The 144,179-nt window shown below is 35.9% G+C and overlaps 3 protein-coding genes across 4 annotated transcripts in view; all 3 read left to right on the top strand.

Moving 5' to 3' along the window:
- The first annotated feature begins 37,142 nt into the window (after positions 1 to 37,142).
- gna11b (guanine nucleotide binding protein (G protein), alpha 11b (Gq class)) lies at positions 37,143 to 85,464 on the top strand. The gene is made up of 7 exons (XM_073849569.1): positions 37,143 to 38,134; positions 62,153 to 62,337; positions 66,083 to 66,237; positions 73,138 to 73,266; positions 77,384 to 77,513; positions 79,030 to 79,183; positions 81,099 to 85,464. The coding sequence occupies exons 1-7, from the start codon at positions 37,999 to 38,001 to the stop codon at positions 81,287 to 81,289; spliced, it is 1,080 nt and encodes a 359-aa protein (XP_073705670.1). The 5' UTR covers positions 37,143 to 37,998; the 3' UTR covers positions 81,290 to 85,464.
- A 1,033-nt stretch (positions 85,465 to 86,497) lies between these two features.
- On the top strand, positions 86,498 to 117,152 carry chico. Of its 2 annotated transcripts, none has more exons than XM_073848912.1 (7): positions 86,498 to 87,072; positions 103,381 to 103,478; positions 108,921 to 108,984; positions 110,849 to 110,893; positions 111,267 to 111,329; positions 111,498 to 111,572; positions 113,082 to 117,152. In XM_073848912.1, the coding sequence occupies exons 1-7, from the start codon at positions 87,046 to 87,048 to the stop codon at positions 113,307 to 113,309; spliced, it is 600 nt and encodes a 199-aa protein (XP_073705013.1). In that variant the 5' UTR covers positions 86,498 to 87,045; the 3' UTR covers positions 113,310 to 117,152. The 2 variants fall into 2 exon arrangements, with proteins under 2 accessions (XP_073705013.1, XP_073705014.1); XM_073848913.1 differs by having other exon boundaries at positions 113,085 to 117,152.
- Positions 117,153 to 123,829: 6,677 nt separating this feature from the next.
- Positions 123,830 to 144,179, top strand: part of tle2c (TLE family member 2, transcriptional corepressor c) — a 31,611-nt gene continuing 11,261 nt past the window's right edge. The window contains exons 1-6 of the mRNA XM_073848525.1: positions 123,830 to 124,137; positions 136,158 to 136,258; positions 137,276 to 137,339; positions 138,972 to 139,016; positions 142,756 to 142,818; positions 143,281 to 143,393. Coding sequence (XP_073704626.1) covers positions 124,099 to 124,137; positions 136,158 to 136,258; positions 137,276 to 137,339; positions 138,972 to 139,016; positions 142,756 to 142,818; positions 143,281 to 143,393 — 425 coding nt within the window. The 5' untranslated portion in view covers positions 123,830 to 124,098. The remainder of the gene's footprint in view (positions 124,138 to 136,157; positions 136,259 to 137,275; positions 137,340 to 138,971; positions 139,017 to 142,755; positions 142,819 to 143,280; positions 143,394 to 144,179) is intronic.

A 144,179-nucleotide genomic window follows, 5' to 3' on the forward strand; every position in this document is an offset into this window, starting at 1 on the left:
ATTTGGTAAAGGAATCACACAGTATAACAAGACACATACTGAGAGTAAGATACGATTTTATAATTTTGGCGATGCAAGTAATTAAGAAAGATAAAATTACAGCTTTCTGTATCACCGGTCCATTTATTTTCATACTGTAAATTTCTTTGACATTCTCTTTGCTACAAAAACAATAACCACGGTTACACAGAAATTGTTACACATGAATCATTTGATTCAGATCGGGACTTCAAATCGAGTATCACAAATCATTTGATTCAGATCAGAACTTCAAATCGCGTATCACAAAAAAATTGATTCAGATCGGAACTTCAAATCGCATATCACAAATCATTTGATTTAGATTGGAATTTCAGAGCGGGTTTGTGAATAATTTGACTTGGATTGGGACTTCAAATTGCAATTTCACAAAACATTTGATTTAGATCGGAGCCCTACCGTGAATCATTTCATTTGGATCAGCACTTCAGAGTGCGTATCGCAAATCTTTTGATTTAGAACAGAACTTCACTTATCCCAAATCATTTGATTCTGATCGGGACTTCAAATTAAAATTATTTAATTTAGATCGAACTTCTCATCTCATGAAACATTTGATTCAGATCGGAACTTCAAATCGCGTATCACAAATCATTTGGTTTAGACTGGAACTTTAAACCGTGTATCACAAAACATTTCATTTCAGATCGAAACTTCAAATCGTGTTTCACAAATCATTTGACTTAGATCAAACTTTGCGTATCATAAAACATTTGATTTAGATGGGGACTTCAAATTGCGTATCATGAAACAATTGATTCAGATCGGAACTTCAAATCGCGTATCACAAAACATTTGATTCAGATCGGGACTTCGGAGTATGTATCACGAATCATTTGATTCAGATCGGGACTTCAGAGCATGTATCACGAACAATTTGATTCAGATCGGGACTTCAAATCGAGTATCACAAATCATTTGATTCAGATCGGGACTTCGGAGTATGTATCACGAATCATTTGATTCAGATCGGGACTTCAGAGCATGTATCACGAATCATTTGATTCAGATCGGGACTTCGGAGTATGTATCACGAATCATTTGATTCAGATCGGGACTTCAGAGCATGTATCACGAACAATTTGATTCAGATCGGGACTTCAAATCGTGTATCACAAATCATTTGATTCAGATCGGGACTTCGGAGCATGTATCACGAACAATTTGATTCAGATCGGGACTTCAAATCGAGTATCACAAATCATTTGATTCAGATCGGGACTTCAGAGCATGTATCACGAACAATTTGATTCAGATCGGGACTTCAAATCGTGTATCACGAATCATTTGATTCAGATCGGGACTTCAGAGCATGTATCACGAACAATTTGATTCAGATCAGGACTTCAAATCGAGTATCACAAATCATTTGATTCAGATCGCAACTTCAAATCGTGTATCACGAATCATTTGATTCAGATCAGAATTTCAAATCGCATATCACAAAACATTTGATTCAGAACGCAACTTCAAATCGTGTATCACGAATCATTTGATTCAGATCGGGACTTCAGAGCATGTATCACAAATCATTTGATTCAGATCAGGACTTCAAATGAAGTATCACAAATCATTTGATTCAGATCGGGACTTCAAATGAAGTATCACAAATCATTTGATTCAGATCAGAACTTCGCGTATCACAAAAAAAAATTGATTCAGATCGGAACTTCAAATCGCATATCACAAATCATTTGATTTAGATCAAACTTTGCGTATAACAAAACATTTGATTCAGATCAGAACTTCAAATCGCGTATCACAAATAATTTGATTTAGATCAAACTCTGCGTATCACAAAACATTTGATTCAGATCAGAACTTTAAATCGAGTATCACACATCATTTAATTTAGATCAGGACTTCAGAGCATGTATCACGAATCATTTGATTCAGATCAGGACTTCGGAGCATGTATCACGAATCATTTGATTCAGATCAGGACTTTGGAGCATGTATCACAAATCATTTGATTCAGATCGGAACTTTGCGTAACACAAAACATTTAATTTCAGATCGGAACTTCAAATCGCATCACAAATCGTTTGATTTAGATCAAACTTTGCGTATCATAAAATATTTGATTTAGATCGGGACTTCAAATCGCATAACACAAAACAATTGATTCAGATCGGAACTTCAAATCGCGTATCACAAAACATTTGATTCAGATCGGAACTTCAAATCGCGTATCACAAAACATTTGATTCAGATCGCAACTTCAAATCGTGTATCACGAATCATTTGATTCAGATTGGAACTTCAAATCGCGTATCACAAAACATTTAATTCAGATCGGAACTTCAAATCGCGTATCACAAAACATTTAATTCAGATCGGAACTTCAAATTGCGTATCACAAAACATTTGATTCAGATCGCAACTTCAAATCGTGTATCACAAATCATTTGATTCAGATTGGAACTTCAAATCGCGGATCACAAAACATTTGATTCAGATCGGAACTTCAAATCGAGTATCACAAAACATTTAATTCAGATCGGAACTTCAAATCGCGTATCACAAAACATTTGATTCAGATCGCAACTTCAAATCGTGTATCACAAATCATATGATTCAGATCGGGACTTCGGAGTATGTATCACAAATCATTTGATTCAGATCGGGACTTCGGAGCATGTATCACGAATCATTTGATTCAGATCGGGACTTCAAATCAAGTATCAAAAATCATTTGATTCAGATCAGAACTTCAAATCGCGTATCACAAAACATTTGATTCAGATCGCAACTTCAAATCGTGCATCACGAATCATTTGATTCAGATCGGGACTTCGGAGTATGTATCACGAATCATTTGATTCAGATCAGAACTTCAAATCGCGTATCACAAAACATTTGATTCAGATCGCAACTTCAAATCGTGTATCACGAATCATTTGATTCAGATTGGAACTTCAAATCGTGTATCACGAATCATTTGATTCAGATTGGAACTTCAAATCGCGTATCACAAAACATTTAATTCAGATCGGAACTTCAAATTGCGTATCACAAAACATTTGATTCAGATCGCAACTTCAAATCGTGTATCACAAATCATTTGATTCAGATTGGAACTTCAAATCGCGGATCACAAAACATTTGATTCAGATCGGAACTTCAAATCGAGTATCACAAAACATTTAATTCAGATCGGAACTTCAAATCGCGTATCACAAAACATTTGATTCAGATCGCAACTTCAAATCGTGTATCACAAATCATATGATTCAGATCGGGACTTCGGAGTATGTATCACAAATCATTTGATTCAGATCGGGACTTCGGAGCATGTATCACGAATCATTTGATTCAGATCGGGACTTCAAATCAAGTATCACAAATCATTTGATTCAGATCAGAACTTCAAATCGCGTATCACAAAACATTTGATTCAGATCGCAACTTCAAATCGTGCATCACGAATCATTTGATTCAGATCGGGACTTCGGAGTATGTATCACGAATCATTTGATTCAGATCAGAACTTCAAATCGCGTATCACAAAACATTTGATTCAGATCGCAACTTCAAATCGTGTATCACGAATCATTTGATTCAGATCGGGACTTCGGAGCATGTTTCACGAATCATTTGATTCAGATTGGGACTTCGGAGCATGTTTCACGAATCATTTGATTCAGATCGGGACTTCAAATCGAGTATCAAAAATCATTTGATTCAGATCAGAACTTCAAATCGCGTATCACAAAACATTCAGAACTTCAAATCGTGTATCACGAATCATTTGATTCAGATCGGGACTTCAAATCGTGTATCACGAATCATTTGATTCAGATCGGGACTTCAAATCGTGTATCACAAATCATTTGATTCAGATCGGGACTTCAAATCGAGTATCACAAATTATTTGATTCAAATCGGGACTTCAAATCGCGTATCACAAAACATTTGATTCAGATCGCAACTTCAAATCGTGTATCACGAATCATTTGATTCAGATCGGGACTTCGGAGCATGTATCACAAATCATTTGATTCAGATCGGGACTTCAAATCGAGTATCACAAATCATTTGATTCAGATCGCAACTTCAAATCGTGTATCACGAATCATTTGATCCAGATCGGGACTTCGGAGCATGTATCATGAATCATTTGATTCAGATCGGGACTTCAAATCGAGTATCACAAATCATTTGATTCAGATCAGAACTTCAAATCGTGTATCACAAAAAAATTGATTCAGATCGGAACTTCAAATCGCATATCACAAATCATTTGATTTAGATCGGAACTTCGTGTAACACAAAACATTTCATGTCAGATCAGAACTTTAAATTGCCTATCACGAATCAGTTGATTCAGATCAGAACTTTGCGTATCATGAAAAATTTGATTCAGAACGGAACTTCATAATGCGTATCACAAATAATTTGGTTTAGATCAGAACTTTGCGTATCACAAAACATTTCATTTCAGATCGGAACTTTAAATCACATATCACAAATCATTTGATTTTATCAAACTTTGCGTATCTCAAAACATTTGATTCAGAGCGGAACTTTAACTCAAGTATCACAAATCATTTAATTTAGATCGGGACTTTGGAGTGCATAGCACAAATCGTTTAATTTAGATCAGGACTTAGATCAAATCAAGTATCATAAATCATTTGATTCAGATCAGAACTTCAAATTGCGTATCACGAAACAATTGATTCAGATCGGAACTTCAAATTGTGTATCACAAATCATTTGATTCAGATCAATCATTTTGCACATTGAATGATTCAAATCAAATGATTCAAGATACTTTTAAGTCCTGATCTAAATCAAATGATTCACAATATGCAAAGTTCCAAACTAAATCAAATGATGTGCAATCCACGCTCCGAGCCTTGATCTGAAATGATGATCTGCGAATGATTATTTAGATCAGAACTTCGGAGCGGGTTCATGAATCTTTAGCTTTAGGTCAGGATTTTAAAGTGATTTCATGAATCTTTTTTTCTTATTTATTTTTTCTTAAACAGTAGAAAACCTCAAACCATTAAAGGTAGTACAGTTATAAAAACAAAAGAAAAGAAAAAAGAGAAGAAAGTATACACAAATACAAATCTCTTACGAAAACTAATAGTGGTTTAAAAGTGTAGTAGTTATACTTTGCATGTGCTTTACTTTATTTCTGTCATTTTTTATTAGTAAATTTAAATTTATCTATTTGTTTTTTTTTTTAGAATTTAAAAATATATCTCTTTATTTCACTTTGTTCAACTTCTATTGATTTCTAGCCAACACCAAGTTTTGAAAAGTAACTGTTTTCAAGTAATTCCATTTGCTACGTAAAATAAAAAAGGCATGTAATTGTCTAGAAATGTAATGATGTACGTCATCCAGGCTACTAAAAATGCATTGAACATGGAAGCCTTTTCATTGCTGGTCTCCATCTACATGGCTTAAATTCTCCATGCATTGCATTATTGTATAGAGCGTGAGTCACAGTGCCGCTTTAAATGGTCTTCGTTAGTCTTCTACATTTAGATTCGTCATTAAACTTGTGCATGTACAAATGATGAAAGCGTGTCGGTGCAGAAAGCTAATCCCTTGCTTTTAGAGAGACCCCTCTCTGGAGTTCAGATGTGTTGTTGCCATGTATTCTTTTGGCTTTATTGCTGTCGCACCAGTGCAGTATGTGAGCGCTAAGAGAATGTCCTCAGTGGGGGGCTCGTCTCTCCAGTTCATACCCGCTCTAATTGGCCACTGTTTGCATGTAATATTTCTCAGCGCTAATAATGAAAATAGCTCATAGATGCCTCACATAAACCAGCCTGGGTCTGATCAGTAGCAACAAGAAAAAAACTATCCATGCAATCAAAGGAAGACACAGTGTTTAGATGGTATGGAAATAGAAAACAGATAAACAAGGAAAAGAACATTTAATAAGGGGAGTGTTTTCAAATTTATTTTTTATTTTTTATTTTTTTTTGTATTAAATTGTATTGCTCTTGGGTTTCATTTAAAGAATCAGTTTTACCTCCGTTTATTAGCACCTTGGTACATGTGAGCTCAGTTTGAGACATAAAAGTCTCAACTTGCTTTTTATTCAGTCTCATGCTGCTTGGGAGAAATATTTGAGATATTAAAAAAATCATGTGTTTTGCCACCCATCTTCATTAGTTTTAGCAGTTTTGCATTTCTCCCTTTTCTCATGTAATAGTAGCCAAGTGCATTTCCAAGTATTTTTCTTGCCTTTTTCCATAATTCTCAGAAGATTTGTATGATCTGTTAATTAAAACTGGCAATGGATGAGGAAACATTTCCTAGAATTACACTCTGACGTACATATAACTAATGTTAACCTGTATCATTCTGATCGTCTATGACACTGATGAGTGTTTTATGATGTCATGTAGCCATTTTTGCAAAGGTTGAGTGGTGCTCATTGCTGGTTTCATCACATTAAGATATTGTCAAGATGAACACCTAGTCATTTAACAGGCTGATAGATTCGAATAAGGATTAAAATTCATCTTTTATACTATTATTTTATTCCCTCTCAAGATTTCTCTTTGAAAATGCAATTTTCCCCCTTGGTGGTGCTGATTTAAATGTGAAGTGTGTAATTTCTTGGCCATAAACGGCACCAAATGGAATTGAAAAAATAATTGCTGTGTTCCAATTCACAGGGTCCCTAGGCAGTGTTGACTGCGACAGCATCATACACAGACAAAACTTAAGGTGAGCAGATAACACTTAAAGGTGTTTTTAGTTTGTTTGTAGTATGACTACGCTTTCACACAATTGCAATCGAAAATTATTTAACCCCCTGAGACTGCAGTTCTTTACAAACACAAGCTTTTCTGAAGATCCAGAACTTGGATTGCTTCTGTAACAGATTACTGGCATATTAAAAGTGATATTGACAGACATAATGTACTATTTTTGAGTTATAGGATTTTTTAATAACACAGCTAAGTCATAATTATTCAACCCCTTTTCAACATCGCTGTTTTTAAATCACTTATTTTTATGGTAGGGAACAAAATTGTCTTAAAACACAATTAAGCCTTTAGAAACTCTATTTAAAAAAAAAAAAAAAGAATTAGCTTGGGCTGTTACACATACATACATTTAGCCCATACATTTGCTGAATAAAATGTTTGATCCAAACAACTGAGGAAAAACCTGCAAGGTACAGCCCGAGACTTTCAAGATGACCCCCCAATGAAAGGTGAAAAAACATTTCAATGATGAACACAAGACAAGCATGGTCTTCATGTTGGGGCATCTTGCTGAATGGCACTCTTGATGCTAAAATTCATTAAGATAAAACTGTGGAGTTCTGGAAGATGTTTTATGGAGTGATGTGTCCAAACTGGAATGTTTTGGACCTATGGGTATGTCTGGTGCAAAAAAGACAAAACTTGTGAGCACTGAGTCAAACATTGAGGTGGACCAGTCCTGTTATGGGGGTGTTTTACTGTAGCAGGAAGTGGAAATCATGACTGTATGAAGGACATTATGGATTCTTTAAAGTATCAGGCCATTTTGGCAAGAATTGTCATGCCTTTGGTGCACCCTGCTGAAAAAAACAGCATATGCTGGTTAGGTAGGTTTTGGTGCTGGGATGCTGGTTTTCGCTGGTTTATGCTGGTCCTTTACTGGTTAATGCTGGTCCTTTGCTGGTTTATGCTGGTCATGTTGCTGGTCAAGGACCAGCATAAACCAGCAAAGGACCAGCATAAACCAGCAAATGGCCAGCATAAACCAGCAAAGGACCAGCATAAACCAGCTAAAACCAGCATCCCAGCACCAAAACCTACCTAACCAGCATATGTTGGGTTTTTTTTTCAGCAGGGCAAAGACTGAAGTTATTGATAAATGGACTTTCCTGTAGGACAATCATGCCAAAGTATACATCCAAGTCTGCATATGCTTGTTTCAGGGTTCAGTCATAGAATGTTTTTGAGTGGCCTGTTCAGTCTTTAGATTTAATTGTCACTGAAAATGTTTGGCTGAATTTGAAAAAAGTGGTGGTAAAGTGAAAACCAAAGATTATCAGTGTTCTAAAAGCTTTTTCAGGCGAGAAATGGGCCAAGATTGCAGTAGAGAGGTGACTGAAGCATCAAAGCATTTACAAGGCAGTGTTAATTGGTGGTTTTAAAGAATAAAAGATTCTGCACGAAATTTGACTTTTGGAGGTTGAATAATTTTGAACATGAACATTTAGAGCTAGGGATGTATTGATATTATCAATATTGTGATATAAGATAGGACTGTGGAGTTCTGGAAGAATGTTTTATGGAGTGATGTGACCAAACTGGAATGTTTTGGACCTATGGATGATCAGTGGTATGTCTGGGGCAAAAAAGACAAAACTTGTGAGCACTGAGTCAAACATTGAGGTGGACCAGTCCTGTTATGGGGGTGTTTTACTGTAGCTGGAAGTGGAAATCATGACTGTATGAAGGACAGCATGGATTCTTTGAAGTATCAGGCCATTTTGGCAAGAACTGTGATGCCTTTGGTGAAAAGACAGAAGCTAATGATCAATGGATTTTTCTGCAGAACAATTATCCCAAAGTATACATCCAAATCTATATATGCTTAGTTTAGGGTTCAGTCATAGAATGCGCTTGAGTGGCCTGTTCAGTCTTCAGATTTAATTCTCGTTGAAAATATTTGGTTGAACTTTTAGAAAGTGGTGGCAAAGTGAAAACCAACGATTATCGGTGATCTAAAAAATTTTCAGGCGAGAAATGGGCCAGAGGTGACTGAAGCAACGAAGCATTTACAAGGCAGCGTTTATTGGTGGTTTTAAAGAATAAAAGATTCTGCACCAAATTTGACTTTAGGAGGTTGAATAATTTTGAACATAAATGTTTAGAGCTAGGGATGTATTGACATTATCAATATCGTGGAATCGCAATAGCAGAACTGTTTCAATATTATTGTGGTCAGATGACGATGTGAAACGATAGGTCTTCCAAGTGTTGTTTTTAAAATATATTTAAACTTCTTATTCTAACATAGAAGGTTTTTAAAGTTAGGAGAAATTAGGAATGAAGTATTGCAATTTCCTAATAGTGTAAAGCAAAAATAATATACCTACTGTACAAAATATTCTTTTTCATTTATTTTGCAGTGCAATATTTGGTTATTGCTGTCATTTTTGTGGTTGTTATTATTATATTCTAATTTGTTTGGCTTCCTAAAACGCCATTTTTAAAGTTCAGGTACAAGTCAATTTACTGACTTGGTTAAGAACGTGGGTTGGAGCTCTTAATAAAGTCCATTAGATAGAATAATTTAACTTTAAAATGTACAAAAATGTAATTTTCTTTCCAATTCGTTACATCCTAACTTCATTTTTTTTCATTATTCATATTGCGTTCTCAGCATTACTCAAATGTGTATTAATAAACTTTATCTAATAGTATGCTGATGCCTTTAAGTTGTTTTCACAAAATTTTGTTTTCTTCAGCAAAAAGTCAAAGGTGGTTGAATAATTTTCTATATACATTTTGCACATTGCATTCACATTGCACATTTAACACAAAAAAACACTCCACTTATCTCTTCAGATGATATGAGAAAGCATTTTAACATTCGAAACAAATCACATGCATTATGTTTTTGCTTCTTCTGGCTTCTTTTGCATATTGGAGCAGACAAATGATTCTTCATACAGTTTCAGTGTGACTTTCTTGCCATCTGAAAATGGCTGTCGGTGCCCTTGATAAAGCCAAGAAATCTTAGCTTTTTGGCTCTAACAAGATTTTTTAACAAGAATATTTACCAGAAGTGTGAAAGGTCTTCAGAGCGAGTTGATTCAAAGTCCAGTTGATTTAGGCACACTCTCATTACCTTTCCGCCCAGTTCTCTGTCTCAGCAATGAGCATTTCATGATCAAAGGATGCCTTGGTGGTTAACACACTCTTTTCGCACAGTCCGGATTAATGAACAGATTTACTGAGCCTTATCTTGGTCTGCTTCACCCCTTTCTTATTTCCAACCCTCTAAACACCAGCAGGAAGCCCAACCAGTGGCGCTGGCAGAACATGTGGCGCGCGTGTACCGAGTGTCGGTGCACATGTTGCACATGATTAAAACCTTTGTGATGGATTTCTTCAGCTCATGGGACTCTCTTATATAATACCATCTCAATAATGTGGCTCTTTCTCGCGCGGCCGACTTACAGAGGGATCAATCCATCTAAATGCCACCTCACAAAGGAATAGCACTAGTTAAAACCGATGAACTTGGCTCTGTAAGGCGGAAGCGCGTGATCAATATTTCCTCTCTTTTGATAAGTTGTGGTTGGTCAATGGCGCATTGAATATCTAAGACTGACCCCAGTACCGGAGACTGCAGGTGACGCCGCTCTCCAGCGCCGAAGTCAATTACGGAAACAAAAGCCACTCCAAAATGCCACTTTAGTCACGACTGATTCATTCAAAGTGTACAGAGCACAGCTGTTGCGTTCCCATTCACAGATGCATGGTAGAAAAGCAGCAGTTTTAGCCACAGAATCAGCCACTGGGGCAACTTTCAATTTCAGCACTCAGTGTGTGCTGCGGAGAGACGGGAACGAAGGGAAAATAACAAAATATATCACATTTCTCAAACTCACACCTCCCACCGAGTACAATTTGCTTGCAGAGTAATTTGCAGTAATGGTTATTTACGACGGGAGGTGGCTGTAAAGTTTCTTTTCAGTCTCTGGAATCAGCCAGTGAAAAAAAGCTCAGCGTTTACAGGTTATTACCAAACATGATGGTCAAATGCTGTTCCTGCAAAAAAAAAAAAAGCTTCAGATCCAAACAGGTGCTGAGGTGCTTCTTTTTCCTCCAGATTTTGAGATGACACTATGGAGGTGGACAGAGAACAGTAACATGTTTTGGAGGTGCAGTCCTGAACGCCCAGGGCTTGACACGGCTCATTGCATCACCTTCAACATCGCACATGCTAGCAGAACTCCCACACTCCCGTCAACAACACCTTCAGGAAAGAAAAAACACTTTCACTTTAATGTCTCAATTGGTTATCCAGTAGAGAGAATGTGGATTTTTTACTTCTTCTGAAAAAGACTCCACCAAATATTAAATGTGTCTAGAGTTTTAGAAGAGATCTCAAATTGTGCTCAGATTTGCTTTTAATAATGAGTTTAATAACTATTGGCAGATCCATTTCACCACAGAAACCTAAGCTTTTTGTAATTAGGGGTTTAAGCACTGAAACCCTATTTTAATTGTTGGAATGGCTAAGGATCAGCAATTTCCACATAAAACTGATTGGGCAGACCAAACCGTAAGTCATAAAGACTTGAAACTTGGAGGGATGATAGTACTCACACCATCTACAACTTCACCAAGGCTCGCCCCAATTGGCCTGACGGGGGTGCTACAGCGATCAAAGGTACTAAATTGCTCATAACTCCTTAAGTGCTCTGTGAATTTTCTGGGTATTTTGCATTTTTTGAAAAACCAAGGGAACAAGTCCTAGGTTGTTCGTCTGACCAGAACCACACCAGTGCAGAAAGATTCTCTGGAGAGTGAATATCAATAATTATCACCAAATGTTCAAAAGGGACTAAACAGCTTTAACTTTTAAACAGAATGAGATATCTTTGCCAAACTCACAACACATATGTAAGAGTTCAATCTGAGGTCACATGAAAAACATCCAGCTCACTCAAAAAAAGCTTGGTCACTTTGTGGCACTATAAGAGGGAAAAAACATAAAAACAGCCATAACTACGCAACCTTTTGTGTCATCGACGTGAAAATTGTTATGCATGGTCTTCATCCAAAGTGCCACAAGCGTCTATAAGGACATTTACGTATCTCAAAACACATGGCCGCCACAGGCCAATGAACTTTGAGCACCTATTAGACAAGGTTAATGGAGGCCGATCGGAACGGAACTGGACGGCCTAAAGGTCTGTGAGAAATTTGAACTGGGGGGTGATATCACATTTTTCAAAGGTTATTGTATATTGTGCATTTTTTTCGCACATTTGCACAATATTTGTTTCATATGACAGACCTTGTTCTGAAAAACTTGCTGTCAATCAAACCATTAGCTAAATGATTGAGAAGATGTGAGAAACCTACTTCCGCAAATTAGTCCTAGGTTTTTAGCAGTACAATTCTCTGTACTATCTAGGTCAATAATTATATTAAAAAAAAAATTTACCCAAGAAGCTATAACAGGGTTGTTTTAAAAAGGGGCATGTCCAGATATACTCAAAAGCCTATAAAGCTTCACGAAACCTGGTGAGCATATGCGACAAGTGATTCTAAACAAGCATAGGGAGATCGGATGATATGTAATGTCTTATATCAAATGTGCTTAAATGCCTTAAAGCGCTTGAACCTTGGTAATCGCTGCTTGCAGCTATATTTTATTTGAATCATTGATTCAAAGTAGCTTTATTATGCTAAAATCCCCGTGTACTATAAATCTTTTTTCCATTTTCTAATGCTGAATTATTATTATGTTTATTGTACCTAAACAAATAAATAAATAAAAATACATAAATCTGCAAACAAAACTGTTGCACAGTTATTTGGATTTGTTTCCATGTGCCAAAAAAGTATAATTAATGCCATAGTACATAAAGAAATAAGAGCAGACACAAATTAAACTTTTTGCAGGCATTTTCACAATTGTAAAACAACCCATACAATTTCAATATTTTTTTGTTGTTGTTTTTCTTATTGAAGGTATTTAAGGAGAAACAGCTTTAAAAAGGTTGAAATCAAAGCATGAAAGAAATCTCCTAGAAAAACTGGTGGAACTGAGGTAAAACATGGCGGGGGGGGGGGGAAACACAGAATAGCATTTTAAAGGTAAGGGGGATTAGCCAGCCTTCATATGGGTATTTGTTCCCTTTCTGTAGAGTATGAACTAGTTTCTTTAGTTCATGCTTTCTTTTATTCGCCATCTTCCTGCTGCTTTGCCACAATCTGCGTGTAATTATGGTGTTTCTATTTGCAGGTATGACTTATCTGTGTGGATAATCAGCTCCATGGTGATGACAAACAACTTTGACATTATATTTCACGTCCTGATTTCTAACATAACAGATGATGCTTGTTTGTTTGCTACGGCTATAGCATCATTATTACTATCGCTCATACTTGGGAGTCAGTGATTTGACCCTTAAATATGTATTATGATCTGATGTTTTCTGTCTTTCATTCAGTCGTTTTAATGAAAGGGACCCAGTATGACAAGCTTCTTCTCGTTTAATGGTACACTGAGTCATAGCCCTGCTGAAAAAACCAGCATATGCTGGTTAGGTGTGTTTTGGTGCTGGGATGCTGGTTTTAGCTGGTATATGCTGGTCCTTTGCTGGTTTTTGCTGGTTTATGCTGGTCATGTTGCTGGTTAATGCTGGTCCTTTGCTGGTTTATGCTGGTCCTTGACCAGCAACATGACCAGCATAAACCAGCAAAGGACCAGCATTAACCAGCTAAGGACCAGCATAAACCAGCAAGGGACCAGCATAAACCAGCAAAGGACCAGCATAAACCAGCTAAAACCAGCATCCCAGCACCAAAACATACCTAACCAGCATATGCTGGTTTTTTCAGCAGGGAGGAACACCAACTTATCCTTGTTATCAGAATAAATGAACACAAAATGGCTGTGTGACTGAAGATAAGGAGGATACAGATTTCAGGAATGTGGCTTCGAGGTTAGTGCACATGCTCCGACACATTGAACTGTGGTGCTCATAGAAGTTCAGATCCAGTTTCTCCATAATTTATAGTACCTATACCTATAATATAGTCTGTTTACAGTAGGATGGATCTTTATAAGGGGTTCAAGTGTGTAGCCCTGAAACCCTATTGTAATTGTTAGAATGGCCAAGGATCAGCAATCTCCACGTAAAACTGATTGTGCAGACCAAACCGTAAGTCAGAGAGACTTGAAACTTGGAAGGATGGTAGTATTCACACCGCCGACAATGCCACCAAGGCTCGCCCCAATTGACCATATGCACGGATTACTTCCTTGTTTAGTCAAGCCAGCTAAGTCATTTCCGGTCAACTGTACTCTGCCGTAATATGAGCGTACTTTGTTTGTTTTCTCTACATAATCGATTCACAATCGAAGAAAAGTGTTGTTTGTCTTAGAGGACCAAACGTCCATGTATACCGTTTCAAGAATGACAAATGCCAGTTTAAAAAAATTCGTGAGTAAATCGCGGTTAAATATGCGCGAGTCATTGCTATGATTGACAGTAATAACCGGACCAAACAGCTGACAAACTGATGTCAAAAAAGAGCTTAAATGATTCAGACTAAATTCAGATAACAAAACTACAGCAGTAACAAGTTTGTGTTGGTTAAATATAGGCTATTTGATAGATTTTACAGTTCAAGATAAAACTTTAAAGATGTTATTCAATTTAATAAAATATTTCAAATTCCTATCAATTCATAATTAACGTTAGTGCATTTTTTAATTACTATACCATAAATATTTAACGTATTTGTGTCATGATCTGGGCTGTGGGGCTCCCCTCAGCCACCTGAGGTCGCTGTTTTCCCTTCCCTGCACACACATCCCCTATTGTACACTCCTGTCTAGTTGTTATCACTGATTACACGCACACCTGTTCACAATCACATCTGGTCTATAAGAACACTCATTTCCCACTACTCATCCTGGCTGCATTGTCTTCTGTGTGGTTTGTTTCTGTGTTTCTGATTCCGGCTCTAGACCTTGTTCTTGTTTTGTTCTTTTGAGTTTAAGTTGTGTGTGCCGTGTTGGCCTTTTGTTCTGTTTTTTGTGTTTATTAAATATATTCTTTTTTCTCCCTGCATTTGGACCCAGACCTCCCTTTATCTTACCGTGACAGAATGCAGCCAGCACAGATGGGTCCAGCAGGGAGGAATTTTTTTTTCAAGGAGGCGGCGTCCCCCCGTTCTGTTCCCGAGACGGGGGGGATGTCTTTTGATGAGGCGTCGGCCGCTCGATTTGAATTTATCTACGCCTGCCTGGCTGAGATGGACGCTTGTAGGGCCGAGACTGCGCGGATGCGTCCCTGCTTTGCGTTGGGGGCGGAGAGGCTCTTCCGTGGGGAGACGGCGGTGTCCGTTAACTCCGTTCCTGACGCGCAGGTGATCACGCCCTCTGTTCCTGACACGGCGGTGTCTGCTGTCTCTGTGCCTGATGCGGCGGTGACCGCTCTCTCTGTTCCGGACGCGGCGGTGACCGCGCCCTCTGTTCCTGATGCGGCGGTGACCGCTCTCTCTGTTCCGGACGCGGCGGTGACCGCGCCCTCTGTTCCTGATGCGGCGGTGACCGCTCTCTCTGTTCCGGACGCGGCGATGACAGCTCTCGCTGTTCCTGATGCGGCGGCGACCGCTCTCTCTGTTTCGGACGCGGCGGTGACCGCTCTCTCTGCTCCGGACGCGGTGGTGACCGCTCTCGCTGTTCCTGATGCGGCGGCGACCGCTCTCTCTGTTCCGGACGCGGCGATGACAGCTCTCTCTGCTCCGGACGCGGCGGTGACCGCTCTCTCTGTTCCTGATGCGGCGGCGACCGCTCTCTCTGTTTCGGACGCGGCGGTGACCGCTCTCTCTGCTCCGGACGCGGCGGTGACCGCGCCCTCTGTTCCTGATGCGGCGGTGACCGCTCTCTCTGTTCCGGACGCGGCGGTGACCGCGCCCTCTGTTCCTGATGCGGCGGTGACCGCTCTCTCTGTTCCGGACGCGGCGATGACAGCTCTCGCTGTTCCTGATGCGGCGGCGACCGCTCTCTCTGTTTCGGACGCGGCGGTGACCGCTCTCTCTGCTCCGGACGCGGTGGTGACCGCTCTCGCTGTTCCTGATGCGGCGGCGACCGCTCTCTCTGTTCCGGACGCGGCGATGACAGCTCTCTCTGCTCCGGACGCGGCGGTGACCGCTCTCTCTGTTCCTGATGCGGCGGCGACCGCTCTCTCTGTTTCGGACGCGGCGGTGACCGCTCTCTCTGCTCCGGACGCGGCGGTGACCGCGCCCTCTGTTCCTGATGCGGCGGTGACCGCTCTCTCTGTTCCGGACGCGGCGATGACAGCTCTCGCTGTTCCTGATGCGGCGGCGACCGCTCTCTCTGTTTCGGACGCGGCGGTGACCGCTCTCTCTGCTCCGGACGCGGTGGTGACCGCTCTCTCTGTTCCGGACGCGGCGGTGACCGCGCTCTCTGCTCCGGACGCGGTGGTGACCGCTCTCTCTGCTCCGGACGCGGCGGTGACCGCTCTCTCTGCTCCGGATGCGGTGGTGACCGCTCTCTCTGTTCCGGACGCGGCGGTGACCGCGCCCTCTGTTCCTGATGCGGCGGTGACCGCTCTCGCTGTTCCGGACGCGGCGGTGACCGCTCACTCTGTTCCGGACGCGGCGATGACAGCTCTCGCTGTTCCTGATGCGGCGGCGACCGCTCTCTCTGTTTCGGACGCGGCGGTGACCGCGCTCTCTGCTCCGGACGCGGTGGTGACCGCTCTCTCTGCTCCGGACGCGGCGGTGACCGCTCTCTCTGCTCCGGACGCGGCGGTGACCGCTCTCTCTGCTCCGGACGCGGCGGTGACCGCTCTCTCTGCTCCTGACGCGGCGGTGACCGCTCTCTCTGCTCCTGACGCGGCGGTGACCGCTCTCTCTGCTCCGGACGCGGCGGTGACCGCTCTCTCTGCTCCGGACGCGGCGGTGACCGCTCTCTCTGCTCCTGACGCGGCGTTGACCGCTCTCTCTGCTCCGGACGCGGCGGTGACCGCTCTCTCTGCTCCTGACGCGGCGTTGACCGCTCTCTCTGTTCCGGACGCGGCGGTGACCGCTCTCTCTGCTCCGGACGCGGCGGTGACCGCTCTCTCTGCTCCTGACGCGGCGTTGACCGCTCTCTCTGCTCCGGACGCGGCGGTGACCGCTCTCTCTGCTCCTGACGCGGCGTTGACCGCTCTCTCTGCTCCGGACGCGGCGGTGACCGCTCTCTCTGCTCCGGACGCGGCGTTGACCGCTCTCTCTGCTCCGGACGCGGCAGTGAACGCTATCTCCGTGCCTGACGCGCCGGAGACCGCAATCTCTGTTCCTGACACTGCGGCGACCGTGCTTTCTGTTCCTGACGCGGCGGTGACTGCGCTGCACGGACCTGGCCCGCCGTCCCTCCCCCTGATTTGCCTTCCCCCGTTCCTCCACCCTCCAGACTTGTGGAACGTCTGGGAGCCGTTCCGTGGGGAGGGGGTAGTGTCATGATCTGGGCTGTGGGGCTCCCCTCAGCCACCTGAGGTCGCTGTTTTCCCTTCCCTGCACACACATCCCCTATTGTACACTCCTGTCTAGTTGTTATCACTGATTACACGCACACCTGTTCACAATCACATCTGGTCTATAAGAACACTCATTTCCCACTACTCATCCTGGCTGCATTGTCTTCTGTGTGGTTTGTTTCTGTGTTTCTGATTCCGGCTCTAGACCTTGTTCTTGTTTTGTTCTTTTGAGTTTAAGTTGTGTGTGCCGTGTTGGCCTTTTGTTCTGTTTTTTGTGTTTATTAAATATATTCTTTTTTCTCCCTGCATTTGGACCCAGACCTCCCTTTATCTTACCGTGACAATTTGTAGTGAACTATATATTAGTATTTACATAATTCACCCTTATAGGCTGTTTGTGTGTGAGCTTAATGACTTTCTGCACTTGCTATACTATAAAAGTAAAAGGTAAAAGTACTACAATTTATTATACTAGTATTTAATAATAAATCGAAAGCAAGACGTCTTGAAAAATATAGGGAGAGACAGCTGCATAATAAATAATCCTATGCTGCCATCTATTGGTTATATGGGGTAATTCCATATTATTTTAGCCAAAAATAGACGTTGTTTTCCGTGAAGTCATTTTTTCCGATGCCCTTTTTATGAATGAAAAGTGAGTCCTTGAAGTACATTTTGTTTCACAGCTGTAGAGTTAGAAAATAATAAAGGCTTTGAAATAATGCAAGATTTTAGAAATGTGTTCATGACTACGAAGGCAAGTTAGTGATTATCAAGAATACGATTAAGATGTCCTTGAAAGAGAAATATGATAGCTAGCTAACATTAGCCTAAACACGTTATAGTGTTTAGCTGTCAGCATTTAAATGTACAACTATGCAGATACGGTAAGTATGAGATTACCAGGCTCCGCATTTAAATTATATGTTGTTAAATAATATGAAACTGAATGTTCATGCCGCTAACATTGTTTATAATGTTGCAATTATAATTTTTATCAGTTTCTGATAAGAACGAGGCAGTAGATGAGTCTCAATAGTGTCCACCTAATGTATAGCACATAGAATATGAGCTTCAGCGGAAGTTTACGAGCTGGCTTATCTTTATGCGGAAGTTCTAAAGAACGCTCCGTGCATAAGGTCAATTGGCCTAACGGGGGTGCTACAACGATCAAAAACCTAAACCTTCAGCTACAGGCTCAAGTGTCTAATGCCGTTGCAATCCTTGGCTCACGCCGGACAAAATGCAGTTACGATCGTGAGCCTGGTAAAATTTTCTGGTATTTTAGATTTTTTGAAAAACGCAAACTAGTCCTAGGTTTTTCTCCTGATTGGAACCAAACCAGTGCAGAAAGATTCTCTGGAGAGTGAATATTAATAATGATCAAAAAAAAATTTCGACTCACCATCACAAAATGTTTAAAAGGGGTGGGGCCACTTTTAGTAAAATGCCTATAACTCCTGAACAGAATGAGATATCCTCACCAAAGTCAGATCATGTATGTAAGAGCTCAATCTAAGGGCATGGGACAAAAATCGAAAGAGCTTGGCCACTTGGTGGTGCTATAAAAAAAACATTAAAATGACTATATCTATGCAACCATTTGTCAAATCAATATAAAAATTGCTGTTCACGGCCTTGGTCCAAAGTGCCACAAGTGTCTATAAGGACATTTGCGTATCTCAAAAAAAACATGGCTGCCATTGGTCGGCGAAGTTTGAGCACCTATTTGACAAGGTTAACCGAGGCTGATCGGAACAAAACTCAGTGGGCCCATTTGACCCTTGAAAGGTCTGTAAGAAATTTGAAATCAGCCACTCTGGGCGATATTGCATTTTTCAAGGGTGCAAATAGTTGTACTTTGTGTGGTTTATCATGCATACATGCAATTTTCATTTAACTTGATAGAACTCCTCATTCCAGACAACTTTGCCTCTTGAATCATTGCTGTCAATCATATCATTTGTTAAACGATTGAGAAGATGTAAAAAAAAAAAAAAAAAACTACTTTTGCAAACTAGTCCAAGGTCTAGATCAATCTGGGGGGAAACACTGCAGTACAATTCTCTGGACTCTCTAGGTCAATAATTATGAAAAAATATTGAAATTTTCCCTTTGGGAAGCTATAATGGGCTCATTTAGAAAAAGGGGCCTGTCCAAATTTACCTAAAATTCTATAAAGCCTAAAGGAAAACTCAACTTCATGAAACCTGCTGAGCAAATGCAACAAGTGATTTACTAAATGTATCATTTTCCTTTTTGGTCCGGCCAAATGAACCAAACGAACCGAACTACAAGTGTGAACACACCCTTAAAATCTCTGAGAGCATTTCAAAACAGACACAACAAGACAGTAGTTGACATACAATAAAAGTATAGAGCTATAAAGTTAATGTGGCACAACTCATCATTTGTTTTTGGAAGTCTGTGGTGAAAGTCAAAAAGGAAGATAATTTTAGTGGACTCGGCGCAGTATGATTTTGGCCATCCTTTATAGCTCTGATTTAAACCGTAACCTTTCAGCCTCCTGTTGCTGGACAATTATTTCCTTGATTTCCCATCCTCGCCGACAGCAGACCCGTTTCAGGACCGACCGCTGTGCCTTCGTTTGCAGCCGTTCCTATTTAAATTCTCTCCCTGGCAATTAATCACTCTCTTAATTGGATCTTAATTGCAAAAGGCCTCTTGGTTAGTTTCAATCTGTGACTCTGATGTAGAAGGAAGGAGGTTTTAATTAATGACTCGGATTTGCGAAAGGCAAGATACCAGAGATATCCCACTGTTTTCCTTCGCTGCGGGCCCCCGTCTACCCCGTGCACTCTCTGTGATAGATAACTGCAAACTTGTCAAAAACACGCCATCAGGGATTTTTTGGAAACTTGGTTTATAAGCATGCGTGTTTTCTGCAGAACTACAGGGATGAAAAGTTATCTGGCAAGTGATTTATGCCATGAAAGTAGAAGCGTTTTTAGTCCTTGTGGTGGCGACTCTCCCTGATGTGGGAACTGTCTTAGTAATCCAGACATCAAAAAGAGAAGACATTGAGCACTCAGGGGGTATTTGTGTGGCCGTTTCCTGCAGGAGCATTTGGGAATATTCCTAATCCTGATGAATGTTTTGAGCTGAGCTGTTATGCTAGCAAGTCAAAAGCATTTGGCAACTAGAGATAGCAGCTTTGTTGTGCAACAAGTGGAGTAGTTAGCGATTTGAACAACCCCCCATTGCAACTGCATTCTAACAACAGTTGAAGTCGAAAGTTTACATACACCTTGCAGAATCTGCAAAATGTTACTTATTTTTCCAAAATAAGAGGATTCATACAAAATGCATGTTATTTTTTTTTTATTTAGTACTGACCTGAATAAGGTATTTCATATAAAAGATGTTTACATATAGTCCACAAGAGAAAATAATAGTTTACACTTGATTCTTAATACTGTGTTGTTACCTGAATGATCCACACCGGGTTTTTTTTGTTTGTTTAGTGATAGTTGTTTATTTGTCCCTTGTTTGTCCTGAACAGTTGAACTGCCCGCTGTTCTTCACAAAAATCCTTCAGGTTGGGGGGGATGGGGTGAAAACTTTTGAACAGAATGAAGATGTGAACATTTTTCTTATTTTGCTTAAATATCTTATTTTTTTCATTTAGTACTGTCTTCAGAAGCTACAGAAGACACATGTTTCCCAGAAGACAAAATAAGTTAAATTTACCGTGATCTTTAAAATCAAACAGTTCTCATCCCTGGCTATTAATGCACCGTGTTAAGTATAAAGTATTAAGAATCATGTTTATGTAAACTTTTGAACGGGGTAATTTTTATGAATTCAACTATTATTTTCTTTTGTGGACTATTAACGTCTTTTATGGGAAATAACTTATTAAGGTCAGCACTAACTAAAAAATAACATGCTGATCCTTCTTATTTTTTATAATTAAAATAATTAACATTTTGCAGATTCTGCAAGTGTCACGACCACACACACAAGGAGAGGGTAAGTAGATTTCAAGGTGTTTATTTACAGACGTGCACACTTCAAACAGGTGAGTATAGACTTCGGGATCCGAGCCATCAAACACAGTTCGATAAGGTAAACACAAGTTCTTAGGCAATCGCCAGCAAGAGTAACAGTCACTTCCCTTAAAGTGGTTAACGTATGTTTCACAGGTTGATCCAGATGTAGTCCGAGAGGAGCACAGGAGAATCGAGAGAAGGAGGAGAAGATCCAAGGAGAGGTGTCCATGTAACTATGATTCCAGCCGGTGAGTGAATGGCAGAGGTGAGTATATAAAGGGAGTGCTGATTGCGATTCCAGGTGTGGGTGATTAGAACTCTGGTGATGGTTCACGGGTGTGGTGCAGTGGTGATTGGCTGGTTGGTGATGGATCACGGTGATTGGGGCTGAGGGAACGTGCTGAGGGTGTGACATTACCCCCTCCTCCACGGGTGACTCCTGGCACCCGAGAGCGGCGACGGGGACGACCTCGGCCTCGGGGAGCTGGGCGTTCCGGGTGCTGTTGGTGGAACTCTTCGAGGAGAGCAGGGTCCAAGATGTCATCACGGGGTACCCACGATCTCTCCTCGGGTCCGAACCCCTCCCAGTCCACGAGGTACTGGAGTTGGCCGTTCCGCCGCCGGGAGTCTAGGATCTCTTGGACCTGGTAGATGTCGTCACTGAGGATTTCCGGTTGGTCTGGAGGAGGAGGTGGTTCCGGTTCTGCTGAGGAAGGGAACAGAGGATCAGTGTGACGTTTTAATAGGGAGACGTGAAACGAGGGAGAGATCCGATAACGTGGAGGTAAGTTCAGCCGGTAGGTGACGGGATTTATTTGTGAGTGGATGGTGAATGGCCCTATGTAGCGGGGACTCAGCTTCTTACAGGGCAGCCGGAGGCGGATGTCCCGGGTAGAGAGCCATACCTGGTCTCCAGGAAGGTAAACAGGATTAGGTAACCTGTGGCGATTAGCGTACTCCGTGTGCCTCCGGACTGCCCGTTGGAGATGGACATGGGCTGAGTCCCACACCCTCTCGCTCACCCGGAACCAGTGATCTACCGCAGGCACTTCGGAGGGTTCTCCGGTCCATGGGAACAGTGCAGGTTGGTAGCCTAGAACACATTGAAATGGGGTTAAACCAGTAGATGTCTGACGGAGGGAGTTTTGTGCATACTCAGCCCACGGTAGATACTGGCTCCAGGTATCTTGATGTTGGGAGCAGTACGCCCGGAGGTAACGGGAGATCTCCTGTATCTTCCGCTCGGTCTGCCCGTTTGTTTGAGGGTGGTATCCAGATGACAAGCTGACTGAGGTGCCCAGCAGTTGGAAGAACGCCCGCCAGACCCTGGAAATGAATTGAGGCCCTCTGTCGGATACGATGTCCTCAGGAAGTCCGAAGTTCCGGAACACATGCTGGAACAATGCTTCAGCTGTTTCTAGAGCTGTGGGAAGACCCTTGAGAGGGATTAGTTTACAGGCTTTAGAGAAACGATCAACAACCACAAGAATTGTGGTGTACCCTCGAGAGGGAGGTAGATCCGTGGCAAAGTCCACTCCTAGATGGGTCCAGGGTCGGCGGGGAATGGGCAATGGTTGGAGCTTTCCTTCAGGTAAACGACGGGGTGTGGTGTTGATGGCGCAGACCGAGCACCCCCGGACGTACCGATCCACGTCCCTGGTCATGTTGGGCCACCAATACTTCTGCTGGAGGAGCGAGAGGGTTCGCCTACTGCCAGGGTGTCCTGAGCCAGGAGACGTGTGCGTACTATCCAGTAACTGAAGCCGATGATTGTTAGGGACATAGGTACGGCCTGGAGGAAGTTCAGGAGGTGCAGGTTCCTCGAAGGTGGCGGTCCGGATGTCCTCATCAAGTTGCCATTGGATAGGTGCTAGAAAGACAGATGGAGGTAGAACAGGGTCAGGTGTGTCAACAGTAGGATCAGGTGAATACATACGGGATAATGCGTCTGCCTTGATGTTCTTGTGACCGGGTTGATAGGTGATTTGGAAGTTGAAGCGTGCAAAGAATAGTGACCAGCGTGCTTGGCGTGCATTCAATCTCTTGGCTTGCTGGAGGTACTGGAGGTTTTTATGATCGGTTATCACGGTGAAGGGATATTGGGCTCCCTCTAACCAGTGCCGCCACTCTTCGAGGGCCAACTTAATGGCCAGCAACTCACGATCACCAATTCCGTAGTTCCGTTCAGCTGGGGTGAGTTTTTTGGAGTAGTACGCACACGGATGGAGGGATTGGGGTTCACCAGACCATTGTGATAGAACGGCTCCGACGCCTACGTCTGCCGCATCCACTTCCACTATGAAGGCCTTCGACGGGTCAGGATGTTGAAGTATGGGCGCTGATGTAAACATGAGCTTAAGGTGGTCGAAGGCTTGTTGAGCTTCAGGGGTCCATTGAAGTACCTTGCGTCCTCCCTTCAAGAGAGAGGTAAGAGGTGCGGAGAGGAGACTATAATTCTTAATAAAGCGGCGGTAAAAGTTGGCGAAGCCCAAGAAGCGTTGGAGTTCTTTTACCGATTTGGGTTCCGCCCAGGTGGTTACTGCATCTACCTTACCAGGCTCCATACGAACTCCCTCCGCAGAGATCACGTATCCGAGGAAGGAGACGGTGGGTTGATGGAATTCGCATTTCTCCTGTTTCAGGTAGAGTTGGTATTTGCGGAGACGTTGAAGGACCTGGCGAACATGGTCGTGGTGTTCTTCTAGGTTTCGTGAGTAAATCAGGATATCATCAATGTAGATGATGGTAAAACGATGGAGGAAGTCACGGAAGATTTCATTCATGAAGTTTTGAAATATGGATGGACTGTTGGCCAGGCCGTAGGGCATCACCTGATATTCATAGTGTCCAGTCGGGGTAATGAAGGCGGTCTTCCACTCGTCCCCTTCTCGGATACGGATCAGGTTGTAGGCACTGCGGAGGTCGAGCTTGGTAAAGATGCGGGCCTCTCGTAACTCCTCTAGAGCTGCTGGAACTAGTGGAAGTGGATAGGCAAACTTTACTGTAGCTTCATTCAGTACCCGATAGTCTATGCAGGGTCGGAGCCCTCCATCCTTCTTCGGGACAAAGAAGAAACTGGACGCTGCTGGGGACGTGGAAGGTCTGATGAACCCTTGTTGGAGTGCCTCTTGGATGTAGTCATTCATGGCCTCCTGCTCAGGACGAGAAAGAGGATAGACCTTTCCATGGGGTAGTTTAGCATCTGGCAGTAGGTCGATACTACAGTCCCAGGGCCGGTGAGGTGGTAGTTGAGTGGCTCGTTCCTTGCTGAAGACGTCTGAAAAGGATTGATAGATGGTGGGAATGGTGACTGTGGAATGAGTGTTGGGGCTCTCTATGGTGGTTGCATTGAGGGAAACAGCGGGACGAGGTTGCTGTGAAGCAGACGAGGGAGAACGGTATCCGTGGTTCTGGCATCCTGCACTCCAGCTTAGGATTTCTCCTGTGCTCCAGTCGATGTGAGGCTGATGTTCTGCTAGCCATGGTCTGCCCAGGATGACGTCCACATTTGCTCGGGGAAGTACGAGAAGGGTTAATTTTTCACGATGGTCATGTGGAGAAATTATTGTTACCTCTTTGGTGCGTCGGGTGATTTTACCGTCGCCCAATGGTGAGTTCTGAATGGTAATGATGCGATATTTGATCTCATTTTTAACGGTGGGAATTTGATGCTTGGCAATGAAATGTGAGGAGATAAAGTTGCCAGCCGCTCCAGAATCCACAAGAACATGTATGGGGAGAGTACGAGAGTTCACAGTTAGGCTTGCAGTAATACGGGGTAAGTGAGATATGGCAGGAGAAATGGCTACTGTACTCACCATTGGACGAGGTGGTCGAACTGGGCAGACGTTGATGAGATGGGAGGCTTCTCCGCAATATAGGCACAGACGGTTATCAATGCGACGTTTCCGCTCTGCAGGATCCAGATGATAAGAATCTGTGATCATGGGTTCTTCACAGTCTTGCTGGGGTGATGGAGCTCTGCATGGGAGAGAACTAGTCACAGACAATGTAGAGGGACAGGCAGAGAGGTGCTGCGAGACACTAGTAGCTTTCTTTATAAAAGTCTCTAGCGGTACATTATCCTCATAGATGACCATATGTTTGCGAATTTGTGGTTTGAGCCCTTGACGATAAGCCGCCAAGAGAGCAATCTGATTCCAACCACTATGGGCTGCTAGAGAGCGGAAGCGCAAGGTGTACTCGTGTATGCTGGTTGTACCTTGACGCAGAGTGATGAGTTCATCGTGCACTGAGAGGGGTGTGAGAGCGGCTCCGAACACTTCCTTGAAGTGCGAGGTGAATGCATTGTGTGAAGCTAGCGCTGGACTCCTTGATTCCCAGAGCGCATTGGCCCATTGAAGTGCCGGTCCAGTGAGAAGTGAAACCATGAAGGAGATTTTGGAGACTTCGTTAGGGAAATGGTGAGCATTCGCTTCAATGTAGAGAGAGCTTTGAAGGAGGAAACCATCACATCCGCCTGGGTCGCCGGAATAATTCAGGGGGCGAGAGATGGGCGTGTTGGAGATCGTCGTGGTGTTAGCTCTGGTCGCAAGGGGAACAGATTGCAGAGATTGACGGAGGGCATTCACCATTTCGGCGAATGGATCGGGAGAAGCAGTGGCTGATGACGTTGACGCCTCCATGAGCGAGCTGTAGGAATTCTTGGGGCTGGAATCCTGTCACGACCACACACACAAGGAGAGGGTAAGTAGATTTCAAGGTGTTTATTTACAGACGTGCACACTTCAAACAGGTGAGTATAGACTTCGGGATCCGAGCCATCAAACACAGTTCGATAAGGTAAACACAAGTTCTTAGGCAATCGCCAGCAAGAGTAACAGTCACTTCCCTTAAAGTGGTTAACGTATGTTTCACAGGTTGATCCAGATGTAGTCCGAGAGGAGCACAGGAGAATCGAGAGAAGGAGGAGAAGATCCAAGGAGAGGTGTCCATGTAACTATGATTCCAGCCGGTGAGTGAATGGCAGAGGTGAGTATATAAAGGGAGTGCTGATTGCGATTCCAGGTGTGGGTGATTAGAACTCTGGTGATGGTTCACGGGTGTGGTGCAGTGGTGATTGGCTGGTTGGTGATGGATCACGGTGATTGGGGCTGAGGGAACGTGCTGAGGGTGTGACAGCAAGGTGTATGTACCTTTTGACTACAACTGTAGCAATTTCCTAAAAAACACTTACTTAGTAATCACATTTAATATCCACATAATTACATAATTACACTCTATAAGCTTATTTTTATATTTTTACATTTATTTTACTAAATATTTTCACTGGTCCCCTCACAAAAAAAAGATACATTTTTATTTTTTAAATGTTTTTAAGCTCGTATTGTATACACTCTTATATATTTTTTGTGTCATGACAAGTTGAACATTTATGTTCAATTAAATGTCTTTATTTTCTAAAAAATATATATATATTTTTAATTTTGTTATTAAAAAAAACTAAACTCAGGTTTATTTTAGTATTTCAAATCAAACAAAATGAGAAATGTTACCTTAGTAAATAGCTTATATTTTTTTCAAATAAAGATTTTTTTTATGGTTTTGGTTATAGTTAACTATGATAGGCTCTGCAAATTAGCAAAAAATACATTTTTGTTCTTTTTTTTTCCAAAATAAAAAAATCAGTAAGCTGGAAATTGTCATAATTAAGATGCAAAACATTACTGTACTGAAACAGTGTGATAGTGACTGGTTGATTGGTTTTTTTAACATAATCTTAAATTATACGTATTTGACGTATTTTTTTTTTTAATACACACAGTAGATCAAATGCAATTAAACCAAAAATTATTCAGACACCAGATATAATTTTTTATATTTTTTACTAGTGAGTACAGGACATTACAGTTCATTTATGTAAGTGAGGATAACAAAATAAACTAAACTGTGACATATTAAAACCAGAAATTCATCATACAGTGGACTACCAGTCAAATTAAAATATATTTGGGACACTTTGACCTGACCATGTTTTGCTTAAGTGTTTTTTTTTTTTTTTTTTTTTTTTTTAATTGCTAATGCAACCTTTTACACCAGAGACAGTTGTATAAATATTGTCATACTAACAGTTGTCTGAATACTTTTTGGTTAATTGTAATCCATTACATACCTTTCTATCAAAGTCATCTGACATTATCAAGAGGAATTTGTTCTCTTGAGAACTCTTGAGTTCTTGTCATATTTTATTACCATTTTCTAAACTATAGCAAATAAACTGTGATAATGTGAGAAATGTTAAAGGTGTCTGAATAAATTTTGGTTTGACTGTATGCACATTATGCATAGAAAACATCACAGTTTAAAGCATAAAAATAAATGTGAAATACTGATAATGCATTGGTGACAACTAGACCCAACCTCTCCAACCATTCTTTTTGTTAAACGCTTTTATAGTGTACAGGTCAGTATTTATGTTCTTATGGTCCAATAATTACCATCAATGATGATCATGTACATTTTTTTTATGCTGTGCAACTTTGTTTAAATATTGTTGTTTTGCCAATTCTATCACCAAGGTGAATTTATCAAGCTGGCTGACATTTCATTTTGTTCAAGTCTGACAGTCTTGGAGTCATGATTGATCAATGACTAATGTTTTGCACTGTAGGCTATGCCATCAGTTTCCAGCAAAACTGTTACAGAGTTACATTATAACTTTACATTTCTTGCTATTATTGAAAATAGAATAGAACATAAATTATTTGTTGTAAAGAGTCTTGTCAGTGTTGATAAAAAAGTTGCATAAAACTGGTTTTTATTATTATTTATATTTATTTATTAACTTTTTTGTGAGGGCAGTAGAAATGCAATACCAAGGGTGAATGTCTCGATTAGCAGATATGTTTGCGTCACTGACCATGCATTAATTGTAGAGGAAATCCCTGGGGAAGAGCCGGGGTTAAGTGGCCTAATCAAGTGTACAATGGCTAAAAGGCAGAACTGACGTCTTAATAATACTTCAGTTTCATGGGTCACCCCTTCTCACAAACGATCCCGTGACCTTTATAGCAAAAGCACTAATACTGAGCCATTACTGTGTGCGTTCACAGGCGAAGAGTGGCGGGGCTTTCCAAATCATTGTCTTTAAGAGCTGGACGGCAGGCACAAGCAACGGATTGTGAGACTGACAGTGGAGCGGAGCAAGTGGTGATGGCAGCCATTCTCTGAGGTGAAGACGATCCAAGATTGTGCTGTCTGGCACAAACTGCAAGCTTAAAAGCATCCAATTGAAAAATTAAAATGTCATTATTTACTCACCCTCGTGTCATTCTAAAATGACAGCAGGAGCAACAATTGAGAGAACTATGGTTGTCAACAGAGCTGGGTAGTAACTGATTACATGTAATCTGAATTACGTCATCAGATTCCAAAAATTAAGTACTCGTAATTAGATTAAATTACATTTTAAAATACTCTTAATCAGGCTACAGGAACTTTTTTTATGGATTACATGATTATATATTATTTACACAATAGCAATAAATTATTCACAATTTATTTTAATTTCTAAAATAGCTTACCGCTCATGCATTTAAAAAAGTCTTCAAGTTTTAAATTTACAAAAATCATTTCAGGTTTAAGAAGTAGGCCTATTTCTGCCATTGCATTAACTACTGATGAACACATTGATTATTATTTAAATTATCACTCTGTATGTTATTTAACCATTTTTTTTATGTCTTTGGAAGGCTTTTGTCTTTCAAACACATTAAAATGCACAAATTCCCATTATTAATTTTTTTTTTACTTTTTTAAAATTATTTTTTTTATTTAAATGATCACTCTGTAGGTTATTTAACCATGTTTTTTTTTATGTCTTTGGAAGGCTTTTATCTTTCAAACACATTAAAATACACAAATTCCCATTATTATTTTTATTTTTATTATTTATTTATTTATTTTAATTTAAATTATCACTCTGTAGGTTATTTAACCATGTTTTTTTTTTTTTTTCTTTGGAAGGCTTTTATCTTTCAAACACATTAAAATACACAAATTCCCATTATTATTTGTATTTTTATTTTTTTTTTAATTTAAATTATCACTCTGTAGGTTATTTAACCATGTTTTTTTTTTATTTCTTTGGAAGGCTTTTATCTTTCAAACACATTAAAATGCACAAATTCCCAATTATTATACTTTTTTTTTTTCTTTTTTGCTAAAAACCCCACTCACTATGACCCTGTAAGCACATTTTAATATTAATGTAACTACATATTTACACTATAAGCTTATTTTTTAGATTTTTACTAAGTATTTTCACTGGCCCCATCACAAAAAAAAAGTATGTTTTTATTTTTAACTCAGTTTTTAGTATCTGTATATTGTACATTTCCATATAACTATAATAGCTCTGCAAATGAGCAAAAAAAATACTTTTGCTCAATTTTTTAAATTTATTTATTTAGTTTTTTTTTTTTTTTTTTTTTTTTTTCAAAATAAAACATTGCAGTAACCTGGAAATTGTAGTTGTCATGTAGCTTCTTTCAAAATTATTTTTTTAATTTTACAATTATTTTAAAATTATTTATTTTAATTTTTAAAAATTTATTATTTTAATTAATTAGTAGTTTTTCATTAAACTCATAAACTCAAGTTCCTTCACAAACACCAGTTTGGGAAACCTTGACGTAATATAATGTTTATTAAACAAATGGAAAATATTTTCTTACTTTTTGTACTTTTATGCCAATGTGGTACAAGATTTTCCTATTTAAATCAACATGATAAATGAGTTAGGTCAAAACAAATTGATTATATTACCTAAAATATAATTTTTGTCATGTAATTTGGAATCAGTAACGGATTACAATTTGTAAGTAGTCTACCCAGCTCTGGTTGTCAAGCTTCAAAAGCTACTCTCCTTAAGGATGCATATTAGTACCTCAAGGGTACATCTAAAGTGTATATAATAGTACCTTTTGAAAGGATACCACTCCAGAGGCAACTTTTGTACCTTTTGTTCCTGAAACGTATACCTAAAAATACAGAGTGAGAGATTTAAGAGCTGCAGCATAGAGAAGGATTTTCAGTGAATCCCTGCAAAAATTTCACACGGCAAATGCATTTTGCATGACTTGAGCATGAGTAAATGATGACAGAGCTCTCATTTCTGTGTACAGAGTTCTGGCATTCGGCACATTCCATTACTGGTCGGGTGGTAAGATCGCAAACTTCCCGCTGTGCAATCAGATGACGAGAGAAAGTTCTGCTTTCCCCGCGGAACTCTCTAGTTGCTGCGCTGAGCTGCACATATACGGTTGCTATTGGAAACAGAGGCTTGCCAGAGCTCTGGCGGGTATGAAGTGATCTCGGTCGCTCCCAGCTCAGATCCAGTTTAAAGCACATAAATCCAGGGCGAGACCTTCACTATCAAACATCCAAACTAAAATCAATACTGCTTTTATTTCTAGCCACCTTATTTTAAGGCAGAGTGAGAGCAGGTGAGGTGATTTGTAACTTAAATGTGCAAGGCTTCCAGTTACTTTAGATGTACAAAAACAGCTTGATGTTGCAAACTGTTTTTTTTTTTCAGCTTACTGCACTATTTCCTCTACTTATTTACCATGAAGTCACATTCACAGAAAAAAAAAAAAAAAAAAACATTTTTTTGTGCTCATAAATTGTGGAAATCATTTTTCCTATTAAATATTAAGACAATGAGGAGAGTTAAATTCAAAAGTCTCATTTAATGTTCTGCAGAACGACCATCTAAGGAGTTAGAAGCTGTCTAGCACTTTTTTCCCAAAGTCTCAAAGGTTTGCATGCGTATGCTTTGGCAGTGTGTTGCTCATGAGCATCTTCTCGAGCTGTCAACGGCCATGCATGTTACTCACAGTTTGTCTTTGCGGGTTCACAGCTGTGGAGAGGCCCATATTGCATCTAGAGCGAAATGAGAAAATAGAAAGTGAGACCGGAAGAATCATTGAAACAAAAAATTGGCATTGAAATGAGCAATGTGCTCTACAAAAAAACGAAGAGCGTGAGTTTTGATGGCAATGAAAATAAACACAATATCTAGCAAAGTATGTGACATGTATGTGTAAGCGATTAAATCGTTCTTGAGACTTATTAGGCTAATTGTGAGAACTTGAATTGGATTTGTACACAGCTGAATGATGAGAGCATTTGTGGTCGAACAGTGCCCTCTTTTTGTTTAAAGAAACAACATGTGGATGACAGAATAACTGGATTATCGATCACAAACATCTGCTGCCCTCTGCTGTCAAGATTGAATGTACTTCACTTGGCAAATGACTATTGTTGTGCGAAGTGAAAACGTTTTTATTGATTTGTGAAATAGCAAACATCACATCAAATCAAATGACATTGAGGACATTGTATTATGCCTACTGTTTCTCATATTTAGTCTAGAGTTAAGGATTGAAGTAATATCATTAGTTCACTCAAAAATGAAAATGTCTTATCTCTGCAAAACATAAAAAGGCCTATATTTTGAAGAAGTCCAGTTGAACCCAAATGACACTGGGGTGGACATTAATTAGAAATGGATGAATGAATATTTGATATTTGAGTTTTAAAATGTACATTTTTAGGCTGGTCTGTCTCAGTGATCTAACAATGGTTGTCATTGTCAAAATTACTCAGGTGACCATTCAATTCAAAGAAGGCAGGCTTTATTGTTCAGTAGCGAACATCTGTTTTTAACAGTGAAAAAGTGTAAGGTAAGATGTACAGTTAAAGTCAAACGTTTGCATACACCTTGAAAAATCCGCACAATGTTATTTATTTTACCAAAATAAGAGGGATCATACAAAATGCATGTTATTTTTTATTTAGTACTGACCTGAAGAAGATATTTCACATAAAAGATGCTTACATATAGTCCACAAGAGAGAATAATAGTTGAATTTATAAAAATTACCCTGTTCAAAAGTTTACATACACTTGATTCCTAATACTGTGTTGTTACCTGAATGATCCACAGCTGTGGTTTTATTTATTATTTTTTTAGTTGTTCACGAGTCCCTTGTTTGTCTTGAACAGTTGAACTGCCTGCTGTTCTTCAGAAATATACTTCAGGTGCCACAAATTCTTTGGTTTTTCAGAATTTTTGTGTTTTTGAACCCTTTCCAACAATAACTGTATGATTTTGAGATCCATCTTTTCACAACTGAGGGACTCGTACGTACACATCCTTATTCTGTTGAAAAAATGTACACCCCTGGCTCTTAATGCATCATGTTTCCTTTTGAAACATCAGTGAGTGTTTGAGCCTTCTGTAATAGTTGCATACACTGAGGACAACTGAGGGACTTTAAAAGCAGGGGTGAAAACTTTTTGAATTTGAAGATCAGGGTAAATTTAACTTATTTTGTCTTCTGGGGAACATCTTCTGAAAAGATGGATCTCAAAAGCATACAGTCATTGTTGGAAAGGGTTCAAATACACAAAAATGCTGAAAAACCAGAGAATCTGTGGGACCTGAAGGTTTTTTTCTGGAGAACAGCGGGCAGTTTAACTGTTCAGGACAAACAAGGGACTCATGAACAACTATCACTAAACAAAAAAAAAACACAGCTGTGGATCATTCAGGTAACAACACAGTATTAGGAATCAAGTGTATGTAAACTTTTGAACAGGGTCATTTTTAGAAATTCAACTATTATTTTCTCTTGTGGACTAAAATGTCTTTTATGTGAAATATCTTATTCAGGTCAGTACTAAATAAAAAATAACGTGCATTTTGTATGACCCCTCTTATTTTGGTAAAATAATTCACATTTTGCAGATTCTGCATGGTGTATGTAAACTTTTCACATCATCTGTAAATGTCAAAACAATTTGACAACCTTTACAATATAAATGTTAGACAGCAATATTCAGGGATGCAAACTACTTATCTTTTTTATTTTGTTGTTTTAAAATGAAAATATAGGCTGCCATTTACTTGATTCATATAATTCATAATTGGCAAGACAGTAAGCCTTTTTCCTTTTCTTAACAGATTAAACATACGAATAATAGTCATTACAAGTATGGAAAAACTCAAAAATAATTTTATCATCTACCTTTTATCTACATTAGTCTATTTGATTGATTTACATGATAGCACTGGTGTTCTGTATCTAGGTATATCTGCTATATTTTATAGAAATAACTTTAAATGCCTCCATAATAAACAGCATCCACCAGGAAAACTTGATTAAGATCAGTGTTAGGTGTAACTAGTTACCAAGTAATTAGTTACTGTAATTTAATTACTTTTTCCTAGAAGAAAAAAAAAAGTAAAGTAAGTGTCACACCCCCGGACTTTCTTGTTTGGTTTTTCCGTTCTGAGTGTTTTGGTTTCTCCGTCATTGTCTGCACCTGTCTGTGTAATTAGTCTGTGTGTTAGAAGGTGTGTGTTTCCCCTGTATTCTTGTCGGTCTTTAATGTTATATGGATGTCTTACCCTGCTGTTCCTGTGTCTGCTTGTATTCCGTTGGATTTATTAAATATTCGTCTTTTACTACGTCGTTGTTCGTGTGTTCCTGCCTACATCGTGACAGTAAGAGATTACTCTTATTTTTTTTTCTGTAATTTTAATACAGTCACTTCTTATGTAATTGAAGGCTGTGTATAGACTGTAGAACATTTATATACCATACAATAGTGGATTTAATTTAAAATTTTAAAGTGTTACATTAAAATGGATGCTTTTTATGTACCCATCTCACTTTAAATGCTTTGGTAAATTAATGAGAATATTGGTATCACTTTAGTGTCCAATTCTCACTAATAACTAGTTGGTTAGTAGCAGTGTTGGGTAAGTTACTCTAAAAAAGTAATTAATGACTAGTTACTAATTGCATCTTTAACAGTGTAAGTAGATTAGTGTACAAATAAATAATAAATAACTACCAAAATTAATCTTGTCACACTTTAGATTAGTGTCCAATTCTCACCATTTACTAACTATTAACTATGACTTTTGCCTCAATGTACTCTTAATTACTGCTTATTAATACTTAGTAAAGTAGTTGTTACATTTGGGTAGGATTAAGGATTTATTTTAGAATAAGGTCTTGCAGAATAAGACATTAATATGTGCTTAAGCAATAATCAACAGCCAATATCAGCCAATAATAATTATGCTAATAACTGACTAGTTAATAATGAGAATTGGACGCTAAAGTGTTACCAATATTCTTATTAACTCACCAAGGTAGTGAGAAGACTACATAAAATGCATGCATTTTAAGGTTAGACTTTAAATTTTGATGTTAAATCCACTATTGTATTGTATATTAATGTTCTACACAGTCTTAAGTTTAATTACATGAGAAGTAACTGTAATTAAATTACAGAAAATAATAAGAGTAATCCCTTACTTTACTTTTTCAAGAGAAAAGTAATTCAAAGATATTACTTAATAACTTTACACCCACCACTGGTTATTAGCATGAATATTACTGGGATACTGGCTGTTTATTATTACTTAAAAAGCACATATTAATGTCTTATTTTGCAAGATCTTATTCTAAATCCTTAATCTTATCCAATCCCTACCCAGTTTTTAAACATAACAACTACTTTGCTATATAAGCAGTAATTAGAAGTAGGTATATTGAGGCAAAAGTCATAGTTATTAGTTAGTAAACAGTGATAATTAGACCCTAATCTAAAGTGGGACCAGAATAATTGTTGTAGTTATCTATTATTTATTTGAAAGAATTACAAGGACTGTTTCTTGTCTATCCTTGTATCATTAACTTGTCGAAGTTGATATAGGATTTAGAAAGTAATTTGAGAGAGTTATTTGTACAGTAATCTAATTACACTGTTGAAGATGTAATTAGTAAATAGTAATTCATTACTTTTTTAGAGTAACTTACTCAACACTGATTAATATTATATCAGTTTTTTAACATGTACTACCAGATGTGTCCACTAGATGTAGGCAGAGTTTCACAATTATGATGTTTAACTACAGCGCCGTTAAATTATTAACAGCCTTCACAAGGCCATACCAAGGCATAGCCTTGTCATATATATGTTGTTATATACACAGGATTTTCATTTTTATAACTTCCTCCTTTAACTTCTGTTTTCATAAATAAAGAAGGTTAAATTATGTATCATTTTGTGAGGAACAATAATTCCAGAAGGATATGCTGGCAGTCGTATTATCATATTTTTAATTTTAAATTCCATTTTTAAAGTATTTAAACATTCTTATAAGGAAAACAGCAAGTAATAATTACTTCGTTTTATTATTGATAATAATTATAAACAGTTTTCACAAATTCTGTCTTGTGCAAATGTCTCTATCCATGATTGCTGCAGAAATCTGTTCAACAATGAGAGACTTGTGTGAAAGTAACAGTGCTATAGTTATTCTAGCTTTCTTATTCTGTGGCATCGAAATAGTATTTAAATCATTTTTAAATTCTTTCAAAAAATAGGAAAGTGTGGTTTGTTGTTAGTAAATTTACTTTTATGAATATAAAATTTACAAAGAAAATAGATTAGGTTTATAACGAAACAAGCATTTCTTTTAGTTGAGTCAGAATCTTAATGTCCTGAAATCATTTCTTTGAAAGTAATAGTTACATCTTGCTGGATATTATTCTTAATAAATATACCAATATTTTCCCAGAGTTGAACAGTATACAGACACGTCCAATATAAATGTAAAACAGTTTCAGTGTGAAATTGACAAAATTAACATTTTGTATCAATATCAGCCTTATACTTCTTCATATAAAGTTTAACCGGATAAAATGTATTAATTATTTTGGAGATACTTCTTTTACTTTATTAGTAAGGAATTGCCTCTATTGTAAAGACCATATTTTTTTCCAAATCAGATTTCTAAAAGAAACTATTCCAGGCGACAAAGAAGAAACTTTTTGACATTGATTTGTATAATGTAATTGACACTTAGGTGTCTTACCCTCAAGTTTTTGTTTTTGTCCTTTGTTTTTTCCATATGCATGTACATGTTAGTGTACATCAGAGGTCTGGTTAGTTTTTTTAGCCGTCAGTTTTGTGTTGAGTCAACCCATGTGGTATGATATTGCATGTTGCATGCACCTTGAAAGAGCTGGAGAGGAATATGTGCAAATGTGCAGTTGACAATGTACAGTAGTTGCAAATTAAAGAGATTGTTTTGTGGTTTGTGTAACTGCATGAATCCTGTCAGATTGCAGTATTCAAATCGTAGAGAAATCAGAGGTTTGTCAGCTCGGCTGAGCATTTATTGCTTTCCTGATGGAAGTATAAATGCTTTCCAGTAGGTGCAGATTCATTTTTTTCCTTTGATAATCCTCAAGCTAATGAAAAAAAAAAAAAAAAAAAATTAGTATGTATATTTTTTTTCCAAATCAGATTTCTAAATAAACTATTCCGGGTGACAAAGAAACTTTTTTACTTTGATTTATATAATGTAATTGACGCTTAGATGTCTTACCCTCAAGTTTTTGTTTTTGTCCTATTTTTTTTTTTTTTTTTTTTTTTTTTCATGCTTTCCCTTGTATTCTTAACACCTTGATTTCAGTTGACATAATGTATATCTCTGTTACTTTGTATATTATGTGCAAACAATCTGTCAACTCTTTCTGGCATTAATAAAAAAAATAAAAAAATAAAAATAAAGTAGCAGTGCTATACCAGCGCACACTATTCCCTCAAAATAAGTGACACACCCCGGCAGTGAGCACTTTCAGAATGCCTGACTGACTTGCACCGTCGACCAAACTTGACAGTTCCTGTTATCCGCCTCCAGAACGCGAACGCGCACGCACAGCTCCCGCCTCCCCTCTTCTTGCCCGAGCCAGTTCTCTCCCTGTCAATCATCCGCGGCCGTGTGGAACCATTCTAGTGTGCGCGCACGCAACGCAGCTCCGCTGATGTAGGAGGAGACGCTGCTGTCATCTGCAAAAAAGGTGGCATAATCCGTTTTTAAAGGCAACGGGCTTTTCCCCGCCTTCCAGGAATTTTGTTTTTCTACAAGTGCGGTGACCGAGCGCTCCCTGTGACACTAAAGGGAATGTTTTTGACATTATTCAATTATTGAAGCAGTGACGCTTCATTCACCCGAGCGGACTGCGATTCCTCCTTTTCTGAGGAGGAATCTCGTTTTCCTCCATTTGAAGGAGTGGATAAGGCTGGAGAGAGGGGGCAAGAGGAAAAGTGGATGTCGCGACTGTACGATCTGTCCCGTTTTCACCGGGACCCGTGTTGGTGGTGAGCCGCCGCGGAGCTCTTGTGGGAGTGTTGCACGTACACGAGGATAGTTTGCCCTGGATTTTTCAATCATTTGCGAGATAAGGCTCCCGGACCTCCTCCTCCTCCTCCTCCTCCTCCTCGTCGTCGTCGTCGTCGACGCTGCCCTCCCTTCCTCATCCTCCCGGTTTTTTCTTCCTCTCTTACCTCCGTGATTTTGCCGCGGTCCGCACGCGGGGTAGAGGCTCGCGCTCACCGCGAGAGGACTGAACGCAGCGCGGGAGGCCCCCCGGCCCCCTCCCCCACTCTCCCACTCTCAAACCCCCTTCAGATCATCTCCTCACCTCCCTTCTCATTTTTTCCCTTCTTCTTCTTAATATTTTTCCTCAGAGGAGGAGGATTGGGGGGATTATTTGATTTCAATCCGCCTTTTTTCCAGCGGCCGCCCGAACCGAGTGATATTTTTGTGTTTTGTTTTTTTTCTGGTTTCTGAAGCCCCGACGAGGCCGGGCTGTGTACAGTAAAGCAGTGGGGATGACTTTAGAGTCGATGATGGCCTGCTGCCTGAGCGAAGAGGCCAAGGAGTCGAAACGAATCAACGCCGAAATCGATAAGCAACTGCGTCGCGACAAACGGGACGCGAGAAGGGAGTTGAAGCTGCTCCTGCTCGGTACGAGTACCGCCGTTGCCGCCGCCGTTAAACTCACTCGTACACACACAAATACAGTCAGTCGACAGGTTTCGCTGTGGTTTTCAGCGGAGACTTGTGGTTGTTAAAACGTCACCTGCGTTTTAGCGCGGTGGCGGATTTCTATCATAGATTTGAGGTGTCTGCGGTTAATTTTTTTTAATCCAAGTGAATAGTTTGCAAGCTATCAACGTTAGCGAATAGTGCTAAGGCGTTAGCGCGTTAGCATATGCGGGCCGAATGCTGGACAGGGCCTGGCATGCAACAGCACACAAATCTCAGCATGCTCTCTGTTGTGTGCATATGCATGTACGTGTTAGTGCACATCAGAGGTCTGGTTGTTCACTGGCTGGTTCGTTTTTCTAGCCGTCAGTTTTGTGTTATGAGTCAACCCATGTGGTATGATATTGCATGTTGCATGCACCTTGAAAGAGCTGGAGAGGAATATGTGCAAATGTGCAATTGACAATGCAAATTAAAGAGAATGTTTTGTGGTTTGTGTAACTGCATGAATCCTGTCAGATTGCAGTATTCAAATCGTAGGGAAATCAGAGGTTTGTCAGCTCGGCTGAGCATATACTGCTTTCGTGATGGAAGTATAAATGCTTTCCAGTAGGTGCAGATCCTGTTTTTCCCTTGATAATCCTCAAGCTAATGAGAAAAAAAATCAATTAGTATGTACGCATCAGCCTTGAGTGCAAAACATCAATCAACTTGCGCATCTTGGGAGAGTTTGCACGTCAGTCTGTGCCACCTGTCAAATTTGGGTCGTGTTGCACTTTTAGCATTTATTCCTGGGTTGAATTATCTCAAAATGGTGGACAGTTATTGCCTTATGAGGGCGTGAGTGCTCTGCACACTGGACTCTGGTTACTCCCAAGGAAGGAGAATTGGATGCTTTATCAAGCCGTGAAGTTTGGTTGCTGTTCTGTGTGTGACTCAGTGAGCTGGTAAGCAGTGATATCTGACACGGACAGCCTTCATTCATTTCCTATTAGTCAGGACTGTTTTTCCGCTCGAAACCACAAAATGAGCTGCTCGTATTAAAATGGATCATACGGTAGGATGAAACAGTGAGCTGATGACAAAGTCAGATAGAAGTGTGAGTTTTGGTAAATCATGTGCTGAAATGATATCCAATTGAACCTCGCTGAACTCCGCCCACCTTGATTACGGTTGCCAAATTGGAGAAGCTTTACAGAACATGAACTTTGAGATTTCCATGAACAGTATGATTTCTTTTTTCTTGTAATTAAAGGTCTTCATGATTCCTAACAAGGTTGCATCTGTTCGATGTAGATATGTGTTATTAAACCAAAGATATCTCTTCTTATCAATGTCAAACGAGACTTTAGTTGGCTGATAAGCATTTGTTCAGTTTCTGTGGTTTTTAGTTGTTAATGTGTCGCTCATGAACATGTTTTGTTGAAAATGTTAATAGAACTTTCTGAGAGATTTGTGGGAGGTTCTGCGATGCTAACCAGGGGGCGGAGTATAAGAAAGGCTCAATTATTTTACCTTTCATTTAAAGAGTTCAGCACCCAAGATTGTCAACGCAACCTGGGTTTTGCATAAGCGTTCTTGAACTCCGGTTGGGAACAGGAGCGGTTCTATAACGGTGAATGATTCTGAGGACACAGTGGCTCCTATGTGGCTCTGTGACCTCTGTGAAAATACATGAGATTGACCTTTACCGCTATGAGAGAATTAATAAGTAAAAGTTCTCTCCCTTTTCGCTATCCTTGGGCCACCAAAGGAAGTATAAAAAAAGCAGCTTGTTGGTGCTCAGTCATCCTATTAATGGCCCATCCTAAATAAGTTAAAACTGTCAGGCTAACTCTGGATAAGTCTTGGCTAGTCTGGATTAGCCAAGACCTTAATAGGCTTTGCGAACACATATTTGCTCCATTGCTGATACCATAGCTGCTTTGTGTTAACCAGCATGTCACGCAGTACAAACAGCTTAGTTGAGCTTTGACAAATTGTGGTTATTAGTGTGGCTGGGCGATGTATATGCGATAGCATAAATTGTGCAGTCCTTGTATAATATTCATGTGCTGAAATGATTTTTGGAAAAAATGTTCGAAGGAAATATTGCTGCTTATTTGTTGTTATTTTGTTCATATATAATTGTGCTAGTTTAGTGAAAATCGATATGCAAATATTTTATGTCTTTTAATTGGCTACAATGGCTCTTTGGTCAAAATTATGGGTTTCTCTGATTGTGCAGCCATATTGGCAATACTCATAATGTACTACTCAATATGTTCTTCTAATTTATGATGTCTAAAGCATGGGAAAAAAGTGTGGAAGCTGCTAAATCATATAGAGATGGACTTAGTAAGCAGGAATAGGCGCAATATTTTGACAAGCTAAAGTTAATAGGTGGCAAAGATACGTACAAGCAGTATTAATTAAGATTTTAGCCTAATATTTCACCTGTCTGATTGGAGATGATAAGAACAAATACGAATGTTGTTACGATTCTATGGCCCAGTCCTATTGTTTTTAGATTTGCCATAGTATATAAAATCCAGCTGGTAGCTGTGATTGGGAAAGTTTTCATAACGCACAAATGTCTTTACATATATGTTTTTGCATATGCATTTAAGACTTTTCCATAACATTTTTCTTAGTTCATACATTCACTGGGAATCAAACTTGTGACCTTGACGTTGCCAGCGCTATGGTCTGGCTGTAGTCAAACAGTAGAGCGTGGCGCTAACAACAACAATGTCATGGGTTCGATTCTTAAGAGACATAATACATAAATGTAAAAGATCTACTGTTTAGCATTTTCTGATATACTCTTAGAAACCTTTTGAAGTCATTTTTATCATCTTTTTATTTTAGTTCTAGAAAATAATCATATAAGGGCTGTTTTGAATCTGATTCAAGCGTGTAACTTCAATGCCTGTTTTATTAGAATCGTCTCTTTGTGGCTTTACAGTTTGCTTGGGCTAATGCAAATTCACTGTTGAATTCAGTGAAATGTAGAATTTGTCCTATTTTGGATTGACTTTCATTGCACACATTCACGCTGAAACATACTGGGACAGTGTCCTATTTTCGATGGGCTGCATATTAAAATGCAAGCACACTGGATGTGTTGGTTTAAATAAACGGAACATTTGCGTTTTTTGCTGATTTCCTCATTTGAGGTGACAGTTTTCATGTCGTTTAAAAAATGACATGTTATTTCAAAGAAAAGTTTATGAATTTTCTGCTGTCTATGCTTAGTGCTCAAGTAATGTGCTGTGTATTGTTTGAGAGCGCAGAGAGTTTTTATGTAGCGTGACCTTTTGAACTGAAATCTGGATATGTTATGTCATTCACAATGTGAGATAATCATTTGAATTGCACAGAGAAACCTTATATTTTCTGAATGAGCTGTGAAAACAAAGTAGTCTTGTGTTTTTAGCCTTTAAATAACCTTAACAGTAGTACATGAGCTTAGGCCTTCTTTTGGAGATGTAGCTGACTGTACAGGTTAGTTAGCCTTGCATAAAATATAGGAAACCAGCTAAGACTTATAAGAAATTGGAAGTGTTAAAATCTGCCGGTTCACTTTTCTGCAATCCATGCATCTTTAAAATTTGTATTTAGTGTATTAAGAGGTCGGATCTTCTCAGAAGCCTTTGGCTTTACATTTTCAAAGGTTTGGTAGCAACAAAACATCCATGCACGCACTACTTAGTAGTATAACCATTTCACTTAAGCATGATTGCTCATTTAAAAAAATCTGCAGAGTTCCTAATGTAATCAAGACGCATTCAAAAATATGCTGTACCTTGCTGTCATCTTATGGGATCCAAGTATGAGATCTTCCCCAAGTTGTAATCTCATGCATGCTCCCAATTATGGAGATGTTCTCCTGATGATATAATCATACTGTTAATGTTAACAGCGTGTTTTATGAACCACAGAGATGCTTTCACCCATGCAACTTCTACATGAAATGACAAGCATGTTGTAATGGATTTAATGGACTGTTCATTATATTGCTATCATATGGACATGGCCCAGTTCAAACTCAGTTCAGAAGTAATTCATGAACTTGTTGTTCTAGTCAACTTGTCCTAATCCGCTTGTTTGAAACGGTAAAGAGTTTGTTTTATCCAGCTTCTCGATGGCTTAGTTTGACAGGGCCATGACTTCCTGCCAATGCTCGCTTCAGTGAGCTGGCCGCTCCACCCTTTCCCGCTGTCTATGCGGTCTGTGTTGCCCCTGGTCTGCCCTGAAGCCCTTATCAGGCTATGGAAGGGCCAGGCGCGTTGGGCCTTGTCGCTCGCTGTCTGTACTTGGTCAAAACAGAGTAAAGCTAGAATTTGTCCCTCAGAATTAAGCATCCTCTATTGGAACGGGCAGTATTGGAGAAGTGATTCTGGTCTGTAACTCGTGCAGAGGTTCTTGCACTGTGCTGCATATTTTTCTTAATGGTTTGAGGTGAGCTGTTGTATAAGGGTCTCTAGTGACGTACTAGCACTATTCTGGCTTCAACCTTGAAGATTTTATAAGGATGAGTTGAATGACCGCTGAAGCAGATTTAAATATCAATCCCCAATCAAGCATGCAACTCCTCAATAGTGTCGTTTTAGTATTTCATGCATACATTTTTATTAGTTTTTTTTCTGTTCTGCTTTAGTCTCCATGTTTGAGATTTAAAAATGAAACTTATAAATAAATCCAGTTAGTTTTCTAACTTAAAAAAAAAAAACTTTTATAGATTTTTATAGATGAGGCTGATGAATAAAATTGTAATATTTATTTGGTAAATATATATGTATTAGACTACAAAACCAGTCATAAGTAGCACTGGTATATTTGTAGCAGTAGCCAACAATACATTGTATGGGTCAAAATGATCGATTTTTTTTCTTCTATGCCAAAAATCATTAGAATATTCAGTAGCAAATTTCCTACCATAAATATATCAAAATGTAATTTTTGATTAGTAATATGCATTGCTAAGAACTTCATTTGGACAACTTTAAAGGTGATTTTCTCAATATTTGGATTTTTTTTGCACCCTCAGATTCCACATTTTCAAATAGTTGTCTAATAGTTATCTCTCTATCCAAATGTATTATCCTATCCAAACAAACCATACATCAATGGTAAGCTTATTTGTTCAGCTGATGTATAAAATCAATAAAAAAAAAAGTACCCTTATGACTGGTCCAGGGTCACATATATTGTCTCCTTGTGTTTTTCTTTTGTGTAGAAGTACCTCTTTAGTCCTGCTTGTAATTTCTCTGTTTAACCAAGTAAACAAAACTAGTCAAGAGGTCAGTCTGTGACGTTTAGATCCTCTGTTGGTCACAAGTTTTCCTGTCGTACAGATTCACACAGGTCAGAGTTTAAACTTTAGTCGGCAGCAGAATGTGAAATGTTCATTCCTCCTGCGTTTGGAGGAGCACAGTGTCTAGTTTCACCATGTCTTTGCACTGAAATTTAGCTTTAATGCTAGGTTGGCCAGTGTCACACACAAATGTAACCAGCCGATTTGATTTCAGCTTTTTATGCACCAAAAATGGCCTGGTGATTTGGTGTGAGTTTGCATTGTTGACAGCGTGTTAGCATTGGCAGCAGTTGTTTTGGAGTGCTGTGTTCCTGGCTGCCCTACTGAAGATTAAACTCCAGTTCTGACGGCCACATCGTGTTTCAGTGAGGGCCTTGGCTTCTACACACTTTCACTTTCAATTGGGACGCATCTGTCTTGTTTTTTTCATAAGCGGACCTTTAACTATACCCTACTTTGTGTTCAGAGCAAAACTTGAACTGTTCTCCGATCAGTCGCCATCCCTTTTTCCACTCCCGCCCAAGCAAGGCTTTACGGTGGTTTCCATGGCCAGTGCAAACAAGAGGATTTGCACTTTGGACTTCCACCTAGCAGGTGACGAAACTCTTGGCCAGCGTGCGCATCAGGTGTCTGCGCAGGGCTTTTGTTTGATTACGACCCTCCGTCGCAGGGCATAATGGATATATGAATGTGCTCTGACATCCGTCATGATCAAATAAGGCAATGCAGTCATGACTGTGCCTCTGTGACAAGCCGCTGTGACAGGCCCGTCTAGAGCTGGAGGGTTGCTTCCTGTCACTCCTGTCCATGTTAGGAGAGCTGATAGACCGAGTTTATCACAGAACTGCCCGCTTTCTCTGCTTAGAGAGCGGTGGATCTCTGCTGGTTGTTACTGCCAGTCACTGAGATGATTTTTTTTTTTTACCTTATCACTACCAGGAACTAGGATACTCAATAAAAATCTCCAAGATTCACATTAAGCTGCAGTTAATGCATTGTGGCATTATAATGTTTTAATCTGCTGATTTTATAAGTTCGACTCTCTCAGCCTTCTGTCCACGTGAATACAATACAGTCAAACCAAAAATTATTCAGACACTAGATATCATTTGATTTTTTTGATTTTTACTAGTGGGTGCAGGGCAAATTTATATATATATTAGGTGAGGATAGCTAAATGAAGTTTATTTTATACCCAAAAATTCATACAATAGTCCACTTCATACAGTGGACTATTAGTAAAAGAGATAAAAATGTGGGACCAAAAATGATTCAGAAACTTAGACCTGACCATGTTTTGCTTAATTGTTCTTTTTTTTATTGCTAATGTGACCTTTTTACACCACAGACTGAACAAAATTAAGCATTGCTTTTGAATTGGTCAACAAAGAATTGATATACTAACAGTTGTCTGAATTTTTGGTTGATTGTAATCATTACATATCTTTCTATCAAGGTTATCTGACATTATCAAGATAGAGACAGTCTAGTTCTTGTCATATTTTCTAAACTATAGCGAATAAACTGTGATAATGTGAGAATTGTTGAAGGCGTCTGAATAAACTTTGGCTTGACTGTATTTCAAGAATTTTCTTTACATTTTGGCCTTAAGTCTAGCCGAGTTAAGCAAATTTAGTTCATGAGTGGGAATTCGAGTTGAAATGACCACAACACGGAGGACGTTGAATTTGGCTTTGAATTCGAATGAGAGGAAGCTGAATTTATTAAATTCCAAGAGATTCAACAGGCATTTTAGAAAATGAAATTTTGCCATTTTTTTGTCACTCTCATTATTTTTCCAAATCTGTATGTCATTCTTATTTTTATAGATTGAAAGTGAATGGGTTTAATGTTGTTTGGTGGGTAAACAATGACAGAATTTCCATTTCTGAGGGAACTATCATACTATATTAGGTGTTTATCAACCTCAGTTCATAAATCTGTCTATAAGGTTTATACAATTTTGAAGCATTAGGCTTTTTAAATTATTTATTTTAAATGTTAAATAAGGCTGTTAAGCCAACAAACTTTTTAACTTTCCTTTGTCTTATTAAGAATTACAGTATTGGAGTTAATACATTTAATTTAGGGGGTGTTCACACTTGTAGTTCGGTTTGTTTGGTTTGGACTAAAAAGGAAAATGATACGTTTGGTTCTGGTCTGCTTGGCGTTCACACTGGCATTTTTGACAGTGAACCTTTGGATACCAAACCTAAAGGCATAGTGATACATTCACAACCTGATTGGTTGGGTTGAATGCCATATATTTCGTGACGGAACTCATTGTGCTCCCAAAACAAAAGTGTGTCTTCAGCTTAAAGCCAGTGTCTGACATCAAAATACCTATTCACCAATCCGAATACACACAATGCTGGACTAAAAGCGCTTGTGGTGTGTATATGATTTTATTTTCACCACCTGCAAACTCACAAAGAGCTCATGAAAGGCACTTTACCTCCTCAATACACGTTTGTTCCCTTCGTGAAATCATGTCGCATAGCGTCCCTTTTTGTCATTACGTCCTGTTTTTGGTTAGTTTAGAAGTATTTGGTTTGTGTTGCTTTAATATTTCATTCGAATTGCACCAGAGTTCATTTGGAAGCGGACCGAGACCCATCTTTTTATTGGTCTCGATCCACTCATTTGGTGCGCACCAGGGTTCGGATGGCAGCATTCACACGTACTCAAATGAACCGTGCAAACAGAGCAATTGCACCAGAGTTCGTTTTAATCCAACCAAACATGACAAGTGTGAACACACCCTAAATTACAATTCATTGTACCTTGTACAAATTCTAATTTCAATTCTGTTTCCTGTTTATTGCATCAGTTTAAATTCTGGAATCTACACAGCACTCTGTGCACAATGTAAACTCTATAAGTCTAGGTTTTTGAAGATGAAGACTTAAAATGCTGACATTTTTGGATAACAGTGACATCATGAACACAGCTTGTAATAGTTGTTTATAAATACTGACCATGCTTGAATCTGACAAACAGTTTTTTTGACCGTGATTGTGGGCGCTGAGCTGTTTTGTTGTGGTCAGCTGTTGTAGGTTTGATGACATGTTTGTAAGTGTTAGGAAGTGTTTTGTTTATTTGACATCAGGAGAAAGGAACTTCAGTTGGAATATGCTTTGTGGCACAATTTCAGAAATTCCTTGCCTAGCAGAATTACGTCTGCTTTTGTAGTGTCATATGGTGATTTACCCTAGCATTTTGTTATTATTCATCCTGCCTCCATTCGCTCACTTATCGTTCCTTCAAGGCCTGTATCAGAATTTTGCATGACAGCGGGCAAGTGGAATCCTGAAGTGTCTCTAACGGTGGGTGATCTACTCTTTAATGAGGCTGGATTTTAATTGGCCGTGAGTCCCTGCTGTTACTCTTACATAAGCAGCCCCACATTTTAACCAGCCTGTAGAGAGCGCTGTTGCCTGAATGCACATGCCGCCACACAAGGCGTCTAAAGCCAAACGGGGCCAGGTGGTCTCGAAGAATTTGGGAACATTTTCATCCTAAACCTGCCTTCCAGTGATATTCCTTTAAGGGTCTCGTTTTCACTGACACGCATGTATTTATAGACACATTCTCTGTTATCCTTGATGAAATTCTTCAAGGTGGTTGACTGACCTGAGTTCGTCCGCTGCTCCCCCTGTGGCGGTATTTATAGAACAGGTGCCATTCTCCAGAAACGCCACAGAGACCTGCAGGGATGGATGGCACAGGCATGTCATCCTTTATTGCTCCGTTTCTTTTCATCATTTTTCTTCAGCTTAAGCTCGGCCATTGTATACGGCAGACAGAAATTGGGTGGCCAAAAAATATGATGTTGTATAGCCATGTATCTAATAATACACCGCCAACCTCGAATGGCCTTTCCTGTCAGCCATGTTGCATGCATACACGCTTTTCCTTTTCTTATCCTTGACACATTTAACGGATCAATTTCCTCGAAAAGTAGGCCAAAGAAATGCAAGCCCACTGAAGGGAGAAACAGATGAAAGAACGGGAGCTTTTAGCGAGTAGATGTGGAATACAGGCAATCTCTTTGCCATCTTGTTGGTACCAAACGTTCGGTTTCTAGTTCGCAGATGCTCTGCTGTAAATGCGCTCACATTTCAATCATTTTGGTGTAATGCAGAAATGCAGATCTTGGCATGATTTGCCTCGTTGTTAATCATTGGCTCATTGCTGGTGCAATTTGAAGGATGCTTGGTGTTCATCTAGGTTTGATGGCACGGCCGATCAACCATCTGGTTACCAATGTTGAGCTTCATTTAGATCCATTGAGAATGGCTTTTTGAGTTTAGCTTCTGAATTGAGGTAGAAAACAGAAGCCAGAATTGCATTTGAAATTCAAAGAAATGATGTAACTGCAGTTTGTGTTTAAAAAAGCAAAGTTTATCAAGACGGAATGAACATTGGCTTGATAAAACCTTGTAATTGTTGAAAAAAGGTCAATGAACGGATGTTTGAAGTTCCACTTATGAAGATGTGTATGTATTTTATATCTATATTCATTTTTATCATATTTAATCAATTTACTTTGATGTTCCATAGTTGAAGAACACTTCATTGTCTGAGAATGTATTACCTGTGTTCGGTTTCTTTGCATTTCTACAGTCCTACCATTCTTATTCAACTTCCTGTGCCTTGTGGGCAATTGAAATTCACATTTATGAATTGAAAGGAGACAATTTTACAATTCTGAATTTAGCAAAATCCGGCTGTTTACCAGCATATGTTGTGTTTTGGATGCTTTGAATGTTGGTGCATGGAAAATACAATTTTCTTCAGTATTTGTGTCTTGTTTTTCAGTAAATATGACATTTTAAACAAGATGCATTTACTTAACTTGAGAATCAAAACAACCAAAACACAGAAACTATTTGCCAGTGGGGTAGGAAAAATAAACTTGTTTTCCCTTATTTTCTTAGCCCATTGGATTTGTTTCTTGTTTTATGTATACAGATTAAATCCCCAGAAAATAAGACCTTTTTTTGATTCTCAAGTAAATTTATCATGTTTTAAGGATGTTTAGATGTGTTTTCGAGGTAAGCCAAACATTTAGTTTTGTTGGTCCATCAGCTACAGTTTTACCTAGTGCAGACAGGCATTCATTTTTTTTATCCACATCTCTTGTTGACAATGCTTTCGCATTGTTGTCTTGAAGAATGAAGCGTTGATTCAGTGTTTCGTTTATTTGTCGGTTACTTTTCTTCTTCGTAGATGGAAAAGACTTCTTTAATTGTTATTGGCTCTGTCCCTGCAGCATTTCCTGTTTTCCTGTAGTAGCACTGAGGCATGGAGCGTCCCTGGTTTTCAGTATTTCCCTCCGTCACTCATAAAGAGCACAGAGGAATGGAAGGCAATGCTTACCAGTCTACAAGTATCCATTTATTAACATTACATTCCATCCAGACGGCAGCTTTAACTAGGAACCATAAGGCGACTAGTGTGAGGAACCACATACTTTTGAGAGATGACAGACGGCTCCAAAATGAGAACTTTTTTAAGGCCAGTAAAAGAGAGTCTTTGGTTCCATTAATAACCTTTTAAAAAGCAGCCAGGACGTTTTTGTGGACTGTATCTCCACAAAGAAATGGCGATTACATAAATGTCTCAAAGTTTTACCAGCACATTTTGGCCTTTTGAGAGCTCTTTGTTTTAGAAAGTTCTATCGCAAATTCTATTGATTTATAGGATTGTAAAAGGACACACATTGTAGAATTATGGCTGTGCATTATGTTGTTAGGATGGGTTTGTCTCTTAAGTCATGCTCATATTATTATGGTGGCATTCGGTTTAGTAATAAATCCACATCATACTGTTATTTCTGTGAAAATTATTAAATTTTTTCAGTTCAATTTTTTTTAGTTCAGCCATATATCTACGTGCGCAAAACCCCTCAAAAACATGGTAGTGACTTCTGTGTGCTCAATCACCGCTAACATTTTAATCAGATATTATTTGTCTTATGTTTTGCTTGTCTTCATTTTTGTTTTGTTATGGAGTTGACAGTGGTCATGTGACTCTAGAGATCATTGTGCTCATTTGTTTGCTTTCTCTCTGTTCATCAGTTTGAAATGCATAATCAAGAGTCAGAAGCATCTTGAACTTTGAATTTTGGAGGGTTTTAAATGGTCTTGTTTCTACTTTCAGTAATATGTGACCCTGGATCACAATACCAGTCTTAAGTAGAACGGGTATATTTGTAGCAATAGCCAAAAATACATTGTATGGGTCAAAATTATAGATTTTTCTTTTATTCCAAAAGTCATGTTCAAGTAAAGATCATGTTGCATGAAGATATTTACCTTTCTACCATCAATATATCAAAACTAAATTTTGATTAGTAATATGCATTGCTAAGAACTTAATTTGGACAAATTTAAAGACGATTTTCTCAATATTTTGATTTTTTTGCACCCTCAGATTCCAGATTTTCAAATAGTTATATCTCAGCCAAATATTGTCCAATCCGAACAAACTATACATCAATGAAAAGATTATTCATCCTTATGGCTGGTTTTGTGGTCCAGAATCACATATAACATATGTCTGTTAAATTGTCTTTCTTACATTACATCTTTATTTGGCGATATACCACACCTTAAAAGTGTAGTTTTTGCAACCAAAAAATAGTCATTGCAACCAGCTGTAAGGTAGTGGTAGCATTAGACTTAACTAAAACCGCTTATGGCCATGTAGCTATGTAGAAAATGCTTTTACTCTTTGAACTTTAAATCTGTGAAAAAAAAAAAAAAAAAAAAACATTGTTTAACATTGTGCAGGACAGGTAGAGCAAATAGCCATTAGTTACTGATGCATACACATTAATTCTTAATGTGTTTAAAAACATAGATATTTTTATCCCTTTTACGGCTTCTCCTAGGCTCATCATTGCTACTTTTATTCGATCAAAAATACTGTAAAATTGTGAAATTATATTACAATTTAAAATAACTTTAATTTGAATATGTTTTAAAATGTAATTTATTCCTGTGATGCAAAGCTGAATTTTCAGCATCATGAATTTTTACGCCTGTCTTCAGTGTCACATGAGCTTTCAGAAGGATCCAGATTTGGTGCTTATTAAATAATAATAATAATAAATTATTATGCTCTATGTTAGCCTGCTAGATAACTTAGTTCACTTTCAGAACAAAAATGTACAGATAATGTACTTACCCCCGTGTCATCCAAGATGTTCATGTCTTTCTTTCTTCAGTCGTAAAGAATGTTTTTTGAGGAAACCATTTCAGGATTTCCTCCCATATAATAGACTTCTATGATGCCCCCAAGTTTGAACTTCAAAAATGCAGTTTAAATGCAGCTTCAAAGGGCTATTATCTAGGGAAGAAGGGTCTTATCTAGCAAAAAAAATCGGCTATTTTCTAAAAAACTTTTAACCTCAAATGCATGTCTAGCTTTGCGTGAGCTCTGTGTATTCCAGTTCATGACAGTTAGGGTATGTTGAAAAACTCCCATCAGAAAATGATAAATAAAGTTGTAAAAAAAAAAAAAGAAAAACTCCCATCATATTTTCTCCTCCAACTTCAAAATCGTCCTACATGGCTGCTTTACCTTTTTTGTAGAAGCCGTTTGGTCTTTTTTGCACGTTCACTTTGTTAACACTGGGTCGGTACTTCTACAGCGATTTAGGACGATTTTGAAGTTGGAGGAGAAAATGAAACATTACCCTAAGCGTCATGAACCGGAATACATGAAGTTCACGTAGAGACAGACAAGATGAGCATTTGAGGTTAAAATATATTTAAATTGTCTTTTTTTTTTAAAGAAAATAGCAGAGCCCATTAAAGCTGTTTTAAAAATGCATTTTGGAAGTTCAAACTCAGGGGCACCATAGAAGTCCACTATATGGAGTGAAATCCTGAAATTCTTGCCTCAAAAAACAATTTCTTTACGACCAAAGCTGGATGTCCAGGGGGAGAGTACATCGTCTATACATTTTTGTTTTGGAAGTGAACTACTTCTTTAATACTGATAACAAAAAGCCTTACAAAGCCATATTTCAAGTGTTTTATTAACTGAATCGTCTCAGTCATGTGACATTCAGCAGAATAAGATCCATTCCAGCCCGTTTTAATCCATGTTTATGAGTCAGTGACCTTTCGTAGAAAGTTCAGTGCAACTGTTGCTATTCGAGTTGACATAGCCAAATAAAATAACCAAGCACTTCCTTTTTGAATCATGTAAACCTCAGTAGGTAATCTCCACCACTCATGCTAATTCTGTGGTTGCTGTTTATCTGATACGCTCACCTCAAAACAGCTCACTGCGGTTACGATGCACTGTAAATGGCCTACTGGCTGGATTTGCATGCTTTCCAGGAGCAACCGTGTCACTTCCTCCTCACGGTCTGGGCGTCTGCAGTGATTCAAACCTGCGCTGACCGTAAGGTCAGTGTAACATACGGAGGAGGGAGCGCAGTGGAAGTGGGTGCAGCTTGTTCTGTGCTCATGCTGCTCAAAGCAGGAAATGCTTTATTAAAACGCAGCCGCGTTTGTCGTTTGACCCCGATTTCGGAGTGTTTTTTGATCAAATCTTTCCTCCTCTTCCCAGCATCATCTCGTTGCTTGACTGCAGTGAGGTGATAAAATACAAGTGCTGTTGTTTTATACGTATGCTCAGGGATTGACGTGGTGGTTTGTGTTGCGGGGGGGAGGGGCTTTGGCCTGTCGCTATGGCAACAACACAGTTTCTCGGCTCCGTCCGCCCACGTGGTGCTCGCCGTGCGTGTTGGCCTCTTTCCCCCCCCCCCCCACACGGTTTCAGGCCGGTCTCTGAATGAGACTCCTGCAGGACTTGAGGGACAGTTGTAGCCTAGATTAGAGTGACTTTTCTGGCTCGCGCGCTCAACTGCTGCCAGCGTCTCTGGTGTTATGCGGGCCACTCGTGCTGGGCTGTAGCCCGAGGTGCCGCCATATCCTACATCCCAAACTGCTCTCCTATTTCCAATGTTCTTGGAGTAATTATTGGGCCTGAGAATTGGCAAGTGGTTTTGGGATGCTGCTCAGCCCAGATTCTGTGAGTTCTCCCTGATTAATTTAACTCTGAAATTGTGATTGTTAAAGGATTAGTTCACTTCCAGAACAAAAATGGAATGATAATTTACTCACTCCCTTGTCATCGAAGAAGTTCATTTCTTTCTTCAGTCATAAAGAAATTATGGCTTTTGAGGTAAACTTTTCAGGATATTTCTTCACATAGTGCACTTATACTAGTTTGAACTTCCAAAATGCAGTTTTAATGCAGCTTTAAAGGGCTCTAAATGATCCCAGCCGAGGAAAAAGGGTCTATCTAGTGGATATTTTCAAAAAAAAACAAAAAACAATTTTAATCTCAAATGCTTGTCTTGTCTAGCTCGGTGATGCACTTGCGTACTCTGTGTACTCCAGTTCATGACAGTAAGGATATGTCTTATTTTCTCCTCCAACTTTAAAATCATCCTACATCACTGTTTTTCAGGGTGTTTGACCTTCTTTGCATGTTCACTTTCTAAACACTGGTTTGGTACTTCTGCAGCGATGTAGGATGATTTTGAAGTTGGAGGAGAAAATGAGTTGGGAGTTTTTGAGGTTAAACAAGCATTTAAGGTTAAAAAGTATATAAATTGTAATTTTTTTTTTTTAGAAAATAACCAATTGTTTCGCTAGATAATACGCTTCTTCCTTGGCTGGGATTATTTAGAGCCCTTTGAAGCCCTTTGTAATTTCTTTACAACTGGAGAAAGAAAGACATGAACATCTTGGAGGTTAAGAGGGTGAGTAATTTGTCTGTAAATTTTTGTTCTGGAAGTGAACTAATCCTTTAAAGAGGATGCACATTGTTCAATTAGAATGTACTAAAATTAACTACTTTTATGGTACTGTATTAGTGTAAATTGACAAAACTGATAAGTCAACTGATAAGTCACGTACGTGCTTCCATTGACGTTTTTTTTCCTCTGTCATGGCTAGGGTTGGGAATCGAAAATCGATTCCGATTCTGGAATCGGATACTTAAGATAAAGAATCGGATACTTGTTATAAAATTAAAATTTTGATTCCTTGTTTCGATTCCTGGGTGCATTTTTTCATCTAGTAATCTGCCAGGACCTTATGAGGTAATGTAAACATCAGTCGATAAGATGGATCGCGGTAAGCGTTTAAAAGTGTGTCTACACTTTGTAAAAAAACGAAGACAAATCTACCGCTGCATGCAAACTTCATCTTAGAGATCTGCAAGGGACGGATTTTAGTCCTGCGCCCGCCCGCTCCAGAAGGAATATATGTTATTTCGTCCCGCAAAAGCCCACATAAAAGTAACTTATACCCCCGCAGGAAGACAGGAATCTACTTCATCTCTTGGCTGCATGAAACAAACCCTCCCGCTAATGTAAAGTCAAAGATGACCAGAGTAATAGTAACGAACTCGCGCGAGTCTAATGTATTCATTCTTGTATATCATAGTCGTACTTTAGGCACGCATAAGTCCGCTGTTGATTCACAAAGTATTCATGCTTTCGGGACTCTGATCCATAGTATTTTTGCGTGAAATTTCAAAATATTTGCATAGTTTTCAAAATGAATGTCCTGTGAGTTTTTTATAATGAATGCTTACTGAGGTGGATCTTGTAAGGGTCAGTGGTGTTTATGCACATATGAGCACCAGCATAAACAGATTTACAATGTATTTACTGTATTTTTCATTTGTTTATTTTATAATAAATACAAACAGTAGATATTCAGTCACTTAAGAAAGAGTACTCTGAAGTTGTGAAGAATGTCTGAATTAAATAATTTAGGTGCTTTAAATCTGTATATGTATATTCATGTTAAAAAGTTAGAGCAGAGGGGTTTCTTTTAAATTCAAAAGTATAGCTTTAATTTAAAGTTTGTTTGAATTTTTTTTATAACATGCAGGAGAAAAATAAAAAGGCAAAACAAATGTTTAGGTTAATAAAAAAGGTTCAAAATAAACACCTTTAGAGGAAATGTCAGGCATAGGGGGGCCTTGCAAAATTGACCCGAGAAGAAGGGGGCCCTGATATAAAAAAGGTTGAGAACCACTGTAATAAAATAATATGTTGCAAGCTAGCACTGAAAATAAACATGTTTGATATATTAATGTTTGACTTTTGTGTTTGTTGTTGTTGTTGTTTTTTTACTAAATTGGAATCAAAACTGGGAATCGAAAAGAATCGGAATCGAAATCGATAAAATTCAAACCATACCCAACCCTAGTCATGGCTGTGTTTCTTTCCCCCATAAAAAGTACAAACATACTCTTTCCCTTCCTAGATCTCCTCAAACAGAGCCGTTCGTCCATTCGATGGATGCTGTGTTTGGTTTTGTAAGGGAACTGAAGCCGAAGCGTGACCGCAGGCCTGCACCGTACCGGCTGGAGACTATAATAGCTGCCCCCTTATTTCTAGGTCGTTTCAAAAAATAGCATAGAGAAACATTTGAGTTATGAATATGCCTAATACTGGCCGAGGAGGAGGGCCGGCTGTTCGGAGGAGCTAACGACTGATTTAAGAGGAACGGCTGTCTGTCCTCTTACACAAAGCAGAAGGAGAGAGATCGAGCGAGAGGACGGAGATAACAGCGGCCGGCTGCTGGAAGGGTGGAGTGTATGTTGGGGGGTGTTGTAATCTTGTGACAGGGTCACGAGAAATAAATCAGACATTTTAAATTATTCTATTTCTTTTCCTCGGCTCGTCTGGGAAGGGTTTGGAGGAGGATCCGCTCGCTTCATGAATGAATGAGTGTGTTTAGAGCTCGGTGTATTTAATTTGATGTGAACGAAAACAGCACTCTGAGAGACAGAAGTACAGTCCGTTCAGTGTCATACTGGCCTTAGGTCACGTCTTATATCGCCATGCTTTCAGTCAACGATTAGTCTACAAAAAGCCACCGGTCAGACATTTGTCTATCTGTTGTTCTATGTATCCATCCATATATCTGTTGTTCTATCTATTGTTCTAACTATCTGTCATTCTGTCTATCGTTCCATCCATCCATCTATCAATCATACTGTCAGTCGTTCTATGTATCATTCATCCATCTATCCATCCATTGTTCTATCAGTCGTTCTGTCTGTCTAGCTATCTATCCATCCATCATTGTTCTATCATTCTATGTTTATTGTTCTGTCTATCATTCTATCATACTATCTATCCATCTGTCTATCCATACATCTTTCCATTGTAGTCTATCATCTATCTATCATTCTATTGCTCTATCTATCTGTCATTATATCTATCGTTCCATCCATCCATTGTTCTATCTATCATTCTATATGTCTGTTTATTGTTCTGTCTATCATTCTATCGTACTATTTATCCATCTGCCTGTCAATACATCTATCCATTGTACGGTCTATCATCTATCATTCTATCACTCTGTCTATCTGTCATTCTATCTATCTATCTATCTAATCTCTCTATCATTCTATATGTCTGTTTTCATTCTATTTATCATTCTATCATACTATCTATCAATCTGTCTATCCATACATGTATCAATTGTAGTCTATCATCTATCTTTGATTCTATCGCTCTATCTGACGTTCTGTCATTCTGTTGTTTAATCTAACATTCCATCCATCCATTGTTCTATCTATCGATCGTTCTATCTATCGTATTGTCTGTCCATCCTTTGTTCATTCCATCTGTCTATCTATCGTTCCATCCATCCATTGTTCATTCTATCTAATAATCTATCGTTCTATCGATCGTTCTATCACTCTGCCATTTTATCTATCATTCTGTATATCCATCCATCATTCATCCTGTCCCTCCATCCTTCAATCCATCCATCATCCATCCGTCATCCTGTCCCTCCATCCATCAATCCTGTCCCTCCATCCTTTAATCCATCCATCCATCCATTTATCCTTCCATCCATCCGTCCTATCCATCATCTTGTCCCTCCATGCTTCAATCCATCCATCCATCATCCTGTCCCTCCATCCTTCAATCTATCCATCATCCATCCGTCATCCTGTCCCTCCATCCATGCATGCATCCACCCGTCATCCTGTCCCTCCATCCATGCATCCATCCATCCTGTCCATCCATCCATCTGTTCATCCATCCGTCCATTCATCCATCCATCCATCCATCCTGTCCCTCCATCCATCATCCATTCGTCATCCTGTCCCTCCTATCTATCGATTTGTCTATTCATCCATTGTTCATTCTATCATCTATCAGTCTGTCATTCTATCGCTCTATCCATCCATCCATCTATCTATTTATCTATCATCTATTTGTCTGTCTGTCTGTCGATTTATTGTTCAGTCTGTCTGTCTGTCTGTCTGTCGATGTGTCTATGATAAATGTAACAATAAAACATATTAAACATTCAATACTTCTATTTCTCACAACCTTGTATTTTTTAAATTTAACATGGTGTCTACTAGTTTTATTTATGCTTTATATAAAAAAAAAAAGATAAAGAAACAGGTTTTCAGTCAGAACTAGCACTCATTTGTATTGTTTCCGAAAAGCTAGCGACTGGCAGAACACCAAATGAGCGTCTCGGATATACTGGCAGAACTTTTTCAATGTGACGGGCCAAAGTTCACATTATACTGCAGTAAGTGTTTTTCAGTCTCTTCCTGTAACAACTCATTCATGAGAGATCTGGAGTTGAGAGATGCTGATGCGTGTAGTATTTCTGTGACGGAAACCGAATGCACTAAAACAAACAAAGGGGAGGCATTGTTACTATAGCAACCAAATGACTGGCACTTTGAACTTTGAATGCAGATTGTTTTTCTTTTAAAGCACTGCAAATATTTGTTATCAAACTTCCATTCTTTATCGTCATAGTTCATAAAGGTATAGAAGATTTGTGCAACAATGCCGGATGTTTGGTTTTTTTTAAGATTTCTCACTTCATTGAAAGCATTGTGAACATGAGTCTGTTTGGGTTAAAGGTGGGTACAATGAGGAATGGCCTTCAGCCTTTACGTAGTGTATTGAGATTTAATTTCTATTGAGATTTAATGGACATCTCAGTTACGGAATGTAACTGAATGATACAGTTATTGACTTGAGTTCCTATTGAGACCTCAGACTTTCGATCACAGACTGTTATTTTGACAGATCTGAGCACATTTTGAGATGTTGAGACACGTGAGATTACTGGGGTCTTTTTCTCAGGTTAAACATCTTAGAAGCAGTTGACTTCTGCAAAAATTTCCATTTAAAGGGGTCATCAGGTGCAAAACTTAATTTTACTTGTTGTTTGAACATTAATGTGTGTTGGCAGTTTGTGTACACAACCACCCTACAATGATAAAAATCCACCCAGCTTCTTATTGGTGTGACGACACACGACAGAGGCCGCTCCCATGATAGTTGATTGACATGAACGTCTTACCTTAGACCCGCCCTCACCGAGCTGAATCAGCCTGACTCCGATCGCCATTGTGTGACTCAGGTGCAGGGGAAGACAAGAATGTCTCAGATTGAGCGATTGAGGTGTTCTGTTGTCGGATGTAATAATGAACATAGCAGTCGTCATTTACTCCTGACATCTGAGCCGCAGAGGATAACGTTACTTTCGTTTTTTAAAAGGAAAGCACCGATCCCGATCGACATATGCGTCTATTCGTGCGAATCGTTCCAGCTTCACCCACAGAAGAAATGATTATAAGGGTTTTTTATGCATCTTCGCAAATGGCATTTCTTAATAATGTGCTTGTTGACAAGTTTCGCCCCTAGACTTGGCTAAATGCAGCTAAAGTAAACATTACGGCTCATAATCCCACATCAGAGAGGGGCGGGGCGAGCAGAGCTCATTTGCATTTAAAGGGAGCATGCAATAAAAATTTTTGCAGAGCTGATTTTGACAAGGTAAAAGGGTGTTTTTTTAACCACTATTGAGAATTATTAACCAAATTATATTATAGACTTTTCATTAAGACCCTAAAGAATCAAATGAACTTGTGGAAAATGGGCATCCAATGACCCCTTTAAGAAACAGGCGTCTTGGAAAAACAGGTTTGGATTAATTTTTCTGTCTTTTGGGCTTGCTGGACAAGGCTGAGATGTTCAGAGATGAAAATGAGTCACATACTCATTAGGTATACCTACAACAGATCTATTCAACATCAGACGTTTCTAGAAAATTCCCTGCTACCTGAAATGAATCATGAGTCATTAGAGCCCAATCTCGTCCATCTCTTCCCCAAATAGGCTTTGGGGTTTGTTTTGATGGACATCCTATAATAAACCAGGAGTCTCTTGGCATTAATGCATTCCTATATTTGGATAAGATGTTTTTTGTGATCGGGAAAATCCCCTTTTCACATGCTTTCGGCGTTCAGTACATTTCCTGGTCGTGAGAGCAACAAAACCCATCTTTTCTGCTTTTGTACAAAGATGCAGTTAGAAACATAGTGGTGTGTTGCTCAGCTAGAAGATAAAACAATTAAACCTGACGCATGTTTCGCGGTCTGCACACGAGTTTTGACCGATGCGCGGATACTGTAATTTGATGCAGTTGGATTTGCATTTGTTTAGCATGGGAAGCAAACACAGTTTGACCTGTTTGATATGAAGCACATTGACTCTCCAGGGATTTAGCCCTGTCATAACATAATCAGCACTGACCCATTAAAAACCAGCTCGGCTTGAACTCTTCGTTTTGCTTTGGAAAAGCAGTGTACACTTTTATCTTCTCTCTTGGTTGAACCTTGGGTGTTCCCACTTCAGTTGTCGAATGCATCATATCTTAATGTGTTTCCATTTTCGACCTGCTACACAATCAGCGTGTTTAATGCTGATCACCATTAGGATGATTCCACTGAGAGAAAAAGAGAAAAATAACATTCTTTTTGCTTCTCCTAAATGATCAATAAGCCTTATTTCTATAGTTTTGCATTCGGTACTTGCAGAGAGATGGTGAAATTTGACCTGTATGATTGAATAAGAGCAGATTCATTTTTGTAAGGGCAATAACTGGACTATAATGTGTAACTGTCTATTTAAGTTTTTTAAATATGCAATTGTAGAATTGTCATTTGTGAGCCTGGACTACAAAATCATACCTAGCACAGGTATATTAGTAGCAATAGCCAAAAATACATTATATTCGTCAAAATGATCAATCTTTCTTTGTGCCAAAAATCATTAGGATATTAAGTAAAGATCATGTTCCATGAAGATATTTTGTAAATTTCCTACCATTAATATATCAGAACTTAATTTTTGATTAATAATATGCATTGCTAACTTCATATGGACAACTTTTAAAGGCGGGTTTCTCAATATTTAGATTTTTTTGCACCATTAGATTCCAAATGTTCAAATAGTTGTATCTAAAGCTTATTTATTCAGCTTTCAGATGATGTATAAATCTGAATAAATTAACACTTATGACTGGGTTTGTGGTCCAGGATCACATTTATCTGCAATTTATACAAAAGCCTAATGCACAAATCATTTTTTCTTAACATGTGGCATTAAACATTCTGCAATTTTCTATTATTCTGTGCTTTTTAAAATTGCAACGTTAGATTTAAAATTTTATTAAGTATAATTGCCGTTGTGCCATTTAATGATAATTAAAATACAATAAATGTATTTTTTATTAATTAATTTGATTATTTATTATGTTTATATATTTAATGAAATTATATATTTAGTTATTTATTAATAATAAGCGCTTTAATAAATGACTTTTGCCCATGCAGTGTCATGGAACGTTCTGGGGGTTTCTAGAAATATATTTTAAATATTGTATGTGGTAACATCCCTAATTCATATAAAGTTTTTTTAGTTAAACTAAAAAGGAACAAATGTGAGACCAAGAAATTATTAGCTTGTAGGTTGACCCTGCTCAGTAGATGCTGCCTTTTTTTTTTTTAAAGAGAATGTTTATCGCTCTTTTATAAGATAAAGTGCTCCATTAAGTGGTTATGAAGAAAAACATTATAAACCACTTTGCACATGAGCAGCAATGTCTTTTACGAAGAAAATATAACATTTGTGCAATGTGAAAAACAAATGGGTGTGGAAAAATGCCAACTGAATATTTCATATTTGTTTATAGGAAGTTTGGAAAACCTTTTAGTAGTGCAGCTTGCCATTACCTGGTGGACAATAGAAATAGTGGCAGAAAAATCCGGTCTATTTTGTGCTGCAAGTAGCGTTGAAATTGCTCAAAACAGCTTTAAAAGCAGCACCACATTTACATTCCTCAGAGCCTGGACATTTTTTCCAAAAACCTGAGTAGGATTTGGCTTTATTTGTACAGATATGCTCGTGCCCCTTCGCTGATCGGTTCACTTCCTGCAGTCACAGAGGGGATGAAGGACTCCTCTCATTCTGAAAAAGCGGCCTTCCTTTGAAGTCCTCACTCAGCTGAAGCGAGAAGCAAAACACGAGTGTTATGTAACAAGAGAGAGGGAAGGAGAAAGAGCTTTTAATTGTGTGTAAAACGGAGAAAGGTTTGTTTGAGAGGGTTGTAGTTTAACAACAAAAAAAAAAACCCTGGTGTCTCTCGATAGCTTTGTGTTTCCGGTGCCGGAGGTGTTGCTTTTTAGAAAATGTCTGTGGTTTTCCCACCAAAACCTACGCAAAGGTTTCACCTCCTTCTGCTGTGGCTACAGTTTGAGACGTGCCGCTTTACACTTACATTTTAAGCATTTTAAAAATCTAAACGGCCTTCTTTCCTCTATTGAGAATTTTTTGTGGATTGAAAAGGTTCCATTGATCTTCACAGAACCGTAGGTGCCAAAATAGAACCTTTTTTAATTTCAAAAGTGTTCAAATTTGAATGCTCTTTTTAGTGATCCATGCTATTTTAAAGGAGTTCCCGCTTCGTTTTCCTCATTGAATACCCTGTAGAATTTAATGTGAGCGTCATTTTGTGTTGACTTTAATCTGTGTTTCAGTATGAGGGTGGGCTGGTGTGTCCATCCGTGTGTGTGGGCGAGTCCACATGTGTGACAGATCATGCGAACCCTTTTGAAGTTCAGCCTGTACACTGGGCTTCAAAGACAGTCAACATTATTTAGATTTTTTTTTTTTTTTTTTTTGATTAAATGCATTGAATTAATGCAACCCAGGGGTTTCCCAAAGTTTTTAGTCAGCAAAACCTCTTAGATGTACAATATTTACTTTTCAGTAAATGTTGATGGTTTTTATTTGACGATTACATTGCACATTGTGTTCCCAAAATGCACATTAAATTTATTGTGAATTGAGCCACTTTGAGACAGTTAATTATATTCTGATTTCTATTTCGTTTTGATTAATTGTTCAGACCCATTGAGGTCGTTTATGAACCCCTAAGGGTTTACAAACCCACATTTGGGAATTGCTGATATAACCAAAAAGAGCTTAATGTGAACCAAGATGTTCGCTGCTTGCAATTAAACGAGTGAAATAAATCCCATAGACATGCATTGAAGTGAGCCATGCAGTTTTTTTAGTCTGAAAATGGACCAGCAGCTAACATCACACAGGCACGTATTTGCTCTCATTAATTACAAGTGGCTCTTTTCTCTCAATTGAACAATAGAGAGTTTTGCTGTTTTGTAATTAAATCATTTCCAAGTGTCCTCATTTGCTCCCACACTGTGACGTTTGAACAAATGATCATGAATGAAGGATGCCGATGATCTTGATTGCAGAATGTAAACCTGACCTCTGACCTTTTCGTCTGCTCTAGGCACGGGTGAGAGCGGCAAGAGCACGTTCATCAAACAAATGCGTATCATCCATGGTGCCGGATACACAGATGAGGACAAACGCGGATTCACCAAACTGGTGTACCAGAACATCTACACCTCCATGCAGGCCATGATCCGCGCCACAGAGACCCTGAAAATCGGCTACAAGTATGAGCAGAACAAGGTGAGAATGATTCATGTTGAGTGTTTAAGTTAGACAGATGGGTTTAAGGGTGGAACTGATGAAAACATGTTTAGGTCGTGTTTCACACCTAAATCAAAAGACTTTTCTTTTCATACATTGGTGGGCAAAATTATTAGAATACTAGCTAAAATGGTTTTAAGTCAGTTCTTTCTATCTTTTCCAAAAACATTTACAAACTTTCATTTCCAAGATGCTTCAAGAAACCTACTTTCAAAGCTACCTGAAAACCATGCGCAAGTGTATCTAGAGCAAAAGCTGCTTTAAACTTAAAGGATGGTCACACCAAATGTTGATTTAGTTTAGTTAATAGAAGTTAACTGATAAAGGAATTCTATTTATGACATTATTTTCCTCACAAGTGGCTAAAACTTTTAACAGTACTGCAGCTTTGCAGGTAGGTTTCTTGAAGCATCTTGGAGACATTGCCACGGTTCTTCTAGATTTAGTCTGTCTCAGTTTGTACAGACTGGACGATGAGATCAGATCTCTGTGTGGAGCACTGGCTGTTGTCAGACTCCTTGTGCAAACAAAAATCTCACTGGATTATTACATTATTATGTACTAGTGTTCTAATAATTTTGGCCACCACTGTAAATGAAGCCTTTTTTGCATTATATGTAATGTGTAATTTCTGCTCCACTAGTATCACCGAATGCAATTACAAAAACTTTCTGGAAAAGTTTAGCTTAAAACCTTTAAATACATAGTTCCACTAAAAATGAAATGTACTTGCCCTCAGGCAATCCAAGATGTAGATGAGTTTACTAACCTTACATCACTTGCCCACCAGTGGATCCTCTGCAGTGAATGGGTGCCGTCAGAATGAGAGTCCAAGCAGTTGATAAAAACATTACAATAATCCACAAGTAATCCACACCACAGTCCATTAATAAACGTCTTATGAAGTGAAAAGTAAAAAAGATGCTTGTCTCTAAGAAACAAATTCAACATTAAGATATTTATAACTTCAAACCATTGCTTTTGGACAAAATACAAGCCTATAATATTGCTTTTTCCAGAGAAAAAGGTTGTCTCGTCTGTATCAGGTGAGCAATATGCACAGATCAAGATTAATTTAGAAGATCAACAAACAAGTTTTCACCGGAGGAAGCATTATTATGGATTATGACTCAACAACAGTTTGAAGTTAAAACAACTTGATGTTGGATTTTTACCATACACCTTTTCACTTCACAAGACATTAACTGATAGACTGGAGTGGTGTGGATTATTGTGATGTTTTCATCAGCTGTTTGGACTCTCATTCCGACGGCACCCATTCACTCCAGAGAATTCATTGGTGAGCAAATTATGTCATGCTGAATTTCTCCAAATCCTCAGTGAAGAAACAAACTCATCTACATATTTTAAAAGACTTAGATTAAAATTATGTCTATATTTTAGCTGCCATTGCTTCTAATCAATTTTTTTAACCATAAATTGGTTTTCACTATAGGGATGTAACAGTATTATCAATATCGTGGTATTGTGATATCATCATGGTCGCATGACGATATGAAACAATAGTTCTTCTGGGCAAAAAGTGTAGTCTTTAAAATATATTTAAACTTCTTATTGTTCCATAAAGGATCTTTAAAGATGTTTTAGGCCATTATGCTTTGACACAGTATCTGTCAAATTAACTAAAAGCGGAAAGCACAATATGGCTTAATACCTTCGACAGTTTTCGCTGTGCAATCCACACACACACTTCAGACTGTTCAGACGATCAACTCATGATCTGGTGTTTTCCAAGCCTCAGAACGGCTCAGTTCACAGTGAATGCAGTGAACTTGTTTATTGCATGTACTTATTGCATGAGTTTAGCGCACGTTTGGAAATGCAATGGCCACCAATTACGCTTTATTCTCATGACAGATGTACAGCATTTCACTGGATTTGTAGTGACACACATTTTTGTAAGCCTGTTTTCACTGAAGCTGGAGTTTTAAAATAAAAAATAAAACCTCTGCTGCCTTTTCTGTCTAAATAAAAGCTTAAAAGTGCAGTATGAATTGCAGACAGTGGGTTAAATGGCTAATGCCACTGCAGTCCAAATCAAAATATCTCTTTCAAGTGTACATAGGAAAAAAGTATTGTAATTTCCCTACGGTATTGTAAAGCAAAAAAAAAAAAAAAAACTATGAAATATTCATTTTTATTTATTTTACAGTGCAATTGTATGCAATATATGGCTATTACTGTCATAGGAATAACAATATTATACAATTGTTATTTCTTAGCCTGGGTTTCCCCATGCTGCCTTGCACGCAGCGCGATTTTATTCACACTGCTAGGCAGCCTGGAAACCATGGACCAAATTTTCACCTCAGGTAGGGAACCAATCACAGAACGGGGAGGGAGCAGAGGGACGATGACGCCTTCTATGCGACTCACTGAAGCAGTTTGTTAATAACTATGGATCCAGCATGGCAGCAGACGCGAAGTTATCTTTCGGTGCAGCCTTATTTTGAAAAAAGAGCAACTTTTGGCGTTCGCTCTACATACGTCATCCGGTATAATTGAAACGATTGGCTATGAGCTACGCTAGGGCTGGGCGATTTGGCCTAAAATCAAAAATCTCGATTAATTGAACATTTTAACCCGATTACGATTAATGAACGATTATTTTATTCATTTATAAAATTATATTTAAATAATTTTTTTATAGTTCACTGACAAGTTTTGTACAGTAAATATGCTCACATATTACAAGTGAGAGATTTTTGAATGAAGGGTGCACACACTAACTACTATCTATGATTATTTATTGAACATTAGTGTTGAACAACTGAAATTAAAGCACACATTGCTTAAATTTATTATTATAAAATAATAATAAATATTAAAAGTAGAAAATAAGCAGTATCTCTTCTAAATAAAATTACTCTTACGTGACTCCACACGCAGTAGTGTTTTTAAAGGGAAAGTAATTGAAATAATTGACCTGGAAAAATTTGATCGATTATAGGTTCTGAATGTCGATTTCGATTACTTTTCGATTAATCGCCCAGCCCTAAGCTACGCACAGGCGCATTTGATAGATATTCGTAGCGCCCAATAAACAGCTCTGGGCATTCGTAAACCACGCCTCAAATACGAGAAAATGAACATGTGGTTCCCAGATCACGGATCATAACGTTGTCATGACTTGGTTGGCGTTAGCCAGGCTAGTTATTTCTATTATTATAATATTAATTGTTTTGGCTTCTTAAAACACCAGTGTGAATGTAATTTAGACTGAGACAGAATACAACAAATAAAAGGTTGAGTCCCCTTTAAAGTTCAGGTACAAGTCAATTCACTGACTTTTTTCCTGACTTAAGTTTTCTTAGTTATGAACATGAGTTGGAGCTCTTAACTTTGAACACTCAGAGTGCATTAGATAGAAGAATTAACTTAAAAATGCACAAGATGTTAATTTTTTCCAAGTCTTGTCTTTTTTTTTTTTTTATCTTACAAAAAACATTATCGTATCATGAGATTTCAATACATCCCTAGTTTTCACCATTCATAATTTTACTTATGTGTTGCAAATGAAAAAAGTACATATATTCCAGTCTATCTATTAATAAGACGTCATGCATAATAGAAGCATCAGAACAGGTTTAAAATAGGTTAGATGGAAGCTATTACACATTATAGCACATCTGCCCTGCTGTAGATTATCAGTGTTTTCCTCCTTTGCTTTTGTCTTAAACTGTTCATCTGCTCTGGGCTGCAGGCACACGCCATGCTGGTGAAGGAGGTGGACATTGAGAAGGTGTCGTCATTCGACCAGCCCTACGTTAGTGCCATTAAGACGCTGTGGTCAGATCCAGGCATTCAAGAGGCCTACGACAGACGCCGAGAGTACCAGCTGTCAGACTCCACAAAATAGTCAGTATATCTGTCATCATCTTTGTATTGAATACAGTATGATTATTTATAAATGAGTGTTTAAACAGTCAAATTCTCTTTCAGTTTTGCACACACAGAGTTGTGTATGCTCACAATGTACATGAATTCAAAACTGACCCTATTTACTTTCCTAATACGTGTTCCTGGCGATATTGCGAATGATTTATTGGTGCATGTTATTTCACTGTAAAACATTTTGGACATCAGGAATTTTGTCATTGTTTACTCATCCTCACGTCATTCCAAACCGTATGACTTTATTTCTTCCGTGGAACACTAAAGGGAAATTTTTGTCCCCATGCAAAAACAATTAATGAGAACTGAGGCTTTCCGCTTTGAAATGTACTCTTTAATACTTGACTCTTAGAGTCTAACTTACCCAGTTGAGTGATTACATTGATGATTGCAAACATTTTTGTATTAAGTTTTCTAAAATGTTAGGTTTAAATATGCAAATTAGCATTGTTTAATGAAATATGTGCTAATTTGCATGCATTTCTAGTACAAACATCTAAACACTGGATGAGGTCAGTTTCAGAATTCTCATTTAATAATTTTGACATATTAGAGTAAAATGTTTTGACAGAGGGAATTTTGTCACTCCATAATTCAAATGAACTTAGAACAGACAAAAACAATATATTTTCACAATTTTTGAGGGGGAAAAAAAATTATATAATCAAGCAAATTATATATGAACAAATCCTTTGGGATTTGAAAAACCTTTAGGATATAGACAGGAATAAAAATGTCAAGTTTGGTGTAAGTGCTACTGAAGTGGATTTATGGCTCAGCATAGGAGAAAAAACTAACGGCCTTTAAAAATATGTATTGTAATTGAAAGACAAATGGATAAAGTGCTATAAAAGAAACTCTTAACAGTGTCTTTTGGATGTTTTCTTTCCACTAGTGTGAAAAAACACTTTATGAAAAAACAAAAAGCCCAAAATCTCAAATTTGACAGGTGCATGAAAAAACAGCTTTTTTGCCTGCTGTGCTTCCCCTTAATGAACAAGTCATTTGCAAAGTGAATCAACTGATTCTGATTCAAAAGGTAAAGCACATTGCTATCCCCTTAAGTCTTCATTTGTCTTTTTTTTTTTAGCATTATCGTATCGTAAGATTTTGATATCTTCACATGCATAATTTTACTTTGGTGTGGCAAATGAAAAAAGTACATAAATTCCAGTTGGTCTAACTATTAATAAGACGTCATGCATAATAGAAGCTGAAATATAATTATAGAAGCATCGGAGCATGTTTAAAATAGTTTAGAAGGAAGCTATTACACATTATAGCACATATATACACATTATATTTCTCATGAACTCTGAACAAGAACAGTTTTCAGTGAATGAACTCGGACAATGTTATCGTGTGACTTCAGAAGATTTACAATGCAGCATATGAGTCATATAGACTACTTTTATGATGCATTGTGTTCAGTTTAGAACTTGAAAGCTTGTTTCTATTCATTGTAAATGACAATTCTTTAAATTCTCCTCAGTTGGTCCACAAAAGAAAAGTCGTACAGAAATGAAACGATAGGACTGCGAGTAAATGAAGTGTAATTTTTGAATAAGGTATTACTTTCATGCTAACCAATATCTAAGATGTTATTAAATCCTGTTTAAATATGACACATCTTTTCAGCTTGTGCAACACATATAAATCAAGTCATGCCTCAAAGATAGTTTTAGTGTTTCATGGCTTTTTTTTCTGAATGGGTTTCTGAATGTCCACGTCTCTCTGATGATCTAATTGAAGAGTTTGGCGGCAGTCAGTCTTGTCCTATTTCTTTTACTGGCCCAATAAAATATAAAGGCAGTGTGTATTTCACCACATTAATACACACAGATGTATGAAGCCTGGAGTCGATTCAACAATCATTGGCATCATGTGAATCACACCCCCTGCTGGTTTGTTGGAGTAATGCAGGTTTCATCAGTACAGTAGGAATATCCAGGTGATGGCAATAAATTAAACTGATTTACACAAATTCAACTAATGGAATTAGAAACATAACCATTTGTATAATAATATTGATATAAATGTATAATTAATCTGCATCGACAGCAGTGACAAGCAGAATTTTTTTGCTACAAAACACAGAGGTATTTGCATTTTTTGAACAGGTTCATTTACAAGAACTATCCAATTTAACCATTTCACTCAAATTATACTTGTCTAGCGCTACATATACTACCAGTCAAAAGTATCTTCTGCTCACCAAGCCTGCATTTATTTTATCCAAAGTACAGCAAAAACGTTAATATTTTAAATATTTTTACTATTTAGATTTTGAACTGTTTTCTATTTGAATTTATTTTAAAATGTAATTTATTCCTGTGATCAAAGCTGAATTTTCAGCGTCATTACTCCAGTCTTCAGCATCACATGATCCTTCAGAAATCATTCTAATATGCTGATTTGCTCTTCAAGAAACAATTTTCTATTATTATTATTAGAACAGTAAAATTTTGAAATATTAAACTAAATATAACTGTTTTCTAATTAAATATATTTTAAAATGTAATTTATTCCTGTGATATTAAAGCTGAATTTTTAGTCTCATTACTCCAGTCACATGACCCTTCAGAAATCATTCTAATATTCTGATTTGCTGCTCAAAAAACATTTATCGTGTTAAAAACAACCGAGTATAATTATTTTTATAATAGAAAGTTCAGAAGGACAGCATTTATCTGAAATAGAAATCTTTTTAACATTATAAATGTCTTTGTCATCACTTTTGATCAATTTAAAGCATCCTTGCTAAATAAAAGGTCTAATTTCTATCATTTCTTCTCTGAAATAGCTTTTTGTTTCAGACAAATGCTGATCTTTGGATCTTTCTATTCATCAGAGAATCCTGAAAAAATGTACTCAACTGTTTTAAATATTGATAATAATAATACGAATGTTTCTTGAACAACAAATCAGCATATTAGAATGATTTCTGAAGGATTATGTGATGCTGAAGACTGGAATAATGATTCAGTTTTGAAATCACAGGAATAAGTTATGTTTTAAAATATATTCAAATAGAAAACAGTTATTTCAAATAGTAAAATATTTCACGATATTACTGCTTTTGCTGTATTTTGGATTAAATAAATGCAGGCTTGGTGAGCAGAAGAGAATTCTTTAAAAATCGTTAATCGTTAGGGTTTTTAAATATTGCTAATAATTAGGGATGCACCAAATCCAGATTTTTGGGGTTCGGCCGAATACCGAATCCACTGTTTAAGATTCGGCCGAATCCGAAACCGAATACCGAATCCTACTCGCATCCTTAATCACACGTTTTTAGCTGTGACTGTCCAGCTGCCGTACCTGAAGTTGCTGCATTTTGGCTGCTGTCTGTAGATTCCTTCATGCACAACTCGTATTCTTTTGGATGTTTTAGACGCAAATGTTTTAACATCGGCGATATGTTGTGTACTGCTTAGGGTCCTTGCCACCACTAGACAAATTGGCATTGCAAATTGAACATAAAGCTCGACTTGAATCGCCTTCTTTTGGTTGAAAGTACTGCCAAACAAAACTTTTTTTGCTTACGAGTTCCATTTTCAGATTCTTACAGCCTACTACATTCGAACGGGTCCTATGTAAACACCTTCACGTAATCAACGGCCGTGTGACGTCGTAGTGCAAGTCTAGGGTTCGGTTTCGGTGGAAAATAAATCTAAGGTTCGGCCGAAACCGAACCCCGTCAAAAAGCCCAGGATTCGGCGCATCCCTACTAATAATACAAATGTTTTTTGAACAGCGAATCAGCATATTAGAATGTTTTCTGAAGGATCATGTGACACTGAAGAGGAATAATGATGCTGAAAATTCAGCTTTAAAGTCACAGGAATAAATTACGTTTTAAAGGTGCCATAGAATGGAAAACTGAATTTACCTTGGCATAGTTAAATAATAACAGTTCAGTACATGGACATGACATACCATGAGTCTCAAACACCATCGTTTCCTCCTTAAATCTAGAATTTGCAAAAGACCACCGACAAATAGGTCAATTCCAACATAAACACCGACTGTTACGAAACTTTCCCGGGATCGTTAATAGTTACGCCTCCAACATTTGTATCGTCCAATCATCAGTAACGTCAGCACATCAGTTAAACAAGGCAAGCCACAGAAGGGACACGGTTAGCTCAATGCTAGCGCTAGCCTGTTACATTGCAATACATAGGATTTCACTTACCACATAAACAGAGAGATGACTGCGCTGGTGGTGAATGATGGAGAAATTACTGCACTGATGATGGTAAATGATTTACAGATCCCGAGTTTCACTGAGAATCAGCTGAACTTGTGTGGTAAGAAGCACTCTGCATTATAACGTTACACAGAGCGATCACATGCTGCGTCCCAATTCGCATACTATCCGTCCTAAATAGTATTTGAAAATAGAATTAGTATGTCCCAAATCGTAGTATGCTTAAAAAAGTATTCCAAAGATTCCCGGATGGTCTACTACTTCGGAATTCGAAGTGCGGATCAATGCACACTCTAACGGTGCGTTCACACTGGCACGTAGCGAGCGGGGTGGAGCGAACGTTTTCAATTCATTTGTGTGGAAGTTGAGCATAAACGGTTGCGTGGTGCATTTTGGGATTGGAAGCGGCGCGGAGAAAGCGTTGAGAGCGACTGAGAGCGTCAAAAGGTTGGGCATTCCTCAACTTTATGCAAATCTCGAGCGCAAAACGCCGGGCGACAACCAATCGCTGTGAGAAGTAGGCAAGGGAAGATTATGTCGCGTTTTCCGAAACTGGTGGATTACTGAGCTGAAATCACATATTATTGAAAAAGTCACGCAAAAGTAAATGTACTTTGCATGTTTTCATTATGCTACACTTTAGTTTGCGAACCACTGTTAAAAAAGACAAATGAAACGCAAACAGGGTGTAAACATTGTTTTTTCCATAGGCGTGCTCTGCTCTAAATTTGACACTCCCCAAAGCAGTGGCGTTGTAGCGTTGCCAGCGGCACTGAGCGCAAATTTGACGCTGTAGTGTGAACGCACCGTGGGCTAATATTGCCCACAACACATTGCGCGATGAACAAGGATTCGATTAGAACTACAAACACGCATAAAAAGTGTTAAAAAACTACAAATATGGCGGATATGCGCGACCAACGGACAGGTAGAGAAAGGGGTTTGAGTGATAAATAATCAATGTGCAACCTGATAAAAAATACATTTATTTAATGTTATCCGCGTTATATTTCATGTGCAGCAACATTATGAACTTTTATAATGATAGGGTTGGTCATTAACGTTTAAATGCATAATTTTGCAAACACAAGAGAAGAGTTCTCGGCATGAAAGACTCTTGACAGAAAGTTCCTCTTCATTTCTCTCTAATACGGTAGGAAATTAAATGAAACAAAATGTATATAAATATTAACTGTGATGATTGACGAGGCAGTTTAAACAGTGACAGAATTCAGGTAACTAAGCAACAGAGCGTCCCTTAAAGAAGCAGTTATGACGAAGTAGTATGTCCCAAAGCTTGCCTACTATTCTATACTTTTTCTTCACAAAAAGAGTACATACTTTTAGTGCATAGTATAAGTAGGCGAATTGGGACGCAGCAACAGTAATGAGACTAAAATGTCGGCGATTCAAAACGGCAGATTCAACAAACCTCATATTAAAAGCCGCTAGAGCTCCTAATTAAATATATATTTTTGTCAATGTGCCAGCTATAGAGTTGAGCTGCTCTGTGAAACAGCCAATCAGAGCAGAGCTCATTAATATTCATGAAGCTTCCAAATAAGGCAAAAACAGAGCATTTCATTCTAGGGGCAAATCCAAGGATTGTAAATGGACCTGTAAAACCGTTTCTGGAGATTTTTTGCCCTTTCCTATGCCTTATACCTTCTATGTAGATATCAGAGAACAATTTAAAATATTCTATCAATGCATTCTATGGCACCTTTAAAAATATTCAAATAAAAAACAGTTATTTCAAATAGTAAAATATTTTAGAATTCTTTAAAAAAGTTTAAAATCTTACTGTTCAAAAACTTCTGACTGGTAGTGTATGAAAACAGATGGGATGTTCTACAAAAGCATATGATTATTGATTACTTTTGATGATTTTATCAGTTTTGCAAATTGCATTGTAGTTTAATTGATTGAATGAAGGGATGCATATGGACACATGTAATTTAAAGTATCCATTTTTTTAAGAAATTTGCTGAATTGGATGTCATGTGACAATGTTGTAGCCAGACAACGGCTTTGCATGCTATTAGTAAATAGTATGCAATGTACAGTATGCATGTTAAATCAGCCGACGCAGTTGAGGAATAATTTTAATATGTTAAAATATATATGTTTTATTTAATAACTAACGTTAATTTCTTTATTCTTTTTAAATTTTCTTTATTCTTGGAAGATTTTACAGGGTTTAATTGCATTAAAATAGTGTAAGATACAAAAAAATTTAAATGTTGTAAAAACATCTTAATATTCTTTATGCAGAATAAAATTCCTCATTTTTTAAGTCAGTCAAGGGATTTATCATCATATACCACAAACTATTTCACTCATACTATACTGTTTCATACTGTTTTTTTGTTTGTTTCAGAAATATAAGACAGTATGCATTGTACATTCTGAAAATAAGATCTACCTTAGTTTGACCAGACCCACAAAGCATTTGTCTTCCCTTTTTAGCCGTTGTGTTTTTTCAGGTTGTCTCACAAGACAACATAATGAGCATCCTCTGAGATCTGCTGATGGAGGATGTCGTCTGACTCTCGAGGATTCTGCTGGAAACATCCTTTACCAAACCACCCACGTGTTATACAAAGGGGTTAATGATGTTTTTATCTTTTTCTCTCCTTCTCTTTCCGTAGCTATCTATCTGACCTGGATCGTATCGCCGAGCCCTCCTACCTTCCCACCCAGCAGGATGTCCTGAGGGTTCGAATCCCGACCACAGGGATCATCGAATACCCGTTCGACCTTCAGAGCATCATTTTCAGGTAGAGGACACGGAGCAATTATTCATCAGCTTTCGTTTGAAATTTAGGAACTTAGCGCTAAATGTAGGTTAGCATTGAGAATACATCCATGGAGGAGAGTTATTAATATTTTCCCGAGCTGAAGACGACTTTCTAGTGTGACCTACAAAGATGCAGTGACACCCACATCAAAGTTGTCTTTGTTGCACTTCTGTTGATACTTTTTTTTTTTTTTAGTTTTGTCTTTATTGAGCCATTAAAACCTTCAACCCAAGTGCTGTCATGGGCTGAAGCACAAATTAAATACAGCTGAGGTCAAAAGTTTACATACACCTTGCAGAATCTGTAAAGTGTTCATTCTTTTACCAAAATAAGAGGGATCATGCAAAATGCATGTTATTTTCTATTTAGTACTGACCTGAATAAGATATTTCACATAGTTTAATTATAAAAATGACCCTGTTCAAAAGTTTACATACACGTGATTATTAACACTGTGTTGTTACCTGAATGATTCACAGCTTTTTATTGATAGTTGTTCATGAGTCCCTTGTTTGTGCTGAACAGTTAAACTGCCTGCTGTTCTTTATAAAAATCCTTCAGATCCATCATTTCACTCTAAGGAAAACTACGGGACTCATATGCAACTATGACAGAAGGTTCAAACACTCACTGATGCTTCAGAAGGAAAATTCCATGCATTAAGAGCTGAGGGTGGACATTTTTTGAATTTGAAGATCAGGATAAATTGAATTTATTTTGTCTTCTGGGAAACATGTACCTATCTTCTGTAGTCTCTGAAGGGCAGTACTAAATGAAAAAATATTATATTTAGGTAAAATAAGAAAAATGTACACTTCTCCATTCTGTTCAAAAGTTTTCACTCCCAGCTCTTAATGCATGGTTTTTCCTTCTGGAGCATCAGTGAGTGTTTGAACCTTCTGTAATAGTTGCATGTGAGTCTCTCAGTTGTCCTCAGTGTGACAAGATGGATCTCAAAATCATACAGTCATTGTTGGAAAGGGTTCAAATACACAAAAATGCTGTAAAACCAAATAATTTGTGGGACCTGAAGGATTTTTCTGAAGAACAGCAGGCAGTTTAACTGTTCAGGACAAACAAGGGACTAATGAACAACTATCACAAAAAAAACACACAGCTGTGCATCATTCAGGTATCAATAGTATTACGAATCAAGTGTATGTAAACTTTTGAACAGGGTCATTTTTATAAATGATTTTCTTCTTGTGGTCTATATTTAAACATCTTTTACGTGAAATATCTTATTCAGGTCAGTACTAAATAAACAATAACATACATTTTGTATGATCCCTCTTATTTTGGTAAAATAATTCACTTTTTGCAGATTCTGAAAGGGGCATCCCTGGTGAAAAAAAATGGTTTTAGAGGGGATTTGGCCACTATCCCAACCTGGCCAGGCTGGGAGACCAGCTAAAACCAGCTATTTCCAACCTAAACCAGCCTAGGCTGGTTTTAGCTGTTTTTTTCAGCAGGGATGTCAACATTTGTCCTCAAAAAAAAAATATTTTTTTTTTAATTGTGCATAAACTTTTAATAAAGTTGTGCATTTTCATTACTGTAACCTAGGCCTAATTGTTGAAATTTGTATAGTTGCACACGTTTATGAACATTTCATTTTATCTTATCCAGTCTGACTGCACATTTAAAACATGCTTGTCAAGAGATGCTAATCATTCCCATGTGCGTGATATGAAAATTAATAAAAACACACGAGAGATTATTTTTGCGCTCTCTGCCATATTGACTCCATGAATGATTACCATCAGCTCTGTGGTTGTTAATCTCTGTAAAACTGTCTTAAACCCTCACGCACCTTGCATCGAGCTCTATCGTTTTACGTCTCTCTCTAGCTCTCTCACCGTCTGTCCTCCTGCCAAAGTTCGCTAAGTGCGGAGTGAATGTGGATACTCGTCCTACATTAAAGAGCGTGTGTATGTTCAGAAGTAGGTCACCAAGCCCCTGGCTGAAGGAAATGAGGACGCTTCTATCTGAAGGAGCTTTATTTTGGGCAGCCAATCCTAGAGGGCTTCATTTATCAAAGGCCGCTCTGTGAACTGCTGGCTCAGGACTGGGGCTCTGCTCCACTAGGGGGCGCCGTATAAAGGCCGAAATCAGTGCTGGATAAACAGCGCCAGTTCTGCCTGCACACATTTATGCACGTTTCTGAAATCTAGGACTGCGAGTATGTTCAGAATAACATGCTAAAACACTACTTTTACTATTAATGCAATATGCATATTGTGACATTTATTGACATATCATGTGGTTGGACTGACAGATGTTCACATAAAAACTATTGCATTTTATTGAATTGCATTTAAAATATTTTTATTCGTACAAAGTGATTCCTGGACTTGCTGGATTTAACATGCAACATACAGAGGTCATACAGAGGCAACTTCAGCAAATATATGCTGCACAGATTTTGTTTAGATTACTGCTTTAGTATTAGAAAGCAGTCTTAGTTTAGTATTAAATATTGTGTATGCATGTACTGTATTTTGCCTACTATTTTTTTAATGGCATGTAAAATGGAAAAACAGTATGAATATATTACTATATTATATTGTTGCACTATTTATATTTTGTTTAGGTTGCAGATTTCCAAGATTTTTTTTATCTTTATGGACTCGTTATGTGATTGGACTAACAAATGTTGACGACAAAACATTTCTACACAAAATTGCACTGCATTTTTTTAGTTTTATTGGATTGCATTAAAATATTTTAATGTTTTACTTTAAACTGGCTGAGTTTAACATTCAACTACCAGTCAAAAGATTTTGAACAGTAATACTTTTAATGTTTTTTTTTTTAAAATAATCTCTTCTGCTCACCAAGCCTGCATTTATTTGATCCAAAGTACAGCAAAAACAGTGAAATGTTTTTACTATTTAAAACAACTGCTTTCTGTTTGAATATATTTTAAAATATCATTTATTCCTGTGATTTCAAAGCTGAATTTTTAGCAGCATAATCCTTCAGAAATCATTCTAATATTCTGATTTGCTGCTCAAAAAACATTTTTTATTATTAATGTTGAAATAGAATAGAAAGTTCAGAAGAACAGCATTTATCTGAAATAGAGATCCTTTGTCTTTATCATCACTTTTGATCAATTGAATTAATTTCTATAATTTCTTTCTAAAAAGAAATACTGATTACAAGTGTTTGAACAGTATAGTGTATAATGTTACAAAAGCATTTATATCAGATAAATGCTGATCTTTGGATCTTTCTATTCATCAAATAATCCTGAAAAATCTACTCAACTGTTTTAGATATTAATAACAATAATAAACAATGTTTCTTGAACCAGCATATTAGAATGTTTTCTGAAGTATCATGTGACACTGAAGTTATGAAGCTGAAAATGTATTTTGGATCAAATGAATAAATTGCTTTTTAAAATATATTCAAATAGAAAACATATTCTAAATACTGAAATATTTCAAAATTGTACTATACTTTGAATCAAATAAATGCAGGCTTGGTGAGCAGAAGAGACTTTTAAAAACATTAAAATCTTACTGTTCAAAAACTTTTGACTGGTAGTGTATATCAAGTATGACTTTTTTTAAATAGTAGCCAGTATATATTGCACACTATGCATGAAATAACAAATTTGTTTAGATGATTAATTATTGGATGCTGCATACTATGATGTAAGCAGTATACTGTATTCTTATACTGTATATTGCCTATGCATTATGCGGTAGTAAACAAAAAGTACTATGAACTCACTGTGTTGTAGGTTTAAGCGACCCAGCAGTCATTTCAGCATTAAATATAGTTAATTTGCTTTTTTCTAATGAATCTAAATATGCTTTATAATGTCTTAATGTGTGTATACGAATGTGTCCATTTTTTCAGCATTGCTTTTAGTGCATTTAGCACACTAGAGACTGAAATGTCATTGTATTATGGGATACAGTGCTCCATGCAACATGGTCTGGTTGTGTACTGTGCCTTTTAACATGTCTTTCCATTCATACAGAGGATTTGCATACTGTGCACAGTATAAGAATGAATTATTAATGCTCATAATGTCAGTAACAAATCAATAATGCAAACGCTTGCTCTCTTTGTCTTTCAGGATGGTTGATGTAGGGGGTCAGAGGTCAGAGCGCAGGAAGTGGATCCACTGTTTTGAGAATGTGACGTCCATCATGTTCCTGGTGGCTTTGAGCGAGTACGATCAGGTTCTGGTGGAATCGGACAATGAGGTGAGCAACTCATTTGCTATAGATCTTAAGCTTTCTGTGGCGGTCGTAATTGCACACTGCATTGTTTCAAATACAGTTTCTATGCAGAGCAAGTTTATTTATATAGCTGTTGTTGTTGTTGTTGTTGTTGTTGTTTTTTTACACTAAGATTTTACGTTTTTAATTTTTTTAAAGTCTCTTCTGCTCACCAAGCCTGCATTTATTTGATCCAAAGTACAGCAAAACAGATATTTACTATTTAAAATAGCTGTTTTCTATTTGAATATATTTTAAAATGTCATTTATTCCTGTGATCAAAGCTAAAATTTCAGCATCATTACTCCAGTCTTCTGTGTCACATGATCCTTCAGAAATCATTCTAATATGCTGATTTGCTGTTTAAGAAACATGTATCATTATTATCATCAAAATTTAAAACATTTTTACAGGATTTGACAGAATAGAAAGATTCAAAGATAAACATTTATCCGAAAGCTTTTGTATACATTATACCATTTTTAGAAAGAATTTGTAGAAATTAAAACTTATTTGCAAGGATGATCAAAAGTAATGATGAATGTCACAAAAGATTTCTATTTCAGATAAATGCTGTTCTTCTGAACTTTCTGAAAAGAATTCTACACAGCTGTTTTCAACATAATAATAAACGTTATTTGCAAATCATTTTTCTGAAGGACTGTGTGACTGGAGTAATGGCGCTAAAATTCAGCTGTGAAATCACATGAATGAATAGCATTTTTTCATATATTGATAAAATGTATTAAATAGTAAATATATTTTAGAATTTTGTTTTTGCAGTACTGTGGATTAAATAAATACAGGCTTGGTGAGCAGAAGAGACTTCTTTAAAAACATTAAAAATGATACTGTTCAAAAACCTTTGACTAGTAGTTTATACTATGTAGTAAGCACCATGTATATAGCTCTTTTTTGAAGACCAACAACGTAAAGATTTTTACATCTCTCATAAATGTTAGTTCTGGACTAAATGCCCTAAATGCTTGAATATTATTGGTCGTGAGTTATTTTTCACTGTGCATTTTGACATATGTGACCCTGGACCACAAAACCAGTCATAAGGTAAAATTTTACAAAACTGAGATTTATACATCATATGAAAGCTACATAAATAAGCTTTCTATTGATGCATAGTTTGTTAGGATAGAACAATATTTGACCGAGATACATCTATTTGAAAATCAGGAATCTGAGGGTGCAAAAAAATCTAAATACTGAGAAAATCACCTTTAAAGTTGTCCAAATTAGGTTCTTAACAATACATTTTACCAATCAAAAATTACATTTTGATATATTTACAGTAGGAATTTTACAAAAAATCATCATGGAACATGATCTTTACTTAATTTCCTAATGATTTTTGGCATAAAAGAAAAATCAAAAATTTTGCCCCATGCAATGTATTTTTGGATATTGCTACAAATATACCCCAGCGACTTAAGACTGGTTTTGTGGTCCAGGGTCACATATATGACTAATCCACTCTTTGTGTCTCCAGAATCGTATGGAGGAGAGCAAGGCTCTGTTCAGGACGATAATCACATATCCATGGTTCCAAAACTCTTCTGTCATCCTCTTCCTAAACAAGAAGGACCTGCTAGAGGAGAAGATCTCTTACTCCCACCTGGTCGACTATTTCCCAGAGTTTGATGGTATGTTGGTTTTTATTTATTTAGTACTGACCTTTTTATATAGACATTTTTATCTAGTCCACAAGAGGAAATAATAGTTGAATTTATAAAAATGACCCTGTTCGGAAGTTTACATATACTTTCTTAATACCTAATTCTTACCTGAAGGATCCACAGCTGTGTTTTTTTTTTTTTTTTTGTTTAGTGATAGTTGTTCATGAGTCTCTTGTTTGCCCTGCCCGCTGTTCTTCAGAGAAATCCTTCAGGTCTCATAAATTCTTTGGTTTTTCAGCATTGTTGTGCATATTTGAACCCTTTCCAACAATGACTGTATGATTTTGAGATCAATATTTTCACACTGTGGACAACTGAGGGACTCACATACAACTATTACAGAAGGTTCAAATGCTTTACAGAAGGGAAAACCATGTATCAAGAGCGAAGGGTGAAAACATTTTTAATTTGAAGATAGGGTTAATTTAACTGATTTTGTCTTTGGGAAACATGTAAGTATCTTCTGAAGCTTCTGAAGGGCAGTACTAAATGAAAGAATATATTTAAGCAAAATAAGACAAATGTACACATCGTCATTCTGTTCAAAAGTTTTCACCCCCTGGCTCTTAATGCATGTTTTTTCCTTCTGGAGCATCAGTGAGCGTTTGAACCTTCTGTCATAGTTGCATATGAGAATATACAAAAAAGCTGAAAATCCAAAGAATTTGTGGGACCTGAAGGATTTTTCTGAAGAACAGCGGGCAGTTTAACTGTTCAGGACAAACAAGGGACTCATGAACAACTATCACTAAACAAAAAGACACAGCTGTGGATCATTCCGGTAACAACACAGTATTAAGAATCAAGTGTGTGTAAACTTTTGAACAGGGCCATTTTTATAAATTCAACTATTATTTTCTCTTGTGGTCTATATGTAAACATTAGGGGTGTGACGAGATCTCTTGGCGATATTCCGATGTGTCCCGCGAGAACATGACGATATCATGGCAAAACATTTTGCATTAGAGCAAATATCACAATCTCTATTCAAACACCCATGCGATCTTATTCATGAATGACAACGATTCAGCATTGTCTATTACAACTGTTTTACGCGCTCCACTGACGCTTACGGTGTAAAAGTTATTGAAGACGTTCAAATCTACATTCTTACTGCTGCGGTTTCAGAAAGCAACACAAACAGTCTTTTTAACCACATAATCATCATTATGTCTTTGTTACAGACATTTAAATAACATAAGTACTGGGATAAAAGCTTATAGTTTGGATATAAACACTTATTGTCTACAATAGCGATCAAAACGACACGTATGTAGAGCAATGTTTATTCTCTTCGCCAGGAGATGGCGACAACTGTATTTGTCATTGAAATATATATGCAAGAGATTCCAATAGTGAAACAAGTCTTTATTCATTGAGACATGGGCTCCTTCATTTTTTTCCCCCCAGACTTAAGCAATGAACATTATTTCAGAACCACTAGTAAATGATGCAATTTTGTTTAGATTTCTAATCCCTTTTTTCTTCAGAATCGTGATCTCCAGAATCATGCAGCATTAGTTTACATTTTTATTACTGCATATAATTCATTAAAATGTAAGTTTAGTTTCATAAAGTACAAGTTCATGTCAAAATGCACCTACATTTTTTTGCATTTTGTTTTTTGTTGAATAAAATACTATTTTCCCGTATATATTTCATCATTGAGGATTTATTTAAAAAAGTTAAAAAATCTCGTCTCGTCTCGTGAAATAAGTGTCTCGTCACACCCCTAGTAAACATCTTTTATGTGAAGTAGCTTATTCAGTTCAGTACTAAATAAAAAATAACATGCATTTTGTACGATCCCTCTTATTTTGGTAAAATTATTAACATTTTGCACACAATTTTTCGTTAACTCTATGTACACTTTGTTTTGCAGGGCCCCAAAGGGACGCCCAGGCGGCACGGGAGTTCATCCTGAAGATGTTTGTGGATCTGAACCCCGACAGCGACAAGATCATCTACTCGCATTTCACCTGCGCCACCGACACGGAGAACATCCGCTTCGTGTTCGCGGCGGTGAAAGACACCATCCTGCAGCTAAACCTGAAGGAATACAACCTGGTGTGAGACACGCGACGAGTCCGACACATGAATCAGCATAGAACAGGCACCCACAGAGCGTGCGCACACCTACGTCCACACACCACACACACACACACACACACACACACACACATGCAACAAATACACTTTCAGAAACACACGGTTCTTTTGATTTCTCTTTCCCAGCTTCCAGAGTTTTTCTCTTTCTGTCCAGCGGAATCATAACGGACGTGTCCTGCTCATCATCCGTTTTTTTAGTCGTTTGCCAAAGTCTGTCCGCTAATCCCCGGCAGCTCTCGTCAAAGGCCTCTTTCCCTTTTATCAAATCTGAGCGCTGGAAAGTGACTCGGGTTTGACAAAGGGGCGTTAGACTCCGACTCGCCGCTCCGACGTTCACGTATTCCAAGGAAATGTTGGATTGGCGGAGCTACGATGATACGCTGGCCTGAAAAACTGGAAGTGACATTTCTTAACCTTTCCTGTGCTGTCACTCGCTCCAAATCACGTCATCTGCTCGGGAATTCTGCCTGGATGAATGGAAAAATGTGGTTTTCACAGCCCTGCAAAAAGACGAAAAAAAAGAAAAAAAAAAATCACGACATATTTACATACTTGTACATGGACACATGGACTAGTGCTGTGGTGCCGGAAGTTCCGAAACGGATCCTTCCGAGGATTCCGGCGGATTCTAGAATCCAGTGGATTCCAGCGGGGTTCCACTGACGGCGTGGAGAACCTTTCACTCGCAGAGATGATTCTCTCAACGAGGCTAGTCTTCAACTCGCATCGATGAATGTAAACTTCATGTGAGAGCGTCGCAAATGCAAAAAAAGAAAACGTCAAAAAATCCGAGAAAATTAAAAAAAAATGATAATGAACGAAAATAGTGTAAGAATGCCTATATAAGCAAAACGATACAAAGCACGCGAGGGAGAGATGAAACTAATTAAATCTGTGTATATTGCTGAGATGATCATTTTAAAAACTTTTTAATGATAAGTAACTATAGCTACTTCTACTGCTACCGAATATAAAGTAAATTATAACAGCAGTCGAATTAATAATGATGGGTAAGAGACAACGTTAAGGATTTTTAAATGTGCGCAAAACAGGATTCTACATTTGCGATAGGTATTGTTCTGCAGATTTCCACATTTAACGTTGAAAATGATCGCATTGCTTCCTTCCCCCACAGTTATGGTTTTAATTCGCAATCTAAAAGAGTAGTTTCGAAGTGCGCGATTATTTTTTTCACCATGAACAGATGCTTTATTAGTCGGAATCCAAGGGATTCGTCGCCATCTAGCGGCACGGATGCACACGATTCATTATTTGTTTACGCGGATTCTTTTCGTTCAGTTTTCATAGCGCAAGTTCGGTCGGCAATTTCAAGAATTTCGCACGAGTTCCGGTGGGATCGCGGGAGGACGGGGTTGGGGGGACAGGAAAGCATTTATGCGCTGAAGTTAATTGATTGTGTATATTTATATTTGTAAATACGTATACACATTATTGCTTATGTACAAAACGTCTGTGGTACACTATCTTTGGCAAAGAAAAAAAGAAAAAAAATCACTTTTTCGTAATTGTGTACGGTTCTGTTGGTTTTCTTATGAATTACAATATTATTGATACTGTGATTCTTCGTTTTAAGTTTAGATTTTTCTTTTTTGGTCACTATGAATACGTCAAATGATATACACGTAGCTGTATCTGACGGTAACGTGCGGAGGACGGACGTGATGGGATTCGAAAGCGATTGGAAACATCGGATAGAGAAAACGGCCTCCTCTATGGTGTGAATGTTATATAAGATAAAAATAAAAATATGATTTTTAAGCAAGAAAAAATTCATTAAATCATTTTATTTATATAATTTATGGACCAGATCTGAAGTTGTTGATAATTTGAATGCTATTGTTTCCTCTTTTCCTATTTGAAGCACTCCCATGTTATGAGACAGAAATAGGAGACTAGTGTCTGTACTGCTGTATAAACCTCCGTTATGGATACAATTATCAGCTTTTTTGTTTGTTTGTTTTACTTCACAATTTTATTTCTTTCCCCCCAAACACACAATATATTGTACTATAAATATTTTCCCTAACCACACTTTTTTTGATTTCCAAATGATGTTTAGGTGAAGTGCTTATAAAACAAACATAGGAAACGATGTACCATATGAAAATAGACAGCTTTTTATCTGTGATTGAAGATCTATTTGGTCGACGCTTGCAAGTAGTGACTTCTGATTTCATTTGGATTTGGTTATAAATTCACCGCTTGTTTCCTTCATTGTGTACGTGATGCACAAGTAGAAAAAAAAGTGTTCTTTTACAGTTGATATTTGATACACTTCCATTCATTTTCATCAAGGGCTACGAAAAACACGCCACATGAAAACCAGAAACGAACAGCTTAATGTGGGAGAAACGCGATCAGAAATGCAGCCATTCCACCAAAAACTCATGCATTATTCATTGTTTTATCACTTTTCCTGTCTTGCCACGGTCAAGCGAACTCCCAAACGCTTTCTTGATGGATATAAAACCTGACGTGTTATTTGTAAACCAAACCCGTGTAATTCAGTGTTTAAGTGGGGTTTGAAAAGTCACCATTTTGTAAATCCTGCAGTGTTTTCTTCGCCGTTCGTAGTGAGTTAGATTCGAAGAAACAAACCAAACTGAGCACTAAATCTTCTAAAACACCATCGTTTTGACTCTAAGGTGTTCAAATGGATCTTAGTCGAGTTTATGTCTCTGTAGCGATTGTAAGATCTCAATGGGCAAAAGAAAAAGCCACAGCTTGATTGTTCTTAATGCACTTTTGTTTTTGTTTTCTTTGTGCCACGAGGCAGCAGGCCAACCGTTCGAGCTACACATATCTATAAATGTGCCAGTCCCAAAAGTCTCGTATTCGACGTTCCCTCAAGAACCTCTACCTCTGTGAACCGTGAGACGTTTTTCGGGCATTTTAGGATGGGTAGTCACGTGACAAGCACACTTCTTTAGTCCGTAAGGCACAGTCAGTGAGGTTTAGAGGCCAAACTTTGTTCACCTATTAGATCTTGCCAACAACCTGCATGTATTTAAAAAATATTTCTCAGGCCAAAAAAAAAGGTTTGGCGAGTGGTGCATCAAAACAGCATCTGTATGCCTGTGGCTAGAATACACATATCAGTTATGAAGGCTTTGGCTGTTCTGGGTATAATTTAGGCTAATGAAAATGCATAAATGCTTGAGCAAAGCATTGCAAACTTGTCTTGTTGATAATCCTCAGTACTCAAGAGGGCGCTAGAGTTTTCTTCAGATACCTGTGCCATTAAACCAGATGTTATTATTCCTAAAAAAAAGGACAATTTCACTGTATTCGGCTTGAAAATGAATCCCATTCTCCAGGAGGATAAAATAAGGTCTCTTGCCTCTTAAGTTCGGTGTCTATTTTAGTTTTCATTCCATGTCGATTTGAGTGCTTGTAAAGATGAAGCTTGTTGACATGGAGTCAAATTGTCAGACTTTCTATGTAAACATGTTTACTGGTACGGTTAGGTGGACGTTCCCAATGAAATTTCTGCTCTTCATCCCCTGAAAGCTGTTCTGTCTAGGACCACTTGATCGTGTACATTTTATTTGGGTTTTCTCTCTCTCTGCTTCTTTGTACCCTTTTATTTTGTAATTATACCAAAATGTAAATGTTGTATAATATTGTGCGTGCCAATCCCCTTCTCTGAGACTGACTCATAACAAGTGCCAATTGTTGTCCAAATCACACGCGGATCGTGAAATTAGACACGGTCCCCTTTTAAAAATGAGTAAAACACTAAAGAGAGTAAATGGATTTACTTTGTATTTAAGTTTAAGATAAACTGCTGTTTTTTCTCTTTTCTTTTTCTTTTTTTCTTTTTTTTAAGGAATTGTAATTATTAAAGCATGTGCTCTTTGTCCAGGTGGGAGTTTTGGGGCTCAGACAAACATCGAAATCCTCCAGACGAGGAAAACATAGTGGAAATTTATTTTACGACATTTTCTCGCCATATTTTATTGTTGTTTTTATTTGTATTTGTTTCATTTCAACCACTGTTGCCTGAACCTCATTCAAACATGGAAATGATTTTCATAACCGCCTTCTAAAAAAAAACAAAAAACAAAAATTATAAAGTATCTGTTTTAAATTTAAATAAATTTGTTCCTATACTTGCTGATTGTCTTGTAACTTGTTTTCTTTTGCTGCAGATTGACTCTTTTCAAATGTTAAAAATCATATTTCTGTTTGAATTTTTAGCACAGAAGTGTTTGATAAATATAGTTTGTTTTTTGTCCAAAAGGGGGCATACAAACATTGCATAGAACATATCTAAACTATCTAAAGCTTAAAAACAAGTTATATTATCTCAAGATTATCTCTTCTTCAACATATATCTGTAATATCTCTGCTATTAGAGATGTTAATAAATAACATGTTCAATACAGTGGAAATGCTCCCATGGGTGCAGTTGCCAGTATTGCAGGTTGGAGTCGCTGTAAATTTACTGGGAACAAAAGCAGAGCAATTCCAACACCCTCCACCGAGGAAAAAAAAACACTTCCGGCCACTGTCATTTCATCCATTTGACATCTTAAAATGGGCCTCCTGAGCGCCACCTTAAATCCCGCATGCGTATGTACCAAGATACGAATCCTACTACGATAAAGGATCATCTCATTAATATTAATGACGCAACGTGACGTTCTCTCTGTACGCCTTTTGGGATTGGCTGCGAACGCTTCTAATTATTACTAAATTTCAACAGGATTAAACAGGTCCCATGGCTCTAGATGTAGAAAAAACGTATGTAAAGCTATTTAAAAATATCATTAATTAGTAATTGTGTAATATTAGTCAGAGTGTACTTGTATTTTTATGACAAAAAAAAAAGAAAAAAAGAAAATAAAAAAAAAATATATATATATATATATGTGTGTGTGTGTGTGTGTGTGTGTGTGTGTGTGTGTGTGTGTGTGTGTGTGTGTGTGTGTTGACAAAGAAGTGAGAAGCTAAATAAAACAATAAAACGATTTAATATTTAACATCGGAGACTCGGGAGCAAGCCAGAGCATTCATTGAATATTAATTAGATGATGTAAACGTACGCTCCCGGAAGGTTGCCAGGCAACGCGCGCACGACGTAATTAATATTCATGAGTAAAGCCGTTCCCGTAGTAGAATCCATAATTTGGCGTCTTGCATCACATGAGTCCGTCCATACGAGTCCTGAAGCGGCGGAAGAGGCATGATTTTCCAATCGCAGACTGTTCTTTCACCGCCTATAGACCGACAAACGCAAGTCTAGCGTACACACGATCAAATTTAGTCGTTTTTCTTAATTTCTCAAACGCATTTTGCTAGTTTCCTGCAGTATAAACTTACCTATTAGCTTTAGCCAGGTAGCTTGTATCTGGAGCAGTATGATCAGCCTGGCAGTGGATTAATCGGCCTGTTTCAACAAAGATTCATTTTTCTCCTGTGAAACCGCGATGTCACAAACTGTAGTGAAGATAGCCTGTTGTTTTTGTAATTCCCAAGGCAGAGCTGTCTAAAGTTGGTGCAGGTTTATAAAGCTGAACAAAATCCAGGAAAACTGGAGACACAGCCAGGAAATCTGTTCAGGAGAGCAGACTAAAGCCCTTTCTGCCTTCAAACTCGTCAGTTTAGACCAAACCTAGGCCGAACAAAGAGGACACCCATCCAACGCCGTTCCATTTCATCTACAGAAAGAGAATAAAGCACAAAAACAGGCTGATATGATGTTTCCACAAGCCAGGCACTCGGTAAGTGTCTTATTCTCCTTCATTTGTGCTGATTGTCATAGAGCAGGTGTTGTGGACATTGTATCACTTGCAGATTGGTGTATTTACAGATGATATCAGCACAAAAATACCATTTTATTTATAACTATAAAGTTTTGTGAACATGAACCCTGATAATACAGTTTTTTTACATGCACAATAGTAGTGCCATGTTTTTGGAAATGGTTCAGTGGTAAAACTGTTTTTTTGAGATGCACCATGGTAATACCATGTTTTTGGAAAGGGTACAATGGTAAAACTATCTTTTTTTGACATGCACCATGGTAATACCATGTTTTTGGAAAGGGTACAATGGTAAAACTATCTTTTTTTGACATGCACCATGGTAATACCATGTTTTTGGAAATAGTACAATGGTAAAACTGTTTTTTTTTTTTGGACTTGCAACAATACCAAGTTTTTGGGAATGGTTCTGTGGTAAAAGTATGTTTTTTGACATGCATCATGGTAATGCCATGTTTTAGGAAATGGTTCAGTGGTAAAACTATGTTTTTTTTTTTAAAGGAACCATGGTAATACCATGTTTTTTGGAAATGGTACAATGGTAGAACTATTTTTTTTACATGAACCATGGTAATACCATGTTTTTTGAAATGGTACAATTGTAAAACAATGTTTTTTGACATGCACCATGGTAATACCATGTTTTTGGAAATAGTACAATAGTAAAACAATGTTTTTTGACATGCACCATGGTAATACCATGTTTTTGGAAATAGTACAATAGTAAAACAATGTTTTTTGACATGCACCATGGTAATACCATGTTTTTGGAAACAGTACAATGGTAAAACTGTTTTTTTGGACTTGCAACATTACCAAGTTTTTGGGAATGGTTCTGTGGTAAAACTATGTTTTTTTTTGACATGCACCATGGTAATACCATGTTTTTGGAAATAGTACAATAGTAAAACAATGTTTTTTTGACATGCATCATGGTAATACCATGTTTTTGGAAATGGTTCAGTGGTAAAACTGTTTTTTTTTTTAGATACACCATGGTAATACCATGTTTTTGGAAATAGAACAATGGTAAAACAGTTTTTTTTGACATGTACCATGGTAATATCAAGTTTATGGAAGTGGTTCTGTGGTAGGTAAAACTCTGTGTGTGTGTTTGTGTGTGTGTGTGTGTGTGTGTGTGTGTGTGTGTTTTCTACATGCACCATGGTAATACCATGTTTTAGAAATGGTACAATGGTAAAACTATGTTGTTGTTTTTTACGTGAACCATGGTAATACCATGTTTTTTTGGAAAAGGTACAATGGTAAAACTACTTTTTGACATGCGCCATGGTAATACCAAGTTTATGGAAGTGGTTCTGTGGTAAAACTGTGTGTGTGCGTGCGTGCGTGTGCGTGCGTGTGTGTGCGTGCGTGCGTGCGTGTGCGTGTGTGTGTGTGTGTGTGTGTGTGTGTGTGTGTGTGTGTGTGTGTGTGTGTGTGTGTGTGTGTGTGTGTGAGTCCGTGTGTGCGTGTGTGCGTGTGTTTTCTACATGCACCATGGTAATACCATGTTTTAGAAATGGTACAATGGTAAAACAGTTTTTTTTACATGCATCATGGTAATACTAAGTTTATGGAAATGGTTCTGTGGTAAAACTGTTTTTTTTTTAAAGGAACCATGGTAATACCATGTTTTTTGGAAATGGTACAATGTTAGAACTATTTTTTTTACATGAACCATGGTAATACCATGTTTTTTGAAATGGTACAATTGTAAAACTATGTTTTTTTTTGACATGCACCATGGTAATACCATGTTTTTGGAAATAGTACAATGGTAAAACTGTTTTTTTGGACTTGCAACAATACCAAGTTTTTGGGAATGGTTCTGTGGTAAAAGTATGTTTTTTGACATGCATCATGGTAATACCATGTTTTTGGAAATGGTTCAGTGGTAAAACTATGTTTTTTTTAGATACACCATGGTAATACCATGTTTTTGGAAATAGAACAATGGTAAAACTGTTTTTTTTTTTTGACATGCACCATGGTAATACCAAGTTTATGGAAGTGGTTCTGTGGTAAAACTGTGTGCGTGCGTGCGTGTGTTTTCTACATGCACCATGGTAATACCATGTTGTAGAAATGGTACAATGGTAAAACAGTTTTTTGTTACATGCATCATGGTAATACTAAGTTTATGGAAATGGTTCTGTGGTAAAACTGTTTTTTTTTTTAAAGGAACCATGGTAATACCATGTTTTTTGGAAATGGTACAATGTTAGAACTATTTTTTTTTACATGAACCATGGTAATACCATGTTTTTTGAAATGGTACAATTGTAAAACTATGTTTTTTTTTGACATGCACCATGGTAATACCATGTTTTTGGAAATAGTACAATGGTAAAACTGTTTTTTTGGACTTGCAACAATACCAAGTTTTTGGGAATGGTTCTGTGGTAAAAGTATGTTTTTTGACATGCATCATGGTAATACCATGTTTTTGGAAATGGTTCAGTGGTAAAACTATGGTTTTTTTAGATACACCATGGTAATACCATGTTTTTGGAAATAGAACAATGGTAAAACTGTTTTTTTTTTTTGACATGCACCATGGTAATACCAAGTTTATGGAAGTGGTTCTGTGGTAAAACTGTGTGCGTGCGTGCGTGTGTTTTCTACATGCACCATGGTAATACCATGTTGTAGAAATGGTACAATGGTAAAACAGTTTTTTGTTACATGCATCATGGTAATACTAAGTTTATGGAAATGGTTCTATGGTAAAACTATGTTTTTTTTAAAGGAACCATGGTAATACCATGTTTTTTGGAAATGGTACAATGGTAGAACTATTTTTTTTACATGAACCATGGTAATACCATGTTTTTTGAAATGGTACAATTGTAAAACTGTTTTTTTGACATGCACCATGGTAATACCATGTTTTTGGAAATAGTACAATAGTAAAACAATGTCTTTTGACATGCAGCATGGTAATACCATGTTTTTGGAAATGGTTCTGTGGTAAAACTATGTTTTTATTGACATGCACCATGGTAATACCTTGTTTTTGAAAATGGTACAATGGTAAAGCTATGGTTTTTGACATGCACCATAGTAATACCGTGTTTTTGGAAATGGTAAAATGGTTTTTGATGTGCACCATGGTAATACCATGTTTTTGCAAAAAGTACAATGGTAAAGCTATGTTGTTGTTTTTTTACATAAAACACATGGTAATACCAAGTTTTTGGAAATGGTACAATGGTAAAACTGTCTTTTTTATATGACCATAGTAATACCATGTTTTTGGAAAAGGTGCAATGGTAAAACTGTCTTTTTTTTAGCATGCACCATGGTAATACCATGTTTTTGGAAAAGGTGCAATGGTAAAACTTTTTTTTTTTTTTTTTTTTAGCATGCACCATGGTAATACCATCGTTTTTTAATCCCCTTACAAAAATGCATTTTGGCAGTACCATGGTACAGTGATGGTATCAGATGTATACTTGTGGAATTCATGTTTTTTTTTTTAAATATGCTAATTATACAGTGTTATGGTCTTGCCATTTGTACCACCACAGTATGTTTTGTCATCTTGAGCTTTTCTGTTGTACCTTTCATATAAATGACAACAATTATTTATATATAAAAAACTCATGCCATGTGCTGCACCATAGTACTAATAGTTCTAAAAATGTGCATGAAGCATACTGTTTGAATACACTGTCAAAAAAAGTCTCAGAAAACATCGATTTACTAATATTTCTCAATGCAGTGTAATTCATTCCATTGGTAAATGTTAATTTATACAGGATGTTTGCATCTAAATTTGCATCAAAGTTAACCTCAGAGACATTAGTCATTGTTTTTGTATATGAAATAATTTTGCATTGCTGTTTCATTGCATTGGCCTCTTAATGTTTCTTTCTTGCTCTCTGGCAGTTTTCTGTCACATGTTTGGTGTTTATCTCATGGTTCAGATGTCAGGTTTGCAGGTAGCATGTCTAAATGATAGCGTTTCTGAATGCACTCTGGTTTAGGTAGGGTTGGAGTTGCTTGTTTGCACACCAGTTGCCTGGTTCCCTCCCTGTAGAGGCTTAATTGTGTCGTTTCCATGAATTGTTCCTGTGCACACAGTGGGCAGCTTGTGTTAATGAGTCCCCAGTCATTATTTTGTTTGCACTCAAGCCTAATTGCCTTTTCCCCCCGTGCACGCAGACGTATGTGAACACACAAACACGGGAATGCTAAATGAAAACCTCACAAGTGGATGGATTTGGGGGTTTCTTTAATTTAGGCCTTTTTGCTATTCACAGAGGAGATTTAGGAGAACATTTTGCTTGGGAGGTGTGTGAGGAAGACACTTGAACTAATGAAATTGAAATTTGATTTTGAGAAACGTCCTTCTCGAGTCCTGCATTTTGGTATTATATTTTATTACACTATTTGTATTATACATATTATATTTTTAGTTATTTAAAATAACTGTTTTCTATTTCAATATATTTTAATTTATTTCTGTGATCTAAGCAAAATTTTCAGCATCATTACTCCAGTCTTCAGTGTCACATGATCCTTTAGAAATCATTCTAATATGCTGATTTGCTGTTCAAGAAACATTTATCATCATTATCAATATTTAAAATAGTTAAGTACATTTTTCAGGATTATTTAATGAATAGAAAGATCCAAAGGTCAGCATTTATATGAAATACTTTTATTTAGCAAGGATGCTTTAAATTGGTCAAAAGTGATGATAAAGACATTTATAATGTTACAAAAGATTTCTGTCTCAGATAAATGCTATTCTTCTGAACTTTCTATTCATCAAAGAAACCTGAAAAATTCTACTCAGCTGTTTTTAACAATAATAACAATAAGACACTTTTTTTTTTAAGCAAATCAGAATATTAGAATGATTTCTGAAGGATCATGTGACTGAAGTAATGATGCTAAAAAATTAAGCTTTGAAATCACAGGAAGAAATTACATTTAAAAATTTATTTTAATAGACAACAGTTATTATAAATGGTAAAAATATTTCAAAATTTTCCTGTTTACTTTGGATCAAACAAATGCAGGCTTGATGAGCAGAAGAGACTTAATAAAAATATATTATAAATCAAATATATTCTTAAAATATGCTCTTATATTAAATCTCGGGTGTCTTAAAATAACAGATTAATACCTCAACAGACAAAGCTGATCGTGTTAAAGTCATCTTTTTGACATGTCTTATCGCCTCTGATGAATTCTTAAGTACACTGACCAAACTTTGATCTTAAACCTCTGAAATTTCAGCAGAAGTGGGAATCAGCCGGAGATTAACTGCGGGATCCCAAATCTTGGATTAGGAGTTACAGCCGACAGTTCCGTTTAATCTTAGCCTCAAAGATTTACTGTTCTCTGGAATCCAGGATCTTTGAGATCAGTTTGACTTATCAAACCTCTAAAGTTGTTTAGAAACAAACTTTTGGTCGGTAGATTTAATAACCTGTTGTGGGACAAATCCATCACAGAACTAGGAAGAAAAGAATATTTTGCTGCAAACAGCTGCACTTGTGCTTGCAGTCAGGATTGAGAATGAAAAGCATGTAATTCTGAATCAAGTGTTTGTGAAACCATTGCTCTTAATCCAATCGTTGGTCCTTTTCGGCTTCCTTTTCGGTCATCAGTCAGGCCCATGGATGATGGGGAGGGATTACTGCTTCAGATGGGTTTGGTGACCGTAAGCAGCTCTTCGTCAGATTTTGTTGACCATCGTCTTCCTCTGTTTATCCGAACTCTTCAACTCAGCGGAGATGGACAAAACCGCATTTCTCAGAATTCAGCAGCCATTTTGTGCTGAGATGACACTTTTTGTAATTGTTTTGTCTGTTAGGAGCACCCAAACATTCATAAAGTCTAAACAATGACCATTCCAATTGAAACCAACTAGTTTTTGCTTCTGCTTTACCTGCGGTTATGTGAAGTGAAGCACTTAGTGTTGGGGGTTTGTTCAAGTCTCTGACCCAGAGTTTGAGCAATAATAAACAGTGATGCTTGACTTGGCAAACACTACAAGGATTTTACAGTCTGGTGCCATAGAGAACCTGCTTAACTTCCACAAAGAACCTTTTATGGGCCATTCTACAGAAAGTCAGAGTTGGAAACGTCTTGAAAAAAATGTCTTTTTCCACAAATTATGTATGCAAATTGTATAATAGGGTCATTCTGTGTCCCCCCTGCTTAAATTTTTGATTTAGCTAATATTTATTCTGAAGAAAGATAGACATGTTTAGTGATGAAAGCCAAAATATTAAATGTCATGGATGAATATTCACTGAGTAATCCACTGTTTTGTAGAGGGAGGTCAAAATGGCAAATTTCACCTTAAAAGTAAAAATGACTTCAACAAGATACAATTCTAATTTCAACATTGTTTCTTCTTCAGACATTGTTCTTTAAATAAAATAGCATCAACATTTGGTTTTCGACCACTGAAAATGGCTAATATTCAACAATCTGGACATGGAACTTCATTGAGATGACCATATCTCTCTGACTGAATCATGTAGGGTCTTGAAAATTGAGATTTTAAAAGAAAAGTCCATTAAGAACTAAAATCTAAAATCATATTGTGATATATTTAATACTTCTTGAGTTACAGGCACTCAAACTTTGGAAAAATAATATTTATGGCACTCAGACTGGCATGTTCAACGCAGTTGTCTTGACAGAAAGAAACAAGATACATCTCTAGTTTTAACATTATTTGTTCTTTAGACATTCCTTTTTAATAGAAAATAAGTATCGCATTTTTTCAAACCGACCCACATTTGGTTTTTGACCACTGAAAATGTGTACATTTTAACGATTTACTCCTGGAGCCATATTGAAATTCCAATATTTCTGGAACTGAATCTCATAGGGCAAAAATAAAGATGCCAAAAGGAAAGTTAAGACCCAATATCTAAAAGGGCAGTAAGATATCTTTAAAACTTTTTGAGTTACAGGCATGCAAACTTTGGAGAAAAACTTAAAGTGCAGTTTCCCCGTTTCTGAATGGTCACCATTGGCACATAATGCAACAAAGATTGCTAAAGTCAGCATATTTTACTAATATAACTGCCAATCTCTGTGTAAAAATAAGATAATGATGCTTTCATCTTTCAGAAGTCATTTTTACCCCCTGTAAGTTTTGGAATATTTGTCCTCTCCCCAAATTTGTCACTACCAAAACATTATTATATATTATATCATTTTTTAAATAGTGTTTTTCATAGTTTCATAATTTTCAGGGGAAAAAAAGAAAAGGAAAAAAATTAGTGGTGGGCCGTTATCGGCGTTAACGTGAGACTCTTATCGGGTGATTAAAAAAAAATCGCCGTTAATCTATTCTCAAAGTTGGGTTGGGAGCTGGGTCTAAACTACGTAAGCTATGATGACTTTCACCTTGATTTTTTGACGTATGACGTATACCTAGTCGAATTGCACTGTAGGGGGCGAGAACGAGTCTTCAACTTCTGTGAAATTACCACATCAAATGAGACGTGCAAAGTCTGCAAACATGGATGCAGTTATGAAGCCGCTTCAGGGCAGGTGCGTTGCTAGACCCTTTATACTGGGGCACGTGCCCCAGTGAAAATCTGCTGTGCCCCAGTAAAATCTCAAGTTTGAGTTATAATTTACTTTGATAATCCCGAAATAAAGACATTAAACTATATGCAACAACTGAATTGACGCTTCTAAAAGCAACGCAGTTTAATGGAAGACTATGCACGCAGAAATCCATGTCTGTGTATTTAACGGCAACGCGCACGTCGTGCAGCCTTTTGCGCAGAAGTACTTGGTTACACAAGTTTGTATAGGTAATTATGTTGTAAATGCAATTGTCAAACGGTTTGTGATGCATTTTGGAAACAGGAAATGAGCGCCTGGTCTAATGCGCCACCTGGCCCGTTCTCGAAGACTTACTTTTAGTCATTATTTGGGTAGCACACATATTCTGAAAATGCCTTCAGCAGAATTCAAATTAGCCATTTTAATCTAGATTAAAAAAATTAATCTATGCCCACTCCTAAAAAAAAAAATATATATATATATATAATTTTTTTTTTTTTTTAGGGGTGGGTATAGTATAATGCAAAAATTGTTTTAATATAAGTTTCATTAGTTTGGGACAGACACTTCTTAATTAAATGTACCCACTAAGTGATGATATTATCTAAATAAAGCTTGGTAACATTTTAAATATTATTGTGAGTTTCAATAGATAATAAAATGATCTTAATAAACATGTAAGAACTTAATACTTAAATGCTTTTTAAATGTGTTTTTTGGTTGTGGGACAGCAGTTTGCACCAGTTCTGTAGAATGGCCCTCATACTCTTTAGAAAAAAAACATCAAAATACTGGTGCATTAAAGAAACCAGAAACCAAAACAGTGATCTGAAGAACCTATAAACCTATAACGAATCATCTGAAGCTTTAGAAGTATCCAAAGACCCATATACCATCTCAACGTTCCGTGGCTGTTTTAATATCCGTTATCCGTTGTGTGATGATTCATCAGGAAATTCTCAGAAAGGCTGATCAGTTGCCAGCTTCTTGGAAATCGGACATGAGTGAATCGTGTTCTTTCAGCTCGTTCTTATGGTGTTATGACTGAGCCAGTAGAGACGTGATTGATGCTGTTCTCAGCTCATGTTATGAGCATGACTGTTACATTTTGCTTCAGAATCCTGTTAGAAAGCCAGCGTTTAGCAGGAATGAGTGTGTGAGATGCGTGTTTATACAGGAGCTTGTGTGTGTCACATCTCTCTCTTCACATGTCTTTGTTTATATAGTGGTGTTTGTTTGCTAAAGTCAGCATGACTGGTATTATTGGTCATACATGAGTTAATGTAGTGCTGGGCGATATGGAAAATTCATATATCACGATATGGATTATTTTATATCACGATATACCACAATAAAGTACGTTTTCAGTTATTCTCTGAAAAGTTTGACAAAAATATCATTGCATACTTTTTTTTGCAACTTTATTTTGAAGTGACATTTAACTGAGCTGTCACAAATGAGAAAAATACATTTTAGTGCAGCAAAATAAATGTATCAAATGACAACAGATGTGGTGGAGGTAGAGCTACAGTAGCCTTCACATTTTTTGTATCCACATCATAGTCATTTAAATAGTATTATCAAAATAAACTCAATTTTTTTTTTCAAGTGCACAACCATTTCAAATTTCTGAGCAGAAAAGCACTCAATTATAAAAAATAAACAAAACCTTTTTCAACCTTGTAGTGCAAAGTTTGCAAACCAAAATAAAGTATCAAAAGAAAATATCAGAGTTGGACATAACACTGTTTAAGGCATTAGCCATGAATAAAAGTGCAAACATAAAAGGCTACTTTGTAAAAGTAGAAAAAATGTCTCTGTCAAATTTATAGGTTGAGTGCGAGGAAGACAAGTTGGTCAACTGTGTTTGGCTTAAGACATGACCTCTTACATGTGATGTTCCCACTCGCACTGAAGGCCCTTTCAGATGAAGAACTAGTAGCGGGAATACTTCTTGGTACTACTTATAGTACTAGACACAATTTTCTATGAAATATTTACCTTTTGATTGTTGAGCGTTATTAACTGTTGAATGAATGCTGACGCGGGACAAAATGCCCAATTTCCCAACACGTTGAACTGAGCAATGCCATTGTACCATTATAATAGGCTACTTTAAACGCATATAGCTCAGTAATGTCAGCTTTACGTATTTTCTGAGAGGGGGTGGGATTTTTGTTGGGAAAGTCGGGGGAGAGACGCACACTTCGATTAGACTGGATAAACACATGCAGCATCTTAACTGTTAAGAAAATGGTATTCCTAATAAATGTCTCGAATATTTTGATTATGTCCAATGCTTCTCTTTCTTTTTGGAATTATTAGACACATTTCACTGTCTTTTCAAATGCCTAGGTCTGTTTAATTTCCTTAATTATCAAATGTAGCACTATTTTTAAACGTTTATTCGAGCAATAATATATAAATCATCTCATGTATATGCTTGTTTAAAACCAGGGATTAAAAACGAATTCCAAGTAAAAACGGTATTTTTTTTCTTTACATTTCCAGACAGCGAAACGAACGAAATTAAGCATTACTTAATAAATTCAAGACACTATAATTTCTTTATTCCTTTGATACAACTATTATAGCTATACAATTAATATATATATAAAATAATTTTGTCATATTTGTGATTCCTGAATTTACAGTATATATGAAACTTTGTTTTGAAGTGCATTCGTTATGTTTGTATAAGAAAATTTGTTAATCTAGCCTAATAAATTGATTAAATATTCTTGATAATTTTTTTAGAAGTTAAAAGTTAAGAAAAAATGAATTAGTTTGTAGTCTATATATATTTAAGGCTATAAGCTAATCTTTTTCTTAACTTTTATTACACTGTAGATTGGAATAAAATAATTCTTGATCATATTTAACATCGGAGAATCGCTGAAAACAAAACTATTTAAATCTGTATAAAGGAAAGACAAAATAAATTACAAGAACAATCTGTATTTTTCTTGTAATCAAGAACGTTTCTTTTGATAAAATTACCTAATTAATGCCGAATGATCTCCACCGCATTGCCGCATATAATCGCTGGTGTCAGTCGCAAATATTAAACATGCGGGTCAGGAAGCGGGTTGGGTACCATTTTTTCTCTCTCTTTTTTTGCGGTCCGAGTTGCGGGCGGGTTAGTTGAGAACGTCGGTCGAGTTCGGGTTGTTTATACATTGACCCGTGCATCACTGATAGCTAGCTTGATAGAGATGGATCACTCAAATCAGAAAGAATGTAAAGGCTGTGATGACGGCAATAGACATGAGCGGTAAATTATAGTTCACAAGGAATTAGTTTGTTCCTTCTAGATACTGAATATTTTTAGGTGAAAGCATGATTTAAACAGGTACAATACTAATTCACACGCAATCGCTCTGTTAATACATTAAAACAAATGTAATTGTATCCGATTTCGATCCGATTTCAAGAATACTCTGTAGAGTATGCATTGCATAGCGACAAGACATTATCATACATTTGTCATAGCCTATTTAATGCAATATTTTCTTTAGTAATTGATAAAATTAGGTTAGAAACGATAGAAGTGAAATAGGACGATAGACACTTTTCTATCGTCCCCACGATATATATCGTCATGTCGCCCAGCACTAAGTTAATGATTTGAACTAAGACGGCAAGATTTGAAGTTTTTTCTGGTCAAAATTGAAAAATAAATAAAAAGCTCAGAGTGTACTGTGCTTGTTTGTAACTCAGCAACATCCGGGCAAACTTTTTGTGAGTATTATTGCTCAATATAATAAATATTATTATTATTATTATTATTATTATTATTATTATTATTAAATATTTAACTGCAATGCGGAATCACGGAATCCAGTCATAAAAACGCAATTTACTGTATAACACAGAATTTTGGATAAATGCTAGAGCTGCAAAATGATTATTCGCGATTAATCGATTCAAAGTAAAACTTTGTTTACATACTGTGTGTGTACACACACACATATATATATATATATTAAGGAAAGGAAAAATATGTAAATAAATAAAATAAAAATAAATTATTTTTTAATTATTGAATTATTCAATATTATGCTTTTAATTATTATTTACCATTAGGTCTAGAAAAATGGAAAAAAAATAAGTAGATAAATAAATAAATAAATAAAACTAATTTCATATGGCCTTACAACAAACTTTTTAATACATCACTTTGTATTAATAATAAGCTAATTAATAAGTAATAGTTTTATTTTACTATTTACTCATTTTATTTTTTGTCATATGTTAATTTAAAAAAACTTGTATAATTTTTTGTATTTTTTTTATATACTGAGTTTAATATTGTAAGTTTAATTATTTCAATTAATTGGAAATGGGTTTTGATTAATGCAATTTAATTTAACCATTAAAACAGAGTCTAGAAAAATTTAAACTAAAAAAAAAATAATAATAATAAGAAGAAATAAAATTGAATTTGGGAAAAAAATAAAATGGATTTCATATGGCCCCAAAAAATCTGTCAGCATGAAAAATCACTTACTATTAATAATAAAGAAAATAATAAATAATAATTTTATTTAACTATTTCCTTTTTTTGTATAATTGTTATAATTTGTTATTTTTGTGTTTTTATTTTATTTTAATTTTTTTGTAACTCTTATGTTAGCCTATTTCAACGTTTTTGCCATGAAGATAGCCTTAGATGCTGACATGGCAATAAAAGATAAATAACTAATAACTAATAGTTTTCTCTTAAAAAAAAAAAAAAAAAAAAGCACAGTGCTTTTTGCTGGAATGTGCTTATTTATTACTAAATATTTTATTCATTCATTCACTCACTGCCTTTGGAATTTGACAACTGCATGAAGCCAAATTGCGATTTTGTTTTTATTTTGCGATTTCAGTTTAATTAACTGTGCTGCTCAATTTAAACAAACATTTGGTCCTGTTGCTCACCTTGTGGTACATGAATGTTAATTCAAATCATGGTTTTGTCTAAAGTTCTGACTTTATGGTTAGTTTTTTCTATTTACGTACAATTTTGCCATGCAAACTATTACAACTTCTTGTATAATATCATAGTAGGGCTGGGCGATATGACCAAAATTTAATTTCACGGTATGAGAAATTTTATTTCACGGTAACGATATCTTTCACAATATAGTTTTTTTATATAGGTAGTTATTCCAGAAAATGTACAAAAGGGCTTTATATAATAAATAAGCTTGAATATTTAGGAAAAGGACTTGATCTTATTTGATTATTTAGTTTTTTATTTTTAACCTTATAAATATAGTAAACAAAATATGACTTTATATGAACAACAATTCCACTGTATTTCACAGCTTGATGTGGACAGAACTTATTATTGTAAACTTTTCTTAATGACGAGTTCCTCCTCCTTTTCAGGATTTTTCCTTTTCCATGTTTTTACAACCTCCCAGCGTATCCTTCAGTCTTGCATTCAACGGTTTGACCAGTCTCAGCCTCACACTTATTTACATTTCGCGGTATACACAGAATAAAAAATTCTTTTACGGTACACATTTCATTCCGCGGTAACGATATATACCGCCATACCGCCCAGCCCTATATCATAGTGATTTCTTTTGACTTTGACCAGTGAACAGTACCCTAAAATGTGCATAGCATCTTACACTCACCTTTCCAACCACATAGAACCACCTTGGCAACCACATCGAACATTGTAACAACCACTTTCTCAACATTTCATCAACATTCTAAACACTGTAACAACTGCATAGCAACACCTTAGCAACCACCCTCATAGTTGTGGCAGTTCTTTGTTTACAAGCAAAAATTCTAAATTTCCTTTTAAAATTGTATCTATTTTTAAATGTTTTTTTTTCCTGTGTTACTGTTGAGTATGAGACTCTCTCTTTCTCTCTCAGACAAACGCGCACACACACACACACACACACACACACACACACTCAGAGCAGTCTGGGTTCATTATGTGTGTATTGTGTTGTGAGGGTGGACAAGGGGTCTGGAAGACATTATTAAGGACAACTGAATTAACAAGACCCCCCTCTCACTACAACACCCCCAACAGAGAGAGAGGTTAATCCCTCCGGCGCGCACACACACACACACACACACACACACACACACACGTACGCTTTAATATTCTCTGAAATAATCACACACACACATACACACTCACTTTTGGCTGTTAACTGCGTGTACAACCGCCGCCACCACCACACCCCGCCACTGCCGCTGCTGCTAATGTGTTTGTGAGCCACTGAAAGATCAGTCATACTGTGAAAACACACACACACACACACACACACACACATTTCTATATATGCTTGCACACATGAACTGGAGTGTAATTGCGAGATGGTTTTTGTCTGCGGTGCTCAACCTTCCCCCGAAACATCTCACTTCCTGTGCTACTAAAACACACACACACACACCCGCCGCAATTCAGAGACAAAAAAGCAGATAAGGGCCCGAGGGCTGTAAGTGTGTGTGTGTGCGCAGCAGATGTCTGGGTCACTCAGGCCAAAGTCCCTCATTAGCATCACAAAGGGGGCAACAGCAGAGCCTTTAGCCCCGACAGCCGCCAGAGGAGAGAAAGATTTGATTTATGTATTTTTTTGTGTGTGTGTTATATTTTAGATGCTTTGTTTCTGTGATAATTTTTTCACTTTTTAAATTTATTTTTAATGTTTTATAGAGGCTTTTTGTTTGTTTTGTTTTATTATAGAGGATTTATTTGTTTATTTTTATTTCTGTTTAATTGTAGAGACTTTGTTTGTTTGTTTTTTCTGTTTCATTCTAGAGGCTTTTTTATTTCTCTTGTATTCTAGAGACTTTGTTTTATTTGTTTTCAATTTAATTTTTTATTTTAGAAGCTTTATTTGATTTTTTTTTTAAATATATTTTATTTCTGTTTTATTCCAGAGGCTTTTTTCTGTTTCATTCTAGAGACGGTTTTATTAAAAAAAAGCCTTTTTTCATTTTTAAATTTTTGTTTTATTCTAGAGTTTTTATTTGAATTTTTAAAAATCTTTTTTTTATTACAGAGGCTTTATTATTTTTATTTTTAATTTCTGTTTTATTCTAGAGATTTATTTATTTTAATGTAATTTTTTTTATTTCTGTTTCATTCTAAAGGCTTTATTATATTTATTCTAGATGCTTTTTTATTCCTGTTTCATTCTAGAGACTTTGTTTTATTTATTTTAATTTAATTTTTTTTATTTTAAATCTATAGGCGTTTTATTTTTAAATTTCTGTTTTATTTTATTATTCTGTTTTTTTTTTTTTTTTATGTTTCATTTGAAATGCTTTATTATTTTTATTCCAGAGGCTTTTTATTTTATTTTTTTCTGTTTCATTTTAGAAATTTTGTTTTATTTATTTTAATTTAGTTTTTTATTTGTTTAATTCTACATGCTTTATTTTTAATTTTTGTCTTTATTTAACAAAATATGAGTGATGCCTGCTTGTGTAAACTCTCAATGCTGTGGCCATAATGCTAAGACTCCGGCTAGTCAGCATTGTTGTTTTTTAGTCTGCAAGAAAAAGAAAAAAAAGTAAATAAAATAAAACATCAAATTTTTCTTATTTGACCTGTTCTGTGCAAATTAGTGTAAAATGATGTTGTATGACAGAAAACAGTGAGTCTTTAAGTATGTGCAGGACAACGACCTTCTGTCCTGTATTGTGTGTGGCTGGCTTTCGGTGTTGTGAATGGGGTTTAGTGTCACTAATGTCATGCCAATAAAGCACAGTAACCCTGAGAGGGATGCTGGAGGAGGGACAGCCTTATGTGTTCAGCGGTCACAGGTGATGCTGCTGTTTCTCCTCCTCTAATTGATTTCTAATAGCAGGAATAGACTAGAGGGATTTACTGAAACACACACACACACACACACATCTCTCCTGCCCCTGGAGACACTATCATCTACTGGAGGAGAGACATGGAGGGATGGATGGAATTTGAGGGAGGAGATGAGAAAAAAAGTGCTTCAGTTTAATACTAAGATGAATATGAGTGAAGCTGCTTTTCGTAAATTGCTGGAAAACATTATTTTACAAGAGATGCATATTGACAGGTGATTCTACAGAGTATTCAGTGTGTGTGTGTAAAGCAAGCATTCCCTGCTGAGATGTTTTGTTCTGTCTGTGTGCTCCTCCCCCGGGGGCCAATTGTGTTTAAACACAGACACATACACACACACACACATAAGCATCCAGCAGGTTCTATGTAGCTCTCTCTGCTTTCAAACAGCTGTTTGCCTGTAAAGCACACTGAACAGAGATGCATATCCTGTTTCTCTCTTTGTAATGTGTGATGGTTTGCGTTGTTCCTGTCTCTCTGGTCTTAAAGGTCACAAGCCAGTGACCCCTGGTAAAGCAGGTCGAAGGTGAAAAGCCAATGGCTGCCTTTTCTATTTGCACGATAATTTCAGCCTGACCTGACACGCTCACCTCTATGAGACATGCTATGCAATCACTGGCAATCTTGTTGTTATTACTCACTGAAAGAATTAGCTTTTTTTCTGTGGTCATAGTTCACAAAAATGTATTTTAGCATCAGTTAAAGCTAAAATTAGCTTGATAACCACAGAGGAAGAGTTTTATCAATTGAATATCTTTTATGGTTTATTATGTTAACCTACTTCCTAATCAATGCCTAGGTTGTTGTTCAAGACATTCAGAGGTCGTATCGAATCGAATCCCTCATTTGTTGTCTTTGTCTTTCAGGCTTCGTCTCAATCGACACAGCCGCTTAAATTCACCACGTCGGACTCTTGTGATCGCATCAAAGATGAGTTTCAGTTCCTGCAGGCACAATATCACAGGTATACTAAACATTCATACAGTACCACTCAGTAGGAATGTAACAATATCAAAATCATGATACAGTAATATCTTGATATAAAGTCCATGATACATTATTTATTGCAGTATTTTTAAAAAAGACAAATGAAGGCACTTTGAGAGTTCAAAATTAAGAGCTCCAACCCATGTTCTTATAGGATTAGTTCACTGACAGAACAAGAATATACAGGTAATTTACTCACCTCCTTGCCATCCAAGATGTTCATGTTTTTCTTTCTTCCGTCATAAAGGGATTGTTTTTTGAGGATAGTGAACTTCAACGGTGCCCGCGAGTTTAAACGTCCAAAATGCAGTTTAAATGCCGCTTTAAAGGGCTCTAAATGATCCCAGACGAGGAAGAAGGATCTTATCTAGCAAAACGATTTGTCATTTTCTTAAATTAATATTTATATACTTTTTAACCACAAATGGTTGAAAAACTCCCATCTCATGTTCTCCCCCAACTTCAGAATCATCCTACATTGCTGTTTTACCTTGTAAAAGGGTGTTTGATCTTCTTTGCATGTTCACTTTTGGTACTTTTGCAGTGCTGTAGGATGATTTTAAAGTTGGAGGACGAAATGAGATGGGAGTTTTTCGACATACCCTAACTGTCTTGAACAGGAGCACATGCGCATCACAGAGCTAGACAAAACAAGGTTGTGGTTAAAAAGTGTATAAATATGTATTTTTTTTAAGAAAATGACTGATCATTTCACTAGATAAGACCCTTCTTCCTCGGCTGGGATCGTTTAGAGCCCTTCGAAGCTGCGTTTAAACTGTATTTTGGAAGTTCAAACTCACGGGCACCGGAGAAGTCCACTATATAGAGAAAATTTCTGAAATGTTTTCCTCAAAAAACATAATTTCTTTACGACTGAGAAAAGAAAGACATGAACGTCTTGGATGACAAGGGGGTCAGTAAATTATGTGTAAATGTTTGTTCTAAAACTGAACTAATCCTTTAGAAAATTCAAGTCAGAGATAAGTCAGTCAATTGACTTGTACCTGAACTTTAAAGGGGTCTCAACCCTTTTATTATTTGTGATATACTGTCTCAGTCTAAATTTCTTATACGTTGGTGTTTTAGGAAGCCAAATAAGTTAAATACAATAATAACAACGATTTTATATTATTGTTATTCTTATGACAGTAATAGCCATATATTGTAAAACAACTGCACTGTAAAATGAATATTTCATAGATATATAATTTTTGCTTTACACTACAGTAGGGAAATTACAATACTTCTTTCCTAATTTCAAAATTTGAAAGAGATATTTTGAATTTGCAATAACGTTACTCATTTAAACCGCTAGCTGTCAGCAATTCGTTCTGCACTTTTAAGCTTTTATTTTGATGGAAACGGCAGTAGAGCCTTTTATTTTAAAGGTAAACTCCAGCTTCCGTAAAAACAAGCTCACAAAAACTCTCACTACAAATCTGTAATGCTGTAATCATCTGGCTCAAAAATAAAGCATAACTGGTGGCCGTTGCGTTCTCAAACGCATGTTTGACTCACAGCACATGCACATAAACAAGTTCACTGCATTCACTGTAAACTGAGCTGTTCTGAGGCACAGAAAACACCGGATTGCCTAAATGACGTGCACGCTTTGCTTTGAAACGCACAGCAAAAACACTTGATGACTTGATGAAGAGATTAAACCATATGCTTTCGGTTTTAGTTAGTTTGACAGATACTGTACCAAAGCATAATGGCTCAAAACAACTTTAAAAACCTTTTATGTTATAATAAGAAGTTCATATATATTTTAAAAACTACATTTCTGCCAGAAAGACCTATTATTTCATATTGTCATGTGACCACGATAATATCGAGACAGTTTTGCTATCGCAATACCACGATATTAATAATAAATGAATATGTTTATTCAGCAAATATGCATTAAATGGATCAAAAGTGAGAGTAAAGACATTTATAATGTACAAATAAATCTTGAACAGCAAATCAGCATATTGGAATGATTTCTAAAGGGTCATGTGGCACTGAAAACTGGAGTAAAGATACTGAAAATTCAGCTTGGCTTTACAAGAATTACGTTTTAAAATATATTCAAATTGAAAAAAGCTTTTTTAAATAGTACATATATTTCACAATATTGCTGTTTTTACCATATTTTTGATCACATGAATGCAGCCTTGGTGAGCAGAAGAGATGTTTTCTTTCAAACCAGGAGCATACCAAAAGCATTTATACACACAAAACTAGTTTAACCGTTAGTTAACACCCATTCAACACAACCTTGAGAACACAGGCGGTTTCTCTCCTCCTCACTTTCACTCTACACCCTAAAAACACTCTGCCCTTGTGAATTCCTCTCCGGGATGGTCAAATGGTGTGAACATGGCCCCTCCCGGAAAAGCTTCCTGTCATCATCTGTCAGCACCAGAGATAAGAGCGATCATGGAGGCCATCCGGCCATCACACATCAGAGAAACTACGGACAGGGGAAGGAAGAAGGAAATGGAGAAGGATAAACAGTCGATCCGTGTTGATGTCTTTCAGATCTGGCATCACCATTGGACCGCACTGCGGCGCTTTAGATGTTGTTTCAGTTAGACTTCGTTTAGGCACCGATAGGCCGGAACTCTGGTGTTTGTTTTAAAAATAAATCACAGCCACTTCACCTTACAGCTACATGTCACTATTTCCACAAGTAATGCTAATGAATGAGTAATTATTCTATGGAGCCGCTTGTGGTTACATAATGGTGTTATTATTATTGCTTTAGTGATTAAAGACCTCATAAAATGGTCTGACAAATGCAATTTTCTTTCCCGTGTTGCTGTTAGGGTGTCGGGATGTGCCGATTCAAAAAGGAGTCATTTGTTTTAACTAGTCAGTCGGCTTTAGTTTACATCGCAGTCATAAACCATGATTTACTACGTGCTATTAGTCGGTGGCAGGTGGTGTTGGGGGAGGGATGTTCTCATTCTAGAGTGCATATGTATGTTTTTATATCCAAAATTTGACTATAAGGAACAAAGAATGTTAATATTTAAATGCCCAAACATAAGAGTACACTAACACATAGATGACATTAAAAGCTAATAAAGATGCACTCGTGTCAGATTTTAATTTCAATTGCTGCGTCCCAATTCGCCTACTTATACTATGCACTAAAAGTATGTACTCTTTTTGTGAAGAAAAAGTACATACTTTTGAGTATGTAGCAGAATAGTAGGCAAGCTTTGGGACATACTACTTCGTCATAACTTCTTCTTTAACAGACGCTCTGTTGCTTAGTTACCTGAATCCTGTCACTGTTTAAACTGCCCTGTCAATCATCACAGTTAATATTTATATACATTTTGTTTCATTTATTTTCCTACCGTATTAGAGAGAAATGAAGAGGCACTTTCTTTCACGAGTCTTTCATGCCGAGAACTCTGCTCTTGTGTTTGCTTAATTATGCATTTAAACGTTAAGGACCAACCCTATCATTATAAAAGTTCATAATGTTGCTGCACATGAAATATAACACGGATAACATTAAATAAATGTATTTTTTATCAGGTTACACATTATTTATCACTCAAACCCCTTTCTCTACCTGTCCGTTGGTCGCGCATATCCTCCATGTTTGTAGTTTTTTAACACTTTTTATGCGTGTTTGTAGTTCTAATCGAATCCTCGTTCACCGCGCAGTGTGTTGTGGGCAATATTAGCCGTTAGAGTGTGCATTGATCCGCACTTCGAATTCCGAAGTTAAGTAGTAGACCATCCGGGAATCTTTGGAATACTTTTTTAAGCATACTACGATTTGGGACATACTAATTCTACTTTCGAATACTATTTAGGACGGATAGTATGCGAATTGGGACGCAGCAATAGTGTTTAATTGTAGGTAGTTTACAGAATCTGCAAAATGTTGATTATTTTACCAAAATAAGAGGGATCATGCAAAATGCATGTTATTTTTTTAATTAGTACTGACCTGAATAAGATGCTTCACATAGAAGATGTTTACATATAGTGCACAAGAGAAAATAATAGTTGAATTTATAAAATTCAAACCTTTACATACGCTTGATTCTTAATACTGTGTTGTTACCTGAATGATCCACAGCGCTGTTTTTTGTTTAGTGATAGTTGTTCATGAGTCCCTTGTTTGTCCTAAACAGTTCAACTGACTGCTGTTCTTCAGAAAAATCTTTTAGGTCCCACAAATTCTTTGGTTTTTCAGCATTTTTGTGTATTTAAACCCTTTTCAACAATGACTGTATGATTTTAAGATCCATCTTTTCACACTGAGGACAACTGAGGACTCATATGCAACTATTACAGAAGGTTCAAACTGATGCTTCAGAAAGAAAAATGATTCATAAGAAAAAAAAAATTTGAAAATCAGGGTAAATGTAACTTATTTTGTCTTCTGGGAAACATGTAAGTATCTTCTATAGCTTCTAAAGGGCAGTACTAAATGAAAAAAATATGATATTCAGGCAAAATAAGAAAAATGTACACATCTTCATTCTGTTTAAAAGTTTTCACCCCCTGCTCTTAATGCATTGTGGTTTTTTTTCTGTAGTCCCTCAGTTGTCCTCAGTGTGAAAAGATCTCAAAATCATATAGTCATTGTTGGAAAGGGTTCAAATACACAAAAATGCTGAAAAACCAAAGAATTTGTGGGACCTGAACAACTTTTCTGAAGAACAGCGGGAAGTTTAACTGTTCTGGATGAACAAGAGACTCATGAACGGCTATCACTAAACAAAAAACATGCATTTTGTTTGCTCCCTCTTATTTTGGTAAAATAATTAACATTTTGCAGATTCTGTAAGGTGTATGTAAACTTTTAACCTCAACTGTATGCAGTATTTTATTCTTTTTATTTTATTTTCTTTTTTCAAATTTCTTGAGCAGCAAATCATATTAGAATGATTTCTGAAGGATCATGTGACACTGAAGACTGAAGTAATGATGCTTAAAATTCAGCTTTGATCACAGGAATAAATTATATTTTACAATATATTTAAACAGAAAACACTTTCAAAAACATTTCAACACAACCTGTTTAACATAAGTTTTACATGAAGGAGAAAATGATACATTCTTTCACGATTACATTCTTCTAAACACACGGCCAGCCAATCACAAGCCTCCATCAGGCCGTCCAGACAGGAAATTGGTTGTCATGGTGATAGAATGTTGCCAAATTCTCCCTGGGTTTTTTTTTTCCCTCGCTTTGAGAGTGTGAGAGAGAAAGTGAAGTGAAATGAAGTGTGTGTGTTTTAGGGTGAAATGTAAATATTGAAGCTGTCATACACAGGCTGTATTCAAACCCTGAGAACTTCTCCACGTTTGCATTACTTAGAGGCATCATGTCATTTGCAACATGTTAACACATTTAACAAGAAATGAGTAGTACGTCTCATGCTGTTTTGTATTTTTTCAGTCTGAAGCTGGAATGTGATAAACTGGCGAGTGAGAAATCTGAAATGCAGCGTCATTACATAATGGTGAGTAAAGCATTCATGTTTTATCAGACCTACAGTTTCCGCCATAAATAAAAAATAATAATTACAACTTTTAATTTCACAGTTTTGACTTGGAGAGATGTAAAGTCGGAATTGTGCTGTTTCTTTTTATGATTTCTTATTTAGTTCTTATGCGCATTTTTTTAGTTTTGGCTTTAGTTCTTATATAAAGTTTTTATTTTTCATGTGGTTGAATGTTTTTTTTCTTTCTTTTGATTTTGTCTGGAACCCTGTGGGCGTCTGCAGTAATTCATGCACAAGCGTCTCATTGATCAGTTGTATCATGGGTCGTAAGTGTGCACAAGCGTATTGACGTCTTTTTGGCGGATCAATGTGAATGTGTGTCTGTAACAGCTGTGTCTGAGCGGGACCACAGAGATCTGAGTGATCTTCTGCTTTAGCCCAGAGCAAAGCTCCTAACCATAACCCCAAATCAGAGCCCCTCTGAAGTTTAAAGAGAACTGATATTCAATTGATGTCTTCTCCTTCACCTCTCTTGCTTGAGGAGATCTAAGGGCTAATGCTATTTTAGTATTATTTATATACTTTTACATAATTAATAATTAATTTTTTTGGAATTGGTTCTTAGTATCTTAATGTTTTCAGTTTTCATTTCATTTTTTTTTTCATATTTAGGTTTGACTTATCTTTATTTAATAATTCAGGAAACATTTCTCTAATATTTCATCTAATATTTCTACACTACTAGTCTACTTTTTGAACTGTACGATTTTTTTATGTCTCTTCTGCTCACCAAGCCTGCATTTATTTGAAATTTTGAAATATTTTTACTATTTAAAATAACTGTTTTCTATTTGAATATATTTTAAAATGTAATTTATTCCTGTGATTTTAAAGCTGAATTTTTAGCATTAATCCAGTCACATGATCATTTGCAAATCATTCTAATATTATAGTGTGTACTGTTACGAAAGCTTTTAATTTCAGATAAATGCTAATTTGTAGATCTTTCTATTCATTAAAGAATCCTGAAAAAATGTACTCAACTGTTTTAAGTATTGATGATAATAATAATAGTAATAATAATCAGAAATGTTTCTTGAACCGCAAATAAGCATATTAGAAGGATTTCTGAGATATAAGAATCCTAAAAAAGCATCAAAAATGTATTAAGCAGCACAGCTGTTTCCAACATTGATGATAAAAGTAATAAAACGGCATATTAGAATGGTTTCTGAGGGATCATGTGACACAAGACTGGAGTAATGATGCTAAAAATTCAGCTTTGACTCACAGAAATAAATTACATTTTAAAATATTTTCAAATAGAAAACGGTTATTTTAAGTAGTACAAATATTTCACAATTTTACTGTTTTTCACTTTAGATCAAATAATTGGAGCAAAAAAAGTTCTAACATTAAAAATCTTACTGTTCAAAAACTTTTGACTTGTATTGTATGCCTTTCAATACAGATGTCTTTGCCATCCTGCTTTTGAGTCTTATAGAGTCTTTATCATGAAGGATTTTCTACGGTTTTAAGATATTATGAATATAAACATATTTCGACTGCAAATGTTCTGCTGTTTTTGCTGCCTTCTCTTTACACTCGTTTATATTGCCTTTTTAAGACAGATAGGGTTGATTCAGGTGAATTCTGTGACAGTTTTTCCCCCAAAATGTGAATTACTTTGTGTAACTAATGTATGTTAAATGCGGTTGAAAATGTAAATATACAGTAAAAATATTGTGAAATCTTATTGCAGTTTAAAAATAACTGCTTTCAAATTGAATGTATTTAAAAATGTAATTTAATCCTGAGATGGAAACGCTGTTTTTTTTTAAATCTTACTAACATTCCTCTTTCCTGTTTTTCTTTCCTGCAGTATTATGAGATGTCATATGGACTCAACATTGAAATGCACAAACAGGTGAGAATCTCAGTATTGTGCCAGAATCTACACACTTTTTGCATGTTTTCTGCATCTGATGTGGGGGGAAGTTAATGCAGTATTACAATATTTAATAAATAAATATGGCAGGAGGATATGTAGATCTTTAGATTGATGTTTGTGCGAAATCTACAGTTTGCTTTAAACCACAGGCTTACTTATATGGTTTGTACATATGCAGCGTCCCAGATTCAGTAGCGTCTTTCATCAAACACGGTCGGTCAGCATACATTATCATGACTGACTGTGTTGCTCATGTGGTTTTGTGCAACATCAGCAGCCTGTAAGCGCATCCCCAGCTACCTTATTAATGGATGTAAACCCCTGAGATGTGCTTGTGTTCTGTCTGCAGGCGGAGATCGTGAAGAGATTGAACGGAATCTGTGCTCAGGTGTTGCCTTACCTGTCTCAAGAGGTCAGACTGTGTGATTTATTTATGACACACTCTCTATAATTACCCTCAGCCTCATCAGTGTCTTAAATGTGCCGTTGGTTTGTCATGGGTTGCTATTATGGACAGTTTACTGTGCTTTTTTACCTGAAGAGATTAAATGTATGCTGAGATATATATGTGTGTGTGTAGCACCAGCAGCAGGTTCTGGGGGCGATTGAGCGAGCCAAACAGGTCACCCCTCCTGAGATGAACTCAATTATCCGGGTAGGAGCTTCACACTGTTCAAACTCATGTGTTATTGTGTAGGACTGGCAGATTATTGCTAGAAAACGAATAAATTGCTGTACTTCCAATGCTATGCGATACAGTTTACCCCATTACAATGCAATGCGATCTGATTTCGATTCAATACAGTGCAATTTAATATGGTACAGACAGTTTGCTTTTATTTCTTTATTTATATTTCATTTATTTTACACATTGCATGAGTTTTTATCCAAATTTCTGTTCTGTTTCAATTATGTTATGAAACCCAAAGTGTTTCCAAGCTTTGTATTTATAATTATTTGGTGAAATATTGGTCACAAATTATTAGTCACTTTCTAAATATTAAAAGTATAGTGCATCTACTAATAATTATATATAAATAAATATAGATTTTACCAATTCAAGTATGTTAGAAAAGATGCTTTGCGACATAAATGCCAACTTGTATCCGATGCTTTGTATCGTTAACTTTTATTCTGAAGCACCAATGTGAATCTGTGAATCTTACTATCCCTAATATATAATATATATAAGTGGGGAAAATATTGTGTCCCTTTACATTCTACAATAACTTTTAGATAATTATACTTTGAATTAAAAAAAGGTAATTACATTTTTTTTTGTGCTGAAAAAAGTTCAGAAATTTTTTTTATTTTATTTTACGTGTGTGTGTGTGTGTGTGTGTGTGTGTGTGTGTGTGTGTGTGTGTGTGTGTGTGTGTGTGGGTGTATATTTATATTTCCATTAACATTTTTTTGTGTGATGACACATAGATTCATGTTTGCATGATTCATTGAAATGGACAGTCTAAACCTGTTTTTGCTACTAAAATTCAATATAATATAAAAATTCTAAATTAAATTAAAATTAAATCTTACATTTTAAAATAAAAACTACAAAAAATAAATCACTAATTGATTAAAATCATTAGATTCTTATCAGCAAGTGTTCTATATTGTGAGTATGGTTATTTTTGCAATAGTTTATCAGCAAACATGCAATTAAATGTAACCCTGGACCACAAAACTATTCTTAAGTAGCATGGCTATATTGTAGCAATAGCCAAAGATACATTGTATGGGTCAAAATTATCGATTTTTCTTTTCTGCTTAAAATCATTAGGATATTAAGTAAAGATCATGTTCAATTAAGACATTTTGTAAATTCCTTACTGTAAATATATGCATTGCTAAGAACTTAATTTGGACAACTTTTCTCAATATTTAGTTTTTGGTTTTTTGCACCAATAGATTTTTGATTTTCAAATAGCCAAATATCCTAACAGACCATACATCAATGGAAAGCTTATTAATTCAGCTTTTTAGATGTTGTATAAATCTCATTTTCAAAAAATTGACCCTTATGACTGTTTTGTGGTCCGTGGTCACAAATGTAATGTGTCTTCAGAAAGTCTGCACATGCATGTCAACAGCAGGAAAGTTGTATATGATCTCTCTCTAACCTCCATAAATATTTGTTTTTGTTTGGTTGTTGGTGTAAACACAGCAGCAGCTTCAGGTTCATCAGCTCTCTCAGCTCCAGGGTTTGGCGTTACCCATGACCCCTCTGCCCCTGGGCTTGACTCAGCATACCCTGCCTGCTGTCACCTCCAGCTCCGGCCTCCTGTCTCTGTCCAGCATTCTTGCGTCTCACGCACACCTGGCCAAGGAAGACAAGAGCTCCCGTGATGGGGCCGACGGCCACCGCGAGGATGACGCCGACAAATCCGACTAGCCTTTCTAGAGACGCTTTAATTCTGTCATGAGTTCTGTTAAAGAGGGACAGAGTGCAGAAAGAAGGCGGAAAACTACTCTCTCTCTAACTGGTTTGGGTCTGATTCATTCTTTCTACTACAGTGAATCTTTATTCTGTAATTATGTTTGATTAATTTACTTCTGATTAGTGGTGTTTGCTAAGGCTCTATTACTATTGCTCATACTTGGGGTTAGTGATTTGAACAAACCCCTATCCCTAAGTATTAAACTAAAGCATGTAACATGCCTCACTCTGTGTTTCGAGGAGAGCTATATTATTACTGTAGGTGACTTTAAAATAAAATGGGTAAAAAATCCCATAGATAATGACAGAGACCCAAACTGTATCCAGAGACCTGAATATCATAGAGACTCTTATGAGTCACCCAAAATGCCCTGGCAACAGCCTAGCAACCAGTCAAAATGCCCTAGAGTTTGCATAGTAATGCACAAACAACCATTCAAAATACTTCAGCAACAACACCATGGCGACCACCCAGTAACACCCTAGCAACTGCATAACTGCCCTGGCAACCATTCTAAACGTATGCTCCAACAACAACTTAAAACAAGACAGCAATGCCCTAGCAACCAATCAAAATGCCCTTTACATTAGTATTTGCATATTAATGCATTAACAGCTATTCAGAACACTGTAACAACCACATAGCCACACCTTAGTAACTGCATGACTGCCCTGGCAACTACCCCAAACACATATGTGCAAACAAGCACTCAGAACAACTTAGCAGTTGCACAGCAACTTGCAAGCATCTGGTAACGCCCTAGCAACTGTAGCAACAATAATTGGCCTGGCAAGAAACTTAACCACTCAGAACAGTTTAGAAACCGAATAGCAAGAAGCCAGCAACCAATCAAAATGCCCTTGAGTTTGCATAGTAATGCACAAACAACCATTCAAAACGCTTCAACGGCAACGTCATGGGAACCACTGCATAGGAACACCCTAGCAACTGCATAACTTCCCCGACCACCATTCTAAATGCATATACACAAACAGCCACTTAAAACAACTTAGCAATCACACAGAAATGCTCTAGCAACCAATCAGAATGCCCTAGTATTATCATATCAATACATTAACAACTTTTCAGAACACTGTAGCAACCACATACCAACACCCTAGCAACTGCATAACTGCTGTGACAACTACGCCAAACACATGCGCAAATAACCACTTCGCAACAGCCTAGCAACCAATTAAAATGCCCAAATGTTTGTATAGTAATGCACAAAGATCCATTTAAAACCTTCAGCGGCAACACCCTGGCAAACACCCAGTAACACCCCAGCAACTACATAACTGCCCTGGTAACCATCCTAAACACATATGCATAAACAACCACTTAAAACAACACAGCAACGTCCTGGCAGCCAAAACAATACCCTAGTAATTTAATATTTGCATACCAATGCATTAACAAATATTCAGAACACTGTAGCAACCACATAGCAACACCCTAGCGACTGCATAACTGCCCTGGCAACTACGCCAAACACTTGTGTGCAAACAACCAGTCAGAACAACTTAGCAACAGCCTAGTAACCAATCAGAATGCCCTAGAACAACCATTCAAAACACTTCAGCATTCAAAACACTTAAAAACAACCCAGTGATAGCCTAGCAACACCCTACTAACTGGCAACTACCCCAAAAACATATGAGCGAACAACTTGGCAGTTGCACAGCAACAGCCTAGCAACAGCCTAGAACACTATAGTAGTGGGATAGCATCTTGAAGCCACATAACCACCCATAGTGGCTTAGCACGCACCTGGTAACACCCTAGCAACTGTAGCAACAGTAATTAGCCAAAACATTCACTACACCCTAGCAACTGCTTAATTGCCCTGGCAACCACCCCAAACACACATGTGGTGGAGCAGCATGCACAGAACATTCAGAACATCAACCACCCAGAATGCTCTTGCAGAATAGCCTAGCAACCACCTAGTAACACCCTAGCAACAGCATATCCACAGCAATGCACAAATGGGCACTTAGAACAACTATGGCCAATACAAACGCTCTAGTATCTGCATAGCAGTGCACTAACCACAATTAGAACATTGTAGCAGCTGCAGAGCAACACCTTGGCAACCACCTAGAACACTCTATTAGTGGCACATCAAGATTCTAAAAACAATAAAACGCCTTAGCAACCATGGCAATGCTTTGGCAACCACCTTGAACGGCTTTGTGCTCAAGTTGACCAGTATTTGATTTGCTGATCTGTGTTACATAAACAGACAACACTCTATACTACCTAAAATGTAGTTCCTCAGAAAGGTTAAAAAGCCTTAAAACAGATTGAAGTGATTGAAGAGATACTCCCAATTTAGATTTATATCCTCATAGTTTGTGTGTAAAAGGCGGTTTATTACTCCGTCGTCCTGGTTTGCAGTGAATGCGGTTCCATGTGTGACCAGCAGGTGGCAGCCTATGAGTGTTGAATGATTTGTGAAGATGTGAAAGGAAATTTTGAAATGGCATACTATCATACTACTACTGCTGACCACTGACGGTGTTTCTCAGTCTTCAATCTTGATTTGATGTGTTTTTTAGCATTTTAGTTGAGACTAAAGTTCAGCTACTTTAATAATTAAATGTAATAATTAAGTAATGACTACAATTTTATTATTAGTGACTCAAATGATGATTTGGTAAATCAAGATGACTGAAAATTTCATGTAGTATTATAATAAATAATGATTTCTTAAAAAATACAATAATTAAAAATATTTTTTCCACTCACAACTGAGAAACTTAATTAGAAACATACCATTCTTGAAATTTCTGAAATCATAAAATGAATTCTGCTTCATTAATATATTAGTACTCAGTTTAATTCATAAAAAAATGACAGAATTGCACTTGCAAAATAATGATAACGTCCCAATAAAGCATACAGTACATACTGCAAAAGTTAGTAGTATGCTAGTATTCCACGCTGTTTTAAAGACGAGACTACCTAAGGTTGTACATATGCACTGGCGCATTGTGGGTATTTTCTAATTGTGTATTCCTAGACATTTCTTTCTGTCCTATGATTTTTCTGTTTTTTGTTTTTCAGTACAGCAGTGCTGATGTATACTAAGAAACGCTCTCCACTCAATGCTCACTCTGGGTTAGCTTTTTAATCTCCAAATTAAGTTTTCTGATTTTTAATCTTTAGATATTTTTCTTCTGATTTCGCTTGAACTGGCGGCCAATTTATATACATGTATAAATATATCAATATACATTTAATTTTGTAAACATTTTTGTATGTATAAAGCTGCTTACGGTGTGTGCATCCCAGAGGACGTTTAACGCAGGTTATACAGAAATCTGTAATCATTTAATAGTCAAGTCAAACATTTCTACTCTGATTCGTTTAGATGCATGTGGCACTGGCTAGTCTTGACTCTTGACTGGTTCTAGTTGCTAAAGGATAAATAATTTGTTGTCTCAGTCTCATAAACATCAGCTCAGAGACAAGTTTGTTATTTAAAGCAAGTTTGTTAACGTAAAACCATCAACACAAAGGATTTCTGCAGCCTCCCTCTTCTTACAGTTCTCATCTGATATTTGCCACATTTTGGAGCTTTGTAGTAGTTTTTTAAAATGTGCGTGTGTTGTATGTGACATGATGTATTTGATGGAAATGTATGTTGTTTGTGTTGATGAACTGCTATTATAACTTCATTTAAAGACGATTGTTGGAAGAAAAAAAGGTTAAAACATTTACTATGAATGAGAGATTGAGCAGTAAGGAAGTATTTATGGTGCCTTACAAATAAAAGATTCATTGGACCTTTATCAGCGCTGCCGTCCGGGTTTCATTTCATTAAAAGAACAAATCATTCATCCTCTCTGTAGCTTATTGTGTAAACGTTATAAATAATAAATACCCTACTGTTTAAAAGTTTGTGGTCAGTGAATTATTAGAGAAATTAATATTCAGTATGGATGCATTAAATTGATCAAAGTGAGAGTAAAGACATTTATGATGTTTCGAAAGATATAAAGCAGCAATGAGAGATGTTCCTCGCACAGCAAATCAGCACATTAGAATAATTTCTGAAGAATCATGTGACACCGAAGACGAGTAATGATGCTGAAAATTCAGATTTGCATCACCGAAATAAATTACAATTTAAAATATATTCACATAGAAAACTGTTATTTTAAGTTGTAATAATATTTCACAATTTTTCGTTTTTTACTGTATTTTTGATTTTAAAAAAATGCAGTCTTAATGACTGGAAAAAAAAAAAAAAAAAAAAACATTTTTAAAAATGTACCAAACTCAAACTTTTGACCAGTAGTGTGCATTTATTTGTATTGATTTTGGGCTTTTTGATTTTTCATAGTGTTTTTTTTAGACTAGTGGCTTTTTTGTCACTATCTATTTGTGTCAATAGATTTCAATTACAACACATTTTTAAAGGCCGTTTTCTCAAAATGAGTTTTTTCTCCTACACTGAGCCACAAATCTTCATTTCAGTAGCACTTGCACACACCAAACTTTACATTTTTATTCCTGTCTATATCCTAAAGGTTTTTACAGAGGGATTTGTTCATATATAATTTGCTTAATTGTATCCAATTTATCCCCATCCCCCAAAAAAACTTAAAAACGTATTGTTTTCTGCCTGTTTTAAGTATTATTTGAATTAGGAGTGACAAAATTAGACCCAAAATTCCCTCTGTAAAAACATTTGACTCTAATATGTCAAAGAAAGAACAAGAATTGTGAAACGACTTCATCCAGTGTTTAGATTTTTGTACTAGAAATGCATGCAAATTAGCGTATATGTGACCCTGGACCACAAAACCATTCTTAAGTCGCTGGGGTATATTTGTAGCAATAGCCAAAAATACATAGTATGGGTCAAAATTCTAGATTTTTCTTTTATGCCAAAAATCATTAGGATATTAAGTAAAGATCATGTTCCAAGAAGATTTTTTGTAAAATTCCTACTATAAATATATCAAAATGTAATTTTTGATTAGTAATATGCATTGTTAAGAACCTAATTTGGACAACTTTAAAGGTGATTTTCTCAGTATTTTGATTTTTTTGCACCCTCAGATTCCAGATTTTCAAATAGATGTATCTCGGCCAAATATTGTCCTATCCTAACAAACCATACATCAATAGAAAGCTTATTTATTGAGCTTTCATATGTTGTATACATCTCAGTTTTGTAAAATTTAACCTTATGACTGGTTTTGTGGTCCAGGGTCACATATTTCATTAAATAATGCCTCATTTGCATATTTGAACCTAACATTTTAGAAAACTTGTAATAAAAAATATTTTAACAACTATCAATGTAATCAATCGACTGGGTAAGTAAGGTCATAACTATATAGTTTTTTTAAGGTAATATATCTTAACACTACAGAAGCAAAACTGACCCACTTTTTGAGCTTAAAATTGTGGGAAACTCCTGTTTTGTTCCATTAAAGGAAAAAAAGTTTGGATCAACATAAGGGTGAGTACATAATGAGTAATAAAAGAGTGAGTTTTCCATGTAAGCTTTTATTTTTTCTGCTGCTGTTGCTTTACAGTATTGCATGGATGGTGATATTTCATAAATATGAGAGCGAAGTCCTTCTTTCAGTATTGAGTGTATCAACATTAAACATGCCATGGAGATTATTAGATTGCATGTTTGTTTCTAGTCTAAATCGCTTATGAAGCAGAAACGGTTGATGTTTGTCCAGCTTTACTTGTGCGTGTTAAGATGAGCAGTCTGTTCAAAATGAGCTGAAATGACAGTCATCAGTGTATCTCATTTTCTGAACAGCCACAGCGTTGCTTTAGAAGCACACCATTAACCTGCACGCTTCATCAGCACTGTGTCAGCATCTGTAGATGGATAATTACACCACACATCACATATAACTTGCTTGTGCACATTTTATACTTTTCATTTTTTTTTTTTCATGCTTTTCAATTTTTTTACTCGTTTTATTAATGAAGTTTTTAGGTGATTTTAATTTTTTTTAAGTTTTAAGTTATTGGGTTTTTTTTACTTTTAGTTTATTTTTTTATTTTGGGTTATTTATTCATTTATTTTTTACTTTATTATTTTAGTTTTTTATTTCAGTTTTTTGTGTGTGTGTTGTTATTTTTATGGTTTTATTTTTTAAAATTGTATTTATATTTTTTTGTGGATGTCTGGAGTTTAGTGTTTGATCTTATTAACATGTTCAGTCTGCAATAATTATTATCTCCCAGACTGATTGATATATGCATCTCTATGCAAATTGTTTTAATCATAATGATAATGGTTGTATATTTGCATTTAGATGCAGTGTAGCCTATAGTGTTATGAGTTGATGCGATCTGCTGAATGAAGGTAATATTTCACCAATCTTTCTCTATCGCATGCAATCCAAACTGTATGCACACATTCTCTCTCTGTTCATTTCCTTTGGTTGATGGAGATGTGGCCTGTGGCGGAGCTCTGACATGATATTTCATTAAACTCTTTGAGGCGGTGTGTGTGTGTGTGTGTGTGTGTGTGCTGTCACTGTCTCTCACTTTTCATTCCTCGGCCTGTCGTCATCCTCCCATTGCTGTTTTATTTCCGCCACACTGCACCACTCCTCCACACCTCCTCCTCCTCTTCAGGTCTGCGGCTCTCTCTCCTTTTGTCCACCTTTCATTTTTCTTCCGTCTTTATATCTGATGAAGGTACAATGAATGTATTAATTGGTGCACATTTTATATATGTGACCCTGGACCACAAAACCAGTCTTAAGTCGCTGGGGTATATTTGTAGCAGTAGCCAACAATACATTGTATGGGTCAAAATTATTGATTTTTCTTTTATGCCAAAAATCATTAGGATATTAAGTAAAGATCATGTTGCATTAAGATAATTTGTAAATTTCCTACCGTAAATATATCAAAGCTTAATGTTTGATTAGTAATATGCATTGTGCTAAGAACTTGGACAACTTTTGATTTATTTATTATTTTTTTGCACCCTCAGATTCCAGTTAATAATTCATCTTTCTGATGATGACTTATGACTGGTTTTGTGGTCCAGGGGTCATATTTATAGCGCATTTGTACATTAAGATGTCCGAAGAAATTGACAAAAGTGATTTATGTCCAAAGGAAGCACAATACTTTTAAGTAAAGTGTCTTAAAATAAAGTTTTTGGAGAATAAAATGTCAAAATTTGGTTGAAATAATGTAACATTGCCATTCAGTGTAACACAATATTTATGTAACAATTCAAACAACATGCTTATTCTGAATTGTAAAATATATAAAAGAATAAGGGAGCATATTAAATTTTATTGTGTTTTAAATTATTATTAAATGCTTACTGACAAATTTAAAAAATGTAGAATTACAACTAATTAGTATTTGGGGTGAAAGTAATTTGTCTTTTAATATGTCATAAATAGATTTTTTTTTCTTCTGTAAATTGGGGGAAAATGTATGATATTTATTTTTTGCTCAGAAAAACAAACACAAAAATGCAATTAAAATAAACAGAAAACTTTTTAATATTATTTTGGGGAAAAACAACAATTTATAGATGTATTACACAATCCCTTTTTCCCATAAATATATTTATTTAACATATATATATGTCTGTTTTTATATATATGTTTTTATATTTATATTTATTTTTTTAATTTTTAATTTTTTTAAGTTTTATACATTTTTATTTTTTTATTTTTTACTGGCTCTTATTTGTTGAAAGGAATAAAAAATACTAACAAAATGCAGTTAAAATAATATAAATATATATATATATATATATATATATATATATATATATATATATATATATATATATATTTGTTGTTTTACAAGTTAGACATAAACAAAGCAAGCTCAAATAAAGTTTTATTTTTTATTTATTTTAAATAATTAAATGTAGTATTTTGCATTTAAATTTAAAAGTAATATTAGTTTAATAAATAATTTCCTTTAACTGGATTTTTTCACATGTGATTTGTGATAAAGAAAAACGTAATGAGTTGCATGTTTAAATTAATTCGTCCTGTTGACAGCCGACTCGCGAATGAATCATTCTTTGAACCGATTTGCATAGTGCATGTACTTTTTATAAATTTCCTTTAAGCAGATGAGCTCACTTCATATTGTTATTATAGTTAGGCCTGTTATTTGCATCAATAAATCTGTGAGTTTAAAATTATATTTAATATGTATGGTGTTGAAATCACATTTGCATAGTATGAATGACACATGATGATTGGACAAGCTAATGCAGTTTAATCAGTTCATGTCATCACATCCGTTTTCTGTTTTTTTTTTTTTTTTTTTAATATTACTCCGTTTCGGTTTGTACATAATACCTCTTTTGTGGATCATTATCTCATAATCTCATAAATATTCACATAGCCTATATCAGTTTGCTTCTTGCACGCCGATTGGCTTTCCGTCTTCACAGAGCAAAGAACTTCATCACCCATAATGCAACACTGACGCGCATGCGCTGAAGCGCTGCTTCACAATTGGTCCACATCAAAGCAGATGTAATGACCCAACGTGGGCACTCGGGTCACTCATTGGCCTTGACTTTAATCTCAATAGCCAATCAGAGTCTAGTCGTGAAAAGAGACGTTAAGGCTGCAATGTTTGTACATAATGTTCTGTGTTATGATACGAATGGCTTCCCGCTTTGTTCCCCTTTAAACCGTATTTCATTTTTAATAGCCGATTTTACAATACTAATATAATATATACGAATATAATTTGAGTTGAACTATTTTACCACTTGCTTTCTCTCAGTTTTATCCTATTTATATAATCTTCATAAGCAAAGTAAGCGGTCGACCTTAAAAGCAGCTTTGGCTCTCCGCAGTTAATGTCAATCTCACAGACGCTGTAATACAGGCAGCACCGCTGAGAAGAGCCGCTGTGCGTTTTCTTTTCTCTTCTGATCTTTCACCCCTTTCTCTCTCTCTCTCTCTCTCTCTCTCTCTCTCTCTCTCAATCTCTCATATATTTATTTTAGATTTTCAGAAATCCAATACACCCCTCGCTGGCTGCAGTTTGGCTCACTGACAGCCGATTCGCGAACGAATCGTTCTTTTCAACCGAATCTTTTTAGTGATTCGTTTGAGTCGATTCGCAGAGCGTTCGAAAATTGACTTTGTTTATCGGAGAATTTTAACACGCTAGCTATATTTTCCTTTAGAAACATATTAAAACTTTGGAGAATTGACATTACAAACCACACAGATGAGCAGCATTAACATTTTCGAGCTATAGTTTCCCTCAGGATTTTCTTTTTTTCTTTTTTTTTTTTTTTTAATTTGCAAGTAAAAGTCTGTGGTGAACATTTTTTAACATACTGTTCTGTTTTACAACAGATATACACTACCAGTCAAAAGTTTTTCAACATTAATATTTTTCATGTTTTTTTTTAAGTCTCTTGTGTTCACCAAGCCTGCATTTATTTGATCCAAAGTACATCAAAAACAGTACAACTTTGAAATATTTTTACTATTTAAAATAACTTTTTATTTTAATATATATTTTAAAATGTAATTTATTCCTGTGATCAACGCTAAATTTTCAGCATTATTCAGTCTTCAGTGTCACATGATCCTTCAGAAATCATTCTAATATGCTGATTTGCTGTTCAAAAATAATAATATTATTGTTATCAATATTTTAAGGATAATAATAACAAAGGATTATTTGATGAATAGAAAGATCCAAAGATCAGCATTTATCTGAAACAGAAAGCTTTTGTAACATTATACACTATATCATTCAAAATCTTTAAAGTTATTATAATTTTTTTTTTGGAAATTATATAAATTAATACTTTGTATTAATAATAGCTTTTATCAAAAGTGATGACAAAGACATTTATTATGTTAAAAAATATTTTTATTTCAGATAAATGCAGTTATTCTGAACTTTCTATTCATCAAAGAAACCTGAAAAAAATTCTGCTCAGCTGTTTTCAACATAATAATAATAATAATAAATTTTTGGAGCAGCAAATCAGAATATTAGAATGACTTCTGAAGGATCATGTGACTGGAGTAATGATGCTAAAAATTCAGCTTTAAAATCACAGGAATAAATTATATTTTAAAATACATTCAAATAGAAAACATTTATTTTAAATAGTAAAAATATTTCACAATATTACTGCTTTTGCTGTACTTTTGAATCAAATAAATGCATGCTTAGTGAGCAAAAGATAAGTCTTTAAAAAAAAAAAAAAAACATTAAAAAAACTTTTGACAGGTGTCCTAAATCGTAAATTCATTCGGTTGATTTCTTCCTCTGATCACAGCGGTGACAAATTCCTCAAAATCTGTAGTAACAATGGTTTTGCGTCTGTTTAACATGCCACATTTTTCAGGAGACTCGAGCGAGTCAGTGAATCGTTCGAGCGAACCGACTCGCTCATTAGTCAGACCGCGTGTGCGCGCAGGTCAGCGCTGTTTATGTTCCTCTGATCTCCGACGCGCGCTCAGCGTGCACGCGCCCCGCACAGGATGATCTTGTTACATTGTAGCGCGGCGTAACTGTGCGTCATAAAGAGGAAGAGCGTTTGATCCAGGCGAATAGAACGTTTTTAAACTTTTCATCGGATACCTTGTAATTCTTTGGCTACTCGAGAACGTTCGGAGCGCGGAGGAGCGAACCTTGATTTACGCAGCGGACGCGGGGAGGGGGTGGGGGGGGTTCGGTGTCGGACGGTGATTCCGGACTCGGTCCTGACCATCGAGATCCCCGTGGATGACCTCCAGAACCATGTATCCGCACGGAAGACCCCAGGTACAACAGCCTAACGAACTTTCCTTTCCAGATCTTCTCTGGCGGATCGTTGAGTTGCGCACTGGGGCCCTTTTTAATGTGCATTATGTTTGGTGTTAGGGTCAGGGTTAAGGTCACGATGAAGAGTTAATTACAGCGTTATGGGTTCAATGATTGATGCGCGGGCGAAGTAAACACACAGGCCTGGAGTCCCGTTACAGTTACCGTAAGATAAATATATAAATGAGCTTATTATTGAACAGCCTACGTTTTTTTAGATTGTACGTGGTTCTGTTCTGCGTCCACAGTTTTACTACACTTTTTACTATTATTTTAATTATATATTTATATGTAAATATGTATTGTTATTGTATATCACACACATAGCTTATGTTATTTGAATATATTACTGCATTTGACATGTATATCTACATTAATCTACAATATAGAAACCTCAAAAGGAACCACAATTTAGCAGGGGAAGCCCTTCTTCTCAAGCCACACACATTTAAACACAATTATAAAAAGCACACACACATAAATATAAGTACACGCACAAATGTTAATTGGAACAGGTATAATTCTTCTACATAATAATACTAATTATTAAATAATAAATAAATAAATAAATAAATAATAAAAAATAATTATTATTTATTATATTATTATTCTATTTTATGAAATAATCAATTTAATTTGTAATTATTGTGTGTGTGTGTGTGTGTGTGTGTGTGTGTGTGTGTGTGTGTGTGTGTGTATATATATATATATATATATATATGTAAAAAAATAATTAAAACAATGTTTTCATTAAATAAATGCAATTGTTATTTTAATATCAAATTAAAAATATCCTATTAACTACTTTTATGAAATAATTAATTTAATTTTGTATTATTTTTTATTGTGTGTGTGCACGTGTATGTATGTGTATATATTTTAATGATTTTAGTTAATAATATATATATATATATATATATATATATATATATATATAATTGTATAGGCTTAAATAATAAAAAATAATTTTTCTAATTTATAAATAATTATTTTAATTTGTAATTATTTTTGATTGTGTGTGTATGTATATATGTATGTGTAATTTTTTTAATTAATTTTTTACATAAATATATACTATATATATATATATGTAAAAAATAATTAAAACAATATATTCATTAAATAAGTGCAATGTATATTTTAATATCAAATTAAAATGACCTTTTAACCACTTTTATGAATTTAATTTTTAATTAGATTTTTATTGTGTGTGTATATATATATATAGTTATTGTATAAGTTGTAAAAACATATGTATATATATTTATATATATACACACACACACACACACACACACACTAATATTTAAAAAAGATATATAATGTTTATATAAATTTATGTAAAATATAAAAATTACAAAACACAATGTTTACATCAAATAAATACATTTAAAAATGTCTTTTTAACTACTTATATTACTATAAATATAAATATTGATATTAAATGATATATATATACACACAAATAAAACATATTTATATCTTATATATAAATATATGTAAAATATTAAAATAAAACAATGTTTACATCAAATAAATACAACAATTTTATATATATATTAGTATATTATATATACTAAATATTTACATTAAACATTTAAAATAAATGTAAAATAAATAAATGTAAATAAAAATATATGCACATATTTTTAAACTCATTTTTAGTTTTTCAGTGGTATTGTTTATTAAAAAGTCGATAAAACACTTGAGTTGTGAGAGTTAGATGGGCAGCTGTTCATGTGCAAAAGAGGAATGATGCATTATTCAAAGCAGAAATACAGTAGAAGGACATTCATGAACACAGGCAGAGATTTGTGGCTTGAGTTTGCTGTGTGCTGCGGAGGGATGGACAGATGGATGGACGGGTGAATGAATGGTTTGTTCGAGTTATTGCTGCATGTTGCTACATATGGATCCAGGCCACCCCACTCTCCACTGCAAATGTCATGTTCCATCATCGTCACTGGGCAACACGATACCACACACACACACACACACTGAGCTGCACTTCAAAGCTACCTTTGCTATGATGGCATGTTATTACAGGCCCATGGAGACCCAGTTTTGTGGTAACATGCATTAGCTTTAAAGTGAGGAATTTTCGTGTGCATAATGAATGACCTTTACAGAGTGTGCAAATGTGGTTGAGTTAGTTAGTGTGGGCTGTTTTTGCATCTGTGTGTTTAGTGGACAGTTTGTGGTGATATATAATGACTTTGTGTGCTGTTGCCTGCTGGGCCGCTGATGATCTGACTCCAGTGGGCAGCTTCTTTCTGCTCTCAAAACCCTATCAGATCTGATACAGGACGCTCATGCCTCTGTGATCCCAACCATTCAGATGCTGTTTTTTTTAGATCTTATGTTTTTATTTTAATATATGTTTTAGTAATTTGTGTCGTTATGTTACATTCATTTTTTAAAACAGATTTTTAATTGAATTTGTGTGCTGGATGTCTAGTGTTAATTTATTGTTATTAACATATTTGGTCTGCAACAGTGTCCTTTTAGTATCATTGAGGTACTATTACAGTTTTGTATTAACATTTTAAATTTGTTTTTATTTTTTGTTTTATTTTATTAATGTTTAATAATTTTGTTGTGCATTTTTGTTAGTTTCATTAGTTTTTATTTTTGTTTAATTTTTTATTTATATATTTTGTTACATTTAATTTGTTTGTTTTATGTTTTAGTGTATCAAGTTCAACTAAACAAAATTTTGCATTGGAAAAAAATATTTTTGTTACTGGTATTTTAGTATCGTTTAGTATAGATATTTTATAGATATAGTTGTTTTTTGATATTCTGATATTTTTCTATTTTGTTTTTTTATTTTATTTCTACTTTGAGTTCGTTTTTTTTTCTAATTTGCATTTTATTTTAGTTAAAGGTTTAGTATTTTGTAGCTGGAAAAAAAATATATAATATATTTTTATATATTTTATTTGGCATTTATTTTATTATATTTCAAGTAGCTAAACTGTTTAAATGGTTTAAGTTTAGTTAATTATAATAACCCTGATTCGATCACAAGTGCACAGATGAAAATGTTATTGTTATTTTATTATTGAGATATGATTATAATTTTTTTTATTTGTATTTATAGTAATTATAATTAGTTGGTTTTTTTTTACAATTTTTTTTTATTGAAGGAAAAACAGAGTAATATATTACATACAAAGATTTTTAACAAGGTTATTAGTTTTTATTTTTATTCTCTTTTTCATTTTAATTTTCTTTTAAATATGTCTTATTACCTTTTATTATTTTTTATTTCAGTTTTTGTACATCAAGGTAAAATTTCACGGAAATAGCTGGAAATATATGTAAGATTATTTTTTTTTCTATTATTTTATTTTATAATTTTATTTAATTTTTTATTTTATATTATTTTAATTTTATATTTCATTATTTTATATATTTTTTAAATTAAATTAAATTAAATTTAATTTAAAGTTAACTAAAAAGTTAAATTCAAGTAATTTTTTTTTATGTTTTTGGTTTAATTTTTAGTTTAGTTACCACAATTACCCCAATCTATCTCAAGTGCTCAGCTGAGAATTGTTTCCAATTTTTAATCAAACATTTTAAAACACAGATTGAACACAGGTCTTTGCTTTGCTTTGGATGCAAAATAAATATTATTATGTAAAATGAATTAAAAAGACAAAGGTAAACTGTGCATTTACAATTCAAAAGTAAACCAATAGCTCAGGAAACTAATGCCCACCAATAGTCAAGTATAAAAACAATGTATTAGGTTTATTAAAAATATATAGATAGATATGCAAATATATAAGTGGATTTAAAATCACACACACAGACTCGATTATGACATTCACAGTGCTTCATGAGAGTGGATGGTCACTGCTGCGCTCTTTGGCTTTTGGAGGATCTCGTATGTTATTTTTAAAAATCAATTTCTGCATGAGGAAATGAATGTGATTGTAGTTTGGGAACCGTACGGTTGCACTCTGTTTAGTCTGTGCAGTTGTGACCGGTTCACACAAGTGTGGCGTTAACACAGAAGCGGTGCGGTGTGAATATGTGACATCCGCATGTACATATGTGTGTGGTTGCCTGTATCAGTCACCATCTGTGCTGCATTTACTATCATTACGTTGATGGTGGTAATGATCAGATCTGGCTTTAACACACTGGCTCTACTAACACATTTAACAGAAAATCACATCCTGCCAGTTTTATATGCACATTTTTAAAATAATAGATTGAATATACTTACTTACAGTATGATTTGCTGGTTAATTTGCTGTAACAATTTAATTCTTAGATGCATATTTGCATTTAGCAGACGCTTTTCAATAGAGCAACATAAGCACACTGGAAAAAAAATCAGTAGAAAAATGGATAATGGATAACTTTTTCCATTAATTTACTTACAAAAACTTACAGAAAACCCCCAATTTTTCCATTAATTTCCCTCTTTTTTTAAACTAAATTTAATTAAATTTAATTTTATGTAATTTTATTTTATTGTTTTATTGATTTATTTTTATTGTTTTTAATTTAATTAAATTTAATTAAATTTTTATTTTATTGTATTGTATTTTATTTTATTTATTCAATTTTATTTTATTGTATTTTGTTTATTTTATTTTACTTTTTATTTTATTATTTTATTGTATTGTATTGTATTGTATTTTATTTTATTTTATTTTATTTGCTTTACTCTACTTTACTTTACTTTACTATTTCTTTTGGAAGTGTCCTGGCGGAAAACCCCAAATTTTTACATTTATTTTTATATATATTATTTATTCATTTATTTTTCAGCATATCATTGCAAAAGTAATAGTCTATGCAATTTTTTATTTCCCTCTGTTTCAGAAATGTAATTTAATTTTATTTTATTTTATTTACAATACAATACAATACAATAAATTTTTTTGTCAGTGGAATTTTTCCATTTATTTTATTTATTTGTATATACATTATTTATTTATTTTTCAGCATTGCATTTCATTGCAAAAGTAATAGTCTATACAATTTTTTTTAGCAGTGTCCTGGCAGAAAACCCCAAATTTTTTGCATTTATTTTAGTTTAGTTTAATTTAGTTTACAGCATTGCATTGCAGAAATAATAGACTAAATATACAAAATAAAATAAAAAGGAGATTAATTGAAAAATTTAGGGTTTTTGCAAAAAAAAATATTTTACTGCATTGCATTGCAAAAGGCATAGACTATAAGTCTATACAATTTTTTTGGCAATGTCCTGGCAAAAAAATCACTAACTTTTCCATTAATTTATTGTATTTTACCTATATTTCATTATAGATAACACACCTGTTAAATAAAATCAATACAGAAAATTGGACTAATATTTTACAGACAGTCACATATGTCAATATTTGCTGAGAAAAGCCCACAAATAAAGACCATTGGAGCCATCATTGACCTACAGTTCAGGGCAGTGTTTTTCTCTATTGAGATGTCAAATAGCAAAGCGAGGATCTGTTTACACAGGATATTGTTGGATTCAATCCGTGCTATTTTTAATTGTGTACACATGGGTTGGATGGACTGATTTGGCTGTTTTGTCATGTCTAACAGTCTCGCACCATTAACACAGTTTTCAAGATACTGACTTACTGTGTCAACTTTAAAAATGCACTCATTCTGTGCCGTCAGCTCTCAGTAAAAGTGGCTTGATGAAACATATCCCATGCTGTGACTGCAGAAATTGCAAAAATGAATGGGTGCCGTCAGAAAGAGAGTCCAAACATCTGAAAAATAACATTGCAATAATCCACAAGTAATCCACACCACTCCAGTCCATCAGTTAACATCTTGTGGAGAATAAACCTGCATGTTTGTAAGAAACAAATCCATAAATAAGACATTAAGAGTCCATAATCCATAAAAATGCTTCCTTCATGGAAAAAGTCCATCCTCTGTTGTCTCTCACATCAAAATCCACTCACATATTTGTTGTTTTGCACTGTTTACTCTTGTAAACAGTGTTTGATTTTGTGCATATTTCTCTCCTGATTCAGACAAGAGGACTTTTTCACTGGAGAAAGCAATATTATAGATAGAGGACTCTGTAAAAACGTCTTAATGATGGATTTGTTTCTTACAAACACACAGCTTTTCTCTTCACAAGATGGGACAAGAGTGGTGTGGATTACTTGTGGATTATTGTGAGGTTTTTATCAGCTGTTTGGACTCTCATTCTGACGGCACCCATTCACTGCAGAGGATCCATTGGTGAGCAAGTGATGGAATGCTACATTGCTTTAAATATTTAGATGAAGAAACAAACCCATCTACATTTTGAATGTCACTGATTTTTTTCTCTTGTAAATTCACCGAACCGGTATTATATTTTAGCTAAAGCATCACTTGCTTACAAGTAGATCCTCTGCAGTGAATGGGTGCCGTCAGAATTAGAGTCCAAAAACTGTGTGTTTGTAAGAAACAAATCCATCAAGACATTTTAACTTGAGAACATGCAGCTTTCGCTTCACAAGATGGACAGGAGTGCTGTGGATTATTGTGATGTTTTTATCAGCTGTTTGGACTCTCATTCTGACGGCACCCATTCACTGCAGAGGAAAAACTGCGTGTTTGTAAGAAACAAATCCATCAAGACTTTTTTAACTTGATAACATTCAGCTTTTCGCTTCAGTAGGTGTTAATTGATAGACTGGAGTTGTGTGGATTACTTTTATCAGCTGTTTAGACTCTCATTCTGACGGCACCCATTCACTGCAGAGGATCCATTGGTGAGCAAGTGATGCACTGCTACATTTCTTTAAATATTTAGATGAAGAAACAAACCAATCTTCATTTTGAATGTCACTGATTTTTTTCTCATGTAAATTTACCTAACAGTTATTAGCTAAAGGATCACTTGCTCACTAATAGCTCGTCTGTCGTGAATGGGTGCCGTCAGAATTAGAGTCCAAAAACTGCGTATTTGTAAGAAACAAATCCATCAAGACGTTTTTAACTTGAGAACATGCAGCTTTTCGCTTCAGTAGGTGTTAATTGGTAGACTGGAGTTGTGTGGATTACTTTTATCAGCTGTTTAGACTCTCATTCTGACGGCACCCATTCACTGCAGAGGATCCATCGGTGAGCAAATGATGCAATGCTACATTTCTTTAAATATTTAGAGGAAGAAACAAACCCATCTACATTTTGAATGTCACTGATTTTTTTTTCATGTAAATTCACCTAACAGGTATTAGCTAAAGGTGATGGCAAATGATGCAATGCTACATTTCTCCAAATCTTTTCTGATTAAGAAACAAACTCATCTACATCTTGGAGGCCACTTTATGTTTGCATAAAGTTTTGTTATTTTTTGCTAATTAATGGTGTCAGATGAAGATGTAAAATGAACAGCCCTAATAAACAGCTGAAGTGCAGCGGCTGTGTGTGTGTGTTTGTGTGTGTGTGTGTGTGTGTGTGTGTGTGTGTTTGTGTGTGTGTGTGTGTGTGTGTGTGTGTGTGTGTGTGTGTGTGTGTGTGTGTGTGTGTGTGTGCGTGCGCTAGAGGCGGCGGTGCATGGTGTCAGTTCTCATCAGAGCAGTATTGTGTATCGAGGCCTTAACAAGCTGCTCATCAGAGCTGATGTACAGTACGGATGCAGTCTCCTGGAATGAGACGATCACTCCGAACAGATGTGCTTGGTTTTTTCCTCTTCTGAACAGCTCTGTTTTTGCCAATAGCAGCAATCCGCACAGGAAGCGTCGATTGGGAACGCAGCAGGTTCATGTGTCGTTTGCACACACACGGCTGTTTCTGCTCTTGTATTTGTGCCACATGTGCTGAATATTTCAGCAGCCTACGGTTATTCACGGCTCTGTGATTTCCTCCCTCCCCTCTGCGTCTCTATCTCTTGTCTGAAAGTGCCCTGCACAGTAAACAGTGTGAGATAGATGACTGCGTTCTTTCAGGGCTGGTGTGAGAGGAACAGTCTGTGTGACAATTCATGGCTCTGTCCTGCTGTACTCGGCTCTCAACGCCCTCTTGTTTCCCAACCAAAGCCTCGATTCCTCTGAATATCTGCTCTTTACCATATCCCACCGTGCATATATATCTTTCAGTGCATCATTTGTTATATTGATGCAAAATGCATAGTCCGCAAATAATCATTTTGGCACGTCCAACCAACTAATTAGTTTATAACAGACTAATGAACTAGTTATTTTATTTTACTTTGATGCAAAAGTGCAAGTCATTTTTGATGGCAAGGTCGAACAGACAAAATGTTATTTGATTTGTGCAAGCCCATACATTGTTTGGCATTGTCAAACTGAAAAAAATGCAAAAGTGCAATAGTCAGTAAATCATTTTTGTTGGCAAGGTCTAACAGACAAAATGTTATTTATTTTATTTTGATTGAATGTTTTTATTATTTATTTTATTTTATTGTTTATTTATTTTATTTTTAATGTAAAAGGCAAAGTTCAAGTCCATACAGCATAATTTGTTGGCACTGTCTAACAGACAAAATGATTTTATTTTATTTTATTTTATTATTTTATTTTATTTTGTTTTTATCCATACAGTGTCATTTGTTGGCGTTGTCTAACAGACAAAATGCTGTTTATTTTATTGAATTTTTTATGTAAAAGTCATAATGCAAGTCCACACAGCATTGTTGGCATTGTCTAACATTTTTAGTTTATTTTGTTTTGTTTTATTTTTAATGTAAAAAGCAAAGTTCAAGTCCATACAACATAATTTGTTGGCACTGTCTTACAGACAAAATGGTTTTATTTTATTTTAAATGTAAAAAGCATACTTTTTTGGCACTAAGAGAAAAATATCAAAAATTAATATTTAAAATTTTATTTTATTTTATGTAATGTAATGTAAAAGGCATAGTCCAAGTCCATACAGCATCATTTGTTGGCATTGTCTAACTATTTTATTTTATTTTTAATGTAAAAAGCATACTGCAAGTCCATGCAGTATCATTTGTTGGCACTGTTTAACATTTTATTTTATTTTATTTTATTTTATTTTATAATTATTTTTTTATTATTGTAAAAGGCAAAGTCCCAGTCTATACAGCATACTTTGTTGGCACTGTTCAACAGACAAAATGTATTTTTTTATTTTATTTTATTTTAAATGTAAAAAGCATACTTTTTTGACACTGTCTAAATGTCACTTTTTAATTTAATTTAATTTAATTTAATTTAATTTAAATTTATTTTATTTCATAATAGGCATAGTCCAAGTCCATACAGCATCATTTGTTGGCCTTTTCTAACTATTTAATTTTATTGTATTTTATTTTTGAATGTAAAAAGCATACTGCAAGTCCATAGAATATCATTTGTTGGCACTGTCTAACAGTTTTATTTTATTTTATTTTTTTATTATTGTAAATGGCATGTCTGTACAGCATAATTAGTTGGCACTGTCTAACAGACAAAATGTAATTTTTTATTTTATTTTATTTTAAATGTAAAAAGCATACATTTTTTGGCACTGTCTAACAGATAAAATGTCATTTTATTTTATTTTATTCTTTATATTTTATTTTATTTCATGTAAAAGGCATAGTCCAAGTCCAAACTGTATCATTTGTTGGCATTGTCTACCAGACAAAATGTAATTTTATTTTATTTTTACTGTAAAAGTCAGAATACAGAAGTCCATACAGCACTGTTGGCCTTTTCTTTTCTTATCATTATTTTTACTTTTTATGTAAAAGGCATAGTGCAAGTACATACAGAGTAATTTCGTGACATTGTCAAAATGCCAATTTTTTAGACAAAATGCTATTTTTTTTAATTGTAATTTGAATGTAAAAGGCATAGTGGAAGTCTGTAGATCATTATTGTCTAACAGACAAGTGTTGTCGTAGATTATAAGACGTGCTGTTAGCCATTAGTGATGGTCTGTCTTCTATCAGGGGTCGTATCAAGGTGAATATTGAATATGTGCTTGCGGTCAGTCTCGTGTTTTTGATAAAGCTGATTAAACAAAGCTTTTATTGTGAACGGCAGGGCCATATAAAGTGTCTCTTTACTCATGCAATGAAGCCTCCTTTGTGCGGTCAGTGACAGTGTGTGTGTGTGTGTCTATCAGAGGATTTGATTGTGTATTTGCACTTACCCTAAAGGTATTTTTTAATGTTTTAATGAGTTTAGTTAAACATCTGTTTGTGATAGTTTTCATTACTGCGTGTGATGAATTATGGCCGGCATAGACACAAGCTGCAGGCTTTTCCCGCAGTGCCTTTCTTATCGTTTTAAATTCTTAATGGCATTGCTTGTATTAAATACAATAGGACAGAGAGGTGTCTGAATGTAACTTAAGAATGATAAGCAATATTGAAGTATTGGGGTTTTTGATTAAGTCTGATTTGAACTGTACTGTGTGTGTCAGCGCTGCACTGATTGTGTGTCATCATAATGCATTACTATAATCAGATTACTAGGTTTTACTTTCATTTAATGGACAGTTTCCTGTTTTTGCTGTTACTTGCATGTAAAGGTTCAGTTAGCCAAGGCTAATTTCACATCCAACAATATTTCACATGTTGACTGCACCTGCTTTCTTCTAGGTAGCACACATACATGCATACTTCATCTGTGAATGAATTGAAATTGAAATGTTATTTGTTAAGGCCGTAGTAGCAAAAATCACTGTGGATTCTTGGCCATGATTCAATAGTAATGCCATGGTTTTGAAAGGTTTTTATTATAAAGTCTTACTATGGATATTTCCTATAATGTGTCGTATGCAAAATGTAAAAACATACAAAAAAAAAAAAATTGTATAAATTGAGCAAATCCATACAGATCATTCATCCCTATTTTTATTTTTATTTTATTTTATTTTTTTATTTTAATGCAAAAGGCATTGTGCTGCCCATACTATTTTATTTTATTTAATTTTACTTTTTTTATTAAGAAATTGAGCAAATCCATACAGATCATTTATCTTTGTTTTTTGTTTTTGTTAGTTTTTTTTGTCTGTAAAATGTTGCCTTTTTTATAATTTTATTTACAATATTTTTTAATGATTTATTTTATTTCATAAGGCATTGTGCAAAACCATACAGCATTATTTATTCCCGTTTTTGGACAATGTTGTCATTTTGTTTGTTGTTTTTTTTGTTTGTTTATTTAATTATTTATTTTTATTGGTATAGGCATAGTCCATATTAAAGCATTTTATTTTATTTTTATTTTTATTTTTAAGGCATTGTGCAAGTCCATACTGCCTCATTTGTTGCCGTTTATGATTTTATTTTAATGTAATGTATAAGGCATAGTGCGTTAAAGCAGTTTATTTTATTTTATTAAGGCATTGTGAAAGTTCATACAGCATCATTTATTCCTGTTTTTTGTACAATGTTGCCATTTTATTTATTTATTTATTTTTATTCATAAATGCATAGTGCATTTCCATACCGCCTTATTTGTTGCTGTTTATGATTTTATTTAGCTATAATGAAAAAGGTATAGTGCATGTTAATACAGTGTATTTTATTTTATGAAGGCGTTGTGCATACAGCATCATTTTATTTATTCCCGTTTATTTTTTTATGTATGTAAGTCCATACTACCTCATTTGTTGCTGTTTGATGTTATTTTACTGTAATGAAAAGGCATAGTGCATGTTTTTATTTTATTTTATTTTATTTTATTTGTGGCATAGTGCAAGTCCAAACAGCGTAATCATACGAGATATTGTGCTAAATAAAAATACCCAAAATGTTTTATTCATACTTATGCCCTACCAAATAACACTGGGAACATGTATTAACGAAAACAATAGCCGACTCAAATTTTGGTCTCTTGTGTGTTAAATGAAGAACTGAAAGTACAATTTGCCATCTCTCCTATTGTCCTCCTGAGATTACCTAACATGATTACTCCATACAGAATAATTAGCCAAGTAATCCCATTACAATGTAGGAATAATGAATAATAAGGTTAACCGGCTGTTTTAGACTAATTTCCCTCACAATACTCTTGTGTTTTCAGGCTCCGCTGGTGTCAGGCCACGCTGGCATGAAATTCACAGTCCTGGAAACTCTCGACCATATAAAAGAGGAATTCCAGCTGTTCCAGGCCCAGTATCACAGGTACAGACACACGACCTTCATTTCACTTCATTCAGTGCCATATTATTCACACAAACTCTCCTCAGTGGACTCCTAAAATCAAACCGATGTTAAAAAGCTCCCCTTGTTCCTTGATGTTTACTGCTGTTTACTTCATTTTCTGTAATTGCATCTACATTTCCTTTTATTATGTTGTGATTCAGATCAGTAGAAATGATCTACGTCGTCTTTGAACTGCAGTCGGGATCACCTGTGCAAAGCTGATGAGATTATCAAAGCGTAATGCTCTAAAATCACTCCAGCGACTAGAAACGCATGTATTAGCTGATACAGACTATTAGCTGGCTAATCCTGATTGTCTCATTAGGAGCAATTACAAAAGCTACTGAACATCTTTCTTTAGAACAGTAAACATTAATGTACATTAGAAAACTGCTTCAATAATACACTATCAAAGTCCCTTTAAGGCAAGTCATGTCACTCGGCGGCCATCTTTGAAACGCTACTCGGGCAGGCAAGTGCAGCTCCTATCTCTTTGAATGGGGAAACATCAAATTCTCCAAAACTGTTCATCAAGCTTACGATTAAATTTCATATTTTAAATCTCCAAAGAACTCCGACAAGAACTGCCTCATAAATATGGTTCCTTGTGCTCCAATAGCATTAAAAAAACGCTTATTTTTCTGGCTGAATGAGCCAGTGCGCATGCGCAGTACTGAGCGCACGTCTGTTTCTATAGCAACCGGGACTTCTAACGGCAGCTGCAGTGATGCGCTGACTTTACTATTCAACGATTGGCTCTTTCACTAAGAAGGTGGGGCTTCGCGGCCATAATGAGCGTTGCATTTTTCCCCATTCAAAACTACACGAGTGACATGTCTTGGGTATTCTATAGTCTTTGACTATATGTATGTAGCTGAAACACATTTATTCTAGAGGTGGTTTTGTTTGTGCCCCTAACTGACCACTGAGAGCTGTCACATGACCTGTACACAGAGTCACATGACCTCACAATGTGTGTCATTTTCTGTTTTTCAGTTTGAAGCTGGAATGTGAGAAGTTGGCGAGCGAGAAAACAGAGATGCACAGACATTATATCATGGTAAGAGTGATATCCAACAACATATACCCATAATGCCCAGCTGTGACTGAGCTGATATTGATATGGGCTTTTCAGTGTAATGCCAGTATATACAGTCACACTAAAAATATATCACAATGGGAAACTTGGAATAAATAAATAATATAAAAAGTATTATTTTATTTAATTATAATTATTTCATTATTATTAATAATAATTCATAAAGTTATAATAATAAATATTTAATAATAATAGTTATTATATATATATATATATATATATATATATATATATAAATAATTAAATAATTATATATTATAGAAATAATCATATAGAAAATCAAACAATTATAATTGAAGAATTATATATTATGTAAACAATTATTGGAAATAAATAATTATAATTTATATATGTATAATATAAAAAATAATATTTATAATTATTAATAATTAATGAATTAATGATTATTAATTATTTATAATAATATATTAAATAATAAATTAAATATTATCTGTATGTATGTATGTATATATATATATATATATATATATATATATATATATACATATATATAATGTAAAGAATTATTAGAATTAAATCTTATTTTATTTAATTATAATTTTTTTTAATTATTACTAATTTATAAATATAATATGATATAATTAAATAGTAAGTATCTTATTGTAATTGTAATGTAATTAATTGATTATATATATGCACACAAATATATATTATGTATGTACATAATTATTATAAATAATTGTTTAATTATATTTAATTATTAAAGAAAATTTGAAATATATTTATATATATTTATATATAATTAAGTAATAAATTTTTAATAATTATATATATATATATATATATATATTATAAATAAATAATTATATATTATGTAAATAATCATTCTAAGTACTTAATAAGTTAGTAAAGTAATCTATTACATTATAAAGTTTTGGTAATCAGACTACTTTCTGATTACTTTGACCTAATTTGTCAATCACATTGATTTAAATATGATAATCTCATTTAAATAATGAAAAAGAAAAATTATGGACAATCAATAAAATATAAATAATTTATTGCTATTGGATAAATAAAATGTAATCAATAAAACTGTAGTCTGATTACAATTATTTGTGCACAAATGTAATATAATTACAAGTTCTTCATTTTTGGAATCTGATAAAATAATCGAGATTACATGTAATCGGTTACTACAGAGCATTGTGTTTATAAAGTTTAAGGATTTTGAGAATTTAAATTAAAATTGAGAAATTAAAAATGTATTGTATTTCACATATCTATTTGAAATTCATTAAAAAAGATTGACTATAAAAGTGTATAGTCTATTTAAAAGGATTAACAGCAGACAAAAATGTACTGAAAAATGATAAGTGATGGAGTTAAGATCCTGTAGTTCACTTGAACAATATTAAACGCATGCCCTGAATGCACTACTGGATATAAATCACTTTGGTCAAATGATGATCTACACACATTAATATAAAAGAGAAATGAGTGTCAGGTCTTTGACTGTGAATATGGGTCATTTCTGGCCTCTGGTAACACACGTAGAGCATTTGTGTCATATGGGTGGATGTAATTGTGATTTATGTGGTGTAATTGAACTGCCCTTGTTTCCTTCCACAGTATTATGAAATGTCTTACGGGCTGAACATTGAAATGCAGAAGCAGGTGAGTGACTGATGTGCCGTTTGCAGGCTGATTTCATTACGGATCAGCATGATCTCTGTGTAATGAGCTTTACGGTATGAGGTGTCCTTGTGTGCGGGAATTATGGGGTCTGCTTGGCAGGTTAGTGATGGCACTGGATGAACAAAACGCTAATTGCAAGGACGATCATGTCCAAGGGTTTGTTAGGGATGGAACAGGATTTTTGCAGTAAGTCTCCAGTTGCTGGGATTGAACCTCAACCGTCATATCAGCAGCAGACATTTATGTATTAAATTTCAGGTGTTGCATCCATTTAAAAAAGAATTGGAGTTTGTAAAAAGTCTCTTCTGCTCACCAAGGCTGCATTTATTTGATCAAAAATACAGTAAAAACTGTAATATTGTGAAAAAATATTACAATTTAAAATAACTGTGTTCTATTTGAATATATGTTAAAATGTAATTTATTCTTGTGATGCAAAGCTGAATTTTCAGCATCATTACTCAGGTCTTCAGTGTCAGATGATCCTTCAGAAATCGTTCTAATATGTTGATTTTGTGGAAAACATTTTGCTGTAGTCAAATCTGTACTGTATGCATCTCAGTGTTCCAGTGTTTTGTTGGGTATTTATTGTGAAGCGGGTTTTAAGCCTGACTACTCGATATGAGCAAACACACACACGCTAGAGTGGGCTAATCCAGATAAGACCCCTGCATCTCTCCTCGTTTTCCAGGCCATCTGTTGGAAATGCCTGGATTTGAGAGTGTATGTGGGTCAGAGTGTGTGGGATCAGCCTGTATGGGAGTGTGTACATATGTGAGCTCTCTCTCTCTCTCTGTGTGTGTGTGTGTGTGTGTGTGTGTGTGTGTGTGTGTGTGTGTGTGTGTGTGTGTGTGTGTGTGAGTGAGTGAGTGTAGTGTATTAAAAGCACCTCTGACAGTCAGGAAAGACCCTTTGTGTTCTATCTATCTATCTATCTATCTATCTATCTATCTATCTATCTATCTATCTATCTATCTATCTATCTATCTATCTATCGTTTTATTATTCTGTCGTTCTGTTGTTTTATCGTTCTTTCGTTTGTTCTGCCGTTCTATAATTGATTCTATCTATTGTTCTATCGTTCTATTTCTTGCTCACCGTTTTATCGTTCCATCTTTTGTTCATTATTCTGTTGTTCTATCTATCGCTTGTTTTATCATTCTGTTTCATTCTGTCGTTCTATCTATTGTTCTATCATTCTATCGTTCTTTCGTTTGTTCTGTCGTTCTATCATTCTTTCGTTCTATCTATTGTTCTATCATTCTATCTGTCATTCTATTCTATCTTTTGTTCTTTCGTTCTATCTATTGTTCTATCGTTCTCTCTTGCTCATTTTACCGTTCCATCTTTCATTCATTATTCTGTTATTCTATCTATTGCTTGTTTTATCATTCTATCTTTCATTCTAACTATCATTTTATCATGCTATCCTACTTTCGTTTGTTCTGTTTTAACGTTTTTTGTTCTGCCGTTCTATTTATTGTTTTATCTAACATTCTATCTATCGCTCATTGTTCTATCATTCTATCATTCACATATCGTTTTATTATTCTGTTGTTTTATTGTTCTTTTGTTTGTTCTGTCATTCTATCATTCATTCTATTGTTCTATCATTCCATCTCTTGCTCATCGTTTTATCATTCCATCCTTCATTCATCATTCTGTTGTTCTATCTATCATTTTGTTGTTTTACCATTCTATCGTTCTTTCATTTGTTCTGTTGTTCTACCGTCCTTTTGTTCTATCTATTCTATCAATCTATCTATTGTTCTAGCATTCCATCTATTGTTCTATCGTTCTCTCTTTCTCATCGTTTTATCGTTCCATCTTTTGTTCATTGTTCTTTTGTACTATCTATCATTCTGTCGTTTTATAATTCTATCGTTTGTTCTGTTTTGTCGTTCTTTCGTTTGTTCTGTTGTTCTATCTATTCTATGATTTTATCTATTGCTCTATCATTTTTATCTATCGCTTATTGTTTTATCATTCTATCTTTCGTTCTGCCATTCTATTGTTCTATTATTCTGTCTGTTTTGCTTTATCATTGTGGCATTCTTTCATTTGTTCTGTTGTTTTAAACGTTTGTCTATCGTTTATCTATTGTTCTATTATTGTATTGTTCTAACATTCCATCGTTCTATTGCGCATTCTCATTTTATCGCTCATTTTATCTTTCATTCTGTTGTTCTTTCTATCTTCATTTGTTCTGTTGTTATATCTAACTTTCTATCTATTGGTTTATCGTTCAATCTATCGTTTTAGCGTTCTGTCTCTCGTTCTATCTATCGCTCATCATTTTATGGGTCTGTAGTATCTATCTATCTATCTATCTATCTATCTATCTATCTATCTATCTATCTATCTATCTATCTATCTATCGTTCTATCGTTCTGTCACTCATCGTTCTATCGTTCTCTATTGTTCTATTTATCGCTCATCATTTTGTTCTATCTTTTGTTCTATTGTTTATTGTTTTATCATTCTATCTATTGTTCTATCTATCGCTCTTTTTTCGTTCTATCTTTCGTTCTGTTGTTCTACTGTATCTATTGTTCTATAATTTTATCATTCTATTGTTCTGTCATTTTATCAACTGTTTTATCGTTTATCGTTTTAACATTCTATCGTTCTGTCGTTCTATCTATATATCGTTCTATCTTTCATTTTGTCGTTCTATCTATTGTTCTAGCATATTATCATTCTGTTGTTCTGTCGTTCTATCTATTGCTCTAGCTATCAGTCTATCGTTCGTTCTATCATTCTAACACTCATCATTCTATTGTTCTCTCTATCATTCTCTCTATATTATTTATCGTTCTATCTTTCAATCTTTTATTCTGTCCTTCTATCTATCTCTTGTGCTATTGTTCGTTTTATTTATTCTATCGTTCTATCTATCGCTCAGTTTTATCATTCTGTCTCTCATTCTGTCATTCTATCTATCTCTTGTTCTGTCATTCATTCTATCTATTTTATCATTCTATCTATTGTTCTATTTATCACTCATCGTTTCTTTCATTCTGTAGTTTTATCTACTGTTCTATCGTTTGTTGTTTTATCATTCTATCCTTTGTTCTATTATTCTATCGTTCTATCTATCGCTCATTGTTTTTTGTTCTATCTTTTAATCTGTCATTCTATCTATTGTTCTATCATTTATCGTTTTCTCATTCTATTCTTTCGTTCTATCGCTCATTGTTTTATTGTTGATCTTTCATATAATTCTATCTGTCGTTCTATCATTCCATCTATTGTTCTATCTCTTGCTTATCGTTTTTAATTATTTTAAATCATTTTATAAACAATTTTTAACTCGTAATTCATATTTTATTTATACATATTTATACTCACAATTCATAATTTTAAGTTTCTAATAGCTTTTTCTTTTACTTTGACTAAAATGCCATGCAAGTTTTGATGATGAATATAACGTTTTTGTTAATAATATGCAAACTGCAGCAGACCAGACTTTAACCAAATTTTATTAAGCTATCAAACCACTGATCTATACATCAGTGTTTCAGACACAGGGTATGAAAGATTACTCAACATATAATTATCAAATCTATAATATGAAAATGCTCCTGAACAAACAGCGCATACTTACGCATTAGCTACTGTTCAAGAAACAATCCAATAAACCTCATTTATCCTGCCTGTTTTCTTTAGTACGCCGTCTGCTGTTTGATGGGAATTTGTGTGTGTTTGTTTTCTGCAGGCAGAGATTGTAAAGCGGCTCAGTGCTATATGCACTCAGATCATTCCACTGCTATCCCAAGAGGTGAGCAAACACGCACACACACACACACACACACACACACACACCCTCTCTGAGCTGCTCTCCCCCCGCGGGCTATTTACACATGAATTATTTACAGCAAAGGTGGTCATCAACAGAGAGCTTCCAATCGCCCACCTCTTTCCTGGATCAATATTTCATACTGTTCTTTTCTAAGCCACGCTGAGTGGATTTGGTTATTTTGTAATCGTAACGCCCTCTGGGAACAGCAGGCCTGCCACAGAGACAACAACAACTCTTTTCAGTTGACCTGCTGTTCGTGGCACATGCACTTCTGCTTTGTTTGTGGTTTTTCACGATGAAAGGTGCTGTCGTGTTGCAGGTTTCGCCTCGGGTGTAGTTTTGCATGTTTGGTCTTGATCTTTGAATATCTTCTCTATTAGCTGGTTTGTTTTATTCATGCTTCATGTGTGATGGTGCATGTGTGAATTTGTATTCTTGCAGCATCAGCATCAGGTGGCTCAAGCAGTGGAAAGATCCAAACACGTCAGCATGGCCGAGCTCAACGCTATCATCGGGGTGAGTCTGTTATCCTTCATGTCTCTTCTGCTCACCAAGCCTGCATTTATTTGATCCAGAGTACAGAAAAACAGTGAAATTTTAAAATATTTTTACTATTTAAAATAACTGTTTTCTATTTGAATATATTTTAAAATGTAATTTATTCCTGTGATCAAATCTAAAATTCCAGCATTATTAGTCCAGTCTTTAGTGTCACATGATCCTTCAGAAAGCATTCTCAAGAAACATTTTTTCATTATTATTATTATCAATATGTAAAACAGTTGAGTATATTTTTTTCTGGATTCTTTGATGAATAGAAAGATCCAAAGACCCATTTATCTGAAATTAAAAAAGCGTTTGTAACATTATACACTATACCATTCAAAAGCTTGGAGTCAAGAGTTTTTATTTTTATTTTTGGGGGGGAAAGAAATTATAGAAATTAATACTTGTGTTTAGCGAGGATGCTTTAAATTGATCAAAAGTGATGATAAAGACATTTATAATGTTACAAATATTTTTATTTCAGATAAATGCTTACGTTCTATTTATTAAAGAAACCTGGACATACAATTTAATAATAATAATAAATGTTTTTTAAGCAGCAAATCAGAATATTAGAATGATTTCTGAAGGGTCATGTGACTGGAGTAATGATGCTAAAAACTCAGCTTTGAAATCACAGGAATAAATTACATTTTAAAATATATTTAAATTGAAAAATTATTATTTTAAATTGCATAAATATTTCAAAATTGTACTGTTTTTGCTGTATTTTGGATCAAATAAATGCAGGCTTGGTGAGCGGAAGATATTTCTTTAAAAAAACATAAAAAATC

The sequence above is a fragment of the Garra rufa genome, chromosome 10 (genome assembly GCF_049309525.1).
Source record: "Garra rufa chromosome 10, GarRuf1.0, whole genome shotgun sequence".
Lineage (NCBI taxonomy): Eukaryota > Metazoa > Chordata > Actinopteri > Cypriniformes > Cyprinidae > Garra > Garra rufa.

Bases quoted from the DNA above. Each gene is read 5' to 3' on its own strand.
- gna11b (XM_073849569.1), top strand. From the start codon at position 37,999: ATGACTTTAGAGTCGATGATGGCCTGCTGCCTGAGCGAAGAGGCCAAG. The intron at 62,338-66,082 runs GTGAGAATGATT...TCTGGGCTGCAG, and splicing joins ACAAGTATGAGCAGAACAAG to GCACACGCCATGCTGGTGAA. The intron at 73,267-77,383 runs GTAGAGGACACG...TTTGTCTTTCAG, and splicing joins CTTCAGAGCATCATTTTCAG to GATGGTTGATGTAGGGGGTC.
- chico (XM_073848912.1), top strand. From the start codon at position 87,046: ATGATGTTTCCACAAGCCAGGCACTCG. The intron at 108,985-110,848 runs GTGAGTAAAGCA...TCTTTCCTGCAG, and splicing joins TGCAGCGTCATTACATAATG to TATTATGAGATGTCATATGG. The intron at 111,330-111,497 runs GTCAGACTGTGT...GTGTGTGTGTAG, and splicing joins TGCCTTACCTGTCTCAAGAG to CACCAGCAGCAGGTTCTGGG.